This window comes from Polyodon spathula, chromosome 17, assembly GCF_017654505.1.
Source record: "Polyodon spathula isolate WHYD16114869_AA chromosome 17, ASM1765450v1, whole genome shotgun sequence".
Classification (NCBI taxonomy): Eukaryota; Metazoa; Chordata; class Actinopteri; order Acipenseriformes; family Polyodontidae; genus Polyodon; species Polyodon spathula.
The window spans coordinates 11,865,738-12,005,602 of NC_054550.1; the positions used below are offsets into that span (position 1 = coordinate 11,865,738).

Sequence of the window (139,865 nt, forward strand, 5' to 3'; positions counted from 1 at the left end):
TGAGGCTAGATAAGGCGTATTTCATAGCACATATATATCAATGAAAATGAGGCCTAATAGCAAAGTATTTTTTGTTTTGTTGTTTTTATACTGTTTTGATGTCTAAAAAGTTGATTTCATTTATAATATCTAAAGTTCATACTTAAACCATGGCGTTGAATAAATGTACAGCGTAATTAAGCATACGGAAAAAATTTCAATGAACTGCTGACACATGTACATATCTCAAAATAATGCATAGTTTGGCATGACAGCACCACGTCATCACATGACACCACTAGTTGCTGGACTCCTAGGAAGGTACCTCAGGGACGCCCCCCCCCCAAAAAGGATCCCCTGTGGGGCAGGGTTTACGAGAGCCTTGAGCTGGCCCTGAGTACAATGGTAAAAAAAGCTGCATGCAACCATCAAATGATTATTATCAACTGTTAAAAAAAAGTCAAGCCAGCCATTGGCCTTAAAAACAAATAATGTGTAAAAAGGAGTTTGTTATTTCATAGTCAGGTGACATGTGTTATGTTTCTGTTATGGAGAACCAGATATTACACCATTGATAACAACAGAAGACATGATTGGCTGTGACTGAAACACTAGATGGGTAGGTTTGATATTGCGTTGCTGAAACCCATTAAATTCCTACCATAAAATGTGAATGAATGCAAATATTTGACAAAGTACAGTTGAAGAAAACAATGGTACTGGAACTCTGCATTTTTAAAAAGGATTTACATCTACGTTTCAGTGTACTGTACCTTATAAAAATATTACATTACTAGCATTATAATGGTGCTTTCAACTGCTCTCTGGTGTGACAGCCTGGCCATAAATGTATCTTTGACTTCGCACAACAGTTTATGCTCAAGTACCGTCACATTTAATCAAAAAGGATTACCCACCCCTCATAGCAAGATAATGTTTTATCATAAAATTGCATTGGACTTAAGGAAAGTCATTAAAGAAGGAAAATACAATGAGAAACATGACAGTCTTGTGTGACCGGGTTTTGGGGTTTCTTCCAGTTTGAGAAACACAGAGAAAATAATCATAAAAAAGTCAGTTTTGTTGGGTTTTGTTTTCTTTTGATTTCTCTCTCTCTTTCAAATGAAAATGACTCACCCACACATTCCTAGTCACTCTCCTTCTCAAAGTAAAACAGAGACTGGCAGAAGTGGTTACAAAACACATCAAATGGCTTTAAAGCAAATCTGGAGGCTGTGAGACTGAGAAGTTAACAAAAAAAAGATGGATTAAATGAAAAAAGCTCAGAAGTACACAGGATAAAGAAGAACAGGATGGATTTTGGTGAAAGACATTAAATCCACAAGAAAACGGTTACATTTGCAAAACGTGGACGTTTTAATGAACATGTCCTACAGCTGAGTGAGGGGTTAATTATTAATGTTGTCACTGGTCATTTCTGAGCTTTTATAATTGAACACACGTGTAGAAACTTGAAATCTTGATTTGCAAGTAACCATTAGACCATTAAACCATCTTTTTCGGCACATTGCTTGGTTATCCAGTAATACATGTTTTGGAGTTCCCATGAGGCTCTTGCCAATAGAATACTATTCAATGTAAACTTGACAAAAGTGGTGGGCGAACGCCAAGAAAAGCATCTCTAAAAACTGGAAATTAAAATTGTAAATAAGGCGCAATGTCTCAAATACAGCAAGAGGTATTTTATACTGTATGAATATCCTGCTGACTGCCCTGTTTAATCACACCACCTGAAAACAATGATAACTCTCAAACCATAATTTGGTTAAGTTGTTTGTTTGAAAACTAGTTTTGCCAGAGTATCTTTTCTGTCAGTTCCTTGGAAATGGACACTTGGCACAAGTCATACAGATTTGGCAGCCTCTTGGCATGCAATAAAACTGGTTTTAAACCAGGCAAAAGTAATCAGACAACAAAATGTTTTTTCTGTTATTACATCCCACCATACTAGTATTGTACTCGACTTGCTAAGGTCATATCTAGTTTCAGAAGCAGTGAAAAACATAAACTCTCAATTCCTGTTAAACTGTTGTTCTTAACTATAATCTAATCAATTCTCCTAGGGTTTTTTTACAAATGAATTTTATTAGATGTAATCCTCTCGATAAATCTCCAAAAACTGTCAACTATGGAGAAACCAATGGCACACTCAGAAACAAAATCAGCACCTCTGCCTCAAACTTCAATTATAACACAGGATATCAAATGTACCAGTGTGTATAATCTTAAAACAGAGAGTTTAGCTTTATTTATAATATTAACAGATATGCTATAAGGTCTCATTCTTTCTACTCTCCTTTTTAACAGACTTACTCCTAAAAGAAAGGAAATGGTAATGTATTTTAATGAAATCTCTGTATATTAAAAGTTACTGATTTTGAGTGCGTTATTTGTGCCTCATGTATGTGTGCCACAAATCTACTTGCTCATATTTTATGACTTATAATTTTAACCCAGTTCACTTCTGGCAAAACTATCAAAATACATTTTTTATTTTGTTTCCCCTTAGAAAAGTTTCCTATAGAAATGTGTAGTAAGTCATAGTAAAAGCATGGTAAAGCATAGGAAAGTATTGTAAATACCAGAGAGGTATGGTAATGTATATTAAAAAAAAAACATGGCAAACTATGGTAAAACAATTGTGCACATATGTATAAATATATTGCTATATTACATTTCATTACATTATATTATTCAGAGACTTTCAACCAGATACTGGTATATGCATAGGAAGTATATAAAGCACAATGAAATGCCAGCCAATCTTTGTGAGAAATAATGCTGGGTTGTTTATTAATACACTGGAATGTCTCTAGATCAGTATCTTATTGCAGCACAATACAAAACAACCCTGAAGATATATGATCCAACCTGCCTGCTCAATGTTAGTAGATGGATTTTCTAAATAATTATTAATGGTAAACTAAAAGAGAAGTTTATACAGGGACAGCCTTATTAAAGGGCATTAACCACTGTTTTTACAATACTATGGGTCTGTGGTTCAATATGTACCTTTATAGACTGCGATTAAGCATATGAGAGTTCTGTCAATGACCCATTTTCCCTTTGGGCAAATCTCGTAGGACACAAATTATACACCTGGGAGTGTACTGAAATTAGCTAGCTGCTTAAAAAATAAAAAAATAAAAAAGATAATACTAAGAGTTAGAGGATGGGTATTTAAATAACCATTTAAAAAGCCTATATTTAAATTATTATAACAATGTGTCCCGGTTTTGAGCTTAGAAAATCTAGTCATCCCTAACCATTGTGGAAAAACTGGGCCCAATGAGCTGAAGTGTCAGCAGTTTCTGCACTGTACACCCTGCTAGACAGAAAAGGTGAGGCTGGGGATTTTTGTTAGTTTTTTGTTTTGCAGTTGGATTAGCTTCTGGTTAAGTTTCACTTGGGGTGATGCTAAATCAACTACCCCACGTTTCTTGCTCCAACAGCTGTTACCATGGCACACAGACTGTATGCTAATTGAACAGTATAGCTGTCCAGTTCTTAACAGAGTGTGTGGTCGGTCTTCCTATATGTTTCAAAATGGGTAACCCAACAGTACCTTACTAGAGGTGAAAAAAAAAATCTCACAAAAATGTTTCCAGTTTTAGAATAAATTATAGGCCTGTTTGTGTTCAGTCTTGCCATATTTTGTTTGTTCCAAAGAACTTGTATGTTGCTTATTTAGAGAAATAAGTAAACTTTAAGGTTTGGCAGTAAAATTTTAGTTTGAGATTTACCTAAAATGTTAAGTTTCTTAAAGATTTACCTAAAACAATTTGATTACATGTTTGAAATTAACAGAACTAAAAAGGACTCATGAACAAGGTCGTACCTATGTTTTAAAATCGGTTATTGTGTTCAACACATAATTATACTGTAAAGAAATTACATTCAGGGTAGCTGGAGCCACCTTGGTTATAAGGCTGTTTTATTTTGAAGCATTTACTTTGAAGACAATGACTGCTTTGATGTGTGGCGATGTCACAAAAACATATGTGAAAGAATAATAAAGTCCCTGTATGATAATGTTATCTACAGAGGGTGTATGCAACAGAATTACATGATTAGATTATTAGATACATGATTAGTGAGTTGGCATGTATGATTTGTGTCGTTTACTTTTTATAATTTTTTAATCATATTTGCCAGTCAAAAACATTTGCATTTTGAATATGTAGGATCCTGGTGGTATTCATGTGTGTCATTTTCTGTAGTGCAGTCTTACAAAAATGAAAACAAATGCTTGTTCTGGGAAGAGGGACATTATTTTAGATAAGTGTGAATTTTGGCAAACTGCATGTCACTTAAAACCATCTGATATAAGATAATAAAACAGAATTTTAAAAAATACTACTGTCAATGGTCTCTTTGTGATACTCATGTTAAACATTCTCAGACAGATCCCACTTTGTTCTTATGTAATAGAGCTGAAAGCCTTCAATATGGACACAATGTTAAGGATCATGTGTTCTGTTGTAGTATGTCTGTATACTGTATCTGGAAGGCATACATGAAAACATCATTAGAACAGAAGAAAATGTGTGAATGAGAGGAGGGCATTCAGCTCATCCGGTTCCTAGTTGATGAGCGATCTCAGGACTTTGTCAACACGGCTATTTTACTCTAAAAGATTACCACATTCAATTTACACAGTACTTTTGCAGTTTTCCGCTGGGTACACTACTGGTATGCATTTACCATGGTTTGCCAAGGTTTTTTTTTTTTTTTTTTTTTTTTTGTAAATATACTTTACCATACCTCTCTGGAATTTCAAATGCTTACCTATGCTTTACCACGTTTTGACTGCTTTATAACACTGCTATGCTTTTACTATAGGAAACATTTCATAAAGAACAACATTACTACACTGCAGATAACATAACAAAGTCATTTGAGCTGTCTAGCATTCAATGTTTCAAAAGCACCTCTGTGCCAGTGCTCGCATCCATGATATATAGTATGGCAAAAATAAGTTTCTGGCCGTGGTATGCAACCAAGACTTTGTTTCTACTAGGTCTTTAATTATTTAAGTGACATTTTTTTTACTAGATTCATAAAACAATTAAGGAACTGGAGTATATCAAGTTTCTCTACCCCCCCCCCCCCCAGACAGTCGTATTTTCCTTTTCCAAGAATGAAGTTGAGAATCAGTACCTTCATGTCACACAGAAACCGTCATATATGTGGTGGCTATGGTGTAGAAGGGCGGTAGAAGAGCCCTACACATATAAAAGGGGTCAGGGCAAAGCCCTGGTGTTTAAATGTATTATTTGTTTATTTTAGCACAGGTGATTGTTATTGTATGATTTAAAATGTCTGTGTTGTTTGTTGTTTGAAGGCATGGATGGGGAATGCACTTTCTGCACTCTGGGTGGGAGTTCAGAGGAGAGAACCAAGCGAGAGAGGAGTCTGAGAAAGAAAAAACCATAAGGATCAGTGAAAGCAACTGCCCAGCCTAACATTAGGTGATTTTTTTTTTTTTTTTACAACCTTTTAATTTTCGGTCTGTGAGCAGAGTTTTTATTTAAACCTTTTATTTTATTTTTGTTTGAAAAAAAATATATATATATATATATATAGTGTTGCAGTGCCTGTTTGCACCTGACCTACCTGTGTTTCTCTGCAGTCCCTGCTTCTGGCCTGTCGTCACCACTCAGCCATCCCTGTCACATCCAGTATCACAGTTAAACCTTCATAGTGTTGTTCATACACACTCTTTCCTCAAGCCTCCTGTAGGTCAACCTGAGTAATCCTAGTGTGCAGCTATGACCAAAAGTTTTGCATCACACTATAGAATTGACTCATTTTGCTTCATAAACTTGAATAATGTTATGCTACTGAATTACATACCACTTTGTAGTTTTCCATATACTTAACGAAAAACTGACAAATATTGAAAAATGTGACATTTTGAAATCTAACATCAAATACTGTACTACTGTCATGGTTCTGGCAGACTTTTGCAATATCATTTAGTAGTTTCTTTGATTACATTATGTTAAATAAAAGGTCTAAATTATGTTCCTATAGTTTTTAAAAAAAAAAAAAAATTATGTCTCAATCCTAAAATTCTAGGCGATGCAAAACTGTTGGCCATAGCTGTAGATGTGGGAAGAGTTTGAGGGATCAAGATTTCCCTGTTTACCTTAAAACAGATGTACAGTAACTATAAAATGGAGTGACCAATTACCACCAAAAGTAGTAAGTAGACATGCTGATTTGGATGAAGAACAATTACATTTACTGAAAGATAGAAAACCTGAAAAAAGTGTTTACACTCTCTCACCCCGACTATAAATGTCTCAAATAATGCATTTTTAGCTATTTGTAAACGCTACAGAAAAACACAAAAAGACACTTCTGCACATTATTCACCCGTCTGACAGACCTTGAAAAATTTCTGAAATCCGAGACAGCGTTATTTTTTTTTTTTTAGTCCTGTTCTGCTGAAACACCGTCTTGCACTCACAAAATTAATTCAGTGCCATCTCAACTCCGCCTCCTGGTGGATCTTTTCAATGCAATGTAAAATTCAATATTTACTTACTTTTGCATGTTTCAATTACTCAGCTTAACTCTGTGTCAAGTCTCAATATTTACCCTATTGAAAACACCAGGAAAATATATATATATATATATATATAGATAATATATATATATTATATATATATATATATTTAATGGAAGAATACAGACTTCTCAGGGTTCAATTATTAAAATACCTACAGAATTATTTTTATGAAAACAATCCAACCACAAACTGTACTAGGCTATACTTTTAGGTATTGGCTTGTATTGTCTAATTTGACAGCTTAAATAGCAAAAGTTAGCAAATGTACATTATACAGAATTAACTTTGTCAACAAAAACAATAATAAACAACTTAGTTTCACACAAAATCAAACATTGTCGATTGTTTTGCATGCAAAAACATGCGCTTTGAAAGTTCTGCTGACAAGCTCGTTATCCTGAATAACCTGAGCGTTAAAGCCAATTAAACAAGAACTAATTGTTTGCTTCTCACTCATTATGAACTAAAACCGTAAGGGGCTGCACTTGGTTGTTCCGAACGAATGAATGAACGAACAATTAATTTCCAGTCAGAGGTCTGTCTCGTGAAATGACAGTGTCGAGTTATCCACTAGCCTTTTTAATAATTTTTATCCCTTCGATATGGGTGATAAAAGTGTCGACTTACGAATAAAGCATGGTGTCGAATTTTTTTTTTTTTTTTTTTTTTTAAAGAGATAGGATGCATATATTTTACATGGAGAAAATTTGGGACCAAGACTGTCTGTCTGTCAAATTAAGCAAAGGTGTCGAGTTACCCACCAGCTGAGTTAATTGAGGTTGACTGTGTATGTATATAACAAAAAAGTAATTTGTGCACTACAATGCTTGATATTGACGAGGTGCTGACCAGTATAACGTAACTACATGTAATGAAGGTAGAGTCTACGGCAATGCAAAAGTTCAACATTCTTTCAGCCAATGGCTTTCATTCATGGTCGCAACTCTCGTCATATTGATTGAAAAGGATTCATTATTTAACTCCTGCCGTTTGTTTTCTTCAAAAAAAAAATGTTTGGGGGTTGTTTTTTATATATTATATATTATTATATAGACACACACATATAGACACACACACATGGGTTTGCAGAAGTATTCACCCCCCACCAATAATGTCACATTGTTGAATTACAAGTATACTGAACAAAAATATAAACGCAACATGCAACAATTTCAAAGATTTTACTGAGTTACAGTTCATATAAGGAAATCAGTCAATTGAAATAAATTCATTAGGCCATAATGTATGGATTTCACATGACTGGGAATACAGATATGCATTAGTTGGTCACAGATACCTTAATAAAAAAGTAGGGGCTATGGATCATCATGCTGAAACATGAGGTGATGGCAGCGAATGAATGGCATGACAATGGGCCTCAGGATCTCGTCACAGTATCTCTGTGCATTAAAATTGCCATTGATAAAATGCAAATGTGTTCATTGTCCATAGCTTATGCCTGCCCATACCATAACCAAACCGCCACCATGGGGCACTCTGTTCACAACTTTGACATCAGCAAACTGCTCGCCCACACGACGCTGTCTGCCATCTGCCTGGTACAGTTGAAACCGGGATTGATCCCTGAAGAGCACATTTCTCCAGCATGCCAGTGGCTATCGAAAGTGAGCATTTGCCCACTGAAGTTGGTTACGACACCGAACTGCAGTCAGGTCAAGACCCTGGCGAGGACGACGAGCATGCAGATGAGCTTCCCTGAGACAGTTTGTGCAGAAATTCTTCGGTTGTGTAAACCCACAGTTTCATCAGCTGTGAGAGTGGCTGGTCTCAGACGATCCCGCAGGTGAAGAAGCCGGATGTGGCAGTACTGGGTTGACATGGTTACACGTGGTCTGCGGTTGTGACGCCAGTTGGACGTACTGCCAAATTCTTTAAAACGACGTTGGAGGCGGTTTATGGTAGAGAAATGAACATTCAATTCTCTGGCAACAGCTCTGGTGGATATTCCTGCAGTCAACATGCCAGTTGCACTCCCTCAAAACTTAAGACACCTGTGGCATTGTGTTATGTGACAAAACTGCACATTTTAGAGTGGCCTTTTATTGTCCCCAGCACAAGGTGCACCTGTGTAATGATCATGCTGTTTAATAAGCTTCTTGATATGCCACACCTGTCAGGTGGATGGATTATCTTGGCAAAGGAGAAATGCTCACTAACAGGGATGTAAACAAATTTGTGCACATGAAACATGGGACCACTTTACATGTTGCATTTAGATTTTTGTTCAGTGTAATATGTGCAGTTTTCAACTTTTTCTATTCAAAGCTGTAGTGGTTAAACTGAACACTTATATGAGGAGGTTAAATGTCAGCAAAACTTGCAAAGAAAATGTACAAAATGAAATGTACTGGTTGCATCAGTATTCAGCCCCTTAACCCTTTGCGGTCCTATGTCGGACCAGGTCCGACATTACAATTTTCCCTTTCCAGTCCGACATCATCAAAAAGATGTAAAGCACAGGTCTCTAGTCGTTTTTTCTCTGGAAAAAGCAGAGAAAACCTTTCAATGGCCGACTCAAGCCCGAAAAAAAAAGGGGCATATCTCATAGCCCAATGCATTACAGAGATAACACGAACAAATAGCTGCTTCTGCATCCAGCGCTCAAAGAGCTTGAAGAGCTTTTTGAGATGTCATAGTAATAAAATAATGACTTGGATCACATTATTGATGAGTTTGATAATAAAACTAGTGATCAGGAGAGGATTAATCAGTATGCACGTCTATAAAGAGGTATGGCAAAAATAAACAAGGGGTGGGGCTTGGCTGGATATACAGTATTGAATGTCATTTTGCGATTCAATGCCTTTTGAACCTATTTTACTCTGAAAAAAAAAAACTTAAACAGCGCGTGTAGAATCAACAGCGCACGTGAAAACAAATTGGACCTGACACGCCTGACAAGCGCTGAATAAATGGACTGCAAAGGGTTAAGTCAATACTTGGTAGAAGCACCTTTTGCAGCAATTACTGCTAGGAGTTTTTTTGAATAGGTCTATACTAGCTTTGCCCATTCTTCACGGGAAAATTGCTATAGTTCTAAGTTTGTTGGGGATTGTCGATGGACTGCAATATTCAAGTCTCGCCATAAACGTTTGATTGGATTCAAGTCAGGACTTTAACTGGGCCACTCAAGAACATGAATTCTCTTCTTGTTCAACCAAAGCTTTGGCTTTGTGCTTCAGATCATTGTCCTGCTGAAATGTAAATTTCCTCCCCAGTTTCAGAGTCTTGGCTGACTCAAACAGCTTTTCCTCAAGGATTCGTCTGTACTTTGCACCATCCATTCTCCAGCCTATCATGACAAGCTTCCCAGTATCTGCTGAAGAGAAGCATCCCCATAACATGATGCTGCCACCACCATGTTTGACAGTTGGGATGGTGTTGACTGGGTGATGTGCAGTGTTGGGCTTGTGCCAGACGTGACGCTTGGAATTTAGACCGAAAAGTTTTTTTGTCTCGTCTGACCACAAAACCTTTTCCCACATGTCTGCAATATCATCTACATGCTTTTACGGAAACTCCATATGTGCTTTAAGATGAGGCTTTTTGAGTAATGGCTTCTTTCTTGCCACCTGGTCCAGCTTTGTGTAGGGACTGGCTTATTGTTGATGTGTGAACACTGACTCCCATCTCAGACAAAAAACTTTGCAGATCTCTCAAGGTCATTGTTGGCTTCAGAGTGACATGCCGAACCAGTTTCCTGCTTGCCTGGCTGCTCAGTTTGGGAGGGCGACCTGATCTGGGTAGTGCCTGGGTGGTATGATGTTTTCTTTCACGTCTGAATGATGGACTTCACTCTGCTGAGACGGATAATCAGCGCCTTTGAAATTTTCTTGTACCCTTCTCCTGCTCTGAGTACACACAGGCTGAAACCATTTCACTAATTTTGTGACCTTTCAAACAAATCATTTGCACCTCAGCTGATTTAGGACTGCAGTAGCAAAGGGGTTGAATACTTATGCAACTGAGATTAATCTTTTAGCAGCTGCCTCTTTAAATCTTCCTTATTTATATTCTATACACATTTTTTAACATCAATGTGGAGGAGTTTGTGTAGATTCTATATGTAAAGTCTAATTTGAAAGCGTTGTGCAGTACGCTCAGGTGCCAACAAAATGTGAAAACTTTGCAGGGGGGTGAATACTTCCGCACACAGACTGAAGCTGTTAAAATCAATGGGTTTCAGCATTTCAATTTAATTTTAAGGTTACACCCTCCAATTTCATACTATTCCTTTCTCCTTGGCTGGGAGCTGGGATGGGTCCAGACCACACTGCTTCATCTGGACAGCAATATCAAAGAGGTAGTCATAGCATTCACACCTGTGGGGGAAAAAAACAGGCAGGGGTGCTGGTATTAGATTAAAGGGTCACTAGGCTACATGTTGACAAAATGTGGACCGAAATCTGTTACTTTTACAATGTTGATTCTGATTTTATGGAACAACTTGTAGGAACTGTATAAAGAAATTTTCCAAAAAGTCAACAAAATATGTACTTTGTTTTAAAACTTAGAGAATGATCACTGGTGTATACTTTTCATTTTTTGCTAAAATTACACATTTTGCTTAATTGTTTTTTTAAGCTTTAAAAAGATCAGAAAAATAGCATTCAGCCAGGAAACATTAAAAAAAAAAAATACCACCTGCCCCTTCCTACAGTACTAGACACAACAACCTTCATCCAGCATCAATGAATAATATTAAGATTATGTAAATATATTTTTCTAGCTAATTGTGTATTTATTTCTGTATCTGAAACCCCAGCCAAAATCATGTAAACCCAGATATATTTATATTTACACACCCCCAAAACACTATACTACCCAATATTGAAACCGCTTGCCACAAAAAACAACTCACTTGATCTATTTACTACCACTAGAAAACAAAACAATATTTTTTTTTATCACAAGGAACTGAAGCATAGTTGTATTTATTATGATGCAGCATGTCAAGCTGCAGAGAACTCTATTCACCATCTGTGTTAGTTTCTTCTGGAAAAGAAATATAAATGTTCTCTCTCTGTCGTACTTTAAATGAATTTTTCATCATATCCTTTGAGACATATTGACTTGTCTTATGTTTCTTTTGTTTACCTTCAATTATTTGAACTGCAGTGAACTTACAGCTATAATATAAATGGCTTTAAATTATTTCATTTTATTGTTAATAGAGACCAGCAAAGTGTATACAAGTTAACTATAACTGTTTTATCTGTACAATATACAATACCCACCTTGCAAAAAAACGATCAGGAGACTTTCTCTGACGACATCCCATACTGGCTTCGTCGCAATTTTGTTTCAGCCTTTCGCTGGTGAGATAGCCAGTCAAATGACTTTTCTCGTAGTTTTCATTGGTTAACTAATCCTATGATGTAACGCTGCTTCCAAAAAATCAACTCTGCTTTGATGAAGTTGCCAGAAACTTCCTACAAAAAATCTCCCTTTCTACGGTTTTCGGCAACATATAGACTAGTGTCCCCTCAGCTTTCGGTTAATGGGACACATTAAAGGGAGAACTTTACTCACAGTTTAGAGTTTTTCAGTCCAGAAACAGCAACTTGACAACATGTACGCCGAGTTTAATTTAGATGCCTGGCTGAAAACACTCCACTAGCAATATGCACCCCAGCCCACAGCAGCTGTACTCACATGGTCTTGGCCTTCTCCCAGGACTCCCCCCAGACGTATACCCCATGGCGTCGCACCAGTACTGCACAGGACTCTGGGTACTGAGCCATTGCTCGTGCCATCCTGTCTTTCAGATCCTTCTCCTCAGGGGTGTTCTCGATGATGGGGACCACCAGGGTGTCATCGTATCTGGCAAAGAGAGAGAGAGACCAGGACACAGATTAACAGAAGAAAAAAATCCCTAATATTTCTTGGCACAGGCTGAAAAAAAATCAGCTTGTGGAAAAAAGAAAAACAAAATTTTTTTTGTATTTCAGTGTGGGTATGTACTGTTGCACAAGTTTAATAACTGCCTACACTGTTTTTGCTCAATTTCCAACCTTGCATTTGGTCCTAGTATTTAAGCTGTGCTTTAAATAGTGACTATGGTAAAGTGATCAAGTGCTGTCTCACCAGGGCATTATAAAAGCTCAACATTAACTTGCTTGATTTGTACTTTACACTTTTGACTATATAGCCGAGCATTCTGTTAACCTCCCCACATTGCCTGGTTGCTGTCAGTGACAAGTCTACTGCAACACAAATGTAATTCTTAAAGCAGGCTTGTTCTAGTTCAATACCTCACTATTTGGTATTTGAATCCTCATTTTTGTGACTGGCATGCATGGGTGGTTAGGGTTCTGTATGACAAACCTCACAAGTTAGTGACAGCACCAGAATCTGGGGGTGTATGACGGCATTGTTTGTCTGTCTGGAGATAGACATACAGTGAACGTAAATCGTGTTAATCTACTATTGACAGTCCTCATTTTGTATTCATAGCAGTGGCGTGGATGAATGTCACTGACATACTTGTTTCTAGGGTCCTGTACCTGTAGCTGGTCCCCGAGCTGCCCTTACGAATGCCCTTGATCATCTCCTGGTGAGTGATGCGGAACTCCTTTCCAGGGAAGAGCAGGGTAGCCAACACTGCTGCCTTTGAGTGGGTGTGGATCACTGCACCAGCCCCTGGGGGAGGAGGGGAGAACCTCAGAGAGAACTTCATCATGATGCAGACTAGCGCTCTCATATTGAGGCATCAAAGTAAATTACATAAGCCTGCTAGACGTGCACCTCACCCTTATTCCAAGACTGGATCGGATACAATTCTGCTATATGCTCTGGTCTATCATATAAAATTGATGTGCACCCATTTTAAGTTTCTCTGCACCCTTACCCCAAACCTCTCCACCCATGTCATGTTTATGAATTAGGACTAATGCAGCTCAATATGAGAATTATCTGGTGGAAGAAAAAGTTTAATTATGAAGAAACAAAAAAAAATATCAGTAATTTACCTTACTTACATTTTGTGCATTTCAATTTACCAAATTGAACACTCAGTAAGTACAGTACTATAACAGTGTTCCCTCATTCTAAGGTGAAACAGGTTAAGGCAGTAAGGTCCTGGCTCCCATTTGCCTTATTATGCTATTACACTAGCACTTGTGTTCTCGTTATAAGGCGGAACACAAACTGCACGTTCTCTTACCTATGGCTCCCGACTATTGCGCTATAAAAGGGGGAGCACTGCAGTTAAGAAAACCTCCATCAAAACAATAACTTCTACTTCTTGAAACAATTCCCAAAGTTGTTTTAGCCTACCTCTCATTGTGTAGGCATTCATGAAAAGGGGGGTGCACTGGCTCTTCTTCAGTTTTTTACAGGCAGGAGGGCAGCTGATATCCCGTTCCTCCAAATCACATACAAACATGTCTTCAGGCTGGAGACACAATACAACAAAAAAAAGAAAAAATATGTAAAGAAAAGGTTAGATTATTATCATAACCATGGTTCCCTGAAATAGAAATGAAACCATTACCGAATGGGATATATCTCAGTAGCAGGGTGACCCGCCCCTGTGTGTATTTTGTGTTTTATGTTGTGTTATATGTATTATTGTAGTGGTGCACAGTGTGGGTTATGTAGCACAGGTGATGTAAAATGTAGAATTGTATTTAGGCACAGAGAGTGCACAATCACTTCATAGGCAGATTAAAATGGATATTTGTATGGGGGCACAGGGAGTGCACAATTAGTCCACATGCAGACTGTGCTGAGATTCAAGTGAATGATTGATTAGCAATTGAGTCTCGGCACAGCTGTATAAAAGAATGAAGGTTTCATGCACGTGGGGTTTGGGTGCTTGTGAGTGGAAAAACGGGAGACAGAGGAGAAAAATAATTATAAAATCATAACAATTGCTATGCGTGTTGGGAGTGGAAACAGCACAGAACTTGTTCTGTATCTGTTCGTTTGTTTCGTCCACTGTTTGTTTATCTGTTCGTTTGGCCAACGTACTGTTTGTTTTGTGCAAGTGTTTCATGTTTTGTTTAAACCTTTTATTTTGTTCATTTGATCAACGCGCAAGCTGCACTTTTACCATTTCACTCGCAGTACCGTGTGTTCTACCGGGTCTGACGCCACCCCTACAGCCAAACTTGTCACAGTCTCTTCTAGATCGAATTACCTTAGCACTTACATCAAAGCTGCTCCTTTAAGAGCCCTGTACGTGTCAGGTGTCATCTCCGCTCCCAGGAGAATAAAGACTGAGGCATAGGACTCAGTGGCATTTTCTCTTCAGGCCTGCTGCGTCGAAATGAATGCAGTGACCTTGAAGGGTAATGGTTACATTTCTATCTCAGGGAATCAGGGTTATGATGATGCCACTGTTTAGACAGGACAAGCCCGTATAACTTAGACCCGAAGCAAACAACAATTGCTCGGATTGCCGCCAACTCTATGTGCGAACAACATATTACGTCAGTGCCCTAACTGAACAGAGCGTATGGAGCTTTCTCTCCCTGTCAGACTGGAAATGAGGTGGATGAAAGGCCTCCAATTCCACTGACTGGTTGATATGGAAAGCAGAAATGCTTTTACGGAGAAAAATGGCTACACGAAAGAGAAAGCGAGTGCTTACAACTGGAAAAAAAGTTTGAAATACAAACCAGAAAGTTTAAAGTTATGGTGTGCTTTCAGAGAGGATTGGACCGGCTGGAACAGCAAACCGAAGCCGATCCAACTAAACATTTGCTTGTCTGGTCCTTGACCATGGTGGCAGCTAAAAAGAGAACCTTCAAACAAACCCGCATTCAAGACTTTTTTGCCCAATACAGTAATGTATGTACTGCACATTTAATTTCTATTGTAACTGCAGTTTTCTACTTTTCTGCTTTTTTTATATTGTTTGGAAAATGGACACTAAATGTGTGGGAAAAACCTCAACATTTCTATAAATATTGAAATGCAATTCTTATACCGTCCTGTGACAGGGTAGCAGAGTGGTGACGTCAGGCCAGAATGCAGGAAGAAAAAAAAAAACAATGCAGTACTGCAGGGCAAAAAGACGCGGCGTGTCCCGTTTTTATTTTAACAAAATAATGACAAACACTAAACACAAACAATAGGCCTGGCTGGGCAGTTGCAGTTTCTGTCACTGTTCCTATTTATATTATAGTTTCATATTTAATCCACTCGCTCACTCTCGTTCCTCCTTTCAAACACCCACCCGAGTACAGAGAGCTGCAAGCTTTTATGTAGGAATTAGCAATAAATGAAACCACTAATTAATAGGGAGTTGGCCACCTTCTGCACGAGACTTTTAATAGTGGATGGGGCTTCCCATCCGCACCACTAAACAAAAGCTATGGCTTCTCACCATCATATATACAAATACATTAATACAATGAATAAATCATATTACAAAATAATAAACTGCACAGGGAGGAAGGGTACCCCATTCTAAAAAGAAACAATTACATGTACAGGGCTCCTCGCCCTGTTACACTCCCATTAAATGCATTGTGCCACACTAGTTCCAGTGTTCAGAGACACAGAGCACATTTTAATATGAAAATTGGAAAGCCTTAAACCTCTGCTGGTAAAAAAAAAAAAAAAAAAAGTAGTGTTTGGGATTAAATTGTTAAAGCTCTTCTTAATATACATAGTATATACATAATATACATTGATATCTACTTTTAGAATTATTTTTATATTTAAGTAAATAATTAGCCATTCGTTAATCAGTAAAAGGATAGCGTAATTTGTCAACACATACTGCAATACGTAGTGGTTACTTATTGTTATGCACACCAATGTGATTCATCTGTGTATTAGGGGTAACTGAATTAAATAATTACAGTATAGATTTTTGCTGACCAAAAAATACATAAAAATAATAATTAAAACAAAGCAGAAAATATGGAGCGAATTATTTCTTTACAATTTGTTACATATTTTGATACGTAGACAATTGGCTCGTTTAGCAATGTGTGTTTAAACTGTACCAAACTGGTGTTTAATTTTTTTTTTTTTAAATGAAAATTATCATTATAATAGACCTAAACTGCAACAGGACAGGATTCAAATATAAAGCAGTAAACTTAATTTTGCTGATCACAAAAAACACTCTTGTCTTACAGTCTAAAAATAATTCCTTAATTGTAAAACATTAGATCAAGCTCTGATCTGACTCTGACATTCCTCTGAAGCAAGATCAAAGTAGGATCAGACTTTGAGCCGAAACTGAGCTCAGGATCAGCTCTGATCCTTTTAGTACAACCCAATACGTCACAGGAGCAAGATCGGAGTCTGGATCCAGAACTGGATCCCTTTACCATCACCAGCCCCTGGGGGCGGAGCTGTCTGACGCATACTGGGCTCTTAAAGGAGAAGCTCAGGTACTTTGGGCTAGAAGAGATATATCCCATTTGGTAATGGTTAAATTTTGTACTTGAAAGGGAAACACATAGAACTTACATAATTTTGTAAACAACAATAAAGTATCCCTGGGTGCATAGTGTAAAGGGATGGTGCTTTGTGATTAAATAGTTTGAAGTGAAATGCATACGTGTTTGTTCATTTGTTTAATGAATTGCTCTGTTTGTATCAATGTGCATAATGTGATAATGGACTTTGTTAAGCTTCAGAAAAAAAAAAAAAAAAAAAATCAATTTGAAAAAAGAACAAAAATTTGCCTATGCTTGTCATACAGAGACTGTGAGGTCATAAAATATGAAAAAGTCAAGCTATCCTACCTGGATTCGCTCCTTCTGCACTCCTGAAGGGGCAATGAAGATCTGATCTCTATAAAAAAAAAAAAAAAAGATAGTAGCAATTACTGTGTTACAGAAGAAATATTTAGTGTAGGAGACAAGAAAGCGAAACATTGTCTATGGTAGAATAAGAACCTTCTTTAGTTTAAAATTAAGAATTTATTTTATTTGAAAAATAAAGTTTACACTTTTTGGTGCTAAAATGGAAACAATTCAGCATTTTACAGGTATAGTTTGGATTTTTGCTTGGTTTCGATACTTGAATATGGAATATAAATTTAAATGTGCATTAAATTCCTGGTGCCTAATCAATGTATGTAATGTCAGAAGCTTTAAATAGAAGTACAATTTTTTTTAATAAAATGTTTTGCTTTCTAAATACATCTTGTTTATACTGTAAATTAGAGGTAGCACCTAACAAAACTCAACAAGTCGAACAAAAAAAAGTAACAGTCGACCTCAAGAACTGTAACAACAAGACTATAACAACAATTATCAACAGCTACTGTTCAACAAAGCTTGGTTAGGTAAAGGTTGCACTACACTAAAGTCATTTAATATACTGTTTTATCATTAAGTACAGTATTTGAAATAATTCCACTAATTTATATACATGCCAGCCCTACAAAATAATTTTTTTTTGCCAGCCCTACAAAATAATTTATCAAACACTTGCGGAGAGTAACTTTTCACTTTTCGCTTTGAACTATGCATCAGCTGCAGAGTCACTTACAACATCGTCTCACCCCACAGACGGAGCACAAGGAGGTTAAGTGACTTGCTGAGGGTCACACAATGAATCAGTGGCTGATCTGGGATCTGAACCGGAAACCTCCTGGTTACAATCTCATTTCTTTAAAAACTGGACCACACAGCCTCCTATATTGGCTGTTGTGTAGTTGTGGAGTTTCAATATATCTTGTGTTGAGATCTTGCTGGCAGCTTTGGTGTATGAATACGTACATGAAAGCAAGAGTGTGTAAATGTGTAGAGACAGATGATGAGAAACGGGAGTCTCGTTCACAAAGGCTGTAATGCGATTTTGGGCAGGGTGGTAATTGTGTTAGGTCACTTTTCTCACAAGATTAGTGCAGATTGAGTGGTAGATTCAGTTATTGTCTCACCTTTAGGGACCATAGTATTTCTGAATGTATTATTAAACTAGAATCGAGTATTCTGGTATCTGTAGCCATTACCTTAAATGAAAACCAGTACAGGCTTATAGAGAGGGTCCTCATAATAGTGTAATAAACACACTGTAAGTGAAAGATGAAAGTCAAACGCAATCTCTTGGTGAAGATTGGTAAAAAACCAAGGCTTTTATCATTTACAAAATGTAGCATGTGTCAGACAGACAGTTAAATGAAATGCATAATGAAAATTAGTAACACTTAACATAAGTCATACTAGATACTACTTTATAGAATACTCATTCTATAGCAACACTCGGTTTATATACATTACATTGTTATTTTATAATTATATATTTTCTTCATTGAAATGCATTTTACTATACAGTAAAAATACTAATGGTACTGTTAGAAAGACCACTCACAGATTTACTTCAAATGCAATAGGTACCAAGTTCGTACCTAACTCTTTAATTCTAGAAATTCTTTGTAATAATGTTTACAAGCAGATCTAAATTTAAGAACTGGAATAACGTCACCTGCTGTTAGGCTGTGTGATCCAGTGTTTAAAGAAAAGGGCTTGTAACCAGAAGATCCCCGGTTCAAATCCCAGCTCACTCACTGACTCACTGTGTGACCCTGAGCAAGTCACTTAACCTCTTTGTGCTCTGTCTTTCAGGTGAGACATTGTAAGTGACTCTGCAGCTGATGCATACTTCACACATACTTGTCTCTGCAAGTTGCCTTGCATAAAAGCGTCTGCTAAATAAACAAATAATAATAATATCATAAAATCATGCTACAAATTCAAGAAATTTCAATCAGCAAAAAAAAAGAAATTGTGCAAACACTTCAGTTACTTAGCATTTATAGAATGATTCATCATGAAAGACAAAGGATATCCCTAGTGAGTACACATTTCTTTACGACAAATTATTCCTTATTCACGTATGTGTTAACATCATGTTGACCTTATCTGTTTGGAAAGCGTTCTCTTCTTCCTGGGATCAAGAATCATGCATTACTGGCAGGATTGTGGTCTATACACCCTTGTGGTTTCTGGTTCTTTGCCACTCACCCATGCTTGAGGCTGATGCCTCCTCCAGTGCCTGTCACCCAGCCCAGCTGGTAAAACTGCCTGCAGAGCTCAGGGATCAGTGTGCGGGGATGCACTTTATCCTGTTTGAAAGTTTGAAAGTTAAACCACAGTCTACCTAGTCACCTCTACCATGCTATCTGATCAAAGTAGAAGCTGCAATGTTGTAGCTAATTATTAAAATGAGTGAGTTTTCAGTTTATCAATTACTTTTCTTCTCTCTCTCTCTCACACACACACTATATGTACACAAACAGAATCCCATGCACATATTTAAAATGACTATGTAGTAGTAATCTTTCTTCTGTATTTATTAGGCAACATACATACACTAGGGGCAGTGTGTTACTCTACTTCACAGAGCTGTATTGAAGCAACAGAGTTGCTTTAAACTTTTAAAAAGTCACCAGGACGGCATGAAACAAAAACAAAATAGTGAATCTAAACAAGAAAAATGTCCTTCTCTTTAATTTAAAAATACATAAATATACCAAATGTTTAGACTAGGGGCAATTTTACATGTTTTATGTTTTTTATTCAGTGGGATCACATACTAATTAAAAGACAAAGTTAATATACAATACACATTTATTTTTATATAGCGCCCTTCACTCCATGCCATCCCAGAACACTCGAAAGAATCCATTGTTTCAACCTCCCTAACCCTTTATAAGGGATATGGGACATATGAGTCCCACAAATACAAACGATGACAACTTTCTTATTTTTGCAATGGAGGTGCACGAAACAGGTTTAAAATGTACTGACAGGATTTACCTGGTAAACCAAATCGTCAGTTTCCATGTGATACTAAGGTCACGTGTACTTTAGTTAATGTCGCAAAACAGAAAACTTGCAAACTTGACTCCAAATTTATACAACTTATGACAAAACGCTTCTTTTTTTATTCTGACCCCGTGCCAAAGTTGACGGTGAGCATTTAAAAGCATGCAGCAGGTATCTCATTGCTGTCTGGTCTTGGCAGTAATGTCATGCTAGTCTGAAAACTCAACTACCATTTTACCTATTTTGTTAAGCAATAATAATAATAATAATAATTACATATTACAGTACCTCATAGCGTTCTGTGTGATGATCAGGACAGTCCCCATTGCACACAGAAGAGGCCATCGTGAGTTCTCTGTTACCAGTGCAGCCTAAACTACTCTTGCTTACTGAACTTCACTTCTCTGGCCAAACATACGACTCTGGCTACTTTACGACAAACATAAACACGTCACTGGAGCCTATTCACTTTTTTAAACAAAGTGAAAATTATGGGTCAGTTTGTAAGAGTATCTAGAATGCCACTTCAGTCAACACTTTCCCAGTACAATAAACCAGTTATGGACAGCAAGGTGCTAAAGCGACGGTATGAAGAAAGGGCCGCTTGCCAGTCGGTGTTGCAGATAACACACACCCACCAGTTTTCTTCAACTCGCTTGTTTGTACTTGAACGAGGTGAATGAATTCGAGAGTCATGATAACTATTTATAATAGCAAAAGCGTTTGGCATTTAAAAAAATAGTTGTGTGCCACCTCGTTTCTTGTTATTAAAACCACGTCCACATCTCAAAGCTGTTTTTTGTTTTTATTTCAAATGCGTCTCAGAACATACAATATAATTACATTTCATAGTACCGTCCATCATGCATTGACAAGTTATAAAAATATATATTGTGAATAATGTTTTTAAATATTTTTTACGACAGAGGCTGTGCTTTTCAGGCGGTGTTCAGGCAGCCCTTACTCAGAAGGACACGAACATGGCGGCCTCCTTGAGACTAGGGTGTCGGGGGATCCTGAATGGGATCAAATTGATACGAACATGTAGGGGAATACTGCAGGATCACCGCGGACATTACAGACATTTTTTTCAATCATAGCCTCTGTTTGGTAAGTGATGAGAAACAAAGTTGGTTGCATTGTGTACTGCCGGCGTTACTAGCTACTGTCATATCTAGTTTACCTTATTCACACTCATTCTTTTTTATAAAGTAAAGTTTACACCGTGACTGTTAATTGATATATTTATTCCTTGTTCTTACATGCTGTCCTGGAAGTACACATTATTACGGTGTGTATATGGGTCATACCCAAGTGTCGAAGTGCAGTCATCGATTACACATGTAACTGTCCTAGATATATATATATATATATATATAATATAGATATAATAATATATATATATATATATATATAAACTACAATGAAAGACCAATAATATATGCGCTTTTTAAATATAATACAGAATAATATGCATTTAATGAATATGACAATGAGTTTTTGTGGTGATACATTACAAATTTAATATTTGTATTGACTTGAAATTGTTGACCTGAGGTTGTTTGAGGTGACTACTGTAGGTAATGTGATGGAATTAAATAACATTTTGCGACCAAATGATTATCTGGGGCCCAACCAAGAACTTAGGTTGTATTGCTTCACATATGTAACTGGCAATAATAATTGGCAGGTTTAATAGAGGAACCGCAAATAGTTTCAATTTAGAGACACCCACTGCATTGAAATTTGAGTAATTTCCGCTTTTACTGGGACGTTGTACACACAGAGTGAGTCTCCGTGTTTTTACATTTCCACCCCTCTCCATGAACCAGTTGAGAACTTCTTCACTCCAGGCAGAGAAGTCGGGCACCGTTAACCTTCATTTCCCAGTTGCATCCACTAACAATCTTTTAAAGTACATTAAATAGTTGGTCTAGCCTATGGTACAGTTTCCTAATGTATGATCCACATGTAAACCATTTAGAAACGTATTACACAACTTGCAATACCCACACAGCCAGTCTGTTAATCAGCTACAGGTAGCACTTTATCTCAATTCACAAACTACGCATCGGCAATATATTATACAAAATACCCCAGGTTGCCATCTTTTCTGAATATTATGAAAAATGAATATTTTAAAACTTTTTTTTTTTTTTTCTGAAAACAATAGTCAACAGTAAACAAAGTACCAATAAAACCTGTAGTTGTGCAGCAGTTTTTAGCATCATGCAGTTTGGAAGCATGCTTTATTTAGTTATTTATTGTTTGAAGACATTGAGAAAGACTGTTTTTTAATGTAACAGTCTAATTGTTGACAGTTTTGTGGATGGCAAGCCTTGGGATCCTTAGACATGTATTTTATTCCTTGCTTTGTATTGTACAGTGCTTTGAGATCCTTTTTTATGAAAGGTGCAATATAAATACAATACAATTTGATTTGAATGACCCCCTCCCCGTGTCTTTATACAATAGAACCTCTGAGTTACGAATGCTTTGGGAATGGTGGCTGTTTGTATGTCCGGAATTATGAGTTTTCAATAGCTTTAATAAATGTGTACACTTGCTATCTACACCCTCAATCTGGTAAATAATACAAGGGTACAGTCTGGATAGATTTATTGGTACAGTTGTGTTGCCTTCTGCAGGTCAGCTTTGCCTATGATATGGTACATCTATTTTTACTGCTATGCTGTCTTTCGCCTCCTTACAATTTCCCTATTGCAAGAATGAAATCGTTGTCAAGTTAAAAAAAAAAAAAAAAAAAAAAATATATATATATATATATATATATATATATATATATATATATATATATATATATATATATAATCAATGTTTGATTTAAATTGAAAGTGTAACATGTTTGCGTTTCCCAGTTCTTACCATTTCAGTAGGTTAACCTTATGCTTTTTTAAACTGAATTCTGATTGCATTGTAGGCATAGCTGAGTGACTGCATACCAGACTCAAAATGGGGTGTTCTGAACTGTTTAATGATGGGCCTACTCTCAGTAAAGTTCCAGTGCAGGTAGAAATGTGTCTTAACTGACACTTCATTTTAACCTGGATATACTGTATCAATGATTCAGATATTTTTCTCATATCCATTTTACTTCATGTTTTTAAACCATGCAATCTGAGGTGACATTCTCCTTAGTTTATGCCCTAACAAAAATTCTAGTTATGGTTAGTGTCTTGGGTTTTCTCTTGAATGTTACTGAACTTATTTGCTTACAGTAGTACAGTAGTAGTATACTTCTAGTGTCGTATCAGTCTGTGTCACCTTCCAGCCCATGCAACCCACTGATTTGTGATGAAACTCTGAGACATTCTTGCAACACACTGCTGAAGATAACCCCATGAAAAATGGTACATATTGTTTATACTATGTAGTTTTCAAAAATGAATCAGTTTGTAGATCTGTACCTGAAACAGCATACATATAGTTGATATGTCACCATCATACCTTCAAGAACTATTTCCTAAAAGTAGGGACCTGCATTTTTAATGACTTGTTTTTTATATAGGTTTTAATTTACCAGTACACTTTTAAGCAAATCATTTTGTAAAAAAAAAAAAAGGTACAGTTGTTTATTTATTGTATCTTAGATTTGTTTTTTGTAATGAAAATAAAGTTGTTCATAAGAAGCCCATAAGTGTTCTTATGAAAGACAAAAAAACCATTTCTCAGTTCTTGTGCATTATATATTTTGTTGTTAAAATTAAGCATCATCAGTGTCATCATTAGGGTTAACCCGTTGTCTTTCAAGGATTGATGTTTGCTCTGTGAAAATGTGTCCCAATGGACAAAAGCTTCTTCAGCAAACACAGAATTGGTAACAACTGACAAATATAATTTAGCCTTTCTTACTAAATGGGAAATAGTTCTTCTGCATTCGGTCAAAGAAATTCCACTGCCGTTTTATTTTGCATATAGCTGATATTCCTCCATTTCTGATTTACAGTCAGCATCAAACTCTGGAATACAGTCTAACGGGAGGGGTTATTTATCCAAACATGTTGTGGGTCTAAAGTCCTTACTGCCTTCAGAAATGTGAGCTGGTTAAATAAAACGCGGTTTTAGTCTGCATTGATCAGGGTTGTAGAAATTCGTCAATTTTTCAAAAAACTTTGTGGAAAGTTTTAACTAGGGATGCACCAAATCCAAGTTTTGGGGGTTCGGCCGAATACCGAATCCATCTCAAAAGATTCGTCCAAATACCGAATCTACAAGAACTGTCAAGGAAATGGAAAGAAAGTGTTGTATGAAAAACAGACTGCCAGCTACTAACAAGGGGTATGCACAATCTACAGTTTTGAGCCTTTTAGTTAAGTGTTTTTATTACCGAATGGAAATATATCCTTGAATAAGATTTCAGCCCCCCCCCCCACCCCACACACAATAGAAATGTCAGAATACAGAACTGTTTACTTTACTGTTACAAGGAAGGAGAGTACCACCGTTGCCATACTCAAGCCGGAACGCTCCGGAAAAAAGTTCCAGTACTTTTTTCTATAGGCAGAATCTTGATTTAAGAATTAACTAAGAACATTTACTATTTTTTTTTAAGAAACTGCATATATAGAGCCAGACCACTCTCATTTCGGTGGCTGGGCATCAATGAAGTGAACTATATACCATCTTTCCATTGAATAAGCCCTAGGAACAAATAAATCAATGTCCGATTCCCTACATACTAGTTTTGATGCTACGTTCAGACTCTGAGAATCTGAGCATATTTTGAATGTGTGTAGTCAAATCTCCCGCACAATTGTCTGATTCAATCGTCCTTGTGATGCACTGAAGTGAACATTAGTACTTCTATTACAAACTACAGTACTACTTTAAGAAGGATAATTTTTTTTTTTTTTTTTGTAAAATGCTGACGACGACAGCTGACAGCAGAAGTGCATGCTACGATTGTGGCCATAAACATGGGTTTAAAACTGTTTTGTACATCGGTCACAGACCGGGGATTGGAGTGAACGAATGCCCTTGCATTTAAGTTTTCTTTTAATATATATTAAGGCAGACGATAAGAAATAACAACAGTGATAACCCTATCATTAGAGAGGTCAAAGGTCATGGGCAATGACTGTTTTTGATAGAACACATATGGGTTGCTATATGTGTTCCATTGTAACAGTGGCCCTATCTGCATTCTATAAGGAGTTATTGACTACTTTCACTTTCGACCTCTGTCATAAACATGGCTGCCATTAACACAATTTCTTTGAATAACATTTAAAGATTGGCCATTCATAAACATGTACAGCAAGTTTCAGAGCTCTAGCATAAGCAGTTTTGGAGGAGAAGAGTTTTGAAGATGACCAAAATTTTGCAGAAAACCAACATGGCTGCCAAACCATGTGACCTACGTGCTCTATTTTGCATCAGGGTCAACTTTTCGTAGGTATCTACCAACGTCCAAACAGCAAGTTTCTGTGTGCAGTGGTTTTAATTTTATGGACAGTTAAAGATTTACCATTACAGCGGAAGGAAAGAAAGTAATAATAATAATTAATCTTTTGAAGAACAGTAGGCTTCCAGCCATTCTGCTTAGAAGCCTAAATAAAAAGCAAGAGATACAGAAAAAGTCAACACCTTCATGAAATGAAAGAAAACAAAAATGCTCGGGCAGCTGGTGTTTTTATTGATTTGATGAAACATAAAGAAGTGGTAATCGACTTACAAACAGTTTGTCTTGAAAATTTAAATGGTCTGTTATGATAGTGTATGCCAGGATTCGACATTAAACATGTAGAGATCGAAGTTTGGCCGGTAGCTATGAAGCACCACAAGCCCAACTGGGCCGGTGTGACAGGTGCGAGTGGTGCGGTGAATAAAGCGATTGTCCAAACAAGTTTGTTCCCAAAAACGTCTGTGTTTTAATAAACAAACAAAAAGAACCATCCCTCTACCGGCAATGGTATCGGGGGGAACACGGCTAGTTTACAAACCAAAACAAACACAGTAACACTCCAACAGTCCCGTGCACGAAAGTGTGCTCTTTAATCCGCTGGCTGGTGTCGTGTGGTGAGGGTAGTGCTTTGGTGTTGCGGGCTGGCTCCGTACTCCTACGCTGCAACACACAACAAAACAACACGTAACAAAAAAAGCATACTACTCCGGCCGGTGATTACGTTCTCAGCGCAAGGTAGCAAACTGATGTAGCTGCTTCCTTTTTGTACCCACAGACTCCTCCCTGCAATCAACCCGTCACCATGGTTTCTCCAAGAGGGCCGCCCCGCAGCTGATTGCAGTGGAGTCGTTCCGAGTACATGCAACTATGTGCTCCCCCTAATATGGTCACCTTCTGGTTTCCACTTGCCATCAAGGTGGTCCATCTAGGAGGCAGCGTACCACTGTCCTTACCCGGCGCCCTTTCTGATCGGAAGGGAGATTTACAGCATCGACTCATATATAGTGCATATGGCTTCCGTTTCATGAATCCAGGAAAATGGGCCAGTGTGGCAAAAAGCTAACAATTTATAAACCATTTTAAAAACATAGCTATGAACTAATTCTAACTTTCCTGTTACTCTTTCACGCAGTATGGCAAATCTTTTAGAAATCCGATTTTCTACAGGTAAGCAATCAAAAGGAAAGCTCTGAAATCAATAAATCATAAAGAAAGTAATTATGAGAAAAAAAAATGAAGACAAACATTTAGAGTGGAGGTTTCATCTGGCATCGTTATGACTGAAAAAAAGGAACGTTCTGCCTTTATTTGTTGTGAATTCAACATTTCGTTTACATCCTATCCAGTCTCACAGTAAGATGTCCAGATGCATACCCAGATACGAGGTCAAATTGTGTAACTTTTTGATTTGGGATCTGATGTCAGGTCAAAAATGCCATTCACAATCTTTCCAGGACTCGTTGGTATCACTCAGCAAGATTGGCGCTGACTTGGGAGAGGCTACACAAACGACAACACTCTGAGAAGAATTATTATTATTTTGTATTATGAATATTGTTTTAATCATGCTTATTATTAGGATTAGGGGTGGGAATTTGAATAGTTTCCTGTTTAAATACACAGGGTGCAACATTTTTGTGTATTCGATTACTCGAACTTTGGTTCCTTATGCTACCAGAAATAAAAGGTAACATTGTAAGCCGGTAAAGTTTAGTCGGGTTCACAAAGTGTACAAACAATGTCCAAGAAGAGATTTCTTCGTTTAATACCCTATTTCCTTAGGCACAAGTTTTTCCTTTTGTTTACTGAACTAAAATACAGAACTCAATGAGCAGCAACGTCACAGCGCGTATCTCTTCCAATTAAAGCAACAGTAGCATAATATTGTGCAAACCACCAAATAATAATTTTTGCTGCAGTGTATTACAACTGAGTGACAGCACATTCCTACATTTCTGTTGGAGACTCCACTTGTGAGATTTAAAATGAGATTACAATTAGAATGGAGTGTTGTCACAGAGACGGCAGAATTGGGCGGCGTCAGAACCAGGAAGGAATGAAATACACAAAGACAGAACAGATTAATGTGAAATGATGATGGCGGTTGCTTGCGCCGGTTTATTGCAAAATAAAAGGGTTTAAACAAACAGAAAACAACAGGACACGGCACTCTATTCCAAAATAAAAAGACAAACAAAAACGGACTAATACTAAACAAAAATACGGTGAGCAGATACTTTGTTATTATTATTATTATACTTATTATTTCCTCCGTCTCCAATCCCGTTCTCCACTCACCGAACACCCAACCGCGAGTATGTGTAAACGTGCATCTATATATACTGTTGTGCTGGGATTCAATTACTAATTAATTATTCACTTGAATCCCAGCACATTAATTCATTATGTGCAACCTTGTGCTCGCATATTAACAACTCTATGTACGTGAAGTGATGTACAATCCCGTGCCTAAATACAAATATACATTTTAAACACTTGTGTTACAGACCCGTTTATATCCCATGTACCAATGACTACACACCAACATTTAACAAACCACACGCAACATAACAGATAATATACACAGGGGCGGGCACTTTGTCACAAGTGTTTTTCGTGGGATTTAAAGCTGTATTACAGTTAAGATATGGAGGATTTAAAACAGAATTGCAAATTGTGGCGTAATGTAAAAAAACGCCTACACACAAAAATCCCAGAAGAATGTGCCCATGACTGTAAGGATTTTGTTGTGGAAGTACTGTCGAGTTACTACTATATATATATATATATATATATATATATATATATATATATATATATATATATATATATATAATTTGACAGAAGAAAAAAATTTGGAAAGTAACCGAAAACACATTTCAGAAAGTATATCAAAAATGAAAGCCCTGAAAAAAACAGATTTAAAACTCAAAAATAGCTAAAAATAAGCTACCAAAAAATAAAATGAATACTCAGAAAAACAGAAGTCCTATCTATAAACTATGCTGCCGCTTCCTTTCTGTAATTATATAACCTTTCCACAGAAGGGAGCAGGTGGACCACAGAACCACTGCACTAAAGGACACATTTCTTCTTGTATGATACTCAAGGTTGATCTTCCAAGGTAGCGAGGAAGTTAGAAGAAAGATATTTTTACTATTTTACTGCAATGATTCTGCAGTACAATAAAATAGGGTGCATTTGGGTACAAAAAAAATCAGAATAAACATTTTAGTTTTGCACTAAACAAGATGTCTTAATCTTCAGTTACAATTTTCTATTTACTTGTGATACTACATGGATTGGGGCCTCAATTACATCTCTACAGTGTTAATGTTTCTGCCAGTTGCCTCATAGTTCCTGTCCATTCAGTGTTGCCCTTATTTGTCAGCAGAGGGCAGCAGAGCACTCTCTGTCTCCCTCTTTGGGGGTAGAAGGCCATGTTCTGGTAAACTGGGCTGGTTGAGTTGATTTGAGATCTGTACTCTGGGAGGAGGAAGGGGGTGGTACAGTACATACCATCTTGCATATCTTCATGCCTGCAGTGACTGAATACATACAAGCAGTTCATGGGGAAAAAAACCAGACTCCATGTTTTCTAGTTCTGGTCCAACAGGACTATCGATTGTTTTCTGTGATTGGTAGTGATGACAGTTATGAGTGGTTTGGTTTCCACTCATCTCTGAACGGACTGCTACTCTTAACTTGATCTCGTTGCTACCAGCATTATGATGTTGTTTTTATTTTTATTCACTCACATGCACATCCCAAGCACTCATGTGATTTGGAATAGAAATCCAGTATTTAGTGCTTGCTCTGTGGTGATCCTGCCTAACAAATTTAACCCACTACCCTCAAGGCAAGGACAAAAAAAAGGAAAAGGTTTGTAAATCATTTAAAAAAGAACATAACAAATATTACAATGCCAGCAATTCATTTAGCTTAAATAATCTTTGAACATGTTTTGGTTCTTTGTCTGTATTGTTTAAGAATTTTTTTATTGTAAAATATGTACATTTTAAAAATACAATGATGGTGTTTACACGTACACGTCGTGACAGTTTTCCTCACAATGTTTTGGCTGTACTTCTCAGGAATTGTGTTTCCATGTAGTTATTTAGATGACAAACCGGGCTGTGACAATGCAATTTACTGCAGTCTTAGTGATTTAGGGGAGGGGATATTTAAATGCACCCATCTGCATACTAATTAAGGAAAGAACGACTTTTACTATTGTGAGGAGAGCTTGCATGCATTGCAATGAAGATAAAAATGTTTAACAAGATAAATGAATTCACGTGTTGCCACGCACATTCTGAAGTACGCCGCGCATTAGCTACTTGTTTGTCTGGTTACCTTTCCAACACACAAACAAACACACACAATTATATAAAATAAAGTTTTTACAAGTTTTTAGAATTTATATGTGTGTGTGTTTGTGGAATATCTAAAAGTTACAGTACATTTCATTAACACTAGAACCGCCTTTTACAATTACATGTTTTTATTTTGAAAATAACCTGCAGTATTCAATTTATATATATATATATATATATATATATATATATATATATATATATATATATATACACACACACACACACACACACACACACCACACACACACACACACACACACACACACACACACACACACACACAAACAAACAGATACAGTGCCTGTAGAAAGTCTATAACCCCTTGAACCCACTTTTCACATTTTCTTGTGTCAGTGCCTGTCACAAAGATGGCCGGAGTGGGTGGCGTCAGGAAATAAACAACGAGAGAGGTGGAGTTTGGTAGAGCTGAGCGAATGGTTTCACTCAGCATTTAGTAAATAAACAGAACAGAAAATAAAAAGGTTCTAACAAACAAAAATACAGGACACGGCACATTCGCCAAAACAAAAGAGACAAACAAAACAGACTATACAGACAAACATGGTGAGCTGATTTAACGATTATTATTATTATTCTTATTCTTATTATTACCTCCGTCTCCAATCCCGTTCTCCACTCACCAAACACACAACCCCGAATGGGTGAAAACATGCTGCTTTTATGCAGCTGTCCCGAGACTCGACTGTTAATCAATCATTCAATTGGAGTCGCGGTACAACTGCACGTGAATTAATAAAGTGCAATTCCCCGTGCTCACATATAATTACTTTTTACTTGCATGCGAAGTGCTGTGCAATCCTCGTGCCTAAATACACATATACATTTTAAACACTCGTGTTACACAGACCCATTTATATCCCGTGTACCGATGACTATAAACCAACATTAAAACACAGCTCGACACAAAATATACACAGGGGCGGGCACTTTGCCACAGTGCCTCAGAGTTTCATGCATTTAAATGAGGATTTATTACACTTATCTACACACCATACTCCACACTGTTAAGGGGAAAAAGTTATATCTTAAAAATACAAAACTAAAAGATCATAATTGGATAAGTCTCCACCCCCCTGAGTTAATACTTGGTGGAAGCACCTTTGGCAGCAATTACAGCTGTGAGTCTGTTGGGATAGGTCGCTATCAACTATGCACACGTAGATTTGGCAAAATTTGACCATTCTTCTCTACAAAACTGTTCAAGCTCTGTCAAGTTCTTTAGGGAGCGTTGATGGACACAAATCTTCAATTGTATTTAGGCCGGGGCTCTGACTGGGCCACACAAGGACATTTACCTTTTTGTTCCTTAGCCACTCCAGTGTAGATTTGGCTGTGTGCTTTGGGTCGTTGTCATGCTGAAAGGTGAACTTCTATCCCAGTTTCAGCTTTCTTGCAGAGGGCAGCAGGTTTTCCTCAAGGACTTCTCTGTACTTTGCTCCATTCATTTTCCCTTCTATCCTGACAAGTGCCCCAGTCCCTGCCAATGAGAAACATCCCCATAAGGGATTGTAGGGATGGTGTCCTTTGGGCGATACTCTGTGTTGGGCTTGCGCCAAACATATTGCTTTGCATTTAAGTCAGAAAGTTCCATTTTAGTTTTGTCAGACCACAAAAGTGTTTTTTTTCATACTTCAAATGGGATTAAAGGTGGCCATTCTTGAGTAATGGCTTCCTTCTTGCCACCATACAGGCCAGATTTGTGGAGTGCTTGGGATATTGTTGTCACATGCATACTTTGACGAGTCTTGGCTGTAAAAGCCTGTAACTCTTGCAAAGTTGCCATTGGCCTCTTGGTAGACTCTCTGATCAGTCTCCTCCTTGCTTGGTCATCCAGTTTGATCCACACACCCTCCATTTCTTAATAATCGCCTTGACCATACTCCAAGGGATATTCAAGTCCATTGGAGTGAAACCAAAGGGAAGCTGGAAGTCAGCTATCGGTATATCAAACTAGTAATATTTTTTCATCCTTCTTTCTCAGTTGACGGGCCTGATGGTAGCAGATGAGCGTTAAACATAAAAGGCATAAAAAACAGCAAGCGCTACAGAGCAATCCAAAAAAAGCTTCTCGCTCAGATTCCAGCATCCCAGCAAATCATACTCGCCACCACCCATCAACAGTTCTGCAGTATTAACCTCATTGATGAAAGGGCATTTAAAGATTTTGTTATATTGAAGACTGATATTATTTTCATGTTGCCATACTGTATCTCTTGAAAATGAGATTATTCCCACAACCCCTTCCGCCCCAAAAAAACTATTTTAACTACTCAATAAAAGGTTAATGAAAATGCCCCCTACCCTAGGCAGTTTACAACAATTCAGCACTTAAGAGTGGCCTCGGACATTTATGACATTTATTCATTCATAGAGGTCAATGGCTTTCGCCTTTTAGTTTTTGCTTTTTCACATTGCTAAACTGGGAGAGCATAGCAAACACACGAGGGGTGTATCATAGTCCCCAATTAAACTTTCTTTTAGCAAACCACTCTTCTTTGCAAAATGTTGTTGTGGCAAGGCGGAAGCCCTGCTGGTCTAAGTAGTGTGGGTGAAGTAATTTTATTTGTTTGGCCGGGATTGGGTTAATTCCATTCCTGCTGAGTACATGTGTGGAATGTGGCTGGATCTTTATTGAATAATTTGATCATCAATTCTGTTCACAGAATTTCATTTTTTAAATTTAGTAGTCACCAATATTTTTTATTTATTTATTTATTTTTTTAATCATTTTCTCTCAATTTAGAATATCCGAGCTGGCGATGTCCAGGCTATAGGGCACATCCTGCACTAGACGCGGAGTGCCTTTATCGGATGTGTCACTCGGGAACTCCATCACACTGGGGCTTTTGTCTGGTTCGGTTTGATTGGAGAACAGTGTGAACAGAAAAGTTTGATTGGTAAACTAATCAAACCGAACTGAGACCACCACTTTGGTGGTTTCAGTCGGTTTAGCCAGCTCACCGAGTTCGGTTCTCTCGATAAGCATAAATGTAGAGGAACTCTATTCGTTAGCAGACAGGAAATGAATCGAGTGTTGGTTTCCACTGGAAGATTCGATTTGTAGTTATCAAACGGGTAAAATGTCTAGGAAAACAATATGGACAATAGATGAAGTGAGGGCACTTTTTGAAATTTGGTCAGACAGCAAAATTCAGACAGAACTTGAGAAAGCCTACAAGAACACACAAATTACTTTGACATAATCAGAAAATAACCTCATTGATTTATGACAGCATTTGTTTTTAATTGATAAAATAATTAATTTTGCCTACTGAAATACTGGTTCTAATACAATATGTAACTAAATATATTATTATTATTGTTATTATTATTGTTATTATTATTATTAATACATTTAAAAAAAAAAAAATTCTCCCCAATCTAGATGTATTGTTTATATAAATGCACAGGTGAAACAGTCATTTTCCAATGTTGATATTATTATTACCATTAATACTGATAATACTAATGATAATAAATATCACAGTAATGAACATCAATTGTATTATTATGATTATACACAAAAGCCCATAAATGAAAAGGATGATTGTGATTTTGAATAATCTGTGGTAGCACTTATTTCTTGGAACTGGATATAGTATTGATGTGTTTCACTATTGCTTTTGCACATATCACCTGTAAACACCTTTGTGGAGGTTTGTTTATTTATTTATTTATTTTATTCTTTTCTTTTTTTTTCAGCAGCAGGTCATTTCAAAATACTAATGTATAGCGAGACCCTGCCCTTTCTATATTTATAGTGCATAAAGGATAAGCTTAATCTTATTAAAAATATAAAAATATATTTTTACCTTTTCAATGCATTGTTGCCCAGTGGTTCTGTCCTTAAAAACCTTGATATTCGCCGGTGTCTACAAGTGCCGTCTTCTTTATCAAACACCGAGGATTGCTGGTATAGATGATGTGGCGAATGTGTCGAGACCGCTGTGCTCTGTACAGCTAGCCCTACTCCTGTGCTCTGCATTACTCGCTTCGTTGGCGGTAACAAAATTACAGAATATTGGCCAAACTGCTGAATATAAAGAAACCATTCCCTCAATCACTGCCATCTATACCAAGATGCTTTGTTGGATGGGACAATGTAAATATCCGGTCCATTTCTCATAAGAAAAGCACCGAATTTGATTTATTCAATGTGAACACAAGTGAACTGAGTCCTTAGAAAACACGGAAGTGAACCAAGAAAATGAACTTTATTAGACAGTGTGAACAGCTAGTACATGGAAACTTTGTTTCAAAGCAAAGGAACCGAATTGAGAGCGTTTGAAACCAACCTAGTGTGAATGATGCCTAAAACCCATAAAAAGGGAAGAAATCCTTTGTTTGGGGGTGAAGGTTTTGTGAGTTTATGTACTGTGATTATGGACCGACTTAGTGAAGGCCAATGTCCAGCCTAAGCAGTAGTTTTATTTAAACTGTTTATTTTGGCCTGTGCCTTGTTTGTTTTTGTTTGTTTGTTTGTTTGTTTGTTTATTTGTGTACAATTATCACCTGCAACAACAATGCAGCATAAGCTGCTGCACTTAACTGAGTCACATAATACCTGGCCCTGTTATTCCAATCAGTTTTAGTAATGGCTAAATAAGCTAAAGCATTCTTTCTATATTAACAGAGGGCAAATCAGTTTTATTTGGTAGAATTGGTAGGTTAAGAGAACTCCATTGTAAGCTCAGTTATATTTCCCTATCTCTGTACGGGCCATCTTTTATGAGATTGAATGGTTTATTTCTTATCAGGCAGATTTTATCACATTTCACTAAGGGCTTGTCCACACTATGCCTTTTAAACCGTATTAGTTGCCTTTAAACCGGCTTATAAGTGTTAAATAAGGTTAGCGTCCACACTACGCAGCGGCCAATACTGTACTCGAGAACCGGACTCGAGAACACCTCATTGCATCAGGTAGTGTGTTTGTCAGAAGTGTGAACGCTGCAATACCAAACTACATTTTTTGTGTATCCTCCAGTATACCAAAATGCTTTGTGATATGTTTGGCTAAATACCTGGAGCAGGCACCTGAAGGACTTGCTATCAGTTTACACTCCACACTAAGTATTCTTTTTTTTATGCTTTAAAAAAAAAATTGTCGGGTCATCTCTGTTAAATTAGTGGGGAAAATAACAGAAGCACAATGTTAAATTAGGCGAAAATGAATTGCAAGTTAAAAGTAGGAACAGGGATGAACAATTCATGTAATTTGTCAGTTCTGTTTGAAATCAAATTTAAGGGGACCAGAATTGAGCTCAGGCAAGATATGAAGGTAAAAACAAAGATTGTTTTGTAATTAACCACTTTTTCTGAGTTAAATGTATAAAGGTACATCACCTGATTTAAAAATAAAACCCCAAAACTACAAGCCCTACTCGCATGTACTTTATTTATTTTTTTGCAATATGGATCTCTGTTAATATGAGACATAGTACATTATTTAAAAATAAAATCCAGTGCATGGTTGTATACTATCCTATTAATTTCCACTGTTCTTTGTGCTGCTAGGAACTGTAACCAAACTATTTTAATAGTGTGTGGATGTATTAAGCCCAACTGAACATGAAACATTAATTCAGTGTGGACGCTTTGAGCTTGACTCATTAGAATGGTTTTGCGTACGGTTCTTGATCGGTTATGTAGTGTGGACAGGGCCTAAAATTAGAACATGTGAATTGGTTGATAATCTGCAATAAATTATTGTTTAATGAATTCAGTCTGTTTAATAAAGGTATCGTTAGACTTATCCCTCAATATTCAAAAGATTTAGAAGTGAGTAGTTTTTCAAGAATTAAATACAGTATAATCGTAAATCTCGAAAAACTACTCACTTCTAAATCCTTTGTAGTCATTTTTGTATTATTTTAGTATAAATACATGCTAATTTGGATTCATATGTTGTTTTTTTCTGACTTTATGTGAACGAAAAGAAACACATTTGCCCGTTTTCCCATTGGAAATAGTGATATTTTGAAATATCACTGTCCTGGTCACAAAAGCAAAGTTTGTGGGGAATAATAGCCATTTTTGATACTTTTGAGGCATAAGCAATTAGGAAATAACACTTACTACCCAGGAACAAAAATTGTGTTACATAGTGTAATTAAAATATTTCAGTTAAGTACTATATGTTTTTGCTAATGAATTATAATAGTCAGTGGTTCTGTTGAAATAATTGGGACATCTCTGTTCTACCCTAAATACATATGGAGTAGGTTTATAAATGTTATTGTTTCCAAAATAGTCTGAAAGTACTGTAAATACATTTTGAAGCCACAGATGGTAACTTAATGGCTCCAACATGGCTTCTTTCTTTCTTCTTTGGTTATCAGGATTGCTATAAAACCCTCAACCAGGAACACAGCGTCTCTTCCAGACTGCCTCTTCTCTTTGTAATACAATAGACTGTCAACCTGATGTCCTAATATCCAGCTATATCTATCTATCTTAATCTCTAGCTTAATCATCTAGCTATATAGCAGATGCTGTGTACTTCAGCATGACTATAATTGGCTACGTGTATGTCTGTCTCTGTTTTTTGTATTGAGGTTTGTTTCTCGTTCTCTTCTGTGTTCCAGGAGCAGTTCCGATGAAGGTGACGATGCCAGCACTCTCCCCCACCATGGAGGAGGGTAGAATCATCAAGTGGTTGAAGGAGGGTAAGGGAGCTGTTGGATTGGTCTGGAAACGAAAATTGTATGTTGCACAAAAACCATACAGTGGTAGCCAAAACCAGCAAAAAAAAAAGTCGAAACATGGCGTTGTTATCTCTGCTGTAAAACTGAAGTTAATATGCATTTTTATCAACCCACCCTAAATCTTCCGCACACTAGAGTGCGTTATCTGACTAGAAACTGGTTTGTTACAGATTACTACTAAATGCAGTGTTCCACTAGCAGATATCGCACACTGAAGCTCGTGAATACGAAAAGGGCAAAGGTTTCATTGATGAAGTTAAAGTAAGTTTTATACTGTACTGTACGATAGCTGTAACAGCTTGAATATGCTGACGCCTACAGCATATCATGAAGTTAAGCAATGCTTTTGCTGAAGAGATGCCTAATACTAAAACAATTTGTTGTTTTAAATGGTTATGCACACTAACAATCTGAGCAAATAAAAAAAAAACAAAAAAAGCCATCCTGCTTCTCATCTGATGTTTCATTTTTTTGTGTGTATTTATGCAAACTGCAGAGGTTGTAAATACATGTTCATCCTTTATTCATCCAACTCCCTCCCTGCACTCCCACAGCTTTCTACATCCAAACCCTGTTCCCTGAAAAATATATGTATGATAATTAGGGGCAAATCACATTCCTCTCGTGTACAAAAAAGCCCCCCAATTAGTTTGTGTCTTTGCTTTCTCAGGTTAATAATATACGTGCATTAACGTACTGTGGTGTTTTTACACTGATGCATATATTAACAAATACAACATGAACAGGAATGTATACTTGTTTCATACAGAGTAGTGAATCATCATCAGTAGTGAAGTGTGCTAGCACTGTACCAGTAGTATACATGCATATGGACACTGCAGATCATTTCAGATTCTTATTGAACTGATCATCTGCTATGTGCTTAAAGGGTGTGTGTTTTGTAGGGTATTTGTAAGCATTTTTTATACAGCCTGCTACATTTATTTTAGTTCAGTAATTGTAACTCCTCCCATTTGAATGAGGGTGAATAATCAACTCCAAACCATGTGCAATTTAGCAAAGCTCTGACAAAATGTATGAGTGTCTTTAAGTCCTCAGCGCTTCCTGTTTTTATTAATGCATTTCCTGCTCTCTTTTGCCACTAATGAAGCACAGCAGATTTAAAGTAGTCAGAAAAAACAATATTGCAAAGCTGTGATAATTTTGCATCTTCACATTGCGATAGTATCACGACAGGTAAATAGCTTGTTTTGGCTACCACTGTATCTGTAGAATGAATGGTTAATCACAAAATAAACAGTCATTGACACCCCCCCTGATCTGGGGGGACTATAATGCCTGAAGCTGCAGGCTGAGGGCATTGTCCCCTGGAGGTAACTACAGTTCTTCCTGAGGGGCCTTTAGTTTCCCAACATGAGCCGAGGTCTGCAGTGCATATTTATTTAATGAATGAATCAAGAAAGTAACTGAAGCCAAGGTTGTGTATAAATATGATTTTATATATTTTGTTTTATAGCTGTTACAGAACTATAAGAAACATCAATAAATAAATACCTATATCATAAATATTACATTTAAGTAATATATGTAGTACATTGTAATAGCAATAATTAATAAAGCTTTAGTTTTAAGTAGTACATTAAAGATTTTATATAACATTTTCATAACTGTTAGTCTGACTTTCTCACTGCGGTATAGAATTCTCAGAGGAGTCCGTTGATTTTGTGAACGTAGTATTTATTTACGTCGTTGAGTTGGATTTGTCTGAATTTTAAGAAGTCAAGCATTGAGAACGAAGTTTTAATGAAGATTTTAGTGTTTGCAGCATCTTTGTTTTGGAGTATATTTTATAATTAATTTTCTGTTACGTCACATACCACCCGGGACATGACTGTTTGTTTTATATATATATATATAATGATTTTCATTACATGAGAGTAGATGTTAAACTTCATGCTGATTTGAACTCAGCTGTCACCAAGATAAGCACCAACTAAGATGTAGCTTTGCAGCAAACTCATGTGATCCATCTGCCTCTCCATCCATTTGCGTTGTTTTCCATCTGATGATGTAGATATCCTTCTGTCTGGTGTTGATTGCTGAAGTGCAATGCTGGCTCCAGGGATCAGCTCATTTTGCCTCCCCAGCGCATCAGCACACACAACGGCTGCAATGCTGGCTCCGGGGATCAGGCCAGTGAGGTCTCCCCAGCACATCAGCATGACAACCGTCTGGATTGAGCTAAGTAGGGTACATCTCTGGGGTCTTCAAATGGACACCTTCCATCCTTGGTGTTTTGTCGACTAGCCCACAACACCTCAAGAGGGCTCAACAGTGATTCTGGTGTCCCAGCATCACCCCTCTCCATCACCCACTCAACTCAGCCCAGCTTACTTACGCTGTACATCATCGTTGCTTTCTTTCTATTGTGCTTGAGATCCACATCCAGAATCATTCCGTCTCAACCACAGCCAGTTGCTGCTTCTTTCTGCTGCTTCAGATAAGTTCTTCACTGTGCAACGCAACTCTTGGCCACTGAACCCGATGTCTCTGAGAAACCGGGTTGTAGAGTGTGCCACAAATCCTTGACAACCCACCTCTACTGGGTAAACTCGGACTCTCTATCCTGACTGTTCCGCTTCAGCAGCTAGTTGATCGTAACAAAGTTTCTTCCTCTCCTATGCCTCATCCATAGCATCATTTCAAGGCACTGTTAACTCTACCAGATGAACAAGGCGTGCTGATCCAGACCACAAGACAATGTCTGGCTGAAGGTTAGTGATGACAATCTCAGGTGGAAAAATAAGCCATTGACCAACATCTGCCAGCATTTTCCAGTCTCTAGCAGCTTCCACTTATCCTGGGCGAGGCTTGGTTTTAACAACTTTTCTTGGTGGTTTCTCTCCTGGATGGAGGAATATTGTCTTTTGTGTGTAATGCTTTAATGGAACTGGTGGCAACTTATTGGTCAGGTTACGCTTGTCTTCCAATGCTAAGGCCAAACATCACAGCACCTGGTCATGACGCCAAATAAACCGTCCTTGGCTAAGACCCACCTTACATCCTGTCAAAATGTGCCTTAATGTTGCAGGTGATGAGCACAAAGGACATGAGGGATCCCACTCACCCAGAGGTTTAGGTTTTGTGGTGATGGGAGAACATTTACAAACCTGATCCTCTCCTCCTGCTTTCTCACCTCATTGACTTCCTCTGTTGAGCTGGGGTTGCCTTGTGCCATGTAGGAGGAGTTGAACTGAGACTACAACCTCCTTTTCCATGCTGAACTTGCCCCATAATATCTCCGATTCGAAGGGCAGCCTAAGCATCTTTCACAGCTTTCTTTGCCGTCCATTTTCTTCCAGTTTTCAACACAGGTGCTGCCTCCCTTACACATTTGTCCCGTGAATCTACTAATGTCTTTTCCAGTCGGACCTTGGTGCACTTAAACTCCTCGGTTAGAGCAGAGACTGGTAACTGCAGTATTCCTTTACCATAAAGTCCCACTCTGCTCAGGCAGCGTCGAACTCCCAACCATTTCCTGACGTATGAACTGATTAAAGCTTCCAGCTTTTCAACTGTTGTCAAGGAAACCTCGTACACAGTCAGTGGCCACAGCAGTCTTGGCAGCAGACCAAACAGAAAGCATTAGAGTTTCAGTTTGCCTAGTAAAGTGCTGCTGTCTATGCTCTTCAACCCTTCCACTGCTTGTTGTCTAACTTCTCCCACACGAACTGTGTCCTTTAGATCCCCATCATACCATTAATGTAGAACCTTTTATCGACTGCTTTACCTTTAATTATAGAGATGCGCCTTGATTTAGTGGGCTTGAATTGCATTCGTGCCCATTCAATGTTATTGGTTAATTTGCCCAATAACCGATTAGTGCAGGCTACTGTTATAGTGATTGTTGTCATGTCATCCGTGTATGCTCGAATTGGTGGTAGTCGCATTCCAGAAGCCAAGCGCTCTCCTCCCACTACCCATTTTGATGCCCTAATAATTACTTCCATTGCTATGGTAAAAGCCAGTGGAGAAGTGGTAAATCCTGCCATTATAACAACTTCTAGGCTTTGCCATGTAGTGCTGAATTCTGAAGTTGAAAAACTAAATTGTAAATCTCCAAAGTAGGCTTTCACTAAAATTGTTATTGTCATTGATACGCTGAAAAAATCAAATGCTGCCCAAAGAAGTTCATGTGGCTCTGAACCATATGCATTAGCCAAATCCAGGAATGTCACGTGGAGCTCCTTCCTCTCCTTTTTTACTGATTGAATTTGTTGCCAGATTACACTGATGTGTTCTAAGCATCCTGTGAAACCTGGAATGCCTGTTTTTTGTACTGAAGTGTCAATGAAGCAGTTCTTTAATAGGTAGGTTGACAATCTCTGAGCAATAATGCTGAAGAAAATCTTGCCTTCTACGTTTAATAGAGAAATAGGACGGAACTGACTGATGCTTTTGAATCTTTTTCTTTTGGTATAAAGACTCCACCTTCTCGGCGCCATGCTCTTGGTACAACCTGTTTTTCCCATGCCACTTTCATCAATTTCCACAGGATTCGTAGAACTCCGGAAGCACTCTTGTACACTCTGTATGGAACTCCATTAGGCCCTGGAGATGATGATGCCCTTGCTTTTTTCACAGCTTGCTTTACTTCTTTCCACTTAGGTGCACAGACCTCCATTTGGTATTCCAGTGGATTGATAGGTGGGATATCTGAAGGAATTGACATAGGCTCCTGCCATTTTGAATCTGTATGTGTTTCCTCCAAATATGTCTCCAGCTCAAACTTAGATGATTTTAGTGTGCCATTTACCAAGTGAACCGAGACCACCTCTTTTTACCAAGTGAACCCGAGACCACCTCTTTTTACCAAGTGAACCGAGACCACCTCTTTATTTGCCAAGTTAACTTAGTTATTCACACTACACTACAAAGGACCCCCCAAATATAATAATCTCAGTGTGAACACAGCCTGCATCTCCTATTCCCCTCAATAATAATAACACTGTAAAGTATGTAGTTCCTTGGTTTCTACATTCTTATTCAATTTACAGGTCTGAAATATGCATTTTTTTTAAAAAAAACATGCTTAAGCAAACATGTCTTCTATTTCTTTAATTTATTTAATAGGTTAAAGAAATCTTTTTTTTTTGTTTACAAGTCGTGCTTTTAGACTCTTGCCCTTCTTTGGTCATTTTACCAGCCTGCAAGTTTACAAGAAATGCTTTACCTTTGCTGTTTCCCACGCTGTCTGAATTGCAGCATTATCTTTGTAACACATTGCTGACTCTTAAAATTTTTAATCAGCCATGATTGGTTATAAATCAGCTGGGAAATATATTTCTCAACATTTACTCGGGAGTGTTTGCCAGGAGAAAAAAATAGCATGTCTTCTAAGAATCTCTGCAACAGTGCTGGTTTTCTGTCCCCGCAATGTGCCACTCATTTCAATCAGAGCACTGGCTTTGTTGCAGGAGGGAGCATGAACTGGATACACTGCAATGTGTAGAGGAAAGAAAATTATTTCACTAGGCATAGGTTCCTGAGTAAAAGCTGAAAAATAGTAGTTCCCTATTTTATTTACCTATGATGTGTGAATAAAATAACTCTATATGACATTGCTATTTAATTAGAAATATGTTTTTCACATGTAGAAACTATTTAAACTTCCATAAAAATACCTACACCACATAATAAATAATTTGCACGTGATGCACGGAAATTTATTCATTCATTACTAAAGGAAATAGCGAAAATTAAGTATCATTCTTCTCCAGAAGGAGGCAGTGTTACAGGGGAAGATCACAGTTTGAAATATCTGACAGGCAGATTCTGGTTTCATGTTCTGGAGCTGCTGTGGACTGCTGCTTTGAGTGTATGGTATAGTATTTGTAACAGCAGAGGGTGGTGTTGCCTGCAACATTATATCCGTCAGTGGTGGCATCCGATTTGATAGTAACATCTGGGTCTTTCATTTTCTCCACCCTGAGCAGAAAATGAATCCAGGAGCAGTGTTTAGCCATGTTGATTTCATGTGCCAGTGAATGCAGCTTCATGCAGTGCTATGTCCCTAGAGAGCACAAGGTGATGCAGGTTTTCCTCTTTTTCAATAGGGATCTCTGCATATACTTTCCAATAGGTTTCAGTTAGTCTCTGTTGATGTTCCACAGGACTCTATTTTAGATCTTTTTGGTTAGTTTTGTTGTCTTTGTTGTTATCTTTTGGTGACATTATCAACAGACATCAGGTGAACTTGCATTGTTAAGCTGATGATACTTGGCTGTATTTGTATTCTAAAACCAGGTATGTTATTAGCTGCTTGCCTTGCAAGGATCAAGTGTTGGATGTTTCAGAACTTTAATTTTGATTGTTGATATAACAGAGGTTATGCTATGGGCTGTCAGAACCAACTAAAAAGTGTGGGATTACTTGAGGTAGACTTTAGTCTCTCATTTGAACTAGAAATTAGAAATATGGGGTTCATCTTTGACCCTGATCTATCATTCAAGTTACTAAAGTATCCTTTTATCATTTGAGAAATATGGCTAAACTTGGATCTATTTTTATCTGATGCTGAAAGACTAATGCATGTCTTTGTTTCATCTAGAATTGATCATTAAACTGCTTCTTCTTCTAACCGATTAATCTGAAACTTCACATACGTCATCAGCAACCAAACCTGCTTCAAGTTTGCGAAGCAGAAGTTTCTGCGATAAATTTTACTATCAAACTGGCTGCCACCAAATTTGCCAAAATGGTGTTGCTCTGTTAAACAAGCCACCAGACCTACATTCTCTTCTTAAATTTAAAACTGCTTCAGTTTAAAAATGGTTTAGGCCTACTTGATGAACTCCAAACCTGAAAACTATCATGCCTGTATCAGTACAATTTACTTTTTCAAAAATGGTGTTTGTGCATGAACCAAGATGGCCGCCCAATCCTGGAGAACTGGTGAAAGTTACTGGTGTCAAACTTGTCAAATATCAAGAACTAAACCCTGCTCTGCTGCCTTCTGTCAGGGAAGCTGGGACTCTACAAAATAGATTTTATATCTGTTTTCCTATTTTTACAATCAAAACTGCATTTTTTTTATTCCAAATATATTCATTTTTGTAGACTCATACCATACTCTTTTCTAGTCTTAGTTCATTTTGTTCAGGCTAAATAATCTAGTGTTAACAGTCAAATTTCTACACTAAATGCACCTTGTATTTTGGTTAGTGTTAGTGACCTTTTAATGGGTGTTCAAATATGCCCAAAATCCCAGTATTGACAAAAAGCCAAACACATGACATATAAGCAATATTTGAAAAACAAAACTAGTCTCTCAATGTGTGGCAGATGTTTAGCATGGGGGTGTTCAATCACAGTCATCAAGAGCCATTCCACTCCAGGATTAATTGGACAAGGAGTAGAAGGGCCAACTTTGAACACTCCTGGTTTAGAATTATTTAACATTTGCACAAAATTGTCCAAAAGCACCAAATTTCACAGAATTTCTACAGCTAAAACTTTGGAAAAATTATCATCCCAATTTTTTTAAAATGATAAAATCAATCCCTTAGTCCCTTTAGAAATGGTTCACAAAGAGTGAAGTAGTTAATTATGAAAATTATCATAAGTGAACATGGTTCTTGCCCAGTTATCATTGAATTGCTCTCTTTCCTTGCAGGAGAGTCTGAGTGCCGGGGATGCGCTGTGTGAGATCGAGACAGACAAAGCTGTGATATCTATGGACTCCAGTGAGGATGGGACTCTGGCCAAAATCCTGGTGAGTAAAGGACATGAGAACTCAGGAGACTGATTATTTCCATCATAGAAGAACTGAATCTGGTGTTCTAGTAATTCCTGCTGTGCTTTTTAGTTTGTTTCGTTTTTGTGTATTTGTTATTTATTTTTGTATATGCTGAGCCCTGTTACTAGACATTTTTCACATTATATTCATGAGCTAAATACATTACACCACCATCTACACTTTTGTACATCAAACTGTAAAATGTTCATAAGTGTATAATCCAAGTACATGATTTTGAAATGTGAATTTCCTTTCTACAAGATAGTAGTTTATTATCCCAGTTGTTTGGTGCCTTTCTTTGCATCTCTTGACTTTTGGTATTTTGGAACACTGGTTTTCTGTCTGCAGTAGGCTTGTGTACATTGTGGTTCTTTGTGTAGATTAGAATAGGATGTAAAATATATGACAGCCCATCTGTGTTGAGCAGACAATGGAGGCCATTCGGGTTCTAGCCTACCATCTGAAAAATGCTACGGTACTCTACACGAACCACGGTGATCTTGAAGGAATCGGGGTCTGCATGTTTGGCTCAGGGTTTTTAAGAAATCACGAATGGTCGTGTGTGGGTGTGCTGTGAGGAGGTGTCCATGTGGTATCGAGAGACCCGCGCACACCAGAGACGGCGGTCTTGAAAACACGAGTCTACGAGTGATTCAGGAATTTATTTATTTTTCCATGTGTGAAGCATGGTGATATGTGCAACCATAAAACATCTGAACCTCGATTATGTATGTTCTAATTAAAATCACTAAACATCCTGACATGGACTATCAGACAACAGTGTTGGTGGCAGGGTCCATTAGTCATTGAAAAAAGACTCTTAATTGCTGCTGGAACAGGAGCTACCAGTTTCCATGGAAACATAGGTGGATAGACAGTACAGGAGGAAGAAGAATGTATTGTACTGCATGCTTTAAAAGGCTTTTGGTTATGTTTAACTATGTATCATTTTGTACAGTATATGATAACCACAGATTTGAAATGGGTAGAATGATGTTCTTTCAACAAATAGAGAATTTACAGCTGTGTGTGATCAACGCATTTGCACTCATGCACTTGAAAATATGCATTGAGATGCATACATTATTTGTTTTATCTAGCTTTTATCAGGATGCCAATTAATTTAATAAGTGAAGCTGTTCAGTTGCTGTTTTTTTTTTTTTTAATTAAGGGCAGATGAAACCTAAAATGGATGTGTAGATATGATGTACATGTATCACCAGAACGATCTGTTAAATGGTGTGAAAATAATTAAGCATCCCTTTCATTTTGCAACTATCTGGAATTGCCACCCATCAGTTGTAAAAAACACCTAATTAGCATGCAGTTTTCTGCACCATGATGTCATGGGCATGTATAGTTTTCTTTTTATATATAGATTTACTATCGGGTAACCTTGCTTTTACTGTTGCAGTATACAGTTCTGGCTGGCTTTTTTTTAAATTTTTCAAGTTTTACAGCAATGATTGTTTGTATGGGATAGAGATTCAGCCAAGCCAGATCACAATCTGAAAACTCTAATCACTGCCTCTTCCCCTGTGAGATAGTGCTGCCTCTTCATTAAGCATCATTGTCTCGCCAACAATGAGAATAGCCAACGTATTGCCTGAGAAGAACACACACTTGCGATAAATCAAAAGAAACCTGTCATTATTTAAACAGTCTGTCAGCTCTCCGGAGTAATTGGACAAGCTTCCTGTCCTACTTAGGGTTGCACCTAGACTTAATTTTGTGTAATTATATTTTTTTGAAAGGGAACCTGATATGTGGGTAGCTCCAGGGAGAAACCACTTTATTAGCAGAAGAAAAAAAAAAACAGAGCTGCTGCTGTTCCCCAGGTTCAGTCTGGTCCCTCGCACTGATCAGGAGAGAGAGAGGTTCAGTCTTTTTATGGAGAGGGTGGAGTGGATAGACAATTCCCAGTTTACAAGATGTTTCTAAAACAATGGTATACTGTGTAAAATCCTTCCAATCTTTTAGAAAAAGGTTTATAAAGAAGTTTATAAAGTCACTGTGTCAAACAGACTTTAACTTGAGAGCTTTAAACCCCAAGTAGATTAATAGCAGCACCTTAATTTGATAGACATCGTTAATGCTTTTTAAGTAATCTCTGACTTGATTTGAATTACTGTTAAAATGGATACTTTATACCGTCTAGATTTCTGTGTGTACTCAGGTACTGAGTACCTGAGTAAAAAAAAAAAAAAGCTGAATTTCTGAAGTGAGGTGATTCTAGAAGTCTACACTAGGGGTTGTGTTGTGAGTTAGTACATGGAAATAGAAAGGACAGAAACATCAGCTGCACACCCCTAGTAGCTGTTTTTCAAAACACCTCACTTCAGAATTTCAGTTTTTCTGGAGTATCTTCAGGGGTTGAAAAGATCATTCTTTGCTTGTAAGCTTAGTAGACAGAAACAACAATAGAGAATGATGAAAACATATGATATATGAGGTAGATGGTAAGACAATGAAGATGATGCAATGTATCCCTGAAGTAATTAACTATTCTGTCCATGTTTACTGTCAATCCTGTAATAATACAGAAAAGGCTTTCTGCGTGAGTGCAGGATGCGCCCTGTAGCCTGGACGTCGCCAGTTCGAGTCTGGGCTATTCCACAGCCAACCGTGGACGGGAGTTCCCAGAAGGCGGCGCTCAATTGGCTGAGCGTCGCCGGGGGGGAGGGGTCTAGGTCGGCCAGGGTGTCCTCAGCTCACCGCGCACCAGCAACCCCTGTAGTCTGGCCGGGTGCCTGTGGGCTTGCCTATTAGCTGCCTGGGAGCTGCGTTGTCCTCCTACGCTATAGCTCCAGGGCAGCTGCATGGTGAATCCGCAGTATGTAAAGAAGTGGTCAGCTGACGGCACACACTTCAGAGGACAGCGTGTGTTCGTCTTTGCAGCTCGTGAGTCAGCGCAGACGTGGTAGCGGTGAGCCAAGCCTAAATAATAATTGGCCATTTTCAAATTGGGAGAAAAAAGAAAAAAAAAATTGGCAACAACTAAATTAAAAAAACAAACAAACGAAAAAAAAAAAAACCAGCAAAATCCTATGCACTAAATAACTAGGGGAGAATCTTTGAGGGCTTTTCAAGGCATTTTGAGGATCACTAGTATGGTGAATAAAACTGCAATTAATGCAACGTGTTTAAGTAGAACATAATTAAGCATACTTTTTCCCCAGTTCTCTCCCAGGGGAGTACAGTGTAATTGCGTTCTTCAGGTCTTGTGGTGTTAACAGCCTGGAATTGCATTAGAAGTGTGAGCTCAATAAATTTTTCCCTGTCAGTTTGCTGCTTCCAAGCTCTCGCATTGGTCCCCAGAGAGCTCTCCTTTGCTTCATGTTGCACGCTGGGAAAGTAAATCTCTGCCAGGTCGGTCTCTGCTCTCAATCAAACGCATGCTAATGTTGTTTGGATTTCTGTAGAGTCCATGAAGGTCAACAGCAACAATGTATCAGTCTTTCCAATCTTCCAGTAGCTAAGGGGAAAGCCCTGGAAATCTGAGGCACAGTAAAGGTGGTGATTGTCCACTTTGTTTGGGGTCTTCTATCCATGGGGTCCCCCTGTCCCCCCCCCCCCCCCCCCCTCCCCCCCCCCCCCCTTGGGGTGTTAGTACTTTATCATGTTTAAACGTTATCAGAAATATGCCTGTGAAATACAGATGTTGGTCTTGGTGTATATACAGTAGTAACTTTATAGTATAAGGTTATTTTTTTATATAGACATGTAACAAAATTCTCTAATATTGTACATTGTTCTGCCCAGGAATTCTGTATAGCTGGTTGGCAGAGCATTGTAGCCAGCAGCACTTTTAATGGAATAATAAAATTGCCTTACTATAGATATATAATAAGATAAAGAATTTCAATTATAAGAAATTGGATAATAATCCACCCAAATTCGTACACAAGCTACATTACTTCATCTACCCCTTGATCATTTGCAATCTCTATTGTATTTCTTGCAGAGCTTGTACATCATACCACCAAATTCCTTCCAGTAAAAAAGCCATTTCTATTTTTTCCCACATAACCTCATACCCACTATCACAATGTTTCGTTTACGCACTGCCCCTCTTGCGGTTCTTCCAATTCGCTTTCTACAGTTGCGGGTTGCTCTTTTTTCATTTTCTTCATTCTTTCTTTTTCATCATCCATTTCGGTTTGGTAATTTCCACATTCATTGTCACTATTTTTGCTTGAAAAGAATCAATTATTTTTTTACCAGTCATTTTAACGTTTCAGCCTGTCTAAATGCTTAAAACAGAAAACCCACCCCTTCAGCTCTCTGATTGGGTAAATGTAGTGTCAAGACGTAACACAGCTGTCAGGTGCTTCCAAGATTATTTTTTTCACACTGCGCGCACAAATGAACTAGTCTTCTAGCAGCAAAATCAGTCTTTATTGGGAAAGGCACAGTAGAATCTGAAATATGTGCGGCTCGGGGGTTTTTAAGCTGGGCGGCAGCAGCCACCTTAGCAGGGTGGCCCGTCCGGCTGAAAAGGCCTGGGGAGTACCGTGTTGTAGACATTGATCTATATTGGAGTGCTTCATAGGGTGAGCGATCTAAGTGGTTAGACTTTCCAATTGTATTAAAGGGTAAACATTTAAACTTGCCTAATCTTAATAAACGTTAATTAATTGGAGTGTAACACCCCTTGAAGCACCTCTTCTGTAGCCAAGAAGAGCATCTTGGCTGTTGGAACCCAACTCTTCCAACCTTTTGGCTTTGAGTGTTAATTGTAAATGGGGCTTAATAGTCATGCAGTTGGAACTATCACGGCTCTAGGAAGCCTGGTATTTAGAGAAATGGTGGTTGCAATATTACAGAGTACCAGATGATGGCAAGCTTGTGCTCTCAGAACAATCGAAGGAATGGAAATGATTTATTGTAGACACTACCCCGTGTCACTTGATAGTAATTAAAATACTTTTTTTTTTAATATGATAATGCAAATATGTTTTTTTTAAATCAGGACTATAAATACATTCACTGTGACTGTTATTCCTTTGAGCGTAATTGTGTGTTACTGGCATGAGTAATAACAATGCAAAAATTCGAAGTTGTTTTTTTGTGGTTATTAAAGTCTGCGGATTCGCTGCCTGGTCCAAGGAATTTCTTTAGCTGTGTTCACAACCCCATTTCATGACAAGTGTTGGAGTGGGTTTAGCCAGGGAACCATGGTAAATGCTCTATGCTTTTGTTCAATAAGCATTATCCACATATTTACTGGCTCTGTTTTACATCTTAATTCAGAGATGGTCCTTTAAAAGCATGGCACCCCTACCGAGTTAAAGGGGGTCATTTCAGCCCAAGTGCAACCCTTTTCGGGAAGTGTTTCTTTCATTTGTGGTTGATGGTACATAATAGGGGTAGAACGATTTGAATAGCTGAGGTAAGACTAACTAAATATGTTGACTAGTCACCACTTTAAAAACAAATTAAAAAAAAAAAAAAGACAATCATGAACTTGATTATGTCTGGTTCTCTATTTGTTAATTAATGTTCTAAAATGTCATTATTTGTTACTGTCACTTTTCACTACTAGTTGACTGTTTGGTGCTGCCCCCACCCAATACCTAACCCATATAATATTGAGTAAATAGGGCAGGTGTTGTGTACTTGGAAAATAAGAGCTTTGGAGCATGGTCAGAACAGTGTCTGAAGGTAATAATATTGGCAAATTTGATGCCCTTTGGTCTAATTTTTATTTATTTTTTTTCTGGTGGGGGAGATGACCAAAACAACTAATATTACCATTTCAAAGTATGTTTCAAAATGATGAGTTGAGGTAAGAGGTTGAGGCAGCTCTGTTTGTCCTGTTGATCTGTAATAAACTCTGGCTAATGGTTGAATAAGCAGCTCCAACGTAATCCTAAATAGCAGCACAGCAGTAAGCAAGCTTTGTGTGGCTGCAAAGAATCTGATAAAATGCAGAGCTCCCCTTTAAGACGATATGGTGCTGGTGCACTTCTTAGGGGTTTGGAGAGTGTGCATATCAAGCCCTGCACAGATGATATCATTAATCAGAGCTGCAGAAAGCTGCCATTTAACTGTAGATTTTGCCATTTAAATTTGAGGTAAGATGTAGGCTAGTTGATACGCTCGATTTATACAAAACCTGATTATTCAAAACTATATCTGAGTGTCCTGTTGTATTTATATTCATAGGTAAGTTTTAAGATTTAGGGTAGAGGACAAGACAAACCTGATAGGTGATTTATAGTGTGTTACTGATTTTGTGGCATGGTACTGCCATTTTGTTATTTACAGTGGGAGTCCTCTCGTTGAACTGGCAGCCTTCTGACAGATTTACTATTCTGTTGGTGTAGAATAAATATTTGCATTATAACGCAATTATTCTCAGGCATGTTTGTAACTTCTGTTTTGGTTTTTAGTACCACTATACTGTTAAACCAATATAAATCTGGACTGATTTAGAAGTCTCCAGACCTGTTGCACTTCCTACAAGCACATTATGAGGTAAACATTTAAAACATATCATACTATTACACAAACGCAGGCATGACTTTTAACTCCTTAGACAAGGTAGACAAGGTGTTTGGTTTACCAATTTACTAATGTAGAATGTTGTGAAGGAGCAGAGAAAAGAACAACAAAGATGCAAAAGGAGGTGGGATGAAAAATAGGTGACTGTGGCAAAGTGCCCCGCCCCTGGGCTATTTATTTGTGTTGTATGTTACGTGTAGTGTGTTAATGTTGGTGTATAGTCATTGGTACATGGGATATAAATGGGTTATGAACGCAAGTGATTTAAAATGTATATTTATGTTTAGGCACTAGGATTGCACAGCACTTCACATGCAGGTAAAATGTAATATGTGAGCACGGGGAATTGCACTAAGGAAATTAACGTGCAGTTGTACCGAGACTGCAATTGAATGATTGATTAGCAAACGAGTATGTTTTCACTCAGGAGGGGTTATGTGTTCGAGAGTGGAGAACGGGTGTGGAGAGGAGGTAAAAACTAAGATTAACGATTGCTACGTGCTGGCTTACAACCAGCACGATACTTGTTTATTCGTCCACCGTTTGTCTGTCTGTCTTTTCGTTTTGGCTACTGTGCCGTTTTATTTTACAAAGTATTTTTTCTTTTGCTCAACCTTTTATTTTCTGTTTATTGATTAAACTGCGCAACAGTGCAATTAAACATTTCACCTGGCAGTACTGAGTGTTTCTTCTGGGTCTGACGTCACCACACACTCCATCCTGTTATAGTGACAAATGAAACATATTAAATAATAAGTCAGTGTCCTGACTGTTCTGTGTTATAGCATCTGAATCCTGCCCAGAGAAGCAAGTATGCATGTCTGAAATGGAAAATCCCCAAACTGAAGGGAGCGATTTCTCTTTCCATCAAGGGAAATTTCCACTGAGGTTTATTTTTGTTTCTGTTTTGTTTTTTTAAACAAAGCAGTGTAAAAAATAAAAGGTAGTCCACTCCCTGTACATTCATCATTCCGTGTTGGCAGAATGCTAGGGGCTGGAGAGCGCAGGAGTGCAGGGTCACTGAAAGCACAGGGCACTGGAGGAAAGGTGTCTCTAAGCTTGGGGGTCTTTCTGGAAACTGCTGTACAGCAGATTTACACATCTGTCTGCATTAGCCCCCCTCCTTTTTTATGTGAAATAGCCCAAATGTTTTTCACCACAGTACTGTGCAGTACTAGCTGATCAGAAAACATTGTGTTTAATTTATTAGAGTCTGCTTTGTGGTCAGGCGTGTACTTGTGGAGATATTTGAGAAAAAAAAGGTGAAGTTTACTGTTTTAGAAGCATTTCAGGACAAACTTTCCCCATCAACAATGTTTGTTTTAAAATGATGTATTATAAATATTTTTATAATAAATGCTTACATTTGTATCTGTACAATATTTTATTATTATTAAAATAAAACACACTGTAAATGTGTATGCATAATGCATTGTGTATTTATTTTGTTTATTTTTCATTGGGAGTAGTATAGGGAAACATTGCCTGGGAACAAGAACAATATGCTTTGGATATTTACTGTCATGCTTTGGAAAAATATCACTTTCATTAGAGGCAAAGCCTATTGTTAGCTCTTTTCATGTTTTGTGATAACCAGCAACTTGTTTCTCCACTTTCAGAAAATATTGTTTTGTTTAATAAGGCCGCCTTATTATTGAATGTACTGTACTCAACAGCACCTAACAGTATGGAATCATACTTGACTGGGAGTGTATTAAAAGCCATAACACTGAAGGGTTATGAGTGGCAACGTATGTACGTACTTGAAGTTGCGTACTGTAGTCTACTGAAACCTCAAGGTCACTCTGCAGAAAAGGAGAGCTGTATCAAGTCACTGTACACACAAATCATACTTTTAAGTCTGTTACCTTTTGGAATGTTTATTATCATTCAGGATTGCTTTTGATTGTCTCCCACCCCCCCACCCAATATTTTTCTCGACTATGACCCTTCTCTTTCATTTAACCTGAATGATACGAGGGCTTTAATATCTGGTAAAGGACCTTGAGTGTTATCTTTCAAACTATGTTTAATCACGGTTCCAAATCAATCTGCTGGAAAATACATATATACAGCATTCGTGTAATTGACCTTTTCTTTGCTTGATGAAAGCCCCTGTCTTGTACACGCCCTCTGAATGCTATCTGTCAATGTAGACTAATTCTGCTTCCTTGTTGGCCTATCTATTTAAATGTAGTATACTGTAGCAAATAAAGTAAATAAAATAAAAATAGAACTAGTCACTGGTTTAAATGAAGAGTTGAAGATACGCACAATGAGGTGGTACTGTATAGTACCACCTGTTTTACTTCCTTTTTTGAAAGATCCCATGTGTTTTTGGACAGGACCTTTTTTAGGCTTTTTTTTCTCTGCAGATCGAGGAGGGCAACCAGTTGCTTTTGGGAACTCTGATCGCCCTCATGGTGGATGAAGGACAGGATTGGAAGCAGGTGGAAATTCCAGCACCAGAGAGCTCCCGGGCAGCTCTACTGTCAACCCCCCCTTCCTCTGCAGCACCCACAGGAGCTGTCTCGCATAAAGTGGAGCCACGTGTGGGGACTGGACAGTGAGTCCGCAAAGCCACCCTCCTCCCAGTTCCTTACCTGTAACAGTTAAATCATTCTACATCCCCACTAAACTAGCCAGCCCTGAGGTCCTCAGTTTAACCACTATGACACAATGCCTCCCAGTCCCTCTGCTCTAAGTACCTAGCAACATTGTCTCCTAGTCCCCCATCTCTAAGGACATAGCCACATTGTCTCCCATTCCCTTTGCTCTAAGTACTGCTGTTGACCCCCAGTCCTATAGCTCTAAACATTAAACCATCTTGGCTCCCAGTCCCTCAACTCAATACTAGGTTGGACTATCTGTCTCCCTGGGTCAGTTCTGAGGTGCTGGGTTTGCAGGCCCATGGCCACTGATAGGATTAGAGGGATTGTGTCTGAGATGGTGAGGTTAAATGAGTTGCATGTTTCTTTTTTTAGCTTCTGTCAGGCAGGATTGCATACTCCATTTTGACAGCATTAAAATGGGGAAGGCACATGGAAAGTGTGTTGGGTTGCTCAAACGTAGTATCTTGTGACCTAGCCCAGCAGGCGTTTGCTGTAGACAAGTGGAAGCTTCCCTGCCTCTTCCAGTAGGAAACTGTGTATCTCCTAGAAGAGTGGCTCCTATGTCATGTTTTCAAATGTAACTAACACTCCAGAGATGTGTATCCCCACCGGGGGATATAGTGGAGGCACCTTTGGGTGTATGACTATGACTGCAGTCTGTAGGTCACTGACAGGGAGATCCAGTTTTTGGGATGGAAGGTGACTGCAATGCCATGCTACACAGATGGGTGCTGTGTTTACATCAAGGAGGAGAACATCCGCTCCATGAATTAACTACACAAAACCTTTCCACTGCTAGACGGTACTCGAGAAGGGCATTGTCCAGCCAAGGAGTCGCCGTTAGGATGCGGGACTCTGGGAGCCCAGACGTAGGTCAGTTGAGGGGATATTGAGCCCAAACATTGTAGAGAGGGTTTGCATAGAGTAGTATGTTCCTGGAGCGGGACTTTCCTTTTAGTGGGACTAACGTTCGGCTTTGGTGTGGCAAACTTTTATTTTTAGCTTTGTTTTGTTTTCTTTGATTTATTAAGTCCCGCCCTAGAATTACCATTGTTGGTACCCTAGCATCAGACCTGTGTTAATTATATCTGCGCGTTTGTGCGGCGTGTCAACACCCAATGCTGTTTGTCTGCCCTCGGTATTAATTCAGTGATGATCCACACTTGTAACATTGCCCTGTTACACTTGATGTCAGAAGTGGGATGTTACTGGTCCTGCTGAGAAAAGGCAGGATAGGCACAGAGCAGTTGGCTGCCAGGATGTGCAGTCATAAGAACCAGCCTGATTGTGGCCATACTGGGGGGAGGGGGGGGTGGATATGTGGCAGGGAGACCCGATCGCTGGTTCTTGAGTGCATGTGTGCCTTTATGGAAGCAGCTGGGACACTCAGCAGGAGACACACTGCTAAGCAACTTAATGAGCAAGTAAGCTTGCTTGGGTTTAAGTTGATCAGGAGGTCCTGATTGACTGGGCGCACGCCCGGGCAGCCTGCATGCAGCTCAAAAAGTGTTTGCGCCACAGCTCAAGGATACCGCATGGCCATAGCCATACAAATGGGCGCCAGGCGAAGGTTTGCAGTGTTGGAGGAGAGCGTCCCCTCCATGGAGAGAACTACACAAAACCGTTCCATTCCAAGACTGTGCTCGTGAAGGCATTGCCCAGCTGAGGCTGTTTGAAGAGGCCGGGACTCCAGGAGTAGGTCAGTTTAGGGGGATGGTGATCCAAAACAGCATAGAGAGGGTTTGTGTAGTGTAGTAGGTTCCTGGAGCGGGACGTTCCTTTTAGTGGGACCTGCGTTTGCTTTGTGTGGCAAATTTTTATTTTTGTTTTCTTTTCTTGATAAAATCTGGTGCTAGGATTACTATTGTTGGTACCCTAGCGTCGAGACTGTGTTGGCAATGAATTCTGCACGCCTGTGAGGCAAGTCTCAGTATTATTCAGTGACAACCCACATATGTAACATCGCCCTGTTAGTCTGACTTTCATTTTTTCATTTACCTAAAGAACTAATTTATGCAATACTGGTGAAACTTGCTAAAAACATTGTTTTTAGTACAAGTTATTGCATGTATCATAATCTGAAGATATATGGAGGCTGTTTTTTAGCAAGCATAAACTTACACTGGTTCCAGTCATCAGTTGCTGTTTTTGTTTTACTTTACAAAGATTCAAAACCAAGAGATTAATATTAGTGTCTTTTTCCTTCCCTTCCAGACTAAGACTCAGCCCAGCTGCCCAGCATATCCTAGACACTCACGGACTGGATCCAGGACAGGCCAAACCATCTGGGCCCAGAGGCCTCATCACCAAGGAGTAAGTTGCTGCCTCATACACCTGGGTTAAAGAGGGGTAGGCAAGAGTGAAAAGAATAGCGTGCACATGTGTAGTTCTAACGCAATCCTACAAAGAGGCTGCATGACTTTATCTTGACCTTCAAATACCTAATATCTTCATGGCTAAATAAGGGAAACAGTCAACCTTAGATTAAATGTATTCTTTTAATAGCAATGTTTTATTAGGAAGAAAAAACTGACAGATGACTTTCCCTTTACGATACTTCCTGTGGTTTAACACTTTAGAAAAGTCCAAAGAACTAAAGCCATGTTAAAGGGGAAGTGATTTAAGACACAATCATTTTTTTTTTCAATTAAGTCTTGGATTATTGTAACTATGTAGAATTAATATGATGTTTAATGGTTTGTAGATCCCCACATAGCTTCAATGCTGTTGAATAGTGTTACAACCTGAAACCCAGCTGCTAAACTGTGTATATCACCTGTAATAGCTGCCCATTCTCACTTAGCTAGGTCGGTGTTGAATATTTTTCACATTCTACAGCTGGTGTCAGATCCCCCTCCTCCAATACTCAGTGGACCCTCTAGCTCTCTCATTAAGGCCTGTTTCCATGGGAACTCACACTCCAGCTCCACAGGAGCCCTAGGAAGAAGAAGAGATGTGGGGAAGGAAGCTGTTTTTTAGTCTTGGAGGTGATTCAGTGTCAAGCAGAATATCTGATTTAACAATGACTCAGGTTATCTGCACCTGCAGCTTTATATTACTGCAGCAAATATAAATATCTTTCCCATTGAGAGAAATATTGAATTTCAATGAACTCTTCTCTGTTAGGGCCCAATTCTGTTTTCTTTCTATGTGCTAACTTTGAGCGACATTATTTGTAGACATGGGTTTCATTTTCATTGTTACACTGACATTGTTACCATATATCCATCTCTCAGAGTGACACCTCTGCTACTAATATTCTTAGTACCTGTCTTGCTGACATCAGAAATGTTAACCTCAGGTGAAACAGAAGTGATGATTCTGGGATCTCAGAAACCACAAAATAAGATACATTAGTTTCATTTTTTCCTTGGCGGCTTCCCTCCTGAATTTTAAACCTGAAATAGACATAGTTGTGCTCTTTGACCCAGATATTTCTTTTGAGCCACACATTAGAAACGTTACTAAAATGTATTTTTTCGTCCAAGAAATAACGCCAGTTGGAGAGGTATTCTTTCCTTACCAGATGGTGAGAGATTGATATATGCTTTTGTATCTTCTAGAACTCTTAGTCATATTCTAACTTACCTGCAAAGTGCGGCTGCTAGAGTTTTAACAGTAACTAGAAGAGAAGAACACGTTACTCCTGTGCATCTTTGCTGGCTTTCTGTCTCATTTTAGGATAGATTTTAAGGTGTTGCTTTTAACTTCTAAGCCTTTAACACTAGAACCGGCGAGATTTTGGACTACATACAACCGCCGCACCCGCAAAGTGTGCGGCTACATTTTAAAACGGCTTCGATATGAAAATGAAAAACAAACAATCGGATACAACTTAATATTTGTATTTGTGAACATCATACATAACATTTTCAGAGCAGAAACACCATATTGACATTGAAAATTGTACTTTTTTCTTATTTTTTTCTTGAAGAGCACATATACAGTACTGTGCAAGAGTTTTAGGCAGGTGTGAAAAAATGCTGTAAAGTAAGAATGCTTTAAAAAATAGACATGTTAATAATTATATTTATCAATTAACTAAATGCAAAGTGAGTGAACAGAAGAAAAATCTACATCAAATCCATATTTGGTGTGACCAGCCTTTGCTTTCAAAACAGCATCAGTTCTTCTAGGTACACTTGCACAGAGTCAGGGATTTTGTAGGCATATAGTCAGGTGTATGATTAAACAGTTATACCAAACAGGTGCTAATGATCATCAATTCAATATGTAGGTTGAAACACAATCATTAACAGAAACAGCTGTGTAGGAGGAATAAAACTGGGTGAGGAACAGCCAAACAGCTAACAAGGTGAGGTTGCTGAAGACAGTTTACTGTCAAAAGTCATACACCATGGCAAGACTGAGCACAGCAACAAGACATAAGGTAGTTATACTGCATCAGCAAGTTCTCTCCCAGGCAGACAGGGGTTTCCAGATGTGCTGTCCAAGTTCTTTTGAAGAAGCACAAAGAAACGGGCAACGTTGAGGACCGTAGACGCAGTGGTCGGCCAAGGAAACTTACTGCAGAAGATGAAAGACACATCATGCTTTCTTCTCTTCGCAATCGGAAGCTGTCCAGCAATGCCATCAGCTCAGAATTGGCAGAAAACAGTGGGACCCTGGTACACCCATCTACTGTCTGGAGAAGTCTGGTCAGAAGTGGCCTTCATGGAAGACTTGAGGCCAAAAAGCCATACCTCCGACGTGGAAACAAGGCCAAGCGACTCAACTATGCACGAAAACACAGGAACTGGGTGCAGAAAAATGGCAGCAGGTGCTCTGGACTGATGAGTCAAAATTTGAAATATTTGGCTGTAGCAGAAGGCAGTTTGTTCGCCGAAGGGCTGGAGAGCGGTACGCAAATGAGTGGCTGCAGGCAACATTGAAGGGTGGTGGAGGTTCCTTGCAAGTTTGGGGCTGCATTTCTGCAAATGGAGTTGGGGAGTTGGTCAGAATTAATGGTCTCCTCAATGCTGAGAAGTTCAGGCAGGTACTTATCCATCATGCAATACCATCAGGGAAGCATCTGATTGGCCTCAAATTTATTCTGCAGCATGACAATGACCCCAAACATACAGCAAAAGTCATTAAGAACTGTCTTCAGCGTAAAGAAGAACAAGGATTTCATGAAGAGAGAGAAGCAACTGAGGCTGCCTAAATCCACAGAACAACTGTGGTTAGTTCTCCAAGATGTTTGGGCCAACCTACCTGCCGAGTTCCTTCAAAAACTGTGTGCAAGTGTACCTAGAAGAATTTATGCTGTTTTGAAGGCAAAGGGTGGTCACACCAAATATTGATTTGATGTAGATCTTTCTTCTGTTCACTCACTTTGCATTTTGTTAATTGATAAATATAAACTATTAACATGTCTTTTTGAACGCGTTCTAACTTTATAGCATTTTTTCACACCTGCCTAAAACTTTTGCACTGTACTGTACATAAACATGAAAACTAATAAAATAGACTTTACACAATAAACTTCTGTGTAAACAAGTGTAGAAAGCTGTATGCACATATACAGTTATAAAACATAAATAACTAGTTATAAAAACAGCATAACACAAAACTATAAATTAACTTATGCAATGTGAAAGCCCTTTGAGTGAAACAGAGTTCAAAGACTGTCTGTCTGTTCAGCGTTCTAGTATAGCTTTCTAAGTACAATCTACGCAGAAAACACACTTTTCAGCTGTACCAATGCATTTGCCACCGACTGCCTTTTCACAACGGGTGCAGACATCAAAAGTTCTCTTTTTATTGCATTTAGCAACCTGGCATTGTCTTTTATTCTGTGTGCCAGTTGGCGCAGCGCTGGCTGAAGGTTGAGAGGCATTTGCCAGCTGTCTTTTGTGTCTCTTGTCAAAATGTTTCTGCTGTAGCTCCAGGGCTAGCTGCAAAATGCAGTCCTTCTGAGTGATTGTGTTGCCGGTGCAGGTCCAAAATGTTATAAAAAGCATCCACAGGCTACCAGCGAGTACCACCTTTGACAGAATACAGCCGTGCATTTGATCCAGGATATCCACTGTACTTCGTTGCGTTTTGCAACAGCGTTTTTTTTTTTTTTTTTTTTTTTTTACACCTGTACACACTCAGGGTGTCACAATTGTTCTGGAGTGCAGGGGGGCTCGCATGCCTTGAGCTGTTGGTGGTAACTCTATTCAGAGGGCAGGCAGACGAGAAAAAAGTAGCGTAGCTATATCACACTGTATTGTGGAATAATAATAATAATAATAATAATATGATGTGTAGAAGGACTTTCATTAGTGTTTCAGCACTCTACAGGAGTATATAATACGTTCTTTCACGATGACTTTGATTTTATTACAAAGCCCTAAATTGTCGGCTATATTGTATTTATTTCAATATGCCCCATAAACTGCAGGTGTAGCGGTTGAAGAGGCAAGTGCTTATAACTTATTCATTTTTACGATTCTGCAGCTGAAACACCGTATGGGTATTTAATTCAAATATTTGGTAACACTTAAGAACGGACATGCACAAGATATTCACATATGCGGAGATATTTAAATTTGAATTGCAAAAGCCGTCCAAAAAGTGGCTATGGCAGTACTAGTGTTAAATGGCCTTGCTCCATCTTATTTAAACAGTCTTTTAACCCCATATGTTCCCAGATGGTCACAAGATGCTGGTTTACTTACTATTCCCAAGATTCAGCTAAAAGAACACAGATGGTAGAGCATTCAGCTATAAAGCTCCTAAACTATGAAATGAAATGCCTAGATGTGTAAGGGAAGCACCAACTGTTGCTGCTTTTAAAACTAGATTAAAAACGATTTTTTATAATCTAATTTGTAAATCTTAAAAGGTGTGTGTGATGTAAAGTGTGCAAATGTATTGGTGAAGATAAAAGTAAAATCGCAAATAAAAAAAGGTCTTGTCTTAAAAAGCTGTCATGCAAGGATAGCAACCCTGTATATGGTATATTTTGCATAAAATTGTAATAAAATAAAATATGTAGGAGAGACAGTTACATCATTATATAAAAGAATACATAACTACCTGTCAAATATAAGAAATAAAGTAAATTAACCAATAGTTCAGCACTTTACAAGGAACAGACACACCGTGGATGACCTAAAGTTTATGGTTTTAGAAAAAATGTAATTAGATTATGTTCAGTATAGAAGAATAAAAGAAAATAAATGGATAAATAGGCTAAATACCATGATGCCTGAAGGTTTAAATAAAAAACAGTAGATCATTCATTCATTCAATAGCTAAATAGTGAATGACATCACAAAGACAATAATTTCAAAGAGAAATGTGTGGTTACCATGGCATCAAAAAGCCTATAAATACCGCCAGTGTTTCCTTTCAAACACACTTTCCCTTGACAAAGACATGTTAAACATACCAAAATGTTGGGAAATTGGCTCTTTGAGCTAAAACATGAGTTAAGAATCTGTATAAATAGCAATTTAAAAAGACATGATTTTAATTAATGCAAGGACAGCGAAAGATATGACCATGCCCTGCTTGAGTAGTGAAGGTAGCTATCGGCACGGTTGCTATTGGCATGATCGAAGGCAGCCTGTCTGTGAGAGAAGTTGTCCGGAGAATGAGATGTTCTGCTTCAACAGTCCAGAGAAACCAGGAAACCAACTCTCAGGGACAGGCCACGTCCTGGAAGGGTTAGGGTTAAGGTTAGGACCATCCCAGGACCTTCTCATCTGACTGATCCATCTGGATAATCGTTTTCAGACTGCAGTGGCTACAGCACAAGAATTCCCATGAAGAAATAACACATTCGTCATCAGAATGACTAACTCGCCATCTGTATGAAAATGATTTGCATGCTCGGAAAATGTTCAGGGGTAACATGCTGACAGCTGAGACAAAAATCGGTGTCTTCTGTGGACCAGAGAACATCTGAGGTGGCAGCAGAGAGAGTGGTGGAGTGTTTTTTTCACCGATGAATGACGTTTTGCCCTTGCTAGACCTGACGGAAGACAAGGTGTGTGGAGACATTGCGGTGAGCGTTATGCTGACTGTTGTGTGTTCAAGCCAGTTGGTGGGGTGGTGGAAGTGTGATGATGTGGGGAGGAATCTCCTTTAACACAAGAAAGCCTTTGGTGCAGATTGAGGGCTACCTTACTGCGGTACATTGATGAAGTCCTTGAGGCAACAGTTTTTCCGTTCCTGTAAGCCAATCCGGAAGTGTTCTTCCCCATCACCCTCTATTAGAGGTGGCTGCGTCCTCACCCCATCCAGATTTTCTTTTTGAGATCCAGTCATCCTGGGGGCACCTGGCTACAGCAGTTGTTTCCCGGTGTATGGACACCCTATATAGGGTGCACGATGGGGACAATCTGGGCCTGGCCCAGTTTCCGCCGGTGGAGACTTCAATTGCCACGTTTGGTACAGGCGCCTAATTTATCGCTCCTGTCCAAAGACGTTATCTGCCCCAATAAACAGTGCCAGATCTTGGAGGCGACCCTCAAGCATGCCTATTGAGCCAGTGCATTTGCTGCACTGGTGGGCAACATTAATAGTATTCTAATAGCCTACCAGTGCTATTTACAGAGGTCCCTCTCTGACAGCCACATGCCTTACCACCACAACTGGATGAGCTGTTCCTGGTTAATAAGAACCTGCTCCATCCGTCAACACCGAGTGGGTAGGCTGTAGGCAGAAACCTGCCTGTGCTGGTAGCTGGCTGCAGGCATCTTTGGCTTTCCTAGGCACAGGTGCCTGATGGGAACAAAGCACCGCTATAGGATGCCCCGATCACTCCAGGGCATATGTTTGGTCCCATGGTGGACGATATGCTGCAGTGCTCTCACCACTCTCAGGTCAGGTTCACTGCAGTTGGACCTCAAAGGCGCTTATTTCCACGTTCCCATAAAACCAGCATACAGGAAGTACCTGCGGTTCACCTTTTCAGGTCCCTGGCTTGTCATTTGGCCTCTCTCTAGCTCCCTGTACCTTTTTGAAGGCATGGAGGCTATCCTGGCCCCACTGAGACTCAAAGGCATCAGAGTACTCAATTATCTGGATCACTGTGCATTTGAGCCCAGTTTCCAGCCCACACGGAACTTGTCACCGGCCACCTTCAATGGCTGTGCTTTGCATTGAATCAGCTGACGCCTTCTCAGACTGCCTCTTATCTAGGAGTGTGCTTGAACTCCAGTGTCGCTTTAGACCCATTCATTTAAAGTTTTACGAATCAGAGCAATGCTCTTTTGCTTTATTAAAATGCTTTTAATATTGGAGAGGTAGGTTGATCAGACCACCAAATTCCAATACACGCGGTCTACAAGCACCCACTTCTGCATTTCAGTTTCATTCAATATAACACTCTCTTAAAACCAAAACATAGTTTCAAAACCTTATAGCAATACAACCAATACGTGTAAGATATAACAATGTTAGTAATATGCTTACCTCCTATTGTAAGGAAAAGTAGCGTGAACAAAGGAATCAGTCTGGTGGAGATCTACAAGTGATGGACCACTTCACCCTGTCAAGCAAAGGTCTTGATTGTGGTACCACTTTGCGAAAAGTGTGAGTTTTTATAGGATTCGTCTCCATAGGAATACATGGAGAATCTTTATCAAGTCTCTTTGGCACACAACAGCCTAAAAATTTAGAGCCTTGTGTCAGCAATTTTTCAAGATACGACACCTGGTCTACGCATCCAATCATGATCTCACCCGCTCTTTTCTTGACCCCTCCTTTATCTAAAAAGTTAGGTGAAATGAAGAAAATAATATTATTTTGAATATATGAGTGTTGTTTGAAGTATATACAACACTAATGTTATTGTTGAGAATATTAATTATATGTATTAATGTCTAATAATATATTCCCTCATGCCATTCTATTCTTCAAATTAGTTTTCCTTCTCTCTTTACAGGCATGTGCCCAACAGATATTATAGGGAACTTCCATCTTATGTTTTTAATATATGAGTCTCTCCTTCATGGATAATCTATTTGTTTTTTATTTAAGTGTAAGACTATAATGTCTCTGTCCTATGAGTTTCCTAGCAGCACGAACTCGGCTGAACTGCGGACGACCTCCTATTTTTTTTAGCTGCACACAAACCAGCTAAAACCGGTTCGCTAGCTGTGCACTTAGCTTTCCAATTTCCAGCGATAATCAAGGTTTTTTCCAATTTTTCTATGGTGAGAAGACACTCTAACCTTGACGCTGTTTGATAAGAGAACTCCGCTCTTCATGCCAACTATCCCTTCACTTTCTGGCACGACTTTAAGACATGCTCACAGCAAGTTAAAAAGTTTTTACTTTCTTCAAAACCTATCCTCTACTTTTAAAATTACTTTTTATTATTTGTTTAAGCTTCTTATTTTATATTTCAAACAGCATCTCTTTATGTTGCATCATCTTTTAACTCAGAGTCAGACTAAACAGTTTATTACCTATAGAACACGATTACTAACTATTTTAAATGTAAACTTATCTTGATGAGAAACAGTTTTATACATTTTATCATAACAGGCAGTATTAAGCATATGGTCTTACACGCACAAATAGTTTATAGTAAAAAGCAAGCATATCAAACCTTATTTCAACATTTAACAACATTTTCTTAGGCTAAAAAGGGTGCTGCAGAAACTTAGCATTCACTTCTGGGAATCAAGCCCATCTTGATAAGAAACTGCCTAAAGACTGGCCACTTCCCAAAAGCTGGCTATGTATCAAATTATACCAGTTTCTTACGGCATCATTTTATACCCAGAGAACGCATGATTTTCACAATTGTTGATCAGAGTAGCATTAAACATTACATTTGATTACACGTTTACATAATTTTCCAAACTAAAAGATTACACAAACACTACAAAAGCTTATAACACATATTATTGCATTAATACATTTAATTTTAAATTCTCCAATCCATGTCCGGGGTTTCAGCTCGCTCCCAGCAAGACTCCACTTCGGTCTCAGGTTCGACTCGGGTTGGCTCAGTGAACACGACAATAGGCTCTCGAATCCATCATCTTGCATCACAGGTGTGAGTCGACATGGCCTTGACTTCGTACCTACAAGACACACGCTTAGTAGGGACACCTTCCTCACATTCTAATTTTCCCAGATGCGCCTTTTTACTAAGTGACCCTTTCACAACTCATGCATTCAATCCTCTAAATATCTTTTTGGTTTACATTAAATTAGAGAAAGAAACACCTACAGAATCATTGCATTCAAACAAGATTCTACAGTGTTTAGCCAAATGACTGCATGCCGGACAAAGTCTGAGCCCAGTCACTGATGGCTTGCTTTGGCACATATTACATACACAATTAACAAGAGGATTATGTTTTACTTTGTGTCAGGGTTACTTCTGCACCATGTACAATAGTTCTGGATCTGTACACATTGTTACTATACACTTCTTTCTGCTCACATAGAGACACTTTAGAAGGGATGCCATTCATCCAGAATACAGTAGGGGGCCAAAACTCACTGTTTTTCATATCAGCAGGCACCCAACTTCTAGTTTGTTTATCATCATTAGTGGGCAAACTCAATGCAACTGAATCTGAATCTGAATTCAGCGTTATTTGCGATACCAGGTCCATGCTGTCCACTCTGTCAGAAGTTCCAGAATCTTCTGGGCTTGATGACAGCACCTTTATTTATATATATTAATATATATATATATATATATATATATATATATATACGAAAGATATGTTTACATAATGTTTGTAAACAGAAACATTTGTCTTTTTTTTCTTATTTTTGACGTCAAGTAAACATATCGTACATTGTGTATGTTGACGGTGTAAAAATCAGACTGGAACTTTTGATATTGCCACAAATGAAGGGACTGTTTACTTCCTGTCTCGTATAGCTGTAAAGGCAGAGCATTCCATAATTTAGGCGCTGTACAAGAAAAAGCCCTACCTCCCATGTTGCTTTTACTGACTCTAGGAATAACCGTTCACCCCACATTCTGTGAACTCAGATTGCGGTTTAGAAGATGCAGGGTCAGTAACTCCTGCTAATCCATTCAGGGCCTTGAGTTAACATCAACATCTTAAAATCAATTCTGTACTGAACAGGGAGCCTGTGTAAAGATGCCAAAATGGGTATTATGTTCACTTTTCCTGGTTTTAGTCAGAATTCTAGCAACGGTATGCTGAACATGCTGCAAGCGGGATACCACACGTTTTGGGACACCAGAAAAAAATGCATTACAATAATCAATTCTAGATGAAACGCAGGCATGCATTAGTCTCTCAGCATCAGAGATGGAAAATTCGCCTAAGTTTGACTACATTTCTCAAATGGTAAAAATATACTTTAGTAACTTCCCTAATATGAGGCTCAAATGATAGATCAGGATCTGGTTTTGATGAAAGACTGCAAGGGCAGTCCCATATTTCCTTTAGTTGGTTCTGTGAGCAAACTAGAATAACCGCTGTTTTATCTGAATTCAACATTAGAAAATTCTGTGACACGCAATGCTTGATGTCTGTAAGGCAAGTAGCAATAACATCCAGGCAGAAGAAATGCCTGGCTTTGGGTACAAATATTGCTGGGTACCATCAGCATAGCAATGAAAGTTCACTCCTTGTCTGCAAATAATGTCACCTAATGGTAGCATATGAAAACAGCAAGGTACCTAGAATGCAGCCCTGTGGAACACCACAAAAAACTTCAGATGATGCTGATTTTATCTCCCCAATAGAGACGAACTGAAAGATTTGAACTAGGATAGGATGATTCAGTAGGATTCAATGATCTACAGTAGAGGATCCATGAGATGTCTGTGGAATCTAGTGAAGATATGGGGAGTAGCCCACACCGCTGCATTGTACATATCTTGAATACTGGCTTGCTCATCAGCAGTCCTGACCATATCTGTTATCCATTCACAACTCTGACAAGGGCCGTCACGAAAACCTGCATACGCCCTCTGCAGGCCTGGTTCAATAACAGGGTTTTTCAACCCACATTGAACTGTGACTGCCTGTTGACAGTGTCTCATCACTGTCTAAAGCCATTCTCTTGGTGGAAGCAGCTGGCCCATTTATGCTTTGGCGTAGCGCTGGGCAGTGTCACCAGAAGGGAGGTCTTCACCATGGAAGCTTTCAGCCTGGGCTGGGGTGCAGTGTATGGAATGGCAGGTATGCGCAAGGTGTGTGACCCTTGGCAAGGTCTCCACATAAATGTTTTGGAGCTGCAGGCAGTTTGCCTGACCTTGCAGCATTTTTTTTACAGGAGGTTCAAGGGGGACGCCCTTGTCTGTACAGACAATACACCAGTGGTGGCTTACACCAACCACCAAGGTCTCGCCTAGTCTCCATCGTGTGGGCCTCAAGCTTTTGCTCTGGGCATCGCGAGGTGGTGAGCCTCATTTGGGAGAGGTTCGGGAGAGCAGTGATAGATGTCTTTGCTACCCAGGAATCGATCCACTCTCCCCTCTGGTTCTCTATAATAGGAGGTGGGGACCCACTGGCGGTAAATGCCTTGGCACACTAGTGGCAGAGGCAACTGTTATATGCTTTTCCACCGCTTTTCCTGCTCCCGCTGTGTTTGGAGAAAATCAGGCAGGACAGGGTCAAGGTGTTCCTAGTAGTCCTTTATTTACCAAGGAGACTAGTTTTCAACCTTGATGCAGACCCTGAGTGGCCCGCTGTGGAGACTGCCCAAGCGACACGACCTGCTCAGTCAGGCACAGTGGACCTTATGGCATCCCAACCCAACCAGCTGTCTGGGTCTGTCAAATTTGTAGGGTTATTAACACCCTACAAAATGCCAGGGCAGCGTCCACACATTACCAGTACGGGTACAAGTGGGGTGTCTCAGACGTTATCCTGCAATTTTTACAGGACCTCTTGGACAAGAGAAAATCTCGCTTTACTTTAAAGAACTGTTTTGCCACTAGTTCAGCTTGCCATATAAAAATGGACTCTTACTACCTGGCGGGGCAATTTAGTGAGATGCTGGCATTTTCAATTGTGATATTTTGCAAAAGCCAGGACAAAGGTCATGCTCTGTACCAATCCTGCTTTTTTTGTCAAAGGCTATCTTGGCATTTCATGTCAACCAATCTATGGAATTGGAGGCTTTCCATCCACCTCCTTTCCAGTCTGACAAGGAACAAAAGCTCCATACGCTCTGCCCAGTGCGGGCCCTGGCATACTACGTCATTAGGCAAAAAGTAGGAGGCAGTCCAAACTATTTTTTGTCTGCTATGGGGCGAAGTCCCATGGCAAGCCCCATCTAAACAGAAGCTGTCCAAATGGATAGCAGATACAGTCAGGACTGCTGATGAGCAAGTCAATCTTCAAAGATATGTACAATGCAGCGGTGTTGGCTACTCCCCATATCTTCACTAGATTCCACAGACTAAATGTTGTGGATCCTCCAAACCCTGGCTTTGAAACTAGAGTGTTAAGGGCGGCTTCCGAGTCGACCCTTACAACACAGGTATTAGATGTGAGTTCTCCCTTAATCTTTTAGCCCTAGTTACTTCTTTCTCTCATCATAGCCTTGTAACATTCCAGTCGTTCTGGAATTTCTACAATATTTCCCTTACGATGGCTTTGGTACTTTTACCCATCCGGTAATGGTTACATTTTGTACTTGAAAGGGAACCTTGGGTTTATTATGATAACCTTGGTTCCCTGAAAAATGACACTGAGATCTGTGCACACAGTTCTTTATACTCTCGGGCGGTCATGACTAGGTCAAAGGCTGGGCTAAGCAGCTTTGGCATAGAATATTCAGGTTTCAGGTCTTTAGGAGGTAAATACCCATGCAGTAATAGCTGCATTTCTATTTCAGGGGACCAGGGTTATGATAATAACCTAATGTTTTGTTTGTTCTTAATGTTTTATAGGAGCATGAGGGTTTGTACAATACTGTGTCACACTTGTGGGAGTGCAGCATTCTGCATGTCCTTCATTAGCTAAATAAATGTATTTATGATGCCCTACCTAAATTCTGCTAAACCTTTTCAGCATACTTTAGAGAACTAGTAGAGAACTGGTCAAGAATTCATAAAAAGGCACTTCTTCTTTGTCCTTTGATGGTTTCGTTTTAAATAGCCCAGCAGGTGTAATACATAACCTCGAGGAATTTGATGGATAAACTTTCATTTGATCTTCTATTAAGACGGCAGTCTAGTAACCATCTTGTAAAATATTGGTTACAGTAGGGTTAACTTTGTCAACTCATTTTAAAAATGTTTAAAGACTTCAATCATGCCCCCCCCCCCCCTTAATTAATATTTGTTTTAGGCTAAATAGATTCTTCTTGGCTTTCTCCTCTATACCCTATCCCCATAACGATACCCTGTTGGTGTTGGGTTTACCTGTGTTTGAGTTCACACCACAGGTGTCAAGTAAATATGTTCAAGTATTCTAAGTACATAACAAACATATTTCCATGTCTTTATTGCATGTATTACATTCCATGTCTTTTGTCTCTCCTCCAGGGATGCACTCAACCTGTTGAAGCAGACTGAGTCCAGAGGGCCAATAGCACCCAAAGCAGTGTCAGTCCCTTCTGCAGATCTCCAGCCCTCACTGCCAGCACATCCAGCATCCACCTCCCAGGCTTATCCTTGGCCTTCCATTCCTCCCATCCCAGTCCCAGGAACCCCAGCTGCACCAGTCAGTTATATTTTCTTCTCATTCTTGCTGCGATGTTAAGTCATTTTTACAGACCATTTTCAGTAATTCCTTTCACATTTATATTCATATATTCAGTAACATGTACAGTATATGTAAAAAAAGAAATTAAGTTGTGATTTCATACAAAATATTAAAAAACATGGCTGTATTCTGATCACAGCGCAAATACGAGTGCAAACTAAAATGGCGCTTGCCCCCGATTGTGTCTCATAAAAACACACTGCACTGAATTGGTATTCAGAAGACATGTCTTGCTCCTTATATAAAGCATCTACCCCATCGCCACATGTTGGCATACATTTGGGGCCATGGTATCATTAACATATTCGTAAATATGCAATTGAGCACTTCATTAAGACCGGCTGAAACCAAGTTTATTTAGTGGTGTAATCAGGAACTTTACCAATTGAGCACACTATAAAAAGCAACATAGTTCTAAGTAGCAACTGTGTGTATTTGGACTGACACAGGATGAGGAAATCAAAGAAAGAAAAGTAAAAAAAAAAAAAAAATTTTCATGTTTAATGATCACATAACAATGATTTTTAATCAGCCTATCGGTCTGTCTACTGTTTAGTAGGAGGTGGGACGAAGTGAGCATTGTATTGCAAGTTAAATCAGCGCTACAGCTCCGATCTAGCACGGCCTCTTCAAACAACCTAGTGCTGCTTTTAAACACAGTTAGAATTTTAGACCCGAATAACAGGTTTTCTTTCTTTTGACTACTAATAAAATGAATTCCTGGATGGGACAAATAACATGACAATGAACATGCTGCATATATAGCCTTTATTCAAGAATGCCAGATGCCCTTGAGGGTAACCGAGTTTTGAGAATGTTTCTAGTCGGTGTAACTTGGCAAAGCTTTGCCTTACACTTCCAACCAATTCAGTGGATGCAGAATGTGCAGTCTCAATGTATGTAAGTCTTCACAATAGAGAATGTCGACAGCAACTGTTGGGGGATGTTACATGCTTGCCTCTAACAAATGACAGCACTCTTTTAGTAAGGAAGGAAGTGCCACTATTGTTAGGATTTTATAGTGCTCTGAAATATCATATATAGGTTTATTTAATGTTTAAACGGGTCCACGAAATCCAAATTGTATTCCACAACCTACCCGGGAAAGATATTTAAATTCTCCACAATTTAAGTAGACCCCTAATAATCATGGATAATATGCTTGCTATTACAGTACTATAATTTCATTCACTGAGAGGAGGGGTATATCAGGTGTGTAATATTATTTTCATTAATGCATTACAAAAGAAACAACGTATTTAGGATAAATTTGGTTTATTGAAACAAAAAGTGTGGTACATACAGCATGTGGACCTAGTCAGCACATTCAAGGACAGGCCATTGGGAGAGAATACATAAACCACACATTGACACAACAGGTAGGGCACAGCTAATAGCCAGGACCAGAAGTAGTGGACAAATGAGTAGTAACAGATATTAAGGTAGCAATGTCTTGTGTTGTGAAGCATGGTTTACGTATTCTCTTGGCGGGTGTCTAACCACTTGCTGTTCTGACCTGTTTTGCGCTGTTTTTTCTTGCTCTGTGCTACTGCAGCTTGACATGATCGCTCAGCACTGATTGGCTGGGCGCTGTTAGTACGCCACTAAACGTGCTTGAGCTGGGTTTTTAATTTAATCAGACACGCACTTTTGGGGAAGCCACTCCCTACGATGCAGACTCGATAGACTCGAACCACTTCGCGATTTGCATTCTATTTATCAGAATAGGGCCCATAATCTGTATATCATCTGCCTTATTAAATATGCTACAAATATATCTAGAAAACATACCTTCAGGAAAATGTGTTGGACCGGTTGGAGGGAGCAGGATTATGTCTCTCCTCTGCTTTCACAGGCCCGCATTTCATTGACAAATCTACATTTCAAAAGCTGCATTTTTAATATTGTTGTCTTTGGAATTATGCAAAATCACAGTGATGATGATAATGATTGTCTTCAGAGTAAAAATGGAAAATATATGAACCCTTAACTTCAAGCACACTGTAAAAGGAATGAGCTGAGAGCATTTCTCGGGTATATTAGGACAGTCGCATGCGGGGTAGGACCCAGCTCCACAATGGGGGGAAAACCCACCAAAGGCTTGACAATTGAGCATGCAGAGCCCAGTATACACAATTTTAAGGAGTGTTTTTATGGAGATTTTATGGTGATACAAGTAGACGGTGCTCTTTTGTTATTTCATGATTTGATCATTTGCAAATGCAACATAGGGCCACATTGTTTAATTAAAAACTTTTAAATCACTTAAATTAGCCTGAGGTTGCAAAAGGGCACATCATTTTCTTTTTTTCTTTAAAAGGTGACTGATTTATTCTTTTTTAATGTAAGCCAGCTTGGGTTTTTCCATAAAACACTAGTCTGTTAATGTTGCAACATTTTACAGAAGCTCAGCTACTTATTGCAGTAACTTTCAATTTACTCTTCAGATTTTGAACACACTCAACTGAATTTCAATCTAGCACCTGTCTTTACTGACTTTGTGAACTGTTGACTCTTTCCCCAAGGTGGTTCTTGAATGTTTGCCAATAAGGTGTGTAATAAAATTGTAATATTTTTGTAATTCTAAAATCTACAAAGTCATTAACACCCAAAATATTAGCATAGCCCCTTCCTAATTACACCCATTGGCACAGTAATTTGAAGTCTGTTGTTAACGCATGTCGTAATAAAAAAGGAGCGGGTCAGTTGGAATAATAGTCTTGCTATTATAGCGTGCTACCTCTTTTGTTGTAGATACGGAACAGAAATAGAGTTGGAACTTTAAGATCCACACCTTGAAATCCATTGCTAGTGTTTTCGTAATGAGAGAGGCAGGGGAATGGTATTTGAGATTACAAGAACAAATATTTATAGTCTTTTTCACTCTGCTGGATAGCCACTTTCATGAGATCATTTCTGTATCTTGCCTTTTTTTACTCACAGTCCTTTGTTTTAATGTCCTTTTCCACTGGGACATCACTAGTTTATGGCTTCTTTGTGTCAAAATGATTGTTGTTGCATGTGTGAATTATCTATACATAATTCAACTGGTCCTGTAATCAGTAGGTCACATGGTTTGCTTTGTCTGCAAGCCAGAGGCCCCTTCTCAAGACACACAGTTTCATTCTAATACACGTTCATTATTATGGTATTCAGGGAGTATATCCCACACATTCTACTCAATCATGTAATTATATTTGGAGGTAGATGGGAAGGTCGGCCAATAAAGAACGAGGGTTATCTACTGATGTTTCAAATTTAGTAATTACAGCTCTAACAGGTTATGTGTTGTAAGGAAACCTTACAGCTGAGGCTCACTTTTCACCCTTATACACACGGACAGCGACACAGATAATTTACAATAATCAAAACAAAAACAAAACCTAATTCCACTTTGGAGTACTAATAAAGCGTTCCCCGTCCCTAACTACAGCTGGATGGCTAAGCCGTTTACCAACAAACAAAACAAAAGTCACACAAATGCAGTACCTTGTTCTTTTAAATTAGTCTTTTCAGCGGCTTGTACTCAGCCAGCCAGCCAGCCACCCACCCACCGGCTGTTGCACCACACGCCTGGATAAGAACTTCTCCTGCCTTTGTGCGGGGCTTAAGTGGCCTCAGGTGCTTCCCATTTCCTCTGCAGTCCCGGGGCATTCTGGGAATTGTGGTCATGCAACCCTTCTTGGACTACAATTTTTATCCTCCCTCTACTGTGCCACAGTGTGAATGGCATGTTTATACTGATAATATTGGAAAAATATAATAGGGTCAGTCCATGACCAGTCACCCACAAATTATTGGATTTCGCACTCTGCCATTTCCGATTAACACCAAACTCGGTGCTCAGGGTTGTTCATGGTAAAAAAACAAAACTAATTTTAGCTTTCAGTCTGATTGTGTCAAGGGGTCAAAAGTTATAGTGGGGTAACATCTATCTTTAACTAACAAATTATTAGAGCTGGAGACTTGTGTTAGGTGTCTTGTTGGGGTGGAACTGTGCACGTATTCAAAACATGACATTTAAAATACACATTTAAAAAATTGAAAAAATAGTTACCCCTTAACAAATACGAAATGTAACCATTACTGAATGGGTGAGTGTACCATAGCCGTCACAAGTACAATATTGCAGAACAACCAGAATGCTACCAGGCTAAGCTGAGGCAGCCTTGTGTGTTACCATTAGGAACCCCATTAACAAATAACTAGGGCTAAAAAGTTGAGGGAGAAACTCCCCTCTATGTTATGTTGTAAAGGTTGACCCTGAAGCCGCCCTTAAAGCCGCCCTTGTAAAGGTATGGGGAGTAGCCCACACCGCTGCTTTGCAAATGTCGTTGACAGCTGCACCCTGGAACAAAGCCCGCAAAGTTGTCGTGCCCCTGGTGGAATGGCAATGAGCTTTTCTGGAGGGGGCAATTTGGCTTGCTCACAGACAGTCCTGATTGTGTCTGTTATCCATTTTGATAGCCTTGGTTTAGGCGGGGCTTAGCCATGGGACTTAGCCTCATAACAGACAAACAACTATTTGGATTGCCTCCAACTTTGTGTCCTGTCCATATAATAAGCTAGTGCCTGCACAGGACAGAGCATATGGAGCTGTCGCTCTGTCAAACTGGAAAGGATGTGGCTGCAAACTGGTTGATGTGGAATGCTGAGTTTTAAGCAAAAAAAGCAGGATTGGTATGAAGAGTAACCTTTGTCCTGGTTTCTGCAAAAATGAAGCCAGCTTTTGCACTTGAAAGCTCTTGCATCTCACACACTTGCTAGTGGAGGTGATTGCAAGCAAGAATACCACTTTAACAAAACTTTTAGCTCAACTTCATGAGTGCCTCAAGCACTAAGTTAAGCTTCCAGCGTGGAACAATATCCTTCAGAGTTGGCCGAAGCCACCGAGCTCCTTTCAAAAATTGCCCCGCCAGGAAGTGAGTTCCTGGGGAGACAGTCAATTTTGACATGACAGGCTAAAATGTGCCAGATAGACCTTTAATATGGAGGGGGATTTCCCCTTGTCAAATAGGTCCTGCAAAAATCAGTATTACTGCCATAAGACAAGTCATGGGGTCAAATCCACCAGGCAGACACCACATCTGAAAAACGCCCCACTTGTACTTGTACTGGGAACATGTGGACGCTGCTTTGGCATTTTTGCAGGGTGTCAAAATGACCCTACTGGACAGACCCGGTCGGCTTAAATGCAGACGTTCAGGGGCCAGACCCAGAGCTGCAGGCACTGGGTCGGGATGCCATAACGTTCCCCTCATAAGACTGAGCAGGTAGCAGTGATTGGGCAGGCTCCAAGGCTCCAAAATCTCTTGTCTGACTTTTTATAGATGCAGAGGGAGCATGGCAAGCTGTGGGAAGGCATATAACAGTTGCCACTAGTGTACCAAGGCATCTATCGCTTTGGAGAGCCAAAGGGGGCAGCGGGTTTATTCCTGGAAGGCAAAGAGGTCTGTCGCTGCTCACCCAAACCTGTCCTAAATGAAGCTCTCTACATTGGGGTGAAGCCTCCACTCTGAGGCACTGGGAACACTCCTGGAAAGGCTGTCTGCCACCCAGTTTACCACCCCCGGGCAGGTGTACCACCTTCAATGAGAAGAGGTGTTTTTGTGAGCCCAGAGCAACAGCTTCCGTGGCATGCAATGGAGACTGGGAGACGTTAGGCCGCCCTGGTGGTTTATATAAGCCACCACTTGTCTGTCCGGAGAAGCGCAGTGCCCTGACGGGAAACAGCTGCCCAGAGTTTATCCATGTGCTCGGTCAGCCAATCTTTTAAACCAGTGACTCTTCCTCTTAGGAGGAGGAGGAGAAGGCGGAGAAGTAGACAGGGAGGCAGAGGAAGATGAAGAAGACCATAAAGACAGCTTCTTATGTGGGCTGTTGCATTGGGCGCTTTTCCTACTCTCCCTTGGAACAGAGCCATATCTTTAGCAGGCAATGGGGGAGAGCACTGCTTAAGTGGAGTGGACATGGAGCTCTCTTCAGAGCTGAGAGACATACGCTTTTCTACCGTACGCTTAGAAAAACTTGCTCAAAACTTGCAGAAGCTGTGGTCAGCAAGTGGCTGTCTTGCATATCCACCGTGCTTATCCTCCACCTGCTTATCCTAAAGATTCTTCATGCCTCACGCTGGGCACTAGGCAGCTGTGGGAAGAAACAAGCAACAGGCTGTAGTGCATAATATTACGTGTAATTGGTAAAATAATAATACAACGTTTAAGAAAAATACATAAATAAAATGAATGCATTAGTAGAATATACAATAGTGTCAGGTTCAGTTCTTGAAAAGAAAAATGATGCTAGTAGCTGTGACTGCAGTCTTCTTATGCCCTAGGGGCAGGCATGACCTGTGTCACAGGCGCTAGCACGCAGTTTTGGTATTTCTATTCAGGTTTCGGGGTCTTTACATGTAAATACCCATTCGGTAAAGGTTTACATTTCATACTTGATAGGGAACATGATCTCTTTATATCCACTTGTTTCTTGATATATATAAATGTTGTAAAAACATATGTACACTGAACAAAAATATAAAAACGCAACATGTAAAGTGTTGGTCCCATGTTTCATGAGCTGAAATAAAAGATCCCAGAAATTTTCCATACGCACAAAAAGCTTATTGCTCTCAAATTTTGTGCACAAATTTGTTTACATCCCTGTTAGTGAGCGTTTCTCCTTTGCCAAGATAATCCATCCACCTGACAGGTGTGGCATATCATGAAGCTAATTAAACAGCATGATCATTACACAGGTGCACCTTGTGCTGGGGACAATAAAAGGCCACTCTAAAATGTGCAGTTTTGTCACACAACAATGCCACAGATGTCTCAAGTTTTGAGGGAGCGTGCAATTGGCATGCTGACTGCAGGAATGTCCACCAGAGCTGTTGCCAGAGAATTGAATGTTCATTTCTCTACCATAAACCACCTCCAACGTCGTTTTAAAGAATTTGGCAGTACGTCCAACCGGCGTCACAACCGCAGACCACGTGTAACCATGTCAACCCAGTACTGCCACATCCGGCTTCTTCACCTGCGGGATCGTCTGAGACCAGCCTCTCGCACAGCTGATGAAACTGTGGGTTTACACAACCGAAGAATTTCTGCAGAAACTGTCAGAAACCGTCTCGATGGCCACTGGCATGCTGGAGAAGTGTGCTCTTCGGATGAATCCTGGTTTCAACTGTACCGGGCAGATGGCAGACAGTGTATGGTGTAGTTTGAGCAAGCGGTTTGCTGATGTCAACGTTGTGAACAGAGTACCCCATTGTGGCGGTGGGGTTATGGTATGGGTAGGCATACGCTACGGACAACTAACACAATTGCATTTTATCGATGGCACTTTGAATGCACAGAGATACCCTGACGAGATCCTGAGGCCCATTGTCGTGCCATTCATCCGCCGCCATCACCTCATGTTTCAGCATGATAATGCACGGCCCCATGTCTCAAGGATCTATACACAATTCCTGGAAGCTGAAAATGTCCCAGTTCTTCCATGGCCTGCATACTCACCAGACATGTCACCCATTGAGCATGTTTGGGATGCTCTGGATCGACGTGTACAACAGTGTGTTCCAGTTCCTGCCAATATCCAGCAACTTCGCACAGCCATTGAAGAAGAGTGGGACAACATTCCACAGGCTACAATCAACAGCCTGATCAACTCTATGCGAAGGAGATGTGTCGCGCTGCATGAGGCAAATGGCGGTCACACCAGATACTGACTGGTTTTATGATCCACACCCCTACCTTTTTTTTTTTTTTTTTTTTTTTAAGGTATCTGTGACCAACAGATGCATATCTGTATTCCCAGTCATGTCAAATCCATGAATTAGGGCCCAATGAATTTATTTCAATTGACGGATTTCCTTATATGAACTGTAACTCAGTAAAATCTTTGAAATTGTTGCACGTTGCATTTATATTTTTGTTCAGTGTATATTAAAACACATGACAGAATACATATTCTATAACTATGTCAAATACATTGGATTTACAGTGCTTTCCTGTTTTTTTCTTAGCTGTAAACAAGTTCCTGAGTCATGTTTTGTTTCTGCATGCTGCTGTAAAATTTCTTTGCCCTTTAAAAAATGCCCATCTCAGTGACGTCACACAAAAAAAAACATTCAGTGACGTTCAATCCCTCCCCATATCTAAAGATATGCGTTTACACAATCACGATCCTTAAAGGGTTAATGACCAATTCTGACTGGAACCTGTGTTACAGGTTTTCAGCAGTGAACATGAGCTCTTTTTCAGAGACAAAGATGAAGGTTATGCTATGGAATGCAGTCTTGCAGAATGAAAACATATCTTCTGGTGTTAAAATCTGGTCATCAATAGGGCACAGCTTATTTTTGATGGTTTTTCTCTTGGTGGCAAGATTGGTGAAATTCTACTGTTTTTTTTGTTTTTTTTTATGACCAGCATAGCCATCACTGAACTAATGATTTTGTTTGGGCCGGTTTTTCCTTCTGTTGTCGGAAGAGTTGGGATTGGCAGGAGTGCACAGCTAATGTTGAAAAGAGATTATGGTCAATGCTCAAAACCCAGGACAGAGGTTAGGGTTAGGATTGGTCATTAAAGTTATTGTATATAACAACATAATGCCTCTTCTATTCATATACTGTGCAATTTGAAAGAAACACATGCTATTTTAAAAGCATGACATCTTGTACTACTCTCTAGGTTAAAGACATCGCTGGTTGCAAGCCGTGCTTTCAGATAATATTGCACTTGCTTGGTCATTTCACCAAGAAATTGTTGGCTCATAGCTTTTATATCATTTCTGCTTGTAGGACTCAGTTAAATTTATTAAAAACAATATCCTATCAAGGTAGTCTACTTTTTGCAGTACCGTATATATTTTGCCTTAAAGTTAATTGTCACTTGCCTACTGAAATGGTTTTAGAATCTCTTTCATGTTTTCTTCATTCTAACATAAGCAACATTAAGCAGTATTTATGTTAGTAGCGTGTGTATGAATGTGCTTGTTTCAAGGCTGCCCCAGAACAGAAGATCGCAAAGGGCTTCACTGTGACCTATGATGAGCACATGCATTTGTTATAACCCAATGCAATCAAATAACCCAGCCTGCTCATGCATGTTGGAAAAGAGAGAACAGGAATAGGTACCATTCTAAAGTCAGACACTGATCAGTTATTATGTGCTAATTAAATTGAAATGAAGGTATGAAGTAATAATCGGATTCTCCAGTCTTGAACAAGCACTCTCCTTGGATTTGTACCAGATTCAACTCAGTTGTAAACATGAACAAAGTGGAAAACTAGATCTGTGACATTCAGTCGGTAGAATCTGGTGAAAGTATGATGCGTGGCCTGTACTGCAGCATTGCAAATGTCTGAGACAGCTGCCACCGGCTCTGGTACCACGAGAAGTGGTGTGCAGGTGAGGACCCGAGAGAGCCACAACAACTGCAAGCATGCACTGTTAAACAGACAGGGGCTGCAGATCTCCTGCTAACTAGAAAACTCGTGTAGTCTTTATTGGCAGTTACACTAAAGCAGACACATCAACGGCATAAGGCAATAGGATTAAATTCCGGTCAAAAAGGCTCCTACCAAATCAACTGCACAGTGTAGCTGAAAGTCCTTAATGCTGGCAGTGTCTCTGGTGCAAAATGCTGTCTGGACAAACTAGGCTACAAGTGTGCTGGATTTCTGAAAGTAAAAGAAAAGAATTAAATAATTATATGGAAAGGTGCTCGCAAGAAATAATATTGATTCTCGTAGAGCCGAGCAGCAAGGCAGAGAGCGTAAAACTTATCCGCAGAAAGGGGCAGGAGAGCCGCCTGCTTCACACAGCACACAAGGCCACAGTGGGATATAATCAGAACCTAGACTAAAAGAGAATGGTATGCTTAATACTAAAATGAAATTATTTCAGAATCAAGAAATATCAACTTCTCTCTGTAGTTTTGACTGAATGAAAGCTCACTCCTTGCTCAGGCAGGCTGAAAGAAATGTGTAAATAGCGGGGTTCCGAAAAATATAGTGTTGCACATCCCCATGTGTTGCTACAACTGTTTAAATAATGTGCCTGTAATTTTTTCTTTTCATTTGTTAATATCCTGACAGCTTTTTACATGTATAACTTGTCTGTTTTCAAAATGTCTGCTGTAGTGCAATGATTATTGCCCACATTGTCAAACAGGTAACACAGCCATACCTATCAATGATGTGATACAGAACTGAAAACTTTTTTTTTTTTTTTTTATTAAAATAAATAATATAACATGATATTATTAGCTTAATAACATTCGGACTGTAAGATATATCTCATTTGGTAATGGTTATATTTCAGTGTTACAAAAGAGTCCAAACAAGTATGTGGCTTATCCTGGTGAGGTATAGATTGTTCAAATTATTTTCTAATAACACTGTGTAACAAAAAAACTTTTTTTTTTTTTTGTTCCTGGGTAGTAAGTGTTATTTCCTAATTGCTTATGCCTCAAAAGTACAGAACATGGCTATTATTCCCCACAAACTTTGCTTTTGTGACCAGGACAGTGATATTTTAAAATATCACTATTTCCAATGGGAAAATGGGCAAATGTGTGTCTTTTCGTTCACATAAAGTCCGAAAAAAACAACATATGAATCCAAATTAACATGTATTTATACTAAAGTAATACAAAGATGACTACAAAAGATTTAGAAGTGAGTAGTTTTTTGAGATTTACAATTATACTGTATTTACAGTAAATCAAATCTTTTGTAGTCATCTTTGTATTACTTTAGTATAAATACATGTTAATTTGGATTCATATGTTGTTGTTTTTTTCTGACTTTATGTGAATGAAAAGACACACATTTGCCCATTTTCCCATTGGAAATAGTGATATTTTGAAATATCACTGTCCTGGTCACAAAAGCAAAGTTTGTGGGGAATAATAGCCATGTTCTGTACTTTTGAGGCATAAGCAATTAGGAAATAACACTTACTACCCAGGAACAAAAATTGTGTTACATAGTGTAATAATTCTAATATAAATAGACACCGATTTTGTTCATTCTGTTTTTGTTTTCTGGTTCAAAATCCAGACTTGATGTTGTTTTTCAGTCCAGCAGTTTTTGTCCAACTCAGTGATTCCATCTGAAGAATGATTGAAGCAGACCATTTCTTACTGTAATTGATAGCTTGGTATGGCAGGCTGCATTACCACCGGCTATAGAGTAATCTATTTCCGGAAGAATGATCACAATCTTTTAATATCATAACTCGCTGTATTTTTGCAACCGAGATGTTCTTTATGTAAATACAACAAATGTCAGTCTATCAAAAAGTGTATAAGATGGAATTCCTGATCCCAGTAAGCAGGTTTGCGGGAAAATAAGAGCATAAAGAATGACTTAAAGACTTCAATCATGTCCCCCTGATTCTTCGTTTTAGGCAAAATAGATTCAGTTCTTTCCATCGTTCTTCAGTCCTTTAAGTCCTGGGATTAGTCTGGTTGCTATTCTTTGGACTCTCCATGGCCGTAATGTCCCTTTGGTGTTGTGGTGACCAGAATTGGACACAATATTCCAAGTGTGGTCTCACCTACTTACTGTTACTTTTTGATTTGCCTTTTTGATTGCATCCTGCACTGTGTGGTTGCTGTCAGTGATGAGTCTATTACAAAATTAGGTCTTTCTATTGATATTTGCATCTTAGATTTTTTGATTGGCATGTAACACTTTACATTTGTTGACATTTGAATTTCATTTGCCACCATTTTGTCCGGTTTTGAACACGGTCTAAATCTTTTTGGGTTTTTCTTTTTGGCGGTAAGTGTGTCTGCCAAGCTTTGCGCTGTTTGCAATTTGAAAACTTAAAGTTTACTTTCTCAGGGGATCACCTGGGGTTCAATAAAAAGAAGTCGACAATTGTGTTTTTAAACTCTACCCATTATATACAAATAGGATGTATTTTATTGTGTGAAACATGGCTCTAAAGTGTGTTATAAGTCAAACATGACTGTAGTTTATTTTGTATTTTGTTGGTTTTTTAGTTAATATAGTATGGTAAGGTAACACTAAACACAACGGTCCTTCCATTCATATTTAAATAACTATGAAATGCAATGCCCCAAAATAAACTAGCCTGGTTCATTACAACTGATCATTTTCCAGTTGATGGTGTGGTCCCTGAACTTTAAAAACAGAACAACCAAAGATGTGCATTCAGAGTTGAGAAAAAAATGGGTCAGCTTTACAAGAAGAAATACAGACACTAGGCCCAACTGGCTGCTTATGGCTTTGTTTCATTAACCACATTGCCCATAGCAAAATGTAGTGCTGCAGCCGTTTCTTTAATATCATGTGTATTGCTTTAGAATGACAGAATCTCAGTGGTTTGTGCCACACCTCTCTCAATCTCTCCACTCTCTTGCAGGAAATGCCAGAGATGAACGTGACTTGGAGCAGGGAGGGGCCACAGTCACATCGCCGTGGCAACCGAGAAGGGTCTGCTCACACCCATCATACAGGATGCCGCCAGCAAAGGAGTCCAAGAGATTGCAGCTAATGCCAGGGTAAGACTGGACTGCCGAAGAGGAGTGGGGAGGGACATGAGATTTCACAAACTCACGTCTTGCACTAATTATTGTGCACATTATTATATGTTTTATAACCTACATTTTATTACCTACATCATCTTAGATACAGCTTGTGGAGACATGGTGTCAACAAGGTACTGAGCTGTTAACATTAATCATACTGCACATCTATCAGATTGTCCTTGTCTATATTGGCTTATTTGGACGGCACAGCAAAAATAGTCATGGACTAAACTTTCATGACGCACATTTGTTTACAACCATACATTGATGCAATCTTCTCTTCTGATTTATTGTATCACATATATGGCATGGTTAGGTTAAGCTGTATCTTAGTTTGTTTATTTCCCTCTTAGGCCCAGTATAGATTATCACTCAATACAACAGCATCTAATTTGTTAAATGACATACAGTGAAGGTTAATACACCTTTTTGCAAACTACCTGCAATATCTAGTGAACTATTTGCAAATTCTGAAAAGGTTAAAATGCAGTGTTTCCTTTCAAATACAAAATGTAACATTACCAAATGAGATATAACTCTTAAATCCTGAATTACCCAAGTACTTGTATCAAAGCTGCTTCTTTTAGAGCCCCATCTGCGTCTCCGTTGTCTACGCCCCCAGGAGATATCAGTGACCATCCCAAGGGGATCAGTGTCATTTTTCTTTCAGCCTGCATGAGAAAGGAATGAGCTCTGACTTTTCAGTCAATACTAGAGAGATAATAGTAATTTTGCTTTAATATTAAGCGTATAATTCTATTTTAACCTAGGTTCATGTTAAGTGCCACCGCAGCCTTGTGTGCTGCGCGAAGCAGGAAAGCAGGGTTATGATAACTGCAGTGCTGTAATAAGACATTGTTTTGTATGATTACCATTTTGTGTTTTTATATTTTTCTTTTACTTTAATTACATTTATTTTCATTAAGCTTATAACATAAACGTTAACACTTTAGTTTAGGGATTCGTTAGAAGTGGTTATAAACAATGGCAAAAATATAAAATAAGTGTACTGCAAAAACAAAGCAACCCCATACAATTGGTGAGACAGACACACAGGAATAGAAAGACAGACAGAATATATCCGTTAAAAGCGATTATAAACAATAGGGCAAAAAACAATGAAAAAATTGTGTAATAATACTCGTATTGTTTCTATTCATATTCTATGATTGTTAATAGCATAATTAGTAACAGTTTTATAGATTTTGTTTATAATCACTTCTATCGGATCCCTAAACTAAAGTGTTACTCTATAAAATGGCACATGCAGTGCTACCTGGATATTTCTCTATTTATCTTGCACATAAAAAATTGGGAAGTATTTACAACAGTAAAGGGTCCTTATACTGTGGTTTCATTTATAGTCAACATAGCCTGATTGTGAGTTATCAAATCGTAAAATATCGTGGGAGCAATTTGTAACTTACCGTAATTATCAGAATATAAAGCTCTGTGCATTATGAGCATGACCTGAGCAGTTTCATTTAACACCCATTGTAAAGCTCTCTTCTAAAGCACTCATCTGGTATGCTAAGTAATGCTTGGTAGGATCAGTCATACTTTAAACTGTGTTTATATATACTATCTTATTAATGGACCGGTCAAGCATAAACCGTGTACTTGTTAGAAAGTCAAACAATCCCCATGTAAAATCTTTTGGATTTAAATTAATTTTTTCTTAAACATAAATAAAGGCTAAATTGTAAAATGTGCTTTTGCCAACAGCTACAAGAAAAACAGGTTAGTAGTCATGTAAGTTGTGTCTTTGTTGATACACATGTAAACATCACTCGGGTACACAGCAGCCCTGGTATATAACTCACATCTTGTGTATAGCATGCTGTAAAGTGTGCATAATATTGGAAGAATTACAGTAAAACAGAGGAGCATTTTCAACATAGTGCTTTTTGTCATCAGTGCTACATACACCTCATTTCACTTGTATTACAACCCAGATTGGTGTGGGTGAATCTTCTAAATCCTCTACCACAGCAGCTGTTTGTGGGTTGTTCTTTTTGTGAGATATGGTTGCATGTGCAAAGATTTTCCATAGTCTTTGAAACATATTCCATATTCTTTGTCTTCAAGAGATAAATGGTTGAAAGTATTATGGTCTCCGAGACAAATAATTACATCCCTTTGGAGCTGGCCCAGAGTAGTTTAGTTTAATATACTGCTGACAGCATACGCGATTACAGGCTCAAAGTGCTGCTGGTGTGTGGCTCAACAGCACAATTACTCTGAGTTATTCAGTTTTTTATTGCTGTGTGGTCATTGATCAAAAACACTAACATTTCAAGAGAAAATGTAAGTATTACGAGTCATTGTGCCTTACATATGTTTGAATCTTGAATGCTTAACAGATATTATTAACAGGCTGCAATATATATGTTTTAACACATTTCAAGGAAGAGAATTCTGGTCAAGAACCACATAAGGAATGTTAAAGAACAGAAGGAAAGAATTACTCAAGGGTAATTGTGTGTTAAATGGGCCAAAGGTGACTGCTTGAAAGCTTTATGAGAAATGGATAAATCCAAGCCCCTGGTCAAACACAGTCTTTATTCATCTAATCTTCTCTTTATATTAATAAAGGATGGGACTGACAAGGGATTTAACATTGCAGGTGCTTACATCAATATGGTATTCTGTCAAGTTGCATTCATTCCTGTCCAAACGGTGTGTAACACAAATATCCAGATCAAATGAGAACAACATTGAAATTGGTTTCATAAATGAGAAAGTCACAGAACTCCTTTTCAGTAGAATAAATATTTCTTTTGGAATAGATCTTTCATTTGGTGTGTGTATATACGTGGCATTTGAAGCACTTAAAGTGTAGTACTAAAGTCAATTTTGTGATTTCCTCTTTACTTTGTGTTGAAACATGGAACAAAACCATTGATAATTGACAATGCCTACTGGCCTTTAATAATACCCCCAAGCATCCCCGTTAAGGGAGTTTGCATGACTTTGCCACGTACTACTGTTAATATCTCATAAACCATGTAAGCTGTCAGCTTAATGTTTTTAGTGTTATGGGTAAAATCTAAGCTCACTTTTCACTTTGACCTGTAACCTAATATAGCTGCCAAATGGGTGCATGTTATTGTTTGGTTTCGGGAATGATAAAGACCTAACTCATCAATGTATCGCCATCATACTTGTACACATCTGTATTTTGTGATTCTCTAGGTCAGGGTTGATTCAATAAAAAAGTAACATTCTCCTGACTCTGCTCTGTTTCTCAGTGTCAAGCCATGTATTCCTGCTATGACTTCCATATTGATTCACAAACCAGCTTCAGAGGAAACAGTTGGAAATTAAGTGGAGATAGACTTAGAACAGAGGGAAGGAGCCACTTCTTCACACAGTGTTGAGGGCATGGAATCGGCTACCTAGTCATGTTATTGAGGCAGTTGTAAGCACTTGGATTCTTTAAGACCCAACTTAACAAAGTTCTGAGATCAATGCTAAGAACCAGACGAGCATAGATTGACTGGATGGGCTCCTTTTCATTTGTACATTTTTTATGTTCTTGTATTGCCTTTTGCTACAGCTGCATTGGAACAATACACTTTAAGTTACTGTCTTAGTGTCCGATACACAGCTGTATGCTTTGAATGTCTTACTTAAGTCCCATTATTTAAGTCCCATTACTTGTAAAAATTTAGCTTTTCATTGCCTCATTGTTAGGGGTCTACCTAATTTGCGATTTTACGAAATCGTGAAATTGAGTGGTCACCATAAAATTCACCACTTTTAGGGGCCAATGCATACCGGACAAGTACGGAGAAAAAAAGAAACCTTGTTTAAATGAACTACTGCACAACGCAAGAGACACAAACTATGTATCTTCCTTCTGTAGATAGCCCCTTTTTTATTCCTTTGCTGTCCTATGCATTTAAGCAAGAAAACAAACAAAAAAAAGTCCACAAATAGCATTTACAAAAAAAAAAAAAAAAAATTATTTTTAATTAACATTGTTGTTTACTATTCAAATGAGAAAGACGTTTTAATCAGTCTATCAGTGCGCCTTTACTGTTTTTCTGTGACCTGTACTGTGCTGTAGGGGGTGCATTGTTTTTATTTAGGTTGCTAAAATCTACTTTTCAGCATTGGAGGTAAAATAGTAGGAATGGACGACAAAAAAAGCAAAGTATATTTGGGCTGATGATCGTTTCAAGATATTTCCCAAAGAAACTGTACATGCAGATTTAGGTAATTGTTTTGCATATCTTAATGTGGCTTTGGAGAAAATATGATCGATCACTATTTAGCTTCAGAATCACACATTAAACAAAAGGCTACTTCAGAGGCTGCTGAACAGAATGTAAAATAAACAGCTTTCAGAAACCACACTGGAAAGTCTGGGCAGACAAAAAGTATTCCTGTCTGCAAGTTAAATCGGTACTAATACGATCTAGCACAGCCACCTCGCTTCAACCTGCTGCTTACTTTTTCGCAGTTGGAATTTTAGACACGAATAGCCACGTTTTCTTTGTTTTGACTCGGTACTAATAAAATATATTACTGGATGGGATAAATAACATGACAACGAATGTGCTGCATACATTGCTTTATTAAAGTATGTCAGATGCTATTTGGTAACCAAGTTTTGGTGTTGTTTCTGATCGAGTTCCACGTCTGTATAACTTGCCAAAGCTTTGCTTTAGCAATTTAGTGGATGCAGAACGTGCAGTCTCAATGTATGGGCAAGTCAACTGCAGGGGATGCTGCATGCTTGCCTTTAACAAATGACAGCACTCTGTTTTAGTAAGGAAGCACATACCACTATTTTAGGCTTTGTAGTATTCTGAAATACTGTCTACTCAGGTGTATTTAATGTATAAGCAGGTCTGCGAAATCCTAATTTTATTCAGCAACCTACCCGTGAAAAATACGCAAATTTACCGCAATTAAAGTAGACCCCTTATTATGTTAACCTCTGGCCAGTCCAGTGATACAAACCACATTCTTTGACACCTGGTCTTTATAGTTGGTATGCAGTTGTATTCTGTCATTCCCTCAATAAAGTTCCATTACAGATATTGTGTAGTAAAAAAAAAAGTAAAGTTCCACTGCCACATCTCTTTAACCTCAATAATTTCATATTTACAAACCGTTCAGACAGGTATGACATGCTCATTAGAGTATTGTTCTGGAGTGCTTTGTTTTTGTTCACTGAAACGCCTGTTTCTAGTTGTCCTTGTTTTTTTATTCAAAATTGTTATTTGCGCTTATTTATTCTGTATATTTAAGGTATATACGCCCTACACTAAATTGTTTAATTTAATTATTATTATTTAAATATTCAAAAATCTATCAATCCTGAATAAGGTGAAATACTAGAATTATCTGTTTTTTCATAAATCCCTGCATTGATATTTATTATTTTCAATTTGAGAACAACATCTCATCATAAATTGTAAAGTGATGAGCCCGGCAGTGTGGTTCAGACAGTGGTGCAACTGAATAATTAAATCCCTACATTATGTATGCGGTTGTCCTTTCCATTAGCTTTGCATTGAGCAAGTTCTGAAATTACATCTTGCCTTATTCATGGTTTCTAATTCTGTTTCTTCACAATCCAGCCTAGTAATAATTGAAAATCTGAAACTAAACTATGAGAAAGTGGTTTAATCTACCTTCACTCTGCAGAGAGAAGCCACGGCTAGATTACCCTAGTTTGCCACAACTACATGTGGTTATCCCTGAATTACCCATCTCAAACAAAAAAGTGGTTGATGCCATCCAGGCAGATTCCCTGGGGCCGGTTTTTCACAACTTTTAGTCTCGGTAACTGATCTGGATTTTGTAATCCTATATTTTGTTTTCGAGATTACTTTTATCTGGATCGTTAGGTTTTTCAGAAAATGTCACTGCCGGATTACATTTATCCAGATAACAAATAATCACAATTACGAAATCCAGTTTTTTGTAATGGGCTAGTTCTTAATAGTGTGTAGTTTTTTATTTTTTTTTTATTTTTTTTTTTAAGTCATAAAGCTGAGGAGCTGGAAGAAGGTAGCACTGTTAAGCAACTTTCTGTAGAGTATGGAATTGGTGAACAGACGGTTCGAGATTTGAAAAAGAACAAGGAGGAGTTGATTTCCTACGCGAGTAGTTCATCTTCAAGCGGGTCTAAGAGAAAACCAATGAAAAAGGCAACATATAATGATTTGGATAAAGCAATGCTAGAATGGTTCAATCAGGAAAGATGTGAAGGTACGCCAGTGTCTAGTCTTATTGTGCCAAACAAGCAAAGTTGCTTTTTTTTTTTTTTTTTTTTTTTTGATGTGCTAGGAATGGAGGGGGATTTCAATGCGTCCTCTGGGTGTCTGACTCTCTTTAAAAAACGACACGGCATCCGAGAGAACAGCATTCAGGGGGAAAAGTTAAGCGCAGACCTGTCTGCTGCTGATAATTTTCGTGAGGATTTCACAAAATTCATTGAAAAAGAAGGGTTCCAACAAGAACAAATTTACAATGCAGACGAAACCAGACTGTACTAGAAATGTTTGCCAACAAAGACCATGGCATTTGAAAGCGAATGACATGTTCCAGGCCAGAAAAGAGATCCTAACACTTATGTGTTGTGCAAATGCAACCGGTTCACATAAACTTAAAGTTTGTGTAGTAGGCAAAGCGAAAAAAACACGCTCATTCAGAGGAACTGAAGTCTCTAATATGGCGGTGGATTATTTTAATCAAAAATCGGCGTGGATGGATCATGACTTTTTTAAAGAATGGTTTGACAAGAAGTTTGTTCCCAGGGTCTGCAAGGACCTGCGATCAAAAGGCTTGCCAGAAAAGGCTGTCCTGCTGCTGGATAATGCCCCTTCTCATCCTCACGAAAGTGTTCTCAAATCCGAAGATGGCAACATCATTGTAAAATATTTACCACCGAACGTGACTTCTGTCATACGGCCTATGGACCAGGGAGTGATTGCATGCATCAAGAGGAATTATCGAGCTGGACTGTTTAGAAAAGCATTTTAATGAAGGAAACTATTTAAATCTTTTTGGAAGAAGCTGACAGTTGTGGATACAATTTATGAAGTGGCTAGAGTATGGAATGAAGTGAAACCAGTTACAATGGTCAGATCATGGAGAAAAATACTTCCAGAGGAAAGCGATGAGAAGAGATCGGCGAGGAAGAAATCTCGGCCGTAGCCCTGGCAGAAATAGCGCAGCAAATGGAAGGCGGTGAAAATGTCGATGCTGAGAATATTGAAGAGTGGCTAAACAGTGATAGCGATGCAGCTGGATATGAGTTGTTTAGTGACGATGACATTGTGAAACGTGTCCAAGGACAGACCACCAAGTGAATTGAAAGTGAAGAAGAGGAGGTGGACCTAATTCCCCAGTGTGGTGTTTCTCACAGTACAGCCCTCACATGTGTTGAAACACTGCTGGATTATGTTGAGCAGCAGGATGACTCATCCTTGAATGACAAATCATTTCTATGAGTGCTACGGACAAATATTAGAAAAAAGGAAAGCCAATCAACGAAACAAACAAGCATGACTGACTACTTTAGGAAACTACAAAGTAAGTACACACTTTTAGTGAATTTTGTTATTATTTGCATTATCCATGTTTTCGTATTATCCATGCAAGCACTCCCTCTGGATCACAGTAATTGCGATTGCATTACGATGTTTGCACAATATAATCCAAATTAAACATGGAAATTACCAAAGTTTTGAAAAACCAGCCTCTGGTCCTGTAAAATTCAGGAATCAATCCATAAACGAAGGTGAAGGTCAAAGCAAACAGCACTTGATAAGGGTTTTCTTTTATACCAGCTTATGGATACCACTAAGTCACTAAAAGTCATACTGTAGCGCTTGGAATAAGCACACCCTTTTACAAATTTTAGAAGCATTGTGGCATGCTGTACACAGGATGCAGTCATGTATGAGGTGTGCAGTTAACATGTGTTATCATAAAGCGCAACCTGCTTTAGTACTAACTCGAGTTTTGTCTTGTAGCTGTCAGCAACACTTAGCCTTTATGTTTGAGAAAAAAATACATCTAAAACCAAATATTTTATATGGTGATTGTCTGACTTTAGAACAAGTGTACCATTTCTGCTTAATTGACCTATTGATAATATGCCATATATAAAGTATAATTGAGCCTTACATACTTGAAGCATCCCTAACCTTGCACTTTGACCTGTGATCTAACAATTGTGTGACATACTTATTTTCTTCCATGATGGTAAACTACATATTTACATTTATTAGCAATAACTGGAAACTGTATTATAGTCATGTGACCATATGATGGCTTTTACAATTAAAATCAGACAGTATGTCTCATGCAGAACCCCCTGTCTTTAAATGGTCCAAGTTATTTCAATAATTCCATTAATCTTACCTATCATGCACTTCACTATGGAGATCTTACATGTTTGTTGTTGTTATGTTAACACTAGAAGGAACAGAGATATACTCATACCTAGAAGCCCTGCAGCAGTGTTTGTGACTGCTGTATTCAAAACACTGTAAATAGTATAACAAAAGGAAAAAGGGACAGATTTTTTTTTTTTTTATTGAGTACGTTACATAAACATCTGAACAACCGAAGCATATATAAGTGTCCACTGCCTGCAACTGTTCTTACAGTGTAAGTTCAGGTGCAGTATCCTCCTTCTCTTCTTCCACTTCTTCCACCTGTGGGTGCCTGTCAGCTGTTACTGCCTTCAAAAGCTCTGCATCTGTAAGCTCACCTGCCATCTCCTCCTGACTATCATCCACCATGGCCTCAAACTCCTCTGCTGTGAGATTGTCGGGAAAGGCAAATTCGGCAAGCGCATTTATATAACATGCTCCACGCGGTCTGTGGCAGACACAAATCATCCCTTTCTGAAGCAGTTGGAAACAGCGACCCAAGACTCTTTAACTAGGTGAAGTGCATCAAGAAGCATTATCTTTTTCACAGCATCCATTGCTCGCAGCTGTGGGTCAGTATCCAGACAGACAATAATGTGTGCGTTGAGACGAGAGCGGTAGCCTTTTAAGTTTTTAATTACACCCATGTCCATCGGTTGCATGACAGAGGTCGTGTTCAGTGGAAGAAACTGCAACACAATGTGAGACAGTTCAGTGTTGCGTGGATGAGCTGGGCAGTTGTCACTTAAAAGGCAAATGTGAGCATGTAGCATTAGCTCCTTGTTCCAATTTTTCAGCCACTCTATAAACAGTGAACTTGTCATCCAGGCATTTCCAGAATTCCTGTAGATCACAGGAAGGTGCAAGTGATCTTTTGGAAAACAGCAAGGGCTTTTACTTTTTCCAATCACAAAAAGTGGGCGCTTCTCTGTCCCATCCCTTTTGTTGCCTTATAGCCTGGAATTAAAATGCATTAACATAGTTTTCATTTATCAACACATCCTACCCCACAAATTCCAAGTGAAAAAAATATTCTAGAAATTTGTGGAAAATTAATTAAAAATAAAAACTGAAATAGCTTGGTTGGATGAGTGTCCACCCCCCTTGTAATAGCAATCCTAGATTAGCTTAGGTGTAACCAATCGCCTTCAAAATCACACACCAAGTTAAGTGGCCTTGAATCACATTTGTAGTATGCAAAAAAACACTTGGGAGATTTTGTAGCCATGTGGCAAAAAGTTTTGTGGTCTGACAAAACTAAAATAGAACATTTTGGCTTAAATGCAAAGCATTATGTTTGGCGCAAACCCAACACAGTGCATCACCCAAAGAACACCATCCCTACTGTGAAGCATTGTGGTGGCAGCATCATGTTATGGGATGGGGATGTTTCTCATCAGCAGGGGCTGGGGCACTTGTCAGGATAGAAGGGAAAATGAATGGAGCAAAGTACAGAGAAGTCCTTGAGGAAAACCTGCTGCCCTCTGCAAGAAAGCTGAAACTGGGACGGAAGTTCACCTTTCAGCATGACAGCAACCCAAAGCTCGCAGCCAAAGCTACACTGGATTGGCTAAGGAACAAAAAGGTAAATGTCCTTGAGTGGCCCAGTCAGAGCCCCGACCTAAATCCAATTGAAAATCTGTTGCATGACTTGAATATTTCTGTCCATCAATGCTTCCCAAGGAACTTGACAGCTTTAGCAGTTTTGTAAAGAAGAATGGTCAAATATTGCCAAATGTAGATGTGTGCAAAGTTGGTAGAGACCTATCATCTATGATGTACATATTCTTAAATTCTTCTTTACTATAGGGCCGGTTTACATAATTGTAAAGGAAACAATCAAACCAAGAATGTCATGCTTAAACATGATGGCATTTAGGCTTGTGCAGAGAAAAACTATGGTTACGTAAGATGTATGAAAACAAACAAATCCTTATGAATGAATTGAGCTGTGTGAATTGGAAGGTACTCCCTATCCCAAAAGGCTCCAGCACTGTGGGTAGGGCTGCATTCCCATACTGTTCTCTTGTTCCACAGAATGCAGTAACATCACCAAGACAGTCTGGGAGCTTTTGCAGGGCAGGGGTTTTTGTGTTTTATATCAAGGGTTTCAAAATATTATGATTGTGATTCACAAAATGACAAAGGAAATGCTTCCTTCTTAACCTTGAAGTCAATGTCATTCAAGCATTTGAAGGTCAATATATTAATTTATTTCTGTTTTGTTGGCTGCATTGTGTATTGAGATATGGAAAACTAGAGTTCTTTGCATGCTTCCTATAAACTGTTTCAACTAAATATTTAAGCCCAGTTTCTAATTCAGTTTATTTGTATACACTTCAGAGTTACGGACACCTTGGGGGTGGAGGAAGTCTGAGAACTAGTTTTAAAAATGTATTTAATAATCTACACCCTCAGTTTGGCGAATAATACAGTAATGCAATATTCACATTGTCATGGTTCTAAAGTCTTTAAGACAGTACTATAAATGGAAAAAGGCGACATTTTCAGTTATCATTGAAATTGTAACTAGCAAAAACACAGGAAATCATGGGTTAACATAGTGCTTGTTTTTATTTTATTTTAAACACAATGCATTCATGCAGCTTGCTCAGTCATTCAGCCTCCTTGGCTTAGAAAAAGTGCTTTGTGCTTTGTTTAAAACTAAAATGTTTCTAGTAAAATTGCCCATACTTGCCCCTACTGCTTTGAAATCTGCCTCACCTATTGTGACAGGAAGATAATGATTCTTGTTGGTAAATCTCTCTCCCGACCTGTGAGGGCGCTAAGTAACAGGAACAGAATACTCTGGACTACTTTACCTGCCAATGTTCCAAGGGTTAAAAGGAAGTCAGTTATATAGAAAAGGGGCAGAGCTTCGGTACACTAACTCATTGACCCGGAAGGAGTAGTGGCTGCAATCGTTTACCAAGGAGTCATGAGTGACAGTATAAATAGGGATCAAAGCAGTGTAATTTGTTCCTTTGTTTTGGTTATTATAAAGTGGCCCTGGAAGGACCTGTGTTTTGTGAAAGTAATCATCAGCGTTTGTTTTTTACTGTCTATTTGTTACTTGTTATCACCAGACAGATAACACGTTCCGCAGCTGTAGCCAGAGGCCAGCACAAACCTGGAACAGCACTTAATTTGTATTACAGTAAACTGCATTTGTACCACAATCACTAATTCACGCACTAAAGGGACTTGTGTATGTGTTTTATGTTTAATGTGGGGTTACAATAAGGGACTATTATTTTGGGATGAGCCTGGGAATTATAAACGTAAGTAATACACGCAGCTGTATTACATAAAAGCATCATCATTTACTGTTTGTTTCGCTGTTAGGCACTGAACAAAAACAAATAAAAACAAAACTTTGCACCTGGATTACAATTGTCTGTCTGTCCTTTGATCACCTGCACCTGCACACCGTTAACCACTTTGCCACACCTATGTATGGATGCGTTTGTTGGTACAATCATTGTGCCTCCTTCATGACCTGCACAATGCTTATAACAGTGCCTATCTGGTTGCATTTAACGCATGGTGGAGTGATTGCATATTTCCGGCTCAAAGTGGAGTGTTGGGTTGACCGGTCAGTTTGTAAGTTTGGTGTTCATAACTCATAGGTTCTACTGTGTATAAAATGGTCACATGTTTGAACATACTTGACTTCCATTAAAATATTTGCTAATGTAAATGATTAATGTTTACAATTGAGAATCTAACAACATAATTTCAATTTAGTGATTGCAGTGCTGTGAGAATGGGCTTGAATATCCTAATGGGATAGAAACAAGTGGCCTGCCTGTCTAGATGTGACTTTATCAGGCTCAGCTGTCTATTTGTAAGAGGCTGTGTGGTCTAGTGGTTAAAGAAAAGGGCTTGTAACCAGGAGGTCCCCAGGTTTATATCCTAGCTCAGCCACTGACTCATTGTGTGACCCTGAGCAAGTGACTTAACCTCCTTGTGCTCAGTCTTTTGGGTGAGACGACGTAAGTGACTCTGCAGCTGATGCATAGTTCGCACACCCTAGTCTCGTATCTTGTAAAGCACTTTGTGATGGTGGTCCACTATGAAAGGTGCTATATAAAAATATTATTATTATTATTATTATTATTATTATTATTATTATTATTATCATAAAGTTCACAAGTGGACCATCAAACGAGAGTTATCAAGCTACTTTCTGTAGTTTTAAATACTATATGTATGGACAAGGATGTGCATATCTCTTATAACCTGGTCCGCTTTCTGATATTATGAAAGTGCAGTTCACAATGTTAAAGTACAGTAGGAGGTTCAGATTTAAATGTTGTTTATTAAAATTAACAATTTTATAAGTAATAAATAACAATGTATTTTTTTTTTCAACTGGTTATTAACCTTGTAATCCCCTTACTAATATTAGGTTGATATTATTTAAAGGGTATTTACTTAAACAAATGACCTGCATTTTCTAAAAGCAAAGCTCTGGTGTTCTGGGGTATGATCAGAATGAACATGAATTCACCCTACTCTTTTGTGTATATTCTGATTTAAAAAAAAACGTTCAATATTTGTCTAAATTATAAACAAATCCTACAAATCCAAACATCTAATGGACCTTGTATTTCTTCTCCTGTAGTCCTAGAGTGCGGGAGACCCAGACTCAGTTTGTCTAGTGTAGTCCTTACACATTTTCCAGTTAAAAGATCAGAATTCACATTGAAAAATGGCTGTGGCCAACACTAGTGCATAGTGATTTTATTGTGTATCATACATTTTGGATGCTTTACAACCAAACAACATAGAGGAGAACTGTAGAAAATATGCTTTGGATTTTTAGACATTTTCAGCTCTTTTGGAAAATCTTTCTCCAGTGCCAGGCGACACCAACTGTTCTAGGCAGATCTCTCATGATTGTTATAGTTGGGATGCTGGTAATTAAAAACATCAAATGGAGGCAATTCAGTTTGTGTGGTTTCTACTAATGTGAGTAGGTGAGCATGTAATTATAGAACATTCTGTTTGTATTTAAATGTAATTCCTCAGAGACTGAGTATTAAAGTCTGACGACATGCATAGAATAGCTACGGCATACAGTATTAACAGGAAAGCAATTCATTAAGGCATGTGCTGGTGGCCATTTTGAATAGCCTAAAAGATTAATTGGTTTAGTATGAAATGTAGTTCTGTATTTAAAATTTTTTTAATTAAAACAGCACTTACTTGCCAGAAATAGTGTACATTTAAGGCTGTGGTTGTAGGTTTTTGTAAGCTAATGTATATATTCTGCTTTTGGTTTTAAGAAAATAAATTAAACCACTTGCAGTTTTCTATAATATTAAACATTTTGATCACTACATCAGCCTTTTAGTTGTTCCTAAAATCTAAAAAACAACCCGAAATTCTAAAGTCCAAATTGCAAAAAGAACACAAGGTACACAAGAAATAACACACAACAGGGTGATCCAGTATGTTCCATTGCCCACATGCTTGGGTAAACGGACTAAACCAGCTGATTACATATTTTGAAGGCCCAACAAATATAACTTCAGGAATGAACTGTACATCTATAAGACCACTATTCAAATAATGAAAAAATAAAAACAAAACCATAAATGTACAATTCAGCTACCGTAGTCCCATGATTGTTTCTGGCATGATTTTGTTGTAGTCATTATTTATGCAGAGATTCTGATGGGAGCATCCCATTGGCTGTGGCGCTACTGAAAATCGGGGCTAAAATAGTTGGGCATAATCTGTACCTGAAGAAGATTTCTACTCTGCTTTATAGCCCCAGAATATAGGGCCGCCTGGAATTGGATCTGAACTGCTTTTGTTGGGCTGTCTCCTTAGTCATTGGCCCAGAAAGCTCGGGACGGAAAGCTGCTCCCACAGGAATACCAAGGCGGCTCATTCAGGTAAGCTGGGCTGAGAGGAACAGTATGCTTAGGAGAGGATTATTCTAACTAATACCGTATTTCAGTGGAGAAACTAAGTGTAATGTTTTTGTAATGACAGCCTTACATTTCTTGTACCTCTCTTTGACCGAAGGCTGCAATATTGCAGTCATGATATTTTGGTTTCCACATGAAAAAGACTAAACGTTTTCTTTCAAATACAGTACACAGCTGATTCTCTCACTTAAGTTCCATTGTGGGTTTTGTGCAGTAAACATAAACTGTTTCACTGCTACATTTTACCTTTTTTCTGTGATTCTCATTCATTTTATGTCACTTTCACAAATCGGTCTACTCCCGGGATGCTTTATTTGTTCTAGTTCTCTTTGTTTTTATCAATTCTAGCACCAGGTAAGGAGGATTGTGAACTCTGGCTGAATTATGTGTACTGTTCAGCTCCCACAGCCTCTGTAGATCTTAAGGACAATAATAAATATCAACAGGAACATGACACCCAGATCTTCAAAGCTCATTTTATTTTTAATTTAATATCTGATCACTAGCACGATCAGGTGCCGCCCCCCATTTACTATTAACAGTAGAAAGTACTCAACTCTATTGAAATTATTTTAAAAAACTGTCTTCATCCAACAGTAGAGTATGACTAATTATTATATTAAAAGAGAAAAATATAAAATGAAAATAATTCAAGCATGTCTTGATATAAACAATTTAACTTTTTACTAATAAAGGCAATAGAAAATCAGGAAACAGAGTACAACAGTTTTTCTTTTTTTTCCTATACATAGCCATCCAAGCCCTATTGTAAATGCATTAGCCATGTCATCCTCTGAAAACCAAAAGAGGGGGCATTGTTGGTTAATATCATCCTGCCAGTGTCAATAACCTTGGGGCTATATTTTTTCATAAGATTTTATTTTTACATGTATTAAATAGTAATAAGTATGTCAATAAAGCATGAGGGATGCCTCGTCTCAGATAGGCAACTCCAAGAATGACCAGTGTTTATGTTTCCATGGAAACAGCCCTTCTTCACCATTAGGTAGCCCCTTAGTAAAAGAAAATGCACTCAGACCGTATATTCTCCATCTTCAGATTTATATTTCAAGGCAATGAAACCGAGCAGGATTAGGTACAGGGCCCTGGAAAACTATTCCTTTGATCAGTCTTTAAAATGTTATGAACTGTAATTTGAACCGTGTTACTGATTAAAAACTATTGATTAAATTGGCACTATTAGTCTGGAGAAACTAATCAAGGAAACCTGAACAAAATGTTAATTCATATTTTAGTTTGCATTTTTGAATATTATATTATGAGTGTACTCAAACTGATATTTTTTTTTTTGATCTATCAATTTACTATAATCTTTTACTGCTATTTAAAAATATATATATAAATATATATATATATATAATATGATAGAGATATTACTTAATATTAAAAATGATATATATCTTTTAGAAATGTATGATACTGCTATTAGATAAAATAATAAAAAATATATATATATATATATATATATATATATATTTTACTGCTATTAAATGATATATAAATTATATATATGCTATATTAATTCATAATCGATATAGATATATATAAATATCAGTATATATTATATAGATGTCATATATATATATAGGCTATATATATTTTTATATATTAATAAAATATTTTCATTACAGTTCAAACAATAGTACGTCATTTTAAAATTATCATTTTCAGTACAATCAAACAATGTAATACTGATCAAAAACTGTCTACAGGTCTCAAAGAGTAAGTAGCAGCATTCCAAAAGATATTCATTGTTAACATCCTGGCAGCTTTTTACACTTCTAACTTAAGTCTGTTTTCAAAATGTCCACTGATAGTGTAAGGAGAATTACCCTCATTGTTAAACAGGTAACACAGCAATAACGATCCATGATGTGGTACAGAACAGAAAAGCCAGAGCACTTTAGGGCTGCTACGATTAAATTGAAAATCGATTTTTTTCAATCAATTCTATTCCTTATTGTATACACCGATATAAATATTGGATAATTGATTTAAATAATTACATTTTTGTAAAGTGCAAAGTTAATTAACATTATTTAAGTTTTTCAATGAAACTGCACTGAACGTCCCAATGGGCGTGCTATTGTAAACTATCATATGATTTGCTAGTCCCATTTTACCAGTTAATCAGTTTTGAAAGTGCTTTGTAAGTACGCACCCTCTGTGTATTTGATGTAAACAAAAAGCATGCCGCCCTTGGATCCAAAACAGGATGACAGGCTTTTATTCCTGGCAAACAACATGTAAATAAATTGTGCACGATGAAGAAAACTGACTGTATATAGCTTGTGCTTCTTTGGAGTTTCAGAATGAACTGTTAAACCTGGGAATAATACAGTTTTTTTACAATGTATTTTTCAAACTTGGCTGCGTGCTCTGTCTTTTCCGGATTGATGACCACATCTAGTCGATGTAAGTACCACAGCTTATAAAACTAGTGATGTGCATTTGGGAGGTTTTTGGAATCGGATGTGAACTGGGTATCTCATTGGAATTGGGTATTTTGAGTCCGATTCTGGTTCCCAAACTATTTAGAAAAACATGTCTGTATGTTAATGTGTGAGCAGAAGGAGAGGGGAGGCATATTTTATATACATATAAACAAGCACTAGTGCTACAGTTCTACATCAGCATAGAAAACATTAGAATCGCAGAACAAAAAATAAGTCAAACTAAAGTCATTACAGCCGCAATCACAGTAGTCCAAAACAAGTACAACAAATCACAAATATATAGTCTAGCTAAGTGTGTGTTTTTCGTGCCAAAAAAGTATGTGGGTGGTACAATCATCGATATTAATTCGAACAATTATATTTTGTGTCTCCAATTAATTAATTTCTATTTGGAGGCTTAACTGACAGCCCCAGAGCACTTGTTGTTTTTATTTTTTTTATTTATTTATCGCTCTTCCTGCATTGATTTAGAGGACAGATCTCAAACCCCAGTGCACTTTAGCAGACATTTTGAAAAGATCTTTGAAATAGACTATGTAAAAAGTTGTCAGGATGTTAACAATGAATGTAAACATTACAGGTACATTATTTAAACAGTTATAGCAACACGTGGAGACTCATAACGCCGCTACTTACTCTTTAAGAACATAACAGGAAATGTTGTGAAAGATGGTTGTTGTGTACATGTGGTATATACAGGTATTCTTCATGTCTCTTCCTCTCGTAGCATCTCTAATCTGGGGATGTTTGGGATCAGCGGCTTCAGCGCAGTGATTAACCCCCCACATCCTGGCAGTGGGGTACTCACGGCCCAGCGCATGGCACTCATCTGAATATTCCCGGGATAGCTTAGAGAGGAATAACGTGAGGCGGGGAGGAGGGCCATGTGTCATGCTCAGTTTACTTGATGTAATAAAGTTCCAAACCAATATAAAGGGGGCTGATAAAGTTGGTTGGCCACTTTGCACTGCTGTTGTGGAAAAACCTGTGAAATCTCTGAACATCCTGCATTCTAGTATTTTCAGTCTTAACTTGATGTAAACTATCCTTTTGGTGAATGTGTGCGTCTTAAGCAGTTAATGATATTATGCTGTAGTCCCAGAACGCTAGTTGCATTGCTTGATAGTCACCGTCTATCTGTGTTCATAGGATGGGTCAAAGGTCGTGCAAAATGGACACAAATTGGTGTCCTTGTTCTTTTAAACACAGCTGAATGCATCTGCATTGAGCACTATGAATATTACCTGAGAAGAAAAAAAGGGAGTGACAATGTTGCAAGACTTTTGGTCCACCCTCTGTGTCTTTTTTTTATTATTATTATTAAGATTAACACTGTAATTACTATACATAGTATGTGTTATAGCAGACTTAAATTTGGAAAATTTGAAATGACATCTGTGGCTTGACCCTACTTGGTTTTTGTAAATGGTTTTAATTTTCTTTGGATGATATTTGGCTGATCTCCTTTCTCATCACAATAAAACATCCCTGTTCTTTTTGTGAATGTGGTTCCTGTTCTCATTGCGTTGAGCACACCCTCTGAAACAGAAAACTTTATTGAGTATTTCTTGCACAAATCAGAAAGAATCCATAACCCCAAACATTCTTTAGTACTATTGTAAGAAAGAAGGTTTTGAAAAACAATATATTGTTTCTCAATGGCGTTCTATGATTAAGGTATTTGCCCAAACATTTGTTTTTATCTTTTCAGTATTACTGAAGAAAACCTGAATGTTACACTGACCAGGGGAGTTGTGAATGCAGTCTGTTACAAAAGCTTTTTTTAAGACCACAGAATGGACAATATCATTGTCATTCTTGATTTAATTATTTTGTGTTCTGTCCATTCCCTTTGTGCTCTTGTAAGATCATTTTCAATGAACACTGCTCCAGGTGGCTAATATCTTATGTCATAATTCTGCAGTAAGTATATGTTTGGAAAGGATGAGTGCCTATAAAATGGGAGATTAGGAAAATGTGCTGTTTTGACTTGTATTTGAACCGTTAATGCAATATTTTTGGAACCCAGCTATAATTGCAATATATGAAGTTGTACTCTGAAAACTTAATTACTAACTTTAAGCCAAGGGGGTATCAGTACATTTTATAACCATGAAAGCTTTTTTCCCATAAAACAAACGTTTGATGCGCTGCAACAAATTAAAATTCACCATTGAATTACTGTTTTCAAAATATCAGGTGGCTGATTTCCCACCTTGTGCACACTTCCTTTACAGTTGTATTTCCTCAACTTACCCATTGGAATTCTATATGGAGAGCAGTGAATGGACTTTTCACAGTTGATAGAACGTGTGAAAACTGCTGTGGACCATAAGTAAGTAAGCATGGTATATTGTAGCTTTGTGTACTACACATGTTTCTAGTTTATTGTACACCCCATGTGTTGAAATATTTTTTATTTTGTGAATGCCTGTGATCATATCAACATGATTGTTTCGTACATACTACTTCTCCCATCGATCTAGTGGTCCAACACATGACTGGATACTTGCCATTGGTATCTAAGTTACACAGCAAGCTATTGTGTAGAAGGGAAAAAGGTCTTGGTTGTATCAGAGCTATTTATCATTCTGAGCTTCACCAGCTGGGAATGACATAATCACGACCACACATTTTTCTGGGAAATATGTGTCAACATTTTACATTTATTTCCTATTTATTTTTCTTTTGTGCGATGGTACAGCAGCTTCGCTCCATCATACTGCCTGCTGGAAGTCTCATTCATCGGGATACTGTGTTGTTTTTGTCTGGTCCCCCAAGGGTATCCTTTATTTGACTGCATCACAAAGCTGGTGCTATCTCCAACAGGTGGGATGAGGTACTGCATAAGGGATGCAGCTTTCACACCTCCAGCTCTGTTTAACTTCAAGAGGTTCAAAGTGATGCTACAGGGAAAGAAAGGCATTTCTTCGCTGCTCTGGGATATTATCCTACATGGTTTATGTCTGAATATTGTTTTGTAAATTATTAAAATGAATCTATTATAATTGAGAGAAATAAAGTATAACTTCCTGATAACCCAGTTAATGTTATGTGTTATGCTTCATTTTTCGTAGTGTTTATTAGGAGGGGGAAACTGATTATGCCACCCCAGTTTACAGCAAGAGATGGGGATTATACCACCCCAGTTTACAGCAAGAGATGGGGATTATACAACCCAGTTTACAGCAAGAGGTGCTCCATCCATAAAGAGCCAGTATCACGTCTTTATAAATTATAATACCTGTCAATGACTTTTGGGACCCAGAATGAACATTCTTTTTTTTAGAATTATCATCTTCATACTGTCATACTGTATTTTTCTAGATTTTGGACATCCTGATCCTCTGTAATCCTGTTGCAAATCTTTGTGAAGAAATTGTTATCACACAGCATCAGAACAAATAACAGAAATGTATTTCTAAATATAAAATTAAAATACAGTATATACGTAACTTTACAAAGAATCGCTGATAAAAATAGTGAAATCTCACTAGTGTGCAGTGCTGTCCCTATTGCTCAAATGATAAAGCATTTGCTTAGAGTCAAAATGCCCGGGTTGACAAAATGCATGATGGCTGTTCGTAAGCTGACGAAATAACAAATGGCCACGCCTGTTTGAAGGGTTCACTTCCGCAAGGAACTTTTCTGATTATACTCTTTAGCCATATTTTTTGTTGATTTTGTAAAGGCAGTTTTATAAAATAGAAATGTTACCTCCATTATGATACTAAAAAAAGTATTCATTTTTGTACATTTTTAAAATCTCATTAAAAATGTCACAACTTTTTACAATCCTCAAACAATGAAGCAATTACAAAAGGCAAATACACTGTTGGTTGTGACTGATGATTCAAGCCTTTTTGGGGGGTTGCAGTTTTATAGAGTCTAATCAAAGAACAATTTAGATGTCAAATGAAATAAAAACGCTACGGATACATAAAACCTTTGAGCAGTAAATGTTGGAATACTGGTTTGATTGAACTGATCACCATTCAGTACTTGGCAACAGATAAATAATTGTCATTTATGAGGAAGCTGTATGTGTCCCTGTGAAAATGAAATGTGCTGTTTTTAAGGAATGGTGGCCACACAGAAGCAGTTTTATACCTTGACATCCAAATATGTCTTTTTCACTGAATGAAATACAGGGCACATGATGTCCTTTCTGGTTCTATAGCAGTCAGTTTCAGGGGCAGTATATGTATTTTTGAAAGGGACATAGTTTTGGCAGATCGCAGCTGCATTGACAATGGTTTAGTGTTCTGCGTAGTGATTCCACAAGGCAGCCTTTCACAATCTCCTAGTAACAGAAAAATACTGGAAGGTGCTTTAAAAAATTAAATAATTGTCTCTTAGTAACAGTCCAGTCTCTGTAAGCAAATACGCAGTCAGTGGCTACGCTGGACATTTTCTGCAACATTATTACAGGGATGAATGGGTCTGAGTGAATCAATGGAGAAGACTCCCTTTTTTTTTTAAAAGCTAGTCTTTACAAGGTGTTCGGTGGACCAAACGTCACACTGACTGGCCGCCTCACGGTTTATTAAAAATAAAAAGCTGCAACATGAAAGAACAGCACTGTATAAAATGCTTTGTCTCAGTCACTGGAATATGTTTTTTTCTTACTATACTGGCAGGACCACGATAGACAGACAGCTACTTAGTGAGTTGATTCAGGAGGAAATAAAGGGCTGTAATATAAACACTGCTGCCATTTACAATACATCATTAAAGAAGTGGACTTTTTGAAAATGTACCTCTCTAACAGTGCGAGTCTTTTTGTGTTGTAAATGGTAGTTTTGGGCCTATTTATTTATATTTTAACAATGGCTGTATGGGCATGTTGTCAACATGTTTACTCCGGTCTTTAGCTGTTGTTTTTTTTAACATAGATTTCAAATTATTGGAAGAAAATGAAAAACAAACAGCTATATATTATATATATATACATTACTTGGTGGTTTGATTCTAGCTTTGGAAAGATAGCCCATAGTTTTGGTGTATGTTTCTGTAAGTGTTACCATATAGACAACATTTGAGTGTTCTATACAGTAGTTATGGATAATGTGCCACCATTCTACGGGGGTGGGGGTGGGGGGCTATGATGGTTCCTTGTAGTGTTGGAACTATTTCAACCCTAAAATGACAAACCCTGCTCTGTCAGTCGAATCATTGTATCTGCTGGTTGTCTGTAATTCACATTTGTACAGTATGGTTTTTTAGACCTTTGACCCTGCATGTTCACTTCCTGTGCAGCAGGTGTTAAAATCCCACTTGACATTACATAAAGTCTGTGACAGGATATCATTGTGGGCCTGTGGCACAGGTGTGTGGGGAATACCTGTGTGGCTACAGGTGTTAGTTTAGAATAGTGATGGTAAAGGTACAGTGTGGTCCTGGTTGTTTGTTATGTTGCAAATGAACTGCAGCCTTCAGGTCACTAAGGCTCATTGCCAATGCTACCCGGTCACAGGGCCCAAGATGGAATTAGCAGGAAGTCGGAGTCAGAAACTTCAGTTCAAGAGCTAAAGCACACATTTATTACATACATATATATATATATATATATATATATATATATATATATATATATATATATATATATATATATATATATATATATATTATATATATTGTCTGATCCCGCATAGCGCGTTGTGGAAATGGCGCTACCTTCCTGTCGCATGTTTGTAGTTTTTACAGAAGTTTTACCTTGGTTAAGGGCCATGTGGGTAGTTTTAAAGATGGTAGTTTCAAATGAATTTTGATCCTACAAAAAAAATTGTTACAGTAAAACGGTAAATAGAACTAAAGTATAGAGTTGTGGTTGTATTTTTTAATTAATACCAATAAAATAAAGCATATGTTCACCCAGCCGTCAGAAAGACAGGTCTGGGTCTCTTGGCAATGCTGGAGCGGCCTGTAAGCTTATGCAAAAGTAAATGAACTCAAAAGTTTTCAAATCTACAGACTGATGGATTATCAACTCAACAAAACAATATTTAGGCATGTATTTAAACACTTTGAAACTATGCATTTATACTGAAATGCATGGATCATGAATGTCTATGTAAGTTTATTTAGTTAAAGCTTAAAAACTTTTAAAAAATGGTACAAACATTGACTATCAGCGGTCATATTTTAGACAATTTCCAACTTTGTTATAACATATTTTTTAAAACAAAAAACAGTTTTAAAATGCGACAAACTTAGGCTGTGTCTATTCTTGTGTGAGCATGGCAAACTGAGAGTCCCCCCTCATGGGCGAGGGGCTTGGGATTACACTGGCCTGTGGAGATAAGCTATAGACGATAAGTGCCTGTTTGTGTTTTATTTTAAGATGATGTACAATAGTTTGCTGTAATTCCTTTAGGTAGAATGAGAACAGTTTCAAAGAGGGGAATGGGAAGCAATTTATAAATGAATTAAAACAAGAACTGGCTGTGTTGGTGTTTGTGTTAAATAAATAATAAGAAAAAAATGTAACAGTCATTTATCATATAGATAGCCCCTCTCAATAATGAAATAGAACACTTCTCGTTACACAGTATGTCACTCCCGTTTTAAAGTTTTTCATATGTAGGTCTGTTATGTATTTACAGAAAACTGCATGAAAAACTACTCCGGATAATCTGTAAAGTGCTCAGAAGAGCAGGGTGTCTGCATAAAGAAAAGAAGTGTCAAATTGATCAATAGAATTGGTTAACAGACCAGTACGTTTACACAATGCATAAACCAAATAGGGAGCATTTTTAAGAGAAACAAAACAGTGGTTGCTGACGTTGAGTAGCAATGGCAAAACCAACTAGAGATGTGCCGGTATTCAAACTTCAATGATGGTTTTAGGTTACATTTTAGCGTGTATAGCAGCGCTGTCTAAGTATGTAGGGATTGGCCCTTTGACAAGCAAGACAGCTAAAGAAATGGACAGCACATTTCAAAGCCTCCAACCCACTGTATCCTGTGCTGATATATATTTGTGTGGAAATCCCAGGGGTGAGGTAAACAATGGGAGATATGTGCGGGCAGACATTTTGTCGGGGTTGTGTCCTCACACAAAACGGCCGACAGGGAAAACTACCTGGAGACAGGTGTCTTGGGAGGAATGTGATGAGTTGCTAATGGGTTGTTAATGGGCCGTTAATAGGGCAATCAAACCCCAGCCACCTGTATTTAAAGGACAGCTAAAACCTCATTAAGGGTGTGGGTGTTTGGAGGTGAGACAGCTCTTGCTGAATCGGTTTGAGAGAGAAGGAGAAAGTATTGAACAAAGAAATTATTGAATACCTGTGCACGACTTATATTGTTTGGACTACTCTGCCGGCGGTGAGACCCTGTTTGTATGATAACCTGCTTTGTGTACTGAACTTTGCGACCCAACTCAACAACTCATCTGCCTGGGACCAGGGAGATAATAAACCAACAGGCACTGTCCTGATTAACTGTGATACCAGCGTGTGTTGCTTCTGTTCTCGGACCAAAGTGTGCTTAAGTTAGACTTTATAGATCAATAATTTGTCATCTATATATATATATATATATATATATATATATATATATATATATATATATATATATATATATATATATATATATATATATACACACACACACACACACACACACAGTACCAGTCCAAAGCTTGAGTACACTTGCTGGAAACTAGGTTTTTTTCATAACTGACAATGTTTTACATTGCATACGTTTCTGTAAGTACTTGAAAATGAAAACACATGTTACAATATACAAAACAAAACAAAACATAAGGAGTATCAAAGCAATGTTCAAGAAAATTGAAAATTGTCTCTAAATCTTGGATTCCTCAAAATAGCCACCCTTTGCCTTAATAACAGCCTCTCAAACACGAGGCATTCGTTTAACAAGTTTCAGCAGGAAATCCCATACAAGTTTTATGGGATTGAGGTCTGGCGACTGGGCAGGCCAGGTCATTAGATTGAGTTGTTGAGTTTCCTTCTTTTTTTTTCCTTCAACTTTGAGGTGTGTTTCGGGTCATTGTCTTGCTGAAGAATGAAGGACTGCCCAACTAGCCGTAATCCTGATGGAACGGCATGCCTCTGAAGTATGCTATGATAGCCATGCTGGTTGAGCTTGCCACGGACTTGGTAAAGATCACCAACTCTGTCACCAGCAAAGCAACCCCAGACCATAACACTGCCTCCTCCATGCTTGACAGTGGGAACCACACATGCAGAACTCATTCACTTACAAATACTCGGCGGTTGGACCCAAGTATTTCAAATTTTGACTCGTCGGTCCATAAGACCGACTTCCACTCCTCAAACATCCAGTTTCTGTGTTTTGTGGCCCATGCAAGTCTCTTCCTCTTATTCTGCACTCTTAACAATGGTTTCTTTGCAGCAATTCTTCCAGTTAGGCCAGCTTCACACAATCTCCTCTGAACAGTTGATGTTGAAACATCTGTACTTCTAGTAGCATTTAGCTGAGCTTGTATTTCAGGGGCAGTTGATCGTGGGTTTCGCAGACTTGTGACTCGAATGAACTTGTTCTTTGATTCTGAGGTCACCCTTGGCCTGCCTGACCTTTTTCAGTCCTCATGAGTGCCAGTTTCTTCAAATTGTTTGATGGTCCTGGCCACAGCAGTTACAGACACTTGCAAAGTTCTTGCGATTTGTTTTAAAGATTGACCTTCATTTCTTAAAGTAATTACAGACTGTCTTTTTTCTTTGCTTCACTGGCGTATTTTGCCATTTTCTGTTCTTTTACATTCAGGAATGACAAACTTGTGCCTATGCTACCTATATTTATAGTAATCATGGGCCCTCACCTGTTAACAATAATTGGTGAGAAAAGGTTAATTAGGTAACATGCTAGTTAACTCAGAGAACATCTAACAAAGACACTTTTATACTTAGGCCAGAGTTCTAAAACCGTGTTATACACATTTCAGACTTTTAACTGACTTGGGCTTCAGACTGAAATCCCTTGCTTTGGGTGACCATTTCATTGAAATTGACAACATTTACATTTTCATTTAAAAATGTAATGTTTGAATTCAATTCTCTTGTGATTATCAGCTTATATAAGTACACGTATCATATAATGGAATGTTAAGTGTTTATAGACAGGTTTATACATTTAAAAGCATAATCATGAAAAACCTGGTTTCAAGCAGGTGTACTCAAACTTTTGACTGGTACTGTGTGTGTGTGTGTGTGTGTGTGTGTATATATATATATATATATATATATATATATATATATATATATATATATATATATATATATATATATATATAAACCCCAAAAACAAATAGGTAGATGTTAAGCATTTTCTTTGCAAACAATTTGTGAAGGTATCCTAAATTCACTTATTTTTTTTCTTGGTTTACAAATTGACTTGTTAAAACAGAGTGTGTAAAAACAAGGGGGTGAGGGGTTCTTCATTAACTTGTCATCATTTGTGGCTATCTAACTTACACCTGCCCTATCTGGGGCATAATGCAGTTACTTGTTAACGACATTCTTCAAAATACAATATGTAAACTGACAGAGGGGCTAGTCCTCAAAGTTCATGAAAATAAAAAGCTAAAGTTTGAATGCACTGAAACAAAGGAAAATAAATATATCCCTCAGCTGGGAGGTAGTACCACCATTTCATTTTTTACCAGGGCAATTATAACACGACTGAAGTAAAATAGACACACTAGGTACCAAAGTCACCTCCACAGTATAATGTGCTATTTACATGATCAAATTGTATCTAATGCTCATTATATTTAAGTAGAAAACACATGCAGTAGACAGAACACAAAAATTCACTTGCAAATTGAAACCTTTTTATTTCTTGTTGGCTCTAACAAGGATAGGAGAAGCACTTTTACGACCAGGGGAATTGGACCACAGCCAATTAAGATGTATTGTACAGTAATATAATGTATTATGATCGCATTTTGACCCTTTCTAGGCTGTTTCTAGAGATGTAATTTCAGCAAAAAATAAGTTACAAACATTCTTCTTAGTGACTCATGACCTAATCCCAATATACCAACTAATAATAAAAATTTACATTTAGCACTTTTTCACATTTGTTTGTCTTCCATAATTGTTTCAATGTCGTCTAGAAATGAAGTCACTACACACATACATACACAGTACAAAAGTAAATGTCTTTGACATCCATACAAACTTCAGGTAGTGCAGAAAAAAGAAATAAGATCCCAGGTTCAGATGTCACTGGAGAAGTTTGTTTGTGGCATAGTCAATTCAAGTAATGGACAGTTTGTTTCAGTATTTCCAACAGTTTTTAAGATATATCTTGGAATGATTTTGAAAAGGACAGAGAAGCCCCATTGTGACCAAAAATTCCCTCGCCCCTGTATGTGGAAAACAAAACATTTATTTAAGTGCTGGGTGTGTCCTTAAGCCTGATACTTATCACGATCTGAGCATTTAAGATAACAGACTACTCTATTTATAAGCAGAAACACCAACAACCAAGGATAAATGAACCACCCTAAAACTTAGCGCATGGATATTTTGAATGCCACTTAACCACAGACATGCATTAGGTCAAATGCATTGGTTCAGATACACAAGGTTAACATTTTCAAATGATGTGGTTAATATTCATCAAGTTTACTTATAAGTAAATAACAAATTAAAACACAGACGCAACAGTGTTTGACAGCTAACCAGTTTGTGTAGGCATAGCAGATGAAGTGAACAATGATATCTCGACAAGCACAGGATATTGTTTACAGCTAGGGAAACCTCTAGACATGACTAAAACTGAACCATTCCCCACTAGAAAAGCCCCCCTGACATATTTTGCTCTAATGTATGACGCCACAGTTGCAGTAAAAGGCATAATGTTCTGATTGTATAGATGTACTGTCTAAGTATGCATGGGTTTTCCCTTTGAGAAGAGTGAAAGGGCTTGTGAAGTTGTACTTGCCTTCCAAAACATATTTAGCCAGGGCCGTATTCCTGAAAAACTGCAAACAGATCAGGGTACAGAATTTCTCAAGAGAATTTTATAAAATGTTTTAAAACAAATGCAAATTGTACATTTTATGACAAACAATTATGTTAAAGCTAGCATTGAACTATTTAGCTAAACTATAAATAAAAAATGTGGTGTTACTTTACAGGAAGAAACATGTTCAGGTATATAGATGTTTTGTCAGACTTTATACACAGTTATAACCACAGCTAACACTGAATTACTAAGGCAAGACCTGCTGATGTTAACACTTTTAACTCTTTAAAGAATTGGAAATTTGTCTATGTGAGTTTGTTTAAAAGAAAATCTAAAGACTTTGCATTTAAAACTGTTGATTTGGGGTAGAATGCCTAACAGTAATTCTTTTAACTTTTATTCTTTATATAGCAGAATGAAAGGACACTAAAAAAAAAAAAAAAACCTCTTCAGAAACACACGTATTCACTTTCTATTTGAAATGGTTATTACAAATAATTCAAAATAGTCTGCAATGTAAATGTTTAACACATTACATTTTACTCAACAGTTCCATATAACTTGATCAGTATTTGTAGATATTGTACTTAAATGGGGTTTGATGCCAGATCTACAAGTTATAATACTCTCCAGTTCATAAACCATGTTTGTTACATAGATTGTTTAATACTAACCATTTCAGGAAAATTTACTTGGAAAATCAAATGAAACTATCATAGTCAATATAGCCTACATTACAAAACATTTAGATAGAATTACAGTGTGACTGTGTGGTCCAGTGGTTAAAGAAACAGGCTTGTAATCCCAGCTCAGCCTCTGACTCATTGTGTGACCCCGAGCAAGTCACTTAACATCCTTGTGCTCAGTCTTTCCAGTGACAAGTTCTTGTAAGTGACTCTGCAGGGGATGCATAGTTCACACACCCTAGTCTCATATCTTGTAAAGTGCTTTGTGATGGTGGTCCACTATGAAAGGCGCTATATAAAAATAAGGATTATTATTATTATTAGGCAACAATTTATTCCTGAAATGTTTGTTAATTCAGCTGTAGTATATACTGACGTTAACAAAGCATCCACGACCACATCAAACTCATTAACATCTTTGACCTAGGATGTGTAGTATATCTAGTTAAATTATTTTTGCTGTGTGTTTTATAATTTTATTCTAAATTCATTTTACTCTCCCAGAAGAAACAGACTTTCTTTAAATACAAAATCTGTCAGGGGGCGTTTCTAGCAGGGAATGGTTACAGTTTCAGTCGTGTCTAGGGGTTTCCCTAGCTGTAAACAATTGTAGCAGGGTAGGAGCCCTGCACATGAAGAGTGGGTTTTGTGTGTAAATATTGTAAATAAGTGTGTAAATTGTTGTAATTAATTTAAGGAAGTACCTGATGCTCCTGGGATAGCCTGCCTGCTGTGTGTGATTGCCAGCTGTGGATAATCAGCAGGTAGGTGTGTTCCAGCACGGCATCGGATATAAAGAGGTCCTGTTTGTTCAACTCAGGGCCGCTGCAAAGCCAAGGACAACGGGCTGAACACTGTCCATGCTACCCGGTCGTGGAGACCTGGCTGCGTAATCCTGATCGCCGTGAGAGTGACCCGGGATCAGAAGCGAAACCGCCGACGGCCCTGCTAGTAGTCGGAACCCACTCTTCATGTCCAGGGCTCCTGCCCTGCTACAACAATATTCTGCGTTTGTCGAGATATCAGTTTGTTCACTTCATCCGCTATGCCTACACAAACTGGTTAGCTGTCAAACACTGTTGCATCCATGTGTTAACAAGTCTGTCTATGGCTCTGCCTCGTACATCCCACACTTGAGATTATTAACTCAAATATCCAGTGCAACATGAAGAAAAGTTCATTCCATCCCCTTAACTGTTCATTCTTTACAATAAACGTAGGGATTTGTTAAATATCTTTCAACTATAAACTTGCTCACATTTTTGACAAAATAAATCCTAACCAGTTGTTACACTTTTTCCAAAATACTTATGCGCTAAGTTTTAGGGTGATTCATTTATCCTGGGTTGTTGGTGTTTCTGCTTAGAAATGGAGTTGTATGTTATCTTAATTGCTCAGATTGTGACAATCAGGCTTCAGGACACACACAGCACTTAAATGAACTTTTTGTTTTCCACATACAGGGGCGAGGGAATGTTTGGTCACAATGGGGCTTGCAGCCTAAAAGTGTCAGTCTGTTAATCTCTCTCTCTCTCTGTGTTTTTCAAAATCATTCCAAGGTGTATCTTAGAAACTGTTGGAAATATTGAAACAAATTGTCCATCAGTTGAATTGAGTATGTCACTAACAAACTTCTCCAGTGACATCTGAACCTGGGATCTTCTTTATTAAAAAATTAAGTCCCTATGCTCTAGAACTACCCCAAGCTTGTATGGGTGTCACATACATTTAGTTTTGTACTGTGTTTGTGTAGTGACTTCGTTTCTAGCTGACATTGAAACGATTATGGTAGAAGACGAACAAATGTCAAAAAGTGCTAAATGTAAATTATTATCTGTAACAAAAACATTGTCAATGTAAAAAAAAATAAGTTAGAAAAGCACAACAGCAGTTTAAAGTGGTGACATCAAACAAAAAAGCCCAAGTTAGGAGAAGCAATTGGGGCAACATTGTCAAGCATCAAGCAAATAGGCACAATTGGAATGGTGCTGGGGCCCAGCATTCACACAATTGTTGCTTCTTTTTTTGATCGCCCCACTCTACATTGAAATACTCATTCCCTTATCAGTTGGATTGTAACCAGAATAGAGATGCTGAGACAAATATGTGCCAAGGAAAGTGCTCAGCACAGACTGAAGTGTTCTTGGTTATCCTTTCAAGCACTGCTACAGAAAGAAAGAGAGACAGGGAATGGGAGAGACGTCATCACAGTTGCAGACAAGTCTGCTTTGAGAAGACACACAGACAACATGCAGGTAAGGCACAGGTAGATCAGGGCACACACTGACAGACATTTAGCCCATACATACAAGAATGCGTGAAAGAGCATGAAGCAATATATATCCAACAATGAAGATGATGAAGAAGACCAATAATGGCAACGAGTGCAAGGGATAATGAGAATGCAAGGTAAGTGCATGGGAAGTGACAGTTGATGGGGCAGGCATTGCAGATCCAGGGCTGGGATGTTGGAGCCTTTTTTTTTTTGGTTGTGTATTGTCAGTGTTTTTTTTGTTGCAGATGTGACTTTTGAGCTGATAAAGGAATGGTCACAATCCCCTTGAAGTTGTACAAAGTGCATTTCAGTGTAAAGTGGAGCGATCAAAAAAAGAAGCCAAGTTAGAAGCAACCATTTTTACATTGGCAATGTCTTTGTTATAGAGATCACTTCTTTTTTTACTTGATCAAATAATAAAGCGAAGGCAAGCTATTCGAGAATGTGTATGGTAAACAGACACAGACAAGACAAGAGAGTAGTATATATAACAGGTAGAGTAGTATAAGAGAAATGAGAAAAGATTTTAAAGTAAAATAATGGTAGAAGGGACTTTTGGACAGTATTGAAAGTGTAAACACTGTATTCTTTTAGTTGCAAATGTACATCCTTGAGTGGTGAAAACAATATGTCTATTTTGGTAGGTATTGATATTTACAAAGGGACAAAACTACAATGTTATGAATGGTTAAAAAGGTACATATGCATGTGGGTGCTAAAGGGTAGTTTACAAACACATTTTAATGCTGAAAACATTATTCTCCTTGTTATAGAGGTGTTATGAACTTAGGCTGATATAAGGCATTTGTAAAGCATTCAATCTCTTCATAAAAGGCTATATCCATGTCATTTGCATTTGTTGGCCATGGTTTGACTTCAGTGAGGGCGTAATTTGCATGCACCCATATTCCAGTAACACCCTGAAGTAACACCCTATCCTTGGTGTATGATAATGGAAGCTAATTGATCATTCCTGTTGTCCACAGTAATTTTGCTCTTCTGCACAGCAGTAAACTTGGCATTGTGTCACTTTGAAACGGTCCCGTCTGGTTTGTTTTCCCAAAGCATAAGTTGGAGTGCAATCATTCTTCCTGCTGACTAAATAAGTTCACGTTTCATGATTGGAGGAGTTTTGCATTGCCTACATTTGCTACCAAGAATTGTTGACCATTTGTTGCCTGGAAACATGCAACACCTGTCAGTTTGATGAGCAGTAATTACATTTAGTACACAGATTGTCATGACTTATTGTGACTGAAATGATGTGAGATATTTCAGGACAAATTTCAGACAATTTGGTGAGAAACTGCAACATTTTGCTGCTCACCTCTATTGGAGGTTTTTCCTAAGAAGTGGCAAATAACCGCGTTTGTTAGAGATGCAGTGGGTCGCAAGTGATCATAGTTGTGAACAAAGCTCCTGCTAGCCTATTGTTGACTGTGTTTTAATGAATCCTTCAGAGGCTGCAAGTGAAGAAGGCACTGCAATGTTGCATTTACATAGCATGAGGTGAAATTGCAGTTGCTCAAGCCTCTGAATGGATGTGTAAGTGCAAGTGTTCTCTTAGAAGATTGAGGCTTTTACTGTTCCTGAACATTAGTGATGGCTCAGTGAATGACATGCACTCGATCTTTTACCTTGTGTCCCTTGTAAGTGTTGGTTTCCTTCAAACTTATCAACTTTAGGCAATAAATACCTCTGAGCCTATTGTACGCTGCACCTGCAGTTTGAGGTGCCTTAATACAGATGGGGTCAAAAATTTGGTGGACACTGCTTAAGGGTGTAACTCTGGAAAATGCAACAAAACTTTGTCCATAGGAGGAAATGGAGTTACCAAGATCCATCCTGACTGTTTTTAGTGTCTTAACCTGGCATTTGTGAATGGTGATTGCATGAGCACCAACGACTGGGAACTTGTTGTGCATGAACTGAGATTCACTGACAGGATCTTATGCAACAAGTTCACTGATGGGCGTGTTTGCAAACCCTAGTCCATTCACCTCCTTTATGTATTGTCCCAGGTCAGTCCAGGTCCTCTGTTAATCTGTCAAAGATTGGCCTGATGCTGCAGGTGAAGGATATATTGCTGATTCAGCCTAAATTGCGTGTGGCATGACTCTAGCCGAGCTTTGACAAACTCTGTTGGATTCAAACGGGGAGTCTGTTCAGCATGAATTCCGTGAGTGTACAAGTCTGGGAAACATGGTACGTCTGTTTTTTTTCCACAGTCTTCCAGAGCATCATCCTGTATGTGAAGCATTTGGTAAAGATTAGTTGCTGTACCTTTCTTTCTTTCACTGTGTATGGGATATATTGTGTAATTGTGGTAAATGACAGCCTCTACATATGGTGGAACCTTACGTAACAAAGGTTCTTTGGGGTGAGGTTGTTCTTTGGTTGTTTACTCCACAGTGTCCTCTACTCCTCTACTTCTTCTTCATTGTCAGAGTGACATTGAAATGCATTCAAGTTGTAATTAGTAAGCAAGTTGATAGAGTTTTGTGGCATGATGATGTATTTTTAGAAAGGATTGATTTCCTTCAACTTCCGTAAAGCATTATACACTTTATTGACATCCACAATGTTTTCCCAAACAGTTTTGGACTTTGTTGGTGCACTGCATACCAGGATGTGGAGTTCCAAGTCATCTGTCCTGGCTTGTTTTAGTGGGGGCAGTTTGCTCAGTGTTTCCTGAAGATCTGGCTGTTTGTGAATAAATGACATGTAATTTTCCTGTTGTTGAGTTTGTTTGTTTAGCTGTTGGTTCCAATGACGTTGTGCCTGCTGCTGTTGGGGTCTGGCCTGTGGCTCATTGCGATGCTGATTCTGCTGATTTGTGTTACAGTTATCAAAAGAGCCACCTTCACAATATTAGGAATCTGTCATCTACCTAACATAGCCTACCTTATATAACAAATGTGTCCAGTTCATTAATTTTTGTAACCAACGGAGGATAATGCATTGGTGAGTTTGTTGAGCTCACGTATCAGGTGGTGTCTGGAATGATCCAAATGCAATTGAAACAGTGGGTGGAGGTGTGAAATAAATATATTTATAACTTCTCTTATGCAATTATTTAAATAGCGATTGATAAAATCAGTCATAACAGTGCTTCTCAGGTGCCTTATAGAAAAGTGAAAGAGCAGCACGCTGCACCAGCATATCGTGATGTAATGGAGTCAGAGATGAAAAGTTCTGCTAGGAGAGAATAGTAGTGAGCAGCTGGTGAGCGCAGCGACCAGGGAAGTTTTTTTAAGGTGAGTGAAGCGAGGTGGGAATTATTTAAGGTGAGCAAAGCTGCTGGCATAAATAAATTAAAAGTAAATCAGCTGATTTTTGCTGTTTAATCTACTATTTGTTATTGTAAACAAGTAAAACCAGTGGTGTAGTGGTAAATAAAAAAAAGTGGTTGAACACCTCTGTTTGGTGGAGTTAGAACAAATAGGTTGAACAGAGAAACCTGAACAGATTCATTGTTATCATCTCTCAGCCCCCCCCCCCCCCCCATACAGTTATTTCCATTCTCAGGTGCTGTTCACATGAAAAATCACAGACCCGACGCTGCGCTTTATGGGAACAATTCTGTGACCTTCCTTTTGTGGGCTAGGATGAAGACTACTGTACTGCCATGCGGGTCCTGCGTGCCCAACAACGAATATTAACAGAACATAAACAATCAATCACAGAACACACACACACACACACACAAAGTACACGCTCTCCAGTGGCCAGTTCTGACTGAGGTCTCAGCTGTCAATCTCACGCGCAGGAACACCCAGATTATGAGTGGAGCAAGCCAATTGTATATGGATCGAGGGAGTGGAGCGGTGTAGTTCCTTGAACGGACATTTCCGGCCCACTCATTTACAGCACTGAGAAGCACTGAGCACATTTTTATTTTTCTTAAATATATGTTCGGCCATGGATTTTGGACCAAAAAAAAAAAAAAAAGATGACAAATACAGATGCACTCACTTTACAGTATTTCCCATCATGCCTGTGCATGGTAACCATTCATTTTCCAATTTCAAACCACAATTAGGCAATTTTATGTTTTGCAGACTTGAGAATTGCATTTTTTTAAAAAAAGCTTTTATTTTTCTTTTATATTCAATGCGATTGACCTGGCACTTAAATATATATATATATAAAGAAAAAGGAAAGGGATATTTTAGGTACTTAAAAAGGTAGAATAATTGATTACAAATCAATTGTCAGGAGGCTTCAGTCCTTCATCGGATGAATACAAAAAAAACAGTACTTTAAGAAGTTTATAAAAAAACAAACAAGTAGTAGTTTTAAACATAATTCCAGAATGTTGATGATGTTAATGATCTCAGAATATAATGTTTATTCCAAATGGCTCCAAAGTGACTAGTTTGAAAATAAATTCACATTGTTTTTGTTTCCTGACAGCATTAGTTCCATAACAATGAACAATCCCACAAGAGTTTAAGAGTTTAGATGCAAAACCAGATATAGCCATGTTTCCTATTTTTGGTAAATGATCAGTTTTTATTGTGCTTTGAATAAATATATTGATTCCACATTAGGTGTTTTTCACATGGAAAAACTAAAGAAATAAGAATTTTAAATCAAACAAAATCAAAATGTATTGAAACACTAAAAATTGTTCATTTTATTTTTTGTTTAGCAGCAGAAGACTATATATCCATGGACCGTTTTCTTGCAAAACAAGACATATCCACATTCCACTCAAATAAGCAAAGTGATTAATCAAAGTCACAAGGAATTAGCAAACATTCACAAATTTGACATTAAATAATATAATTCTGGAGACAAACATTATGCTATATTAACTGTAATATTGATACCTACCTTAAACTTTTGAAAGAAAAGTCAGTGATTTTCAATATTACAGAGGCACACTAATGAGGGTTCATCAAATCAAGATGATTTCCATTACATGAAATTAGATGTTAAAACTTCATGGTGATTTGAACTCTGCTCTCGCCAAGATAAGCACCAACTTAGACGTAGCTTTGCAGTAAACTAATGTGATCCATCTGCATCTCCATCCATTTACGTTGTTTTCCATCTGATGATGTAGATATCCTTCTGTCTGGTGTTGATTGCTGAAGTGTAATGCTGGCTCCAGGGATCAGCTCGTTTTGCCTCCCCAGCGCATCAGCACAAACAACGGCTGCGATGCTGGCTCTGGGGATCAACCCAGTGCGGTCACCCCAGTGCATCACCATGACAACCGCCTGGATTGAGCTAAGTAGGGTACATCTCTGGGGTCTTCAAGTGGGCACCTTCCATCCTCAGTGTTTTGTTGACTAGTCCACGACACCTCAAGGGGGCTCAACAGTGATTCTGGCGTCCCAGCTTCACCCCACTCACCTCAGCCCAGCTTACTTACCTGTACATCAGCATTGCTTTTTTTCTATTGTGCTTGAGGTCCACATCCAGAATCTTTCCATCTCAACCACAGCCAGTTGCTGCTCCTTTCTGCTGCTTCAGATAAGTTCTTCACTGTGTGACGCAACTCTTGGCCATTGAACCCGATGTCTCTGAGAAACTGGGTTGTAGAGTGTGCCACAAATCCTCAACAACCCACCTCCACTGGGTAATCTTGGACTCTCCATCCTCGCTGTTCTGCTTCAGCAGCTAGTTGAGCATACCAAAGTTTCTACCTCTCCTACGCCTCATCCACAGGATCTTCCCATGGCACTGTTAACTCTACCAGATGAAAAAGGTGTGCTGATCCAGTCCACAACAATGTCTGGTCGAAGCTTAGTGGTGGCAATCTCAGTTGGAAAAATAAGCCGTTGACCAACATCTGCCAGCATCTTCCAGTCTCTAGCAGCATCCAGTTGTCCTGAGCGAGGCTTGATTTTAACACCTTTTCTTGGTGGTTGCTCTTCTGGACGGAGAAATATTGTCTTTTGTGTGTAATGCTTTGATGGAGCTGGTGGCAACTTATTGGTCAGGTTACGCTTATCTTCCAATGCTAAGGCCAAACTTCGCAGCACCTGGTCATGGTGCCAAGAAAACCATCCTTGGCTAAGACCCACCTTACATCCTGTCAAAATGTGCCTTAATGTTGCAGGTAATGAACACAAAGGACATGAGGGATCCTCACCCACCCAGAGTTTTAGGTTCTGTGGTGATGGGAGAACATATGCTGATCTGGTGAGGAAATTGATCCTGCTTTGTACCATTGTCCATAGGTCTTGCCAGCCGATCTTGCATTGTTCCACACTCTTCCATCTCATCCATTCTCCCTGCTTGGTCTGGGAAACAGCCTTTACACACCTGATCCTCTCCTCCTGCTTTTGCACCTCATTGACTACCAGCTTCCTCCATTGAGCTGGGGTTGCCTTGTGCCATGTAGGAGGAGCTGAATTGAGACCTAAACCTCCTTTTCCATGCTGAACTTGCCCCATAATATCTCAGATTTGAAGGGCAGCCTTAGCATCTTCCACAGCTTTCTTTGCCGTCCATTTTCTTCCAGTTTTCAACACAGGTGTTGCCTCCCTTATGCATTTGTCACGTGGATCTACTAATGTAATTTCCAGTCGATCTTTGGTGCACTTAAACTCCTCAATTAGAGCAAGAGATTGATAGTTGCACTATTCCTTTACCATAAAGTCCCACTCTGCTGAGGCAGCGTGGAACTCCCAACCATTTCCTGACGTATGAACTGATTAAACCTTCCTGCTTCTCAACTGTTGTCAAGGAAACCTCAAATACACAGTCAGTGGCCACAGCACTCTTGGCAGTAGATCAAACTGAAAGCACCAGAGTTTCAGTTTGCCTGGTAAAGCGCTGCTGTCTATGCTCTTCAACCCTTCCACTGCTTGTTGTCTAACTTCTCCCACATGAACAGTGTCTTTTAGGTCCCCGTCGTACCATCTCCCTAGACTTTTCGCTGGCTTCTCGGACACTGTTGGTATTGCCTCACCATTAATGTAGAACCTTTTATCTACTACTTTACCTTTAATTATAGAGATGCTCCTTGATTTAGTGGGCTTGAATTGCATTCGTGCCCATTCAACGTTATTGGTTAATTTGCCCAATAACCGATTAGTGCAGTCTACGGTTGTAGTCATTGTTTTCATATTATCCATGTATGCTCAAATTGGTGGTAGTCGGATTCCAGAAGCCAAGCACTCTCCTCCCACTACCCATTTTGATGCCCTTATAATTACTTCCATTGCCATGGTAAAAGCCAGTGGAGAAATGGTACATCCTGCCATTATTCCAACTTCTAGGCATTGCCATGTAGTGCTGAATTCTGAAGTGGAAAAACAAAATGCCAAATCTCCAAAGTAGGATTTCACTAAATTTGTTATTGTCATTGGTATGCTGAAAAAATCAAATGCTGCCCAAAGAAGTTCATGTGGCTCTGAACCATATGCATTAGCCAAATCCAAGAATGTCACATGGAGCTCCTTCCTCTCCTTTTTTTGCTGATTGAATTTGTTGCCACATTGCACTGATGTGTTCTAAGCATCCTGGGAAACCTGGAATGCCTGCTTTTTGTACTGAAGTGTCAATGAAGCAGTTCTTTAATAGGTAGGTTGACAATCTCTGAACAATAATGCTGAAGCAATAACAATATTGTGCCTTTTGAAACTTGCTAGTCCTTATGTGAAGTGCCTAAGTTGGAATCAACATCAATAGTTGGGGTCCTTAAAAATAGGCGTAGATTTTATGTTGCTAAAAAAAAAAAAAAAACAGTTAGATTTAATTTTTTTTTTAAAAGCACTTTCATAAAGGCTGATACAGATCGACCAATCACCTGTTTTTACCTATTTACTGACACACATGTTTATTTTATTGTGCACTACATGTGTTGCTGTTTGCAGTAATCCTGGCTGGCTGGCTATGAATTACCATCTACAATAATTAATGTGCTCACGTACACAGTATGCGGTATCACGTATGCTGTCTTCACTAGAGTCACAATTTAAAGTCAGTACGTTTCACTGTAGCCCTCGGGATGAAATTGTTAGCTAGGTGGCTATTTTTTTTTTGATTAGCAATGGAGAAAACCACTTCAGCAAGTACAGTAGAATCTGCCAGAACTGATGGACGCTGTATTTACTATAGATACTAATGAGAGCAAAACAAGTACAAACGAAAAACACGGGAAACACAGATATTTTTAAGAAAGCTGGGAGACTTTGTATAAATGGATTTTATATTTTTAAACACTGCAATAACAGTTCTGCTTATGAAGCACCCACACTATGACAAAAAAGTTGATTTATTTGAACTGTGCAGGACTTTATTTTAACCCATTGGTGCTTAAGTCCCGCAGCACTCACAGAATCGCTGCCTGTGCACCTATTATCAGTGATTAAAGCCTAGTTTTCAAACAAACTGATTCTCGCTCACCAGTACTGTATTGACATAAGAAAAGTGTGTTTTTTTCTAAAAAAAAAAGTAATTTCAGCTTTCAATCACTTAAAATATGCTGACGATAATGTAATGCTACAAAAAGGGAGTCCCAAGCTTTAAACGTGTTACTGTTTATAAATAAGAACCCAACTTTATTATGAATATTGTGTTATTATGTTTTAAGCAACATAATACAATAGTGTCCATTATGGTAATTGTTTGTTTATTAGTTTTAAAATGTTTAGTAAAACGTAACCTATTGTTTGACCTAATTAGTACAACCGGCCCCCTTTGCTAATGACATCTTCAGTCAGGGTCGTAACCAAGTATAAATCTCCTCATTTTTGTAAAATGACTTTACACTTACTTCTAAAGATGCAATGCATTTCATTAAATTCAAATGATAAACTTCACATACCGCGCAGAGGAGAACACAAACGTAAAACAGGTGGGGTTGGCATTGCAAGGGAGATGAAGGGAGGTTTCACAGTGCCGATCGAATGACTGTTTTCTAAGCATTATTTCTGAATGCTTATTCACCATTGTTACACCGTGTTAGAAAATTGACTTCCCTGCTTTTTTATTTTTTTTAAATGATTCACCATTTAATCATAAAATCACAATTTACAAGACTAAATACGTTCCCTTTCAATCTGGAAATGTCAACCATTACAAGTTGGAAAGTGACCCTGTGTCACATGACCTGACCACATATTTAAAAAGCTGCCTGATAGGTCTGGTGTGACCACATGTCTGTTGCATTCTGGAACAAGACGCTGCATCACTCAGCAACCTTCGCCATTTGATTCCTCACTCCAGCCTGAGCAGATGTGTCTTCACGGCTGTGTGTTTTTTGTCTGAGAAGCGGTGGCTGGTGTTTCCAGCCTCATCCATTTTGGACTCCAAAAAGTGTTTTTGTGTCTCGGTTTCTGGTCCGCATTTTCCCATTGTGCCAAACCGAACTGTGTTCTCCTCTGGTTCTCTGCAGCCTTTTCTGACACTCTCAAGGAGCCCCTCGGATGGGTCGTTTGCAAGCCTCAGTGCTCAGTCTGTGTCTCGCTCTCCGGAGCACAAGACCAAGAAAGCGAAGAAGCACAGGCACTTGGCCACTGCAGATGTGTCAGCCTTATGGGCACAAATGACGCAGCTAGCAAGCACTGTTGCAAATCGGCAGTCGTTGCTGGAGCGTCCTGTCAATTTGACAGCTCCCCCTGCACCCACTCTGGCTTGGGGTACTGGAGACCCTCTCAGCTCCAGTACTGGTCCCTGCTCTCCCGCAGTCTCAGCTGATTGAGGAGGAGCAGGACGATGTGGTGTCCCTGGCCACCTCCATGGAGGAAGGCAAATTCGAAGAGGGAACGGAGGACCCCTCCTGTTTAGAGGGCTTCCTGTCTGAGACATTGTGGCAAAATGCCCACCCCTGTGTTTATTTTGTGCTGTGTGTTAATGTTGGTGTATAGTCATTGGTACACGGGGTATAAACGGGTCTGTGTAACACAAGTGTTTAAAATGTATATTTGTATTTAGGCACGAGGATTGCACAGCACTTCACGTGCAAGTAAAACATAATAATATGTGAGCATGGGGAATTGCATTTTATTAATTCACGTGCAGTTGTACCGCGACTCCAATTGAATGATTGATTAACAACCGAGTCACGGTACAGCTGCATAAAATCTGCATGTTTTCACCCACTCAAGGTTGTGTGTTCGGTGAGTGGAGAACGGGATTGGAGACGGGGGTAATTGTAATTGTAATCGTGTTAAGTAAAGTATCTGCTCACCGTGTTTGCCTGTATAGTCCGTTTTGTTTGTTTCTTTTGTTTTGGCGAATGTGCCGTGACCTGTGTTTTTGTTTGTTACAACCATTAATTTTCTGTCTGTCTGTGCACTACTAAATGCTGAGCGAGACCATTCGCTCAGCTCCACCAAACTTCACCACTCTCTTTGTTTATTTCCGGGTTCCTGTTTCTGGTCTGAGGTCCCCCACTCCGGCCGTCTTTGTGACACGTGGTGTCATCGTGGGATTACCAGCGCCTCCTAGACGCAGACCAGAGCAGGAAGTGCAATTTCTTGTTTAAAAAAAAAATCAACCAAAAAAAAAAAAGAAATGTCAGAAGACGCCGTCAGGCTGAGGGACTGGATCCAGGACAATGCTGGGCTGAAGGCCCAGTCCATGCCCATAGCCATCCAGGTCCTGTGGCTGATGGACAGGGAGTGATGGGGGGGGCGTATGAGAGGTAACACACCCCAAACTCCCTGGAGGAAGGTGTGGAGTTGATCCTCTGCTACCTGGAGGCAGCTATAAACAGAACAGCAGCCTAGGTAGCAGGGTCTCCAGCGCCCAGGCGGGGGGACCGCGAGAGTCCAGCACCCAGATGGGGGGACCACGAGAGTCCAGGGCCCAAACTGGGGAACCGCGGGGATTCAAAGCCCAAGCTGTTCCCATCTCCACCAACAGAGGTTGAGTGGCTGCTGGTATCACTTCCTCTACCGTCACCACCTAGAGAAGAGGAGCAGGTGGTTCCTCTGCCTCCGTCACCTTCCCCTGCAAGTGAGGGAGAGCCGCACCAGTCCCCTGCAAGTGAGGGAGAGCCGCACCAGTCCCCTGCAAGTGAGGGAGAGCCGCACCAGTCCCCTGCAAGTGAGGGAGAGCCGCACCAGTCCCTTGTAATAAGGGTAGACTACACGTCGCTCCCACCTCCGCTGCCAGGAGACTACACGCTGCTTCCACCTTCACTGCCAGGAGACTACACGCCTCTGCCACCTCCATCAGCAGGAGCAGAGCAGCAGGGGCTGTCTCTGCCTCCGCCACCTCCATTGGCACGAGCAGAGCAGCAGGAGCTGCCTCTGTCTCCGCCACCTCCACCAGCAGAGGGTGAATGTCTGCTGGGTCCCTGTCCACCAGCAGAGGGTGAATGCCTTTTGGTATCACTTCCCCCACCAGCAGAGGAATGAATGCCTGCTGGTATCACTTCCCCCACCATCACGAGGAGAGGAGCTGGAGCTACCTCTGCCTCCATCATCATCAGGGGGAGAGGAGCAGGAGCTGCCTCTCCCTGCACCAGAAGGATCATGGCTAGATGCTGGTGGTCCTCAGCAGCCTATGCAATGGCAGCACGGGAAGAACCGCCCGGCTGCAGTGGCCGAGAAGAGGGCCAATTCCCGCACCCCAGCTTGTCCTGACTCGCTGTCTCGCTTCGCCCAAGGATGCCTGCCTCGCTTCACCCAAGGATGCCTGCCTCGCTTCACCCAAGGATGCCTGCCTGGCATCGCCTGGGGTTGCCTGTTGCTCCGCATCGCCTAGGGTTGCCAGCCACTCCGCATCGTGTCCTGTGTTTTTGTTTGATACAACCATTTATTTTCTGTCTGTCTGTGCACTAAACTGTCTGTCCACCAAACTCCACCTCTCTCTTTGTTTATTTCCAGGTTCCTGTTTCTGGTCTGATGTCCCCCACTCAATCCGTCTTAGCTCCTAGCGGTCCGCTGGCAGATCAGCTAGCAGCTCTTGTGAGCAGAGCTGCTGCCCGGGTCCAGATCCCTTGCTGAGGAAGCCGAGGTCTGCCGATCGGTCTGTGAAACCTAGGTGTTGACTACACAGCACTGTAAGCCCCTCCTGGTCCCCTCAGAGTTTGTGGAGGAATTGCAGTCTTCATGTGGCAGCCCAGCATCAGCGCCCACTTTCTCTAGACAGGTGGGGCTCCAGCATTTCCAGCCTGTTGATTTCGCAGTGGCTGCCTTAGTGCAGACATTGACTATTTCAGCTCTGTCCCGTGATGACTTCTGCTCAAATAAACAGGGTAGGGTCACGGAGACGCACTTAGAAAGGGCATACAGTGCGGGGGCACTGGCAGCAAGACTAGCAAACACCGCTGGTCTGCTAACTGTGTAAAAATCGCAGCTACTGCAAGACCTGTCTGCCCAGCTTTCGCCTCATATTATTAATGAGCTGAAGCTGGTGAATGACCAGCTGCTCCGCATAGCTCGGCACATTGGCCAAGTTATCGGACTTAACATGGGAGGCCTTGTGGTTGCACAGTGCCAGCTTTGGCTCTCCCAGGCCAGGGTCCCGGACGCAGATAAAGCATCCCTGCTCAATGCACCCATCTCTCCTGGCTACACCTTGGCGAGGGAGTCGTCAAAGCAGCTCGCAGAGTTGCTTCCGCGACCCACTTATACAGAGGCCCCGCACCCGTTCAGCTATCACCATCTTCTGGCATGGAGGCAATGCACCACCGATGCGTGGGTGCTTGCAACCATTCACTCTGGCAACTCTCTCCGGTTTCGAACCAGACCTCCTCCCTTCCAGGGGCTCGTGAACACTTTGGTGTCCGACCCCGCACAGGCTTCTGTCCTCACGCAAGAATTGAACGCTTTACTCACAAAATGCGAAATTCGCCTTGCAGAACCCCCACGTCCTACAGGAGGGTTTTTACTCAAGGTATTTTCTGGTACCAAAGCGGGACCCCGGGCTCCATCCTATTTTCGATCTCAGAGGCCTGAACTTATACCAGTCACATTCTCCAGTCCGTCTGGCCGGGCAACTGGTTTGCGTACCAGTTGGGATGCATACTTTCATGTCCTGATACGTCCTGGCCACAGAAAGTACCTCCGCTTTGCCTTTCGGGGTAGCGTGTACGAGTTCTGTGTTCTGCCATTCGGTCTGTCTCTTGCTCCCAGGACTTTCTCCAAGTGCATGGACGCAGTTCTTGCACTCCTGTGGCTGCAGGGGGTCAGGGTCCTCAATTACTTGGACGATCAGCTCTAGTGATGGAGCATCTTATCCAGCTGGGGCTCACACTCAACCTGGGAAAGAGCTCCCTACAGCCAGCGCAAGTGCAAGTTTCTTGGGGATCTGGCTGGATTCCCGCTCCATGCTCGCTTCCCTGTCTGCCGACAGGGTAAGCGCTTTGCAAGCCTGTCGGTCACTTTTCCATCTGAGACAGCCAGTGCAGGTGGTGCTGTGCCAACGGTTGCTAGGTCTGCTGGCCACAACCTTCTCTGTCCTCCCTCTCTGTCTCTTCCATATGTGCCCCTTGCAGGCATGGCTCAATGCCCAATGCCCACTCAGCTCGAAACAGACACCGCCAACTGACGGTGTCTCGTCATGCTGGCGTGCCTTGAGCTGGTGGAAGAATCCTCGCCACCTCAGCGAGGAAGTAACTGTGGGTGTAATATACTGGAGAGAGGTGCTGACCATGGACAACTCCAACCTCGGGTTGGGGGGCAGTTTGGAACCCGTGGGGTCTGAACTGACAGGTGGCAGTCCGCCAATATCAATGCTCTGCAACTGAGGGCAGTACACCTAGCACTGCTCCATTTTCAATCAGTGCTGCAGGGCAGGCACGTACTAGTGTGCACGGACAATACCACTGTTGTGACATATGTCAATCGCCAGGGGGGCTATGGTCTCCGGGGCTGCAGCAAGCGACATTCTAGTTGCTCACCTGGACACCTTTTTCTGTCCCTCAGGGGAGTCCACCTGCCGGGGGTCTTCTCGGCACCCCGAGTGGCGCCTGAATCCCCAAGTGGTAGCCATGATTTGGCACAGGTTCGACAGCATGACAGCCGACCTGTTTGCCTCAGAGGAGTCCACACATTGCCCTCTGGGAATCGATGCCCTAGTCGATGTTGGCCTTGGAGCTTGGCCTTTGCCCCTCTAGGCTGATCTCGTCCTTCTTGGAGAAAGTACGGAACAAGGGCGCGAGGGTCCTCCTGGTTGCGCCATACTGGCCCAGGAGGATATGGTTTGACACTCTGAGCCAGCTCATTCAGGGACAACCATGGTGGATCCTGCTACACAGGGACCTTCTCAGTCAGGCTCAGGGCTGCCTGTGGCATCTGGACCCCAGGTCAGTCCAGCTGTGAGTCTGGTCCCTGAACGGGAGCTTCTGAGTGCCCTCGGACTCTCAGATGCTGTTATAGCCACACTGCAGAATGCTAGAGCCTCTTCAATGAGGTCTCAGTATTCTTATAAATGGAAGATTTTCCAGGAGTGGTGCTTGGCAAGAGACCATGACCCCACCTCCTGCCCCATGTCAGTTATTTTACAGTTTCTGTCAGACCTCCTAGAGCAGGGTAAATCCCCCTCTACGTTGAAGGTGTACCTGGCTGCTATATCTGTGTGCCACGTAAAAATTGAGTCTGTGTCTGCCAGAGCAGGGGCGGCTCCACCCACCCCTTAGACCAATGATTCCTTTCTGGCATCTGGACTTATTGTAGTTCTAGAGGCTCTTACGAAGGCTCCCTTCAAGCCACTGCATTAAGTGGACCTTAAATACTTGTTTTTTAAGACAACCTTTTTCCTGGACGTCACATCAGCCAAACGTGTCAGTGAGTTACAGGCCCTTTCCATAGAGGGTTCCTGTTTTCACTTTGCCAGTAGCGGCGATAGTATTACTCTACGCACTAACCAGGCTTTCCTGCCCAAGGTTGATTCACAGTTTTACCAGAATCAGTCCGTGGAATTGGAGGCGTTCCACCCGACCCCTTCTCCTCTGAAGCGGATCAGAGACTTAATACACTCTGCCCTGTCAGGGCTCTGAGGTGTTACATTGATAGGTCTCAATCATGGTGACAGACAACCCAGTTATTGGTGTGTTATGGGTCGCATACTCAAGGTCAGACACTTTCCAAGCAGCGTTTGTTGCATTGAATAGTCGATACGATCCGGCTGGCGTATGAGCTGGCTAACCTACCCTCTCCAAGTGATGTTTCAGCCCACTCCACTAGAGGGACTGTGACGTCTTGGGCAGTGTTTCATGGGGCATCCCTACCTGACATATGTAACGCTGTGGCATGGACCACACCGCACACGTTGACCGAGAGCAACAGAGCCCACATGACGCCTAAGGGCATGCCGCCTGCAAAACTCTAGAGCCCAGAGAGGGTCTCGTTCTGTTTGTCACATCAATGCAGTAAACTGACTACCTCTCCATGTAGCAGCATTGCATAACTCATCTAAGGAGGAGACATGAAGGAAAGCCCACAAAGTTGACTGGCCCCCATAATGTCCCCCTGTAACGGGCAGTCCATCTGTTCATAAGCCAAGTGTATCGCATCTGTCACCCAGTGCTCTAGACATTGCTTCGATAGGGCCTGACCTCTAGAGCGAGACCCATAGCAGACAAATAGCTGGTTGGACTGTGTCCAAGACGCCGTTCTATCCAAATAACAGCGCAGAGCCTGAACTGGGCATAGCGTGTGCTGTCTACAGTCCTCCTCTGACTTGTGTGGGGGAGGTCTGAAAGTTTCCAAAACCACTGATTGGTCAATATGGAATGAGGATACCACCTTTGGCAAAAAGGATGGATTTGTTGTTAATGTTACCCGCGAGTCACTTCCAGTAAAAGCCATACATGTGTCAGCGATGGACAGCCACAGGTTGGGTCTTTATCCCTCTTGCTGAAGGTGGAACCTTGCACCAAAACTGTGACCGTTTCCCCGATAGCGGGGAATATGCCTAGGCCCGCTTCGTGGGCTCCTGCAGTAAGAAGCAAAGACTCTGCTGTTCTGGAGGCTGAGGGTGCAGACGCTAGGTTGATCCAGGAGGAGCGCACGAGTTCCAGGAAGTCCTGGCATAAGGGGAGGGCATCCTGTGGGTGCCCTTTCTGCTGGCGGAAGTGGTTCCCTTTTCCCTCTTGTTCTGCCGGCCACGGAATATCCATGGCTGCAGCAGCATGCTGCATTAGGGCCCGGAATACTTCCCTCTGCAACACGTGTGGCAAGGGCGTTACGGAGCCTCCCACCGTGGCCTGCCTGATGGAGGCGGCTGGGTCCGAGATGCCCGATCTGCATGCGGACAAGGATAGCTTGCTTGGGCTAGGGGGTATAGGCAGAGGGGATGGGGAACGAGACTGTGGGGGCTGGAGCTGCCCGGTGGTAGGGGGCAGCCTGCCCTGAGATTTCAATAGGGTCTCCAGCATGGTCTGCTGAGCCCTTACAGTCTCTGCCAGCTCCACGAAGCGATGCTCGGCCAAGCTTGGACGTCTTCGAGGCGACAGTGAGAGTGCACGTCTGCACCTGCGCGGAGAAGGGGAGCGGTGTCTGAGCAGCGACCATCTGTCCCTTGGGGAAGGGGAGCGGTGCCTGCGCAGTGACTGCCTGTCCCCTGGTGAGCGTCCCCTCGAGTGGTACCGCCTCGGCGATGACCATCTCACCTCCCTTGAGAGATGTCTGCACCTCTGTACCGGTGGTGCGGTAGGAGAGGGCGACCCAGATGAGTGTGAGAGCTTCCTGGTCACTGTAGCAGGAGGTGTCCTGGATGACCTCTGTGGAGGCTGTTGGACCACTGATCCCCTGGTTGGAGGAGAGAGCCTCTGCTGGGGATAGGGCTGCTCTCCATCGCTTAGTTCTCCTCGAGAACTTCTGACATGGAGAGAAGTCCAGCTCACCTGCCAGTGCCTTGGCCGCGTGTTCTGGCCCTAGGCACCTGGCGCAGGATGGATGTTCGTCCTGCCTGGGCAGCTTAGCTGAGCACAGGTCACACTGGTAGAAGCCAGCTGAAGACCCAGTCGACTGCACTGACATGTTTGCAGTTTAGTTTTTTTTTTAAACTGCTGTGCAGCCTGTAGATGTGTTTTTTTAATTTTTTTTAAAACGATCAGTCGAGGCGCGCGCTGTTGGCGCCGAGGTCGACGCAGAGATGTGCGCGGTCGGTGCCGAGTGGGCGGAGCCGAGTCGATCAGCGCCGATGTCGATGCCGATGTGTAGTGGAGTCGGTGCCAGGCTGTAGACAGCCTCAAAGCTATTCCCAGGTGCTGAATCAATCGTCTCCTTACAGCACCACAATAGCTCTTACACGGTGTAACAACTACACGCGGCCTCGTGTAGTGAAAAGAGCAATGGCTGCTCGCTAACCTCTTCGGAGGGGTCGAAACCAGCTCTAGCTAGAAAACTGATGCGAGAATAAAGCAAGGGCACTCTTTTAGACATGCTTGACCACGGTTTTTACCGTGAATCAATCTTTAATTTGCGGACAAATCCAACAAATTAGCCAAATTCGGTATGTAAAAGCAAAAGCAATGTACGACCTGTCTCAGAGAGATGAGAGAGAAAATGGCGATGTGCTACTGTGAGGATGTCCCTCTTCAGCAAGAGGTGGGCGGGACTCACAGCAGGGCCCTGATAGAGCAGCTTTTGTATATTTGCTCAGAGATTGACGGTCAGAGAGTCTCTTTTCATTCAGTAATGGTTGTCATTCGAATTGAAAGGGAACTAGATATTACCAAATAGGAAATAGAGCATTTCTAGAATCGAGCAGAACCTTCAGGTTTTCAACGAATTCTGGTCAGACATTGATGTAAGCTTAAAAAATTAATACATTTCAACAACAGTGCATTGGTGCAGTGGGCTAAGGCCGTGTGCTCTTCAAGGACGTCATGTTGCAAGTTCAAACAATGGTAATTTTTTTTTATATTATTATTATTTTTTGTGCGATGTGCTGTTTTAAAACATAAATACATTTTTTTGTATAAATGGGGTGGATATGCGATCCTTGGTTTATTTTGACGAATCACATGACTGGTAGATGTCCAGTTATTTAGCTATTCTGTTTGAAAAGTCACTACTCATGCTTAAAAAAGTAAATGGAAGAGGAAGAAGGGGAATAACAGTTTTACCTTAGTTTGACAACTTACATCTCATTGTGTGTAAGAGGTTGTGACAGAAATACAATGAGTTCTGGTGATAAATCTTCCTCCCGACCTGTGAGGGCGCTAAAGAATGAGAAGAGAAGTATCTGGAAGGCCTGGCAGTTATCCCCGCGCTTTACACATTCTAACGGTCACCAGACCTGGATTACCAATTAAAGCGGACTTGTTCACTGAAATACCGTTGTCTGTTCATCACTCCTGCACCACATCACTGCTACACCTGTTCTCCTTACCAACCACTTTGCCACATGTGGTGTCAGATCTGGGATGGACTGCAATGTACTGGTGGATCTGCTGCAGGCACTGGAGATCAGACGGGATGCAGAGGAGAGACGGAGGGAGGAGCGCTACACGACGCTTATTGAACGGGTAGGGCTGGCTGTTGCCGCAGGAGCGACCCCCACAATAAATTTGTTGATGTCGCCCCCAAAGTCACGGGCCATGAAAAGGACAGCGGAGGATGACCCAGAGGCATATTTAGTGGCATTCGAGCGGCTAGCGACCGTGGCGGGATGGCCTCAGGAGTTCTGGGCAAGCCAGATAGGACCTTTCCTGACTGGGGAGGCTCAGGCAGTCTACCAAGCCCTGAGCGACCGGTACGCCACCGATTATGACCTGGTTAAGCAGGCTATTCTCTGCCACTTCAACATCACCGCAGAGAACAACCGGACGCGGTTCCGCGAATACCGGAGAGCCCCAGAGACATGTCCCAGGGTGGTCGCAGAGCGGTTGTGCGACCACATGGTCCATTGGCTGACCCCTGAGAAGAAGACTGCTCAACAAATGGGGGAAGATATTGTGGTGGAACAATTCTGCATGGATATGGCGCCACAACCCCAACACCCTGGAGGAGGTGGTAAAATTAGCTGAAGACTTCGAGGACTCCCTAACATCAGCCCGGGTTGGGATCCTGTCAGTCCCTGCCCTTTGCAGTCACCAACCTCTCCCTCCCTCTCCTCCAACACCACCATCACCCTCGTTCCTGGGACCAAGACCTCCCAGACCGCCGACCCCGTTGGGCCCCCTTGCCTCCCCCTCATGGAGACCGAGGTTGGCACCCAGCTGGGGTAGAGGTGTTGCCCCTGCCCCATTGCCCTACCAGCAGCGGGACAGATATTTAACCTATTCACCCTCTGTCCCCCCTCTCTGTTTTAGATGCAACCAGCCGGGACACTGGACCAGGTCCTGCCCAGCTGCCATGGAGTGTGACGTGGCGGTGTGCAATTGGGCATCTGAAACAGGTAAGCATGGGGAAAATGGTCGGGAGGGGTCCTGTCTGATTGACGTTGTTTTGGGAAAGGTGAAAACCCACGCGTTAGTGGACACAGGATGTGAGCAAACCTTGATTAGGACAGCTCTCTTGGGCGGTGTGTCATGGCGGTCACAAGGTCAGGTGGCCATCACCTGTATCCGTGGAGACATGGTGGCGTACCCCACCCTAAAAGTATATCTATCGGTAGGACCAATAAAACGTCACCTCGTAGTCGGGGTTGCAGAAAGGTTGCCGCACCCAGTTATTCTGGGCCAAGACTGGCCAAACTTTAAACAATGGTTGCAAATAATGGCAGTCTCAGCCACACATGTAAACGTGGCAGAAAGGGGAACGAATTAGTGATGTGTTCCCTTTTCATACTGAAAGGTTTTCCCCTCTTTTCCATCCTAGAAAAACAAATAAGGAGAGACGGACCGCGAAATGGGAGGGAGTGTCTTTGAGATAAGGCTGGGGTCTGGTGGGAGAGTGCTGTTATGGTAACAACGCTAGTCAAAGGGAGTGGGAATGCATTGTGACCGAGAGACGAGGTTACGGGGCTGACTAGAGCAGAGGCTTTTCCTGCCCCTCTCAATGTACCGGACCTGTGGTACTCAAGCGCGGACATATTGTGGGGCTAGCATAACGACCCATCACTAGTGCACGCTTGGGGGCAGGTCCGGTCTATTGAAGGTAAGGATGTTGATGGCACTGGGGCACTAGTATATCCACATTTCAGTATTAAGGGGCAATTACTGTATAGGGTAAACCTAGCCGCGGGCACAGGACAGCCTGTAACACAATTGATGGTTCCCCCCCGTCTTGTCGGACCGAGGTCATGAGGCTGGCACATGATATCCCTTTTGTGGGGCACCTTGGAGCCAACAAGACGAGGGAACGGATATTGGCTCAATTCTATTGGCTCGGTCTTCATACTGATGTGTCGAAATATGTAGCCACGTGCCCAGACTGCCAGCGAGTAGCGCCGGGTCGAGTGCGCCCTGCCCCTTTGGTTCCACTGCCCATTATTTCCACTCCTTTTGAACACATTGTAATGGACATAATGGGCCCTTTGCTACCTTCTGACTCCGGGCATATATTAGTAGTGGTGGATTATGCAATGCGATACCCGGAGGCAGTTCCATTGAGGTCCACTAGTGCCACTGCAATAGCCACCGAGTTAGCTCAGATTATGGCTAGAGTACGGATCCCCAAGGAGATTTTGACTGATCACGGAACCAATTTTCTGTCCAATACGTTACAGCAGGTGTACAAAATATTGAAAATATGTCCCATCAGGACGTCTGTTTATCATCCACAATCAGACGGTCTGGTGGAATGCTTTAATCAGACCCTAAAATCGATGCTGAGGCGATTCGTAACACAAGAGCAAAAACATTGGGCATTGCTTCTTCCCTACCTCCCTTTTGAGCTCCTGTACGGTCGGCAGCCTCGCGGCATTCTCGACCTGCTGAGAGAGGGGTGGGAGGAGCACAAAGGCTCATCCAAAAATGTAGTGAAGTATGTGCTCCTACTACGAGATTGCCTGGATTTGGTCGGTCGCTTGGCCCAAGCCAACCTCAGATCAGCTCAGCACCAACAGCAGCAGCATTACAACAAAAATGCACGGATTCGAACCTTTCAACCAGGGGACAAGGTAATGCTGCTACTTCCCTCATCAGAATCTAAACTGTGTGTTAAATGGCAGGGGCCTTATGAGGTGATTCGGGCTATAGGAAAAGTAAATTATGAAATTAGACAGCCCGATCGCCGGAATGAACGTGAAATTTACCATGTTAATTTGTTAAAGCCCTGGCAGTCAAGGGAGGTCTTATTTATAGCCCCAGGCAATATGGAGGATGATTTAGGCCCCTGTAGAAAGGTAAACACTATTGCTAAGTTCGATGCATATCCCATGCCTCGGGTCGACGAACTTTTAGACAGACTGGGAAAAGCGAGGTTTATTTCCACTCTGGACCTGACGAAGGGATACTGGCAAACCCCTTTAACCCGCAGCTCCAGAGAGAAAACCACATTTTCAACACCAGAAGGGCTATTCCACTTTAAAACCATGCCATTTTGGTTACATGGTGAGCCTGCTGCCTTTCAGAGACTGATGGACCAGGTGTTACACCCACATCATGAATATGCAGCAGCTTATATTGATGACGTGGCGATTTACAGCTCCACCTGGCGAGAGGGCATTTGGCTAGGGTTACAGCCGTTCTTCAGTCTCTAAGGGCAGCCCGGCTGACAGCTAACTTGAGGAAATGTGCGTTTGCCAAAACAGAGACACAATATTTGGGATTTTTAATGGGGAATGGAAGGGTGAGACCTGTGGTCACCAAAATCCAGGATTTGGTTGATGCAGTGATCCCCAGCCATCCACAGTGGTTAACCCATTATTCAACCTCACCAAAATGAGTGCTCCAAATTTAATTAAAAGGTCAGCTCAGTGTCAGCGGGCATTTGATACTATTAAGAGTAGACTTTGCCAGGCCCAGATTTCACCAAGAGATTCAACCTCCACACCGGATGTAGGTTTGGGTGCAGTCTTGTCCCAAAAAGTAGCTGGAGTAGAACACCCGATATTGTACCTGATCAAAAAAATGTTACCTCGGGAACATAACTACTCCGTAGTCGAGAAAGAGTGTTTGGCCATTAAATGGGCTACTCACTCTTTACGATACTACCTGCTGGGACACTCATTTGATCTGGTCACAGACCACACCCCACTCACGTGGTTAAGCACAATGAAGGACAGCAATGCCCAGATAACTCAGTGGTACCTGGCATTGCAGCCCTTCATGTACCATATGGTACTCCGTGTGGGGAAAGACCACCAAAATGCGGATTATTTTTTTCCCGGGAGGGGGGAGTAATGGGAAAGGTAGATTTAGCTGAGTGTTCCTTCGGCTCCACTCTGAGCGGTGGGATATGTGACAGAAATATGAGTTCTGGTGATAAATCTTCCTCTCGACCTGTGAGGGCGCTAAAGAATGAGAGGAGAAGTATCTGGAAGGGCTGGCCTGACAGTTCGTTTCCAGGACCGGGAAGTGGGTCAGCCTGGAAAGAAGAGAGACTCTGTTGTAAGACCATATTGACTTGAAAGGTAAACGAGGGGCAGTTGCAAGTAATAAGGCAGCTGCACCCGTTTACCTAGATATCATGCAGGATTACATATAGGGGCCAGGGTAATGCTGATCTTTTCCTTCGTTTGGGTAAATGTTTGGAGAGAGAAGGCATGAGAGAGGAACTCTCAGTAATTAAAAGAGAAATACATGTTGTGTGTGTTTATTGTTAACTGTCTGTGTTTTTGTCACTGTAGACAGCTAAAGCACTTCTCTGGAGCTGTCGGAAAAAGGGTCAACACGATCCGGAGCACCACTACACTCCACACAAACCTGTGTCTGCACCGAGCACCTGCACGTCTGCACGCACCCAGGACTGGTGACTGCGTATTGTGTTTTTGTTCGGAACTGTGCCCAGTTTTTGTTATCCCCGCGCTTTACACATTGTTTTGTATAGCCGGGGATTTATTATTTTATGGTCACCAGACATGGATTATAATTAAAGCACCTTGTTCACTGAAATACCGTTGTCTGCCTGTCACTGCTGCACCGCATCACCGCTACACCTGTTCCCCTTACCAACCACTTTGCCACAGAGGTATTTACATTTTTTTTTCACATTTGATGTAAGAAAGTTTCAGACTTTTGGTACTGCTACAGATGGTAATTCTGAGAGATTTCGTTTTGCCGCTGCAACTTGGTGAAAACAGCAAACACTTGGAGCTATATAGAGACTTACGGTAGTTTCAAAGAAGTTTTTCTAACTTGTACGAGGAACTACCGTTCCTCTCAATTATTAGTTGGCATATTGGGATTTGGTCATGACTCACTAAGAATGGTTGTAACTTATTTTTTGCTAAAATTACATCTCTAAAAACAGCCTAGAAAGGGTCTAAATGTGATCGTAATACATTATATTACATTATATTACAGTTTGTAAACTACAATACATCTTAATTGGCTGTGGTCCAATTCCCCTGGTCGTAAAAGTGCTTCTCCTAGCCTTGTCAGAGCCAACAAGAAATAAAAAGGTTTCAATTTGCAAGTGAATTTTTGTGTTCTGTCTACTGCATGTGTTTTCTACTTAAATATAATGAGCATTATATACAATTTGATCATGTAAATAGCACATTATACTGTGGAGGTGACATTGGTACCTAGTGTCTCTATTTTACTTCAGTCGTATTCTAATTCCCCTGGTAAAAAAATGAAATGGTGGTACTACCTCTGTGACTTAGTGCCTGCCCCTGTGTGTATTTTTCTGTTATATGTTGCGTGTGGTGTGTTAAATGTTGGTGTATAGGCATTGGTACACAGGATATAAACTGGTCTGTGTTTCACGTGTGTTTAGAAATGTATAATTGTATTTAGGCACGAGGATTGCACAGCACTTCACGTACAAATAAAAAGTAATAATATGTGAGCACGGGGAATTGCACTTTATTAATTCACGTGCAGTTGTACTGAGACTCCAGTTGAATGATTGATTAGCAGTTGAGTCTTGGTACAGCTGCATCAAAGCAGCATGTTTTCACCCACTCAGGGTTGGGTGTTCGGTGAGTGGAGAACAGGAGAGAGAGGAGGAGAAATCATTTACAACAATTGCTATTGTGTGCTGGTGGGACCAGCACGATACTTGTGTATTTAAAACTCACCGTGTTTGTCAGCGTGTCTGTCCGTGCACCGTTTTGTTAAGTATAGTCCGCTTTTGCTTGTCTCTCTTATTTTGGCGTAGAGTGCCGTGTCCTGTTTCTGTTGTTCTTTTATTTTGCAATAAACCGGCGCAAGCAGGCGCCATCATTGTTTCATTTCATCCGTCCAGTCTCTGTGTATTCCTTTCCTGGTTCTGACGCCGCCCACTTCGGCCGTCTTTGTGACAACATCCCAGGTGGGGGATATATTTATTTTCCTTCATTTCAGTGCATTCAAATTTTTATTTTCATGAACTTTGAGGACTAGCCCCTCTGTCAAAAAGACTGTATTTTGAAAATGTGGTTTTCAAGTGACTTGATTACGCCCCAAAATGGGGAGGGACTAAGTTAGATAGCCACGAGCGACGACATGTTAATGAAGAACCCCTCACCCACTTGTTTTTACACACTCTGTTTTAACAAGTCAAACCAAGAAAAAAATCTTAAAGTGAATTTAGGATACTTTCACGAATTATTCTTTGCAAAGAAAATGCTTAACATCTGTTGTATATTGCTTTGCAGGAGCAGAGTGTGTTCACGTGCACAGCACGCACCCAAATGGTTACAATATATGTCAGCACTTAAGGCCGCATGCTAGCTAACATGTGTCATGCAGCATGTTAGCTCCATTATAAAAGGGGGCTCTTGGGGTGTTCTATGTTCTTGGAGATGTGAGTTCCGTATGTTACTGATTAATAAATAATGTTTTATTTTGTACGGTTCTCTTTGTCTGGGCTCACTTATTTCAGGACCCAAATACATAACAAATTGGAAACGAGGATTGGATTTTGCTAAAAGGATTCAGCACAGTTAAAAAAACAATAAGAAAAGAGAAAAAGGATGGCTGCTATCGGAAGAGCCGAGGATTTCCAGTTCGACGAAAATGAAGAAAGTTTCAAAGTGTACCTGAATAGGCTTGAGCAGTACTTCTGTGCTAACGAAATTGTAGATGAGCATAAAAAGAAGACAGTTTTTCTAACGGTGGTGGGCCGAAGGACACATGGCAAAAAGGGGTCTGTTTCCAGACAAACCTAGCGAAAAGGGGTTTGATGCACTAAAGGCTGTGCTAAAGGGATTTTATATGCCAAAGAAGAATGTTATCGACGAGCGATACCGTTTTCATACACGGAACCAATTGGAAGGAAAAACTGTAGCTGAGTTTCTGGCGCAGTTAAAGAAACTATCAGTAAATTGCTGTTTTGGGACATTTCTGGATGAAGCTCTAAGAGACCGGCTGGTTTGTGGTCTTCGAAGTGCCGAACTAAGAGACATGTTTCTGAATGCTGCTATGGAGATGGCCCTGGTGTACGAAAGTACGAAGAAAAGTGCAAAGCAGTCATCAAGGAAAAGATGGCACTAATGGTGAAGAGGAGCCCTTGCTTTCCTTGTTCAGGAACAAGCCATGCTCCAAATTCCTGCTGTTTTAATGATTTACAGTCTCGGTGTTGCGGAAAAATGGCACACGCACAGCGTGCTTGCCGTTCAGCTGCACCGAAGAAGAAAACAGAGACTGCTGGAGAACATCGCAAGACATGAGCCACTACATGGGCAACTGGCGGGGCTCGCTACCTCGCAAATGGGCCAGTGGACACCCCAGAGTCCCCGGCATTGAATGCGGATTCTAAGAACAGTAACCGTGAGTCTGACTACGATGTTGAATTGTACACTAAATTCTAGCATTGTTTTTTTTACAAAACGTACAATGTAAATGTTAATGATGTAGTCGTGAGAATGAAAATAGACACAGGAGCTGCTGTAACTTTGATTTCGGAAAAAGTGTACAAACAAAAGTTTCCTAAGGTTATGCTCCAGCCGACTGATTGTGTTAAAGACATATACAAACGAAACGCTTGATGTGTTGGGTAAACTAAATGTAAGCGTAACGTACCCAGAAACATTTTTTGATTTGGCTCTTGTAGTTACTAAGGGAAATGGCCCTGCGTTATTGGATAGAGATTGGCTCAGCAAACTGAAAGTAGACTGGAAAAAGATACTTGGAGTTACTGATGCAGAAGGAGCTCTGTGTAATAAGTACCAGTCTGTTTTCAGCCCCGAAATTGGTTGTGTGACCAGAGTTAAGGCTAGTCTGAGGGAGGCTAAAGATGCCACTCCAAAATTCTGTACCGCAAGACCGGTACCTTATACTTTGAAACCAGCTGTAGAAAGTCAGTTAAAAGAGCTGGAATAAGTGTATAGTTTTACAGTGTGTGCCCTAAGTAGGCCTACCTGTTGTCAATATTTTGAAAATGTTTTGTAGACAATGTTTTCTAATGAATACATGTGTTTATTTATTTTTTTAATTTCAGTTAGCATAACTGAATTACTAGAGCCACATTTTCAGTACTGCCCATTAGTTCATTGCAGAATATTGACACAAGTGTTTCTGAAAGGAGTCATGTGAATGAAAGATGTGTGACAGATAAATGACATTCTACGTGCCCTGTGCTAAGAACTCCCCAACAATTGTTTATCACAATGGCATTAGTGATTCATTGAAGTTTGAATATCGGCACATCTTTAGTTCATTTTGCCATTGCTGCTCAATGTCAGCAACCACTGTTCTGTTTCTCTTAAAAATGCTCCCTATTTGGTTTATGCATCGTGTAATTTCATACCTACGTATGAAAAACTTTAAAACGGGAGTGACATACTGTGTAACGAGAAGTGTTCTGTGTCATTATTGAGAGGGGCTATCTATATGATAAATGACTTTCATTTTTTTCTTATTATGTATTTAACACAAACACCAACACAGCCAGTTCTTCTTTTAATTAATTTATAAATTGCTTCCCATTCACCTCTTTGAAACTGTTCTCATTCTACCTAAAGGAATTACAGTAAACTCTTGTACAGCATCTTAAAATAAAACACAAACAGGCACTTATCGTCTATAGCCTATCTCCACAGGCCAGTGTAATCCCCAGCCCCTTGCCCATGAGGGGGGCTTGTAGCTTGTACAATTGTCTCTGTTTGCCATGCTCACACAAGAATAGACACAGCCTAAGTTTGTCGCATTTTATTTTAAAACTGTTTTTTGTTTTAAGTAAACACGTTATAACAAAGATGGAAATTGTCTAAAATATGACCGCTGATAGTCAATGTTTGTACCATT

The 139,865-nt window shown here is 39.7% G+C and overlaps 2 protein-coding genes across 4 annotated transcripts; one reads left to right on the forward strand and one right to left on the reverse strand.

The window, feature by feature from the left end:
* Positions 1-10,505: 10,505 nt before the first annotated feature.
* LOC121329557 (APAF1 interacting protein) lies at positions 10,506-21,116 on the reverse strand. The gene is made up of 7 exons (XM_041275189.1): positions 20,629-21,116; positions 19,537-19,637; positions 17,311-17,359; positions 13,877-13,994; positions 13,105-13,240; positions 12,254-12,421; positions 10,506-10,920 (listed from the first exon to the last, which is right to left on the reverse strand). Exons 1-7 carry the CDS (start codon positions 20,683-20,685, stop codon positions 10,821-10,823), a joined length of 729 nt encoding a protein of 242 aa, XP_041131123.1. The 5' UTR covers positions 20,686-21,116; the 3' UTR covers positions 10,506-10,820.
* Positions 21,117-21,319: 203 nt separating this feature from the next.
* On the forward strand, positions 21,320-99,674 carry LOC121330311 (pyruvate dehydrogenase protein X component, mitochondrial-like). 3 transcript variants are annotated; one of them, XR_005951848.1, is made up of 9 exons: positions 21,320-21,450; positions 36,753-36,833; positions 44,509-44,607; positions 53,514-53,704; positions 55,965-56,063; positions 69,193-69,370; positions 81,811-81,949; positions 96,158-96,284; positions 99,525-99,674. XR_005951848.1 is itself a non-coding variant. In XM_041276734.1 (7 exons), exons 3-7 carry the CDS (start codon positions 44,569-44,571, stop codon positions 81,940-81,942), a joined length of 639 nt encoding a protein of 212 aa, XP_041132668.1. In that variant the 5' UTR covers positions 21,320-21,450; positions 36,753-36,833; positions 44,509-44,568; the 3' UTR covers positions 81,943-83,034. The 3 variants fall into 3 exon arrangements, 1 of the variants encoding a protein (XP_041132668.1); XR_005951849.1 differs by having other exon boundaries at positions 96,220-96,284; XM_041276734.1 differs by lacking the exons at positions 96,158-96,284; positions 99,525-99,674 and having other exon boundaries at positions 81,811-83,034.
* The last annotated feature ends 40,191 nt before the right edge of the window (positions 99,675-139,865 follow it).

Excerpts from the sequence above, each read along its gene's own strand:
- LOC121329557 (XM_041275189.1), bottom strand. The coding sequence starts at position 20,685 with ATGGCCTCTTCTGTGTGCAATGGGGACTGTCCTGATCATCACACAGAA. Across the intron at positions 19,638-20,628 it reads ATCACACAGAACGCTATGAG|GATAAAGTGCATCCCCGCAC; the intron begins GTACTGTAATAT and ends ACTTTCAAACAG. Across the intron at positions 17,360-19,536 it reads GGCATCAGCCTCAAGCATGG|AGATCAGATCTTCATTGCCC; the intron begins GTGAGTGGCAAA and ends TTTTTTTTATAG.
- LOC121330311 (XM_041276734.1), top strand. The coding sequence starts at position 44,569 with ATGGACTCCAGTGAGGATGGGACTCTGGCCAAAATCCTG. Across the intron at positions 53,705-55,964 it reads CCACGTGTGGGGACTGGACA|ACTAAGACTCAGCCCAGCTG; the intron begins GTGAGTCCGCAA and ends CTTCCCTTCCAG. Across the intron at positions 56,064-69,192 it reads AGAGGCCTCATCACCAAGGA|GGATGCACTCAACCTGTTGA; the intron begins GTAAGTTGCTGC and ends TCTCTCCTCCAG.